The following is a 144179-nucleotide window of genomic DNA, read 5'->3' as shown; positions in this document are numbered from 1 at the left end:
ATTGTCCAAATATGATGTCATTATCTATTAAAGTAGGAGTGAAGAAAAGCAGGGACAGTGCAATAACTATGAAAACCCACGGAATTAAGCCAATTGCAGGCAGGGTTAATTTTTTTTTTCTTCCTCCTTCTAGGTCAGCTGATACGTTTTGGTCAGAATACTGCACTGTGGTAACCGTTTCCGGTGCTCACAACCACAGAGTTGAATCACCAGAGAGCCAAAAGTTCCCAGATGTTGGCTCCGGAGGACGCTTAAAAGCTGGAAATGGCCCATCACCTGCTATGGAACTACATCATCAGGATCTGATGGAGCAGTACGATGAAGATTGTCAGGTTGCATGTGATGCTGCTCACTGTCCCTCGTTAGTCGGTTCACAGTTTATACACTAAGCTATTTATCCCCTTAGAGAACAAGCCTGTTTGCGCCTTAGTGACAGACTGAAAACTTGGAACTTTACATGTGTCACTTGACATATCATAAGTCCGTAAAGGTTTTGCATATCCAAGTGACTGTGACATTTTTTTCTTCCCCTTGTTGTACTTCTGTTAGGTAGTAAAAAAGGACTGTTAAAAGTTGTGTATATTTATTAAAATTGCTACTTTGCACAATTTTGAATTTTCATTTTTTCACATTGTCAAATGTCATATATAAAATAAGTGCAAACATTCTGTACAAATCTGTGCGAACATATAGATTTCCATCTGTTCACTTTATTCTGGAAGCACGGTTTAAAACTTTTGTACATTTATTTTTTCCATTTAGGAGACGTACAAATTTAACATTACTTTTCAGAATTTTGAGGAACACTTAGTTTTCCTACACCAATCCAAGTTTGCAAAGGCTGCTAGGTGTCATAATTAAGGATGAGCGAGTATACTCGCTAAGGCACTACTCGTTCAAGTAATGTGCCTTAGACGAGTATCTCCCTGCTCGTCCATAAAGATTCGGGGACCGCTGCGGCTGACAGGTGAGTCGCAGGGGAGATAGAGAGAGATCTCCGTTCCTCCCCGCTCTCCCTCACGGCGGCCCCCGAATCTTTAAGGATGAGCAGGGAGACACTCGTTTAAGGCACATTACTCGAACGAGTAGTACCTTAGCAAGTATACTCGCTCATCCTTAATTATGACACCTAGCAGCCTTTGTGACATAGACAAAAGGCCGCTGTGTTTATGGGTCTTTTCTGTTTAATGCATTGCAGTAAAATATTGCGCAGTTTTTCAGGATCCTCCGTCATAATTATTTTTTTTAAAAAGCGTATTAAAAACAAGGGAGTCACTGGGAAAAAACAGTGCATTAAAAGAAGGGTTTAAAGATTGCTGAACGACGAGGGTCTCTTCACTGTCTGCCAGCCTTCCCGTTCTCAAGGACGTCAGATCTGCAGGAAATGACGAGAAATCAGCAGGTTAACAGTCACATCCCACCAGTATTACTGATTCCTAGATCCGCTCAACCCACTTACAATGACCACTACTCCCCCAACCAGGTCAGAAGAATTATGCATGCATCTATACATGCATGCGTGCATCTATGCATGCATGTGTGCATCTGCATGCATGTACACGCATGTGTGCATCTATACATAAATGCATGCATACAGGCACGCGTGCATGTCCGCATACAGGCACGCGTGCATGTCCGCATACAGGCACGCACGCATGCCTGTACGCATACAGGCACGCACGCATGCCTGTACGCACACAGGCACGCACGCATGCCTGTACGCACAAGGCACGCATGCACGCACATAGGCATACAGCCACGCATGTGTGTACGCATACAGGAATGCGTGTACACAGAGGCATGCGTGTACACATAAGGCATGCGTGTACACATACAGGCATGCGTGTACGCATAATGCGCGCATGTACGCATAATGCGCGCATGTACGCATAATGCATGCACGCACGCATACAGGCATGCATGTACGCATAAGGCATGCACTCACGCATAAGGCACGCACTCACACAGGCATGCATGCACGCACAAGGCATGCACGCACGCACACAGGCATGCATGCAGGCACGCATGCCCGCACGCCCGCACGCACAAGGCATGCACGCACGCCCGCACGCACAAGGGCATGCACGCACGCCCGCACGCACAAGGGCATGCACGCACGCCCGCACGCACAAGGGCATGCACGCACGCCCGCACGCACAAGGGCATGCACGCACGCCCGCACGCACAAGGGCATGCACGCACGCCCGCACGCACAAGGGCATGCACGCACGCCCGCACGCACAAGGGCATGCACGCACGCCCGCACGCACAAGGGCATGCACGCACGCCCGCACGCACAAGGGCATGCACGCATGCCCGCACGCACAAGGGCATGCACGCATGCCCGCACGCATAAGGCATGCATGCCCGCACGCATAAGGCATGCCCGCACGCATAAGGCATGCACGCATAAGGCATGCACGCATGCCCGCACGCATAAGGCATGCACGCATGCCCGCACGCATAAGGCATGCACGCACGCATAAGGCATGCATGCCCGCACGCATAAGGCATGCACGCATGCCCGCACGCATACGGCACGCATGCCCGCACGCATACGGCACGCATACGGCACGCATGCCCGCACGCATAAGGCACGCATGCCCGCACGCATAAGGCATGCACGCACGCATAAGGCATGCATGCCCGCACGCATAAGGCATGCACGCATGCCCGCACGCATACGGCACGCATGCCCGCACGCATACGGCACGCATGCCCGCACGCATACGGCACGCATGCCCGCACGCATAAGGCACGCATGCCCGCACGCATAAGGCATGCCCGCACGCATAAGGCATGCACGCATGCCCGCACGCATAAGGCATGCACGCATGCCCGCACGCATAAGGCATGCACGCATGCCCGCACGCATAAGGCATGCACGCACGCATAAGGCATGCATGCCCGCACGCATAAGGCATGCATGCCCGCACGCATAAGGCATGCATGCCCGCACGCATAAGGCATGCACGCATGCCCGCACGCATAAGGCATGCACGCATGCCCGCACGCATAAGGCATGCACGCATGCCCACACGCATACGGCACGCATGCCCGCACGCATACGGCACGCATGCCCGCACGCATACGGCACGCATGCCCGCACATAGGCATACAGGCACGCACGTACGCATACACGCAGGCACGCATGTACGCATAAGGCATGCATGCATGTACGCATACAGGCATGTACGCATACAGGCACGCATGCATGTACACATGAGCATATGCAAGCAATGAAAAATTTGGCAGATGCAGCAGCTTACCTCGCTGAGTGATGTCAGATGGTGTCCGAGCGAAGCGAAATTCTTCTCGAAACGCGTCCAAACGTCAGGATCCTCTCCACACGTTATTTTGCAATAAGGCGCACAAATCTGCAAAAAAAAGACAGGTTGCGTCAGGTGGCGTCACGCAAATCTCAGGTGACGTACTCACCACACGTAGCGCACAAATCTTGGGTGTTGTCTCCACACGTAGCAGCGCACAGCGCACAAATCTCAGGTAACCGCGTCTCCACACGTAGCAGCGCACAGCGCACAAATCTCAGGTAACCGCGTCTCCACACGTAGCAATGCAGCGGCATGCTGGGGATCGTGCTCGTGGACAATGCAGCGGCGACCATGCATGCAGCGGCATGCTGGGGATCGCGGCGACAATGCAGCGGCATGCTGGGGATCGTGCTCGTGGACAATGCAGCGGCGACCATGCATGCAGCGGCATGCTGGGGATCGCGGCGACAATGCAGCGGCATGCTGGGGATCGCGCTCGTGGACAATGCAGCGGCGACCATGCATGCAGCGGCATGCTGGGGATCGCGGCGACAATGCAGCGGCATGCTGGGGATCGTGCTCGTGGACAATGCAGCGGCGACCATGCATGCAGCGGCATGCTGGGGATCGCGGCGACAATGCAGCGGCATGCTGGGGATCGCGCTCGTGGACAATGCAGCGGCATGGCGACAATGCAGCGGCATGCTGGGGATCGCGGCGACAATGCAGCGGCATGCTGGGGATCGCGCTCGTGGACAATGCAGCGGCATGCTGGGGATCGCGGCGACAATGCAGCGGCATGCTGGGGATCGCGCTCGTGGACAATGCAGCGGCATGGCGACAATGCAGTGGCATGCTGGGGATCGCGCTCGTGGACAATGCAGCGGCATGCTGGGGATCGCGGCGACAATGCAGCGGCATGCTGGGGATCGCGCTCGTGGACAATGCAGCGGCATGCTGGGGATCGCGCTCGTGGACAATGCAGCGGCATGGCGACAATGCAGTGGCATGCTGGGGATCGCGGCGACAATGCAGCGGCATGCTGGGGATCGCGCTCGTGGACAATGCAGCGGCATGGCGACAATGCAGCGGCATGCTGGGGATCGCGGCGACAATGCAGCGGCATGCTGGGGATCGCGCTCGTGGACAATGCAGCGGCATGCTGGGGATCGCGGCGACAATGCAGCGGCATGCTGGGGATCGCGCTCGTGGACAATGCAGCGGCATGCTGGGGATCGCGGCGACAATGCAGCGGCATGCTGGGGATCGCGCTCGTGGACAATGCAGCGGCATGGCGACAATGCAGTGGCATGCTGGGGATCGCGCTCGTGGACAATGCAGCGGCATGCTGGGGATCGCGGCGACAATGCAGCGGCATGCTGGGGATCGCGGCGACAATGCAGCGGCATGCTGGGGATCGCGCTCGTGGACAATGCAGCGGCATGCTGGGGATCGCGGCGACAATGCAGCGGCATGCTGGGGATCGCGCTCGTGGACAATGCAGCGGCATGGCGACAATGCAGTGGCATGCTGGGGATCGCGCTCGTGGACAATGCAGCGGCATGCTGGGGATCGCGGCGACAATGCAGCGGCATGCTGGGGATCGCGCTCGTGGACAATGCAGTGGCATGCTGGGGATCGCGCTCGTGGACAATGCAGCGGCATGGCGACAATGCAGTGGCATGCTGGGGATCGCGGCGACAATGCAGCGGCATGCTGGGGATCGCGCTCGTGGACAATGCAGCGGCATGCTGGGGATCGCGGCGACAATGCAGCGGCATGCTGGGGATCGCGCTCGTGGACAATGCAGCGGCATGCAGAATTGGCCGCCTCTCCGCCAATGCGCGCAGGGGAAGTAAGAGCGCAATTAAATGAGCAGATGCAGCAGCTTACCTTGGCTTTTAGTAGTCCTGTGTAAAACGTCCGCTGGCAAATCCACTTGCGCAAAAGATGTAAAACTTCCACTGGCAAATCCACGTGCGCAAAAGAAATAATCACCTTTGGCAAAAGCACAAAAAAAACCTGCCAAAAAGCACAAAAAAAACCTGCCAAAAAGCACAAAAAAAACCTGCCAAAAAGCACAAAAAATACCTGCCAAATCAATAACTCTCTGTGCCACACACGAGTGACATGTAAACCGCGGGCAAAGCACAATCCTGTGCACGGCAATGCGCGGGCACGCCGCTGTTGGCTGAATCGGCCGCACAGGAGAACTCAGGCAGCACAATCCTGTGCACGGCAATGCGCGGGCACGCCGCTGTGTCACGTGGTGCCGATTCCAGCCAGCTGATTGGCTGAATCGGCCCCATAGGAGAACTCAGGCCTCCTTTGGTAATATGCCAGCCGGACAGGAGCCGTGGGGTTGTTCTGTGCTTACAGGACCTGTGATGATGTCACCGTCATGTGATCACTGTGTGGGAGGAGACAAGGGGTCACATGACCAGGTCTCTCTGCTCAGTGGATGCAGGACTCTGCTGTGTGAGGATGTATTCAGAGAGTGGATAAAGCAGAGCTGAGAGTGTGCGAGACGGAGGAGCGGAGCTGAGCGTGGGTGAGACGGAGGAGCAGAGCCGAGCGTGTGCGAGATGGAGGAGCGGAGCCGAGTGTGTGCGAGACGGAGGAGCGGAGCCGAGCGTGTGCGAGACGGAGGAGCGGAGCCGAGCGTGTGCGAGACGGAGGAGCCGAGGGACATTACTGCAGTACTTTATAAGTTGGCATTATTGCCACATCAGGAGAAAACGGGGCCTTATTACTATATAGGGGAGCATTCATGGGGACAGTATTACTATATATGGACTTTCAAGTGACCAATATAGCGTGGAGGTCAGGTGGGCACTGCTATTTTGTAAGGGGGCGCTCACAGGCAGAACTATTACTTAAACAAACCACAAAGGGGGAATTATTAATGTCTATGGGGAACAAGAGGGCACTATTGGGAGGATGGATAGAGGGGACAGTATTACTTATAAGGGAGCACTACTGTGGCTATTATTACTGTGTGTGGGCACAAAAGGGGCATTAATATCATGGAGGGTCTGGCTAACTGCCATCATGGAAGCTTGGGTCAAAGAGGTGATCTCTACTGGGTACAAGAGAGATATTTCCGCTACCCTCTTCAAATGTGCGATTCTGGAGCTGCCAGTCAGCATGTAATAAACTCCCCACCATCCATGACTTTTTTTTACTGCTAAATCCCTAATCTGCTAGCTCTAACAGAAACGTTGATGCAGCAGTCTGACACGGCCTGCCCTGCTGCACTGTCCTATAACGGCCTGAAGTTCTCACATACCTCAAGACCGGAAAACAGGTGTGGAGGAGGAGTAGGTGCTCTTCTAACCCCAAAATGCACCTACCAGGTCACCCCCCTCGTACCCTCACTACCCATCATTTGAGGTACATATGCTATGACTTTTCTGCCCACTGTCCATGCGAGTTGCAGTTATATACCACCCCCCAGGTGCTCCTCGCCTGTTTCTGGACCACTTTGCTGCCTGGCTGCCCCATTTCCTCTCCTGCGAAATTCCAACCTTCATCTTGGGTGACTTTAATATCCCCATAAATGATCCCATCTCCCCATCTGCCTCTTAGTTTCTATCGCTCACCTCTTCCCTTAGTCTCTCACAGCTCTCAGCCTCTCCCACTCACAAGGATGGCAATGCTCTCGATCTGGTCTTCCTCCATCTCTGCTGTGAGTCCCACTTTACTGACTCCCCTCTTCTGCTCTCGGACCAAAACCTTCTCTCTTTCTCTATCAAGCTCTCTAACATCTCTTTAGACCCACCGACCTACCATACGTACAGGAACCTTCAGGCCATTCACACCCAGGACTTTGCCAAATCCCTACAGTCCTCTCTGTCCCCTATCTCACTCCTCCCCTGCCCCAACCTGGCTGCAACAAACTACAGCACCACTCTCAAATGTGCCCTGGATGAAGCTCCACCCCCCCACCCCCGTGACACAAGCCATCTGATGCAGACCGCGGCAACCCTGGCTCACGCCTCAAACATGTTTCATCTGGCGGTGATCGAGAAGTTCTGACCAGCTGTGGAGAAAGTTGCAAATGTCCGCAGACTTTCTCCACTACAAATTCATGCTCAGAACCTACAACCTCGCCCTCCACCATGCCAAACAAGTCTATTTCACCTCTCTTGTCTCCTCAGTTTTGCACAACCTTAATCGACTCTTTGATGCTTTTCACTCCCTTCTCAGCCCTAAACTGCAGCCCATAGTGAATAATTTCAGTGCTGAAGAGCTGGCTGCTTACTTCAAAAAGAAAATTGATGACATCAATCAAGAAACAACCTCCCAATCCCAGATTAGCCTTGACGCTAGTTTCATCAATACTGCATCTAGTACTACTCACTGCCTGTACTCCAACCAACGACAGAGGAAGAAGTCTCCAATTTTCTTTCCTCTGCTCGCCCCACCACCTGCACTCGCGATCCTCTCCCCTCACACCTCCTCCAGTCCTTCTGCCCAGTGGTTATTTCCCATCTCACCACTATATTCAACCTCTCTCTGACCTCTGGCATCTTTCTCTCTTCTTTCAAACATGCCATAATATCCCCACTGCTAAAGAAACCGACTATTGACCCGACTGATACTGCCAAGTACTGACCCATCTCAAATCTCCCCTTCATCTCCAAACTATTGAACGCCTGGTTTACTCTTGCCTTCTAAGCTATCTATCATAAAACTCTCTTCTCGACACCCTACAGTCCAGCTTCCAACCCCTACAATCGACAAAAACTTCCATTACAAGGGTGTCAAAGAACCTCCTGACAGCCAAATCGAGGAGCGATTAATCCCTACTGATCCTCCTTGACCTTTCCACAGCATTTGATACTGTTGACCACAAACACCTCCTCAGTAGGCTTTGCTCCATTGGTCTAAAGGACACTGTTCTCTCCTGGTTCTCCTCCTACCTATCTGACCGCTTCTTTAGTGTCTCCTTTGCTGGTTCTACCTCTCCTCCTCTTCCCCTTGCTGTTGGGGTCCGCCAGGGTTCGGTTCTCTGCCCCCTCCTTTTCTCTATCAACACAGCCCATATTGGCCAAACCATCAGGCGATGGCCTCCAATACCACCTCTACACCGACGACACCCAGTTATACATCTCTTCCCATGACATCTTTGCACCTTTCCTCCAAAACATCACCGACTGTCCACTGTCTCTAACATTATGTCCTCTCTCTACCTAAAACTGAACCTCTCCAAAACTGACCTCCTGGTGTTTCCGCCCTCTATTAACCGACCTCATTCTGACATCTCCATCTCAGTGTGTGGCACCACCATAACTCCCAAACAGCATGCCTTGGGGTCATATTCGACGCCGATCTCTCCTTCACCCTCTACATCCAATCTCTGGCCTGAACATGTCAGCTGACCTCAAGAACATCTCAAGAATCTGCCCTTTTCTCACTATGGACTCGCTAAAAATGCTCACTGTTGCCCTCATCCATTCTCGGCTCGATTACTGCAACTCGTTGCTGATTGGACTCCCCTGCTTCAGACTCTACCCTCTCCAATCCATCCTGAATGCAGCAGCCAGTCTCATCTTCCTGTCCAGTCGCTACTCTGACGCCTCTGCCCTGTGCCGGTCACTGCACTAGCTGCCCGTTAAATACAGAATTCAATTTAAACTCACTACCTTCATCCATAAAGCTATCCACAGTGCCGCACTGCCCTACATTGCCTCTCTCATCTCAATCCATCACCCAGCCCACGCCCTCTACTCTGTTAATAAAATCAGATTGAGTGTTCGAACCTCTCATTCCTGCCTCCAAGTCTTCTCCAGAGCAGCACCAGTCCTCTGGAACGCAGTACCAAAAGCTATCCGGTCAATCTATGACTCACAAAACTACAGGCGTGCTCGAAAAATGTACTTCTTCAATTAGGCATACCATATCTCCTAAACCAAACCCCTCTGTATGCCGCCTGATAACATGCTCCCTGACCTACTGACTGCAATCCCTGCTAGCCACTATCAACTACCCTCTGCAGTCACACCGTTTCTGCCCTCACATGGCTTAATGTCTGACCATTGTCTATGTGTATAGCATCCCTCACTCTCCACCTCGCCATACTGGGCACATCTCCAGACTCTTTACCTTCTGTATCACCCAATTATTTGTAGTATGTAAGCTTGTTTGAGCAGGACCCTCACCCCTATTGTTTCCATCAACTGATTACTACATGTAACCGTGGTTCTGTAATTTTTGTACTTATGTCCTTCTGTATTTCCCGTCTTTATAAGCGCTGCAGAATATGTTGGCGCTATACAAATAAAGATTATTATTACCCCATTTCTTTAAATCTCATCCTCCTCAATCTCCTTCTCTTGGTTTACTTTTCAAGCAAACTCTTAATTTGCTTTGGGTCCAGCAGCCATTGTTCTGGTTCCCACTCAGGTAAAGGTGCATGGAGTTCTATCAGAACCCATTTATCATCCCCAAGAGCTGACCCACCCCACAAATTAGCATAACATAGCAATTCAGTCCCAGCTTTTCTGGTGATAACCCCTCCCTATGATGTATTATTATATTTGGAGTTATGCAGCCATTCCATCCACCATGTTATGTTTGGTAATGGAATTATCCAGCTCCGAGGCGTCTTATATGCAGTCCTCCACATTTTTTTATTCAGCTTTTATACTTTTATTGAAAGTCATCTACTTCTGTGTCTTATGATAAAAAAATCACACAGCAGACAAATGGAAAGTTTTAAAATCTTTATTGATCACTCAGCAGTATACAGAATAAAACAAAAGGTAATTGCTGTTCATAGAGGCACTTATACTGCACAAATCTGTACATGTTCAGTATAATTTACGATGTAAACCATGCTGTTTGGAGCAATGGAAGGGTTCTTTCTTTAGGTAGTAAACTTTCCTGTGTTATTCTGGGAGATGCAGGAGAAACACTAGGGTTCTGCGCTGCGGTGGGGCAGGTTCAGAAGTAGTATTCAAGTCCCTTTTCAGGCTGTAAAGAATTTCTTTAGTAGCGAGGTTACCCATGTTATGGGAATAAATCATATTCCAACAGATTTCACTGATCTGCTCCAGATTGGTTATAATGAGAAGCTTCAGGCATGAATATATGTATTTGAACTGACGGATGTTATTGGTCAGCCCCCAATACTCATGATTTATTCAAAGGAAGTACAATACAAATATAATTGACCATGATGCACCAATTACATGCATTCCAAAAAAATCACAGGGGCAGAGGGAACTACTGTGACTAGGAATTACATGCATGCCCCACCCAACATCATAACAACTCCTGATTGTCCAAGTATGTAATGACGCTAATGATTAACATATGTTTTTGCCCCAGGTATATGTCGCTATGTGAACACATAATTCCTATATACCCAAGGAGCATAGACTTTATTAATACTCCAATCTTAACTGAAAGAATGCAGTCAGTGATGTGAAAAAATAAATAATATAAAACAAGAAAATAATAAATACATATAAATTACAACAGAAAAAAACAACACAGGCTGTCCCCAACCAATTTCACCATGTCAGAGATGGTGAATTGGGAAATGACTCAATTTACTGATATGATTGTATTACCCTCATGTCACTAATGCATGAGTAGCAGTAGCAGTTGAATTGCCCCCATTTCCCATAAGTAAAAAAAACTGATGCCGGCTAAAAATGTTATGTCTCTGAGAGTGATAAAAGTATCTTTGTCCTGAATATTCATGTGCCAGATCTGGCGGGTCAGCCAGTTGGTGGTCTAGTGGTTAGGATTCAAAACACTCACCACCGCGGCCCGAGTAGATAAGCTAAGAGACAAGAATATGTCAGGACACTGGGTTCTGTTTTGAGTGCCTCTTGGCGGGAGCCCCCCGAGAAGGATATAACAGACAGATGGAGTGAGCCCTTATAATAAAACCGGGAGTACTACAAATAAGACCTGTGTCATCACCTGTCTTGAGTTCTTTGGGGTGGTATCAGCCCCAAAAGAGTGTAAGACAGATGAAGGTAGACTTTGAACTTCGCTTAGTGACCCATCGTGATGGTCTTGGGGTGGTATCAGCCACGAAGGCTGGAGACAAAGGCGGGGAGGTTCTGTCTATGTGATGACATTTGTAGGAGACACCTGACAATTAGTAATAACCAGGTGGATCATGGGAGGCTCACTGAGAAATGAGGGGGGAGGGTAAGGATGTGTTCAAATGCCTACTAGGCAGATAGTCCAAGAAATAGAAAGCTCTCCTGTAAGATGCACTGACTACAATAGACTGACTTATAAATGTCTTGATAGCTTAGACATGAAAGACACAGAAGGAACAGATGACAAAACATTGCATATACAAAGAATTGCTGGACTGGGGAAGTGTAGAGAGATGCTTTCTTGGAAAGAGATTGTGGTGAAGTGCATTCAGGAATTGAATGGAGAACCTAAGGCTGAAACTGTAGGAGCAGCCATGGATGGGTGCCAGAGTCAGTGACAGAGGAGAAAAAGAGATAAAAACAGTTAAAATTGAAAATCTTCAGAAGCAACTTCACGCTAAAACAATAGATGTCCAGGAAAAGAGAAGGATTATAACACACCTGAAAAGGATTGGGCGAAGATATAGGACGCCGTATGAACAGCTTAAGGTCCAGCATAATAAGTTAATATCTGAACCTTTAGTGGCCTAAGGGGGAATGAGCTCTCCTTCTTGTTATTATTATACCCCGACACAATTAATGGGTAGACATTGCAAAATGAGTAGATGCTGTAATGGTATGACTATGACGGACCTGACAGAGCAAAAATGTAAGACTATACAGAAGTTTTATGCCAAAGTGCAAGTACACTGCTCTGAGATAGTGAAACGTAACCATCAAGAGATGGCAAGAGCGGTGGAAAATATTTCAGAAGTAACATTTAAAGAATAATAGGAAGCATGGTAGAGGACGTGATGAAAAGAAAGGGGGCATTCACTCATTAAGTTGTTACAATAGTGTAAGGGTGGGACATCTAAAGAAAAAGTGTAGAAGCCCTCCCCCTTCAAAACGAGTTCTAATTCAGAATACAGTGTTATACCTGATCAACTATCTGAGCTGGTGACAGAATTTCCCTTCGGATTTATTAACTGCATATCAAACAATAAACTTGAAAGTCATGCGGCATCATCCTCAGAGCAGTCTGAGAATGCTGAGGTTATTGCCCAGCAGCCTATAGGCAATGAAGTACCTATGTCCCAGCTGCATGATATGACTCCTGTACAAGATTGGGATGATGATGGGTTTCAGGTAGATACTAGTATACATATTACATTACTGGTCCCAGAGGAGATCCCCAAGTATTTCCCAGAGTATTCTGTTAGACCCATAGTAGAAAGATATGGATGGTTAATAAATAAAGGTTCCTAATTAGAGATGAGCGAACGTACTCGGTAAGGCCGATTTCGCAATCGAGCACCGCGATTTTCGAGTACTTCACTACTTGGGTGAAAAGTACTCGGGGTCACCGGGGGGCGGGGCGTGGTGTGGTGGAGTGGGGGGTAGCAGCGCGGAACAGGTGGGAGCTCTCTCTCTCTCCCTCCCTCTCCCCCCCACTCCCCTCTGCAACCCCCCGCTCACCCACAGCGCCCCCGAGTACTTTTCACCCAAGTACGTTCGCTCATCTCTATTCCTAATGTTTGTGTAGGATAAATTTGCAGTTAATAAGGGAGGGGCTGTCAGCTTTAGAGGATTATATTAGAATTTATATTACTGCTGCGTCCCGTGTTAAATCATATGGAATTGTTGTATAGCATATAAAATATACAAATGTACTCCAGAAAGTGATACCTTTAAGCTACAGCATGTATGAGCCCAAGTAGCCAAGGATAAATTGAGATAATAGTGGTGGAGGTGGCTATTTGCAGCCTCTCTAAGCTATGCTTTTTAGGTAGGTTGTAGATTCCCTAGGATCTTGAAGCATCTGGGCATAGCGCCATTCTTGTCTGAGGCTTACATTTTATGATTCTGACTCTCACAACCAGTAAGTGGCCACATGAAATACGAGCACTTGGTTTGAGTGTAAAGTAAGCTGGGGAGCCCCAATTGTGTTGGAAGCTCTGTATGACCAGACAGAATGATGCTTGTAATGGCCCTTGGTAAATAAGTACTTCACCTGTGCTAGAAATTATTGTAAAAGTGTGTGCAAAGATAATTGCAATATACAAAAAAAATGGTCTGTGCACGCCGCAGGGGGGAGGGCGGCTTTATGATTCCCTGTGGTCGTGATGCAACTTCGCCCCGCCCCGCGGGGAGTTCTGCATATATACCTTGCTGGCCCAGACTCTGGTTACCAGTGTTTGGTTTTGACTTGTCTGCCTACACCTGCATTTATTGACCTGACTTCAGTGTGTTTGACTTCGGCTTTTCATTTGACTCTGCTTCTGTTTTGTCCTTCTGTACTCTGCATGTGTCTTCTGGTTTTGACCCTGCTTGTTTCTCGACTATTCTCTGTCTGCTTAGTTGTTGCTTCCAGTCAGCTACTCGGTGCTCACCTGCCGGTCTCCCTGTCCCATCTTCTTGGGGTTCCCTGTCACTAGTGCAGCACAGGGACCGTTGACCAGTTGTCGCCCTGGGGCCTAGCCCAGGGGGGCAAGTAGGTGTGGACACGGGAGAGGGCTGGCGTAGAGATCCCCTGTCAATCTGCCCCTGCCAGTCCTAACAGAAACACTAGCCCATATTGGGTATCCGGTTTGACCTTCCCGTTTGACCCCTGATATGGAGGCTATTGCTGCTCTTGTCAATCAAGTGCAAGTCTTGACAGGTATGGTGCAAGACCTGTCCACTCAGCTCCAGCAACAGGAGCAGACTGCTACCAGTACGTTGGTCACAACTCCTGCAGGTCGGGAGTCGAATCTAAGATCTCTCTACCTGATGTTTTCGATGGTGACCGTAGGACATTTTTCTCTTTCCGGGAAGCGTGCAGGTTGTATTTCGAATTACGTCCCTACTCGTCGGGTTCTGAATACCAGAGGGTGGGCATTGTTATTTCATGGTTGAGGGGTGACCCCCCAAAACTGGGAATTCTAGCTACCTCCCAACTCACTGTCCCACCAATCGGTAGATGCCTTTTTTACGGCCCTTGGGCAGATTTATGGTGAGCCAGATAGGGCAGGTTATGCCATGAGTAAGTTATTGAGTCTTCAGCAGGGAAGATATCCAGCGGAAGAATTCACTTCCCAGTTTCGTCAGTTTTTTCACCGAAGTAACAAAAGGTTTCAATAATGACTTGTGAAAGACCCTATGAACCCTCCATGTAGCTGGCAAATCAAGTTCATAAGCGAGCGGATTTACTACCCGTGTGATGATAAAGGGACCCACGTAACGTGGTGCCAGTTTCAACGACGGAACCTTTAATTTGAGATTTCTAAAAGACAAATATACCTTCTGTCCCACCCTGTATGGTTCAGATACTGATAGACTCCTCCCACTACGCAACTGCATACGAGCCCCCATTGTTTCCAGATTCTTCTGTACTTCTTTCCATACTCCAGACGGAGTAGAAATAGCTATAAGGAAGCAAGGATGCTGACCATATACGCAACGGAATGGAGACACCCCAGTGGAGGAACAAGTACGGTTGTTTAGCGCAAACTCTGCCAGGGGCAGGAATTCTGCCCATTCATGAGCCTTTTCGCTAGCAAACAACCGTAAATATTGCACTAAATCCTGCTTCTGCCGCTCAGTCTGACCATTAGTTTGCGGGTGGAATGCTGACGAGAAGGAAAGCGACGTTCCCAGGTTCCTACAGAAGGCTTGCCAGAATTACGCAACAAACTTAACCCCGCGATCAGATACAATGTTCTCGGGCACCCCATGTAGACGAATGATTTCTTTTACAAAAATCTTGGCAAACTCTATAGCAGAAGGTAGCTTCTTTAGTGCCATGAAGTGTGCCATTTTTGAGAAGCGGTCCACAACAACCAGTATCATGGTGAATTTCTGAGACTCTGGCAGATCTGTGATAAAATCTACTGATAAATGCGACCACGGACGAGACAGCACCGGTAACGGTCTCAGGGGCCCCTCCGGACGCCACTGCCGACTTGTACTATGTGCACAGACAGAGCATCCCTTAAAGTCGCAGAGCTCCCGCAACTTGCCTGGCCACCAGTAGTGTCTAGAACAAAGATCCAGAGTCCCCTGAACCCCCGGATGACCTGCGAGAACATATGAGTGAGACTCTTCAATGACCCTGAGACGTAAGGTCTCTGGCATAAACCATCTGCCCTCCAGCACCCCGAGGGAGCGTCCTGCTGACAACTCCGTAGACGAGGAATGAGATCAAATTCTACAGCTGCCACCACCACCCCAGGTGCCAAGATATTCTCTGGAGCCACTGTCTCACTTTCTGGCGAACCAAAACTCCGTGAGAGGGCGTCTGCCTTCACGTTCTTCTCCCCTGGAATATATGTAACGACGAAGTTAAACGCCCACCTGGCTTGAGGAGCTGTGAGTCTCTTGGCATTGGTGAGATATACCAAGTTTTTATCATCAGTCTATACAGTAATGGGATGCCTTGCCCCCTCAAAATGGTGACGCCACTCTTCTAGAGCCCACCTAATCGCCAACAACTCACGATTACCCATGTTGTAGTTACGTTCTGCCAAACTGAACTTCCGCGAGAAGAAAGCACATGGGCTATACCCAGATCTCCTGCTAATCTCCTGAGACAGTACAGCCCCTGCTCCTATCTCAGACGCATTGACCTCAATGAAGAACGGTCGCCACGCGTCAGGCTGTACTAGTACCGGGGCAGCAGCAAACGCCCTCTTGAGACAACTAAAAGCCTCTAGGGCCTCTGGTGACCATCTCACCAAGTCGGCCCCCTTCTTTGTAAGATCGGTCAGGGGCTGCACAATAACAGAATAATTCTTAATGAATTTACGGTAAAAATTTGCGAAACCTAAAAACTGCTGGAGAGCTTTCAGGTTATCTGAATCTCCGAGGGTGAAGTCACATAACCCAGGAAAGACACTTGTTTAGTGCCAAAATTGCATTTCTCCAACTTGACAAAAAGTTGGTACTCACGCAAACGGGTCAGAACCAGCCTCAGATGCCGCACATGAGAATCCCAGTTTGGGGAGTACACCAGAATATTATCGAGATATATGACCAAAAATACCCCCAGGAAGTCATAGAAGACCGCATTCATAAATCCCTGAAACACAGTGAGGGCATTACAAAGTCCGAAGGGCATGACCAGACATTCAAAATGTCTGAACGAGGTATTGAATGTGGTCTTCCCCTCATCTCCCTCTCGGATGCAAATTAAATTGTAAGCCCCTCTTAAGTCTAATTTGGAAAACCAGTGGGCCCCTACCACCTGATTCAATAAGTCAGGAATCAGGGGCAAGGAGCACTGGTTCTTCACGGTAATTTTATTCAAAGCCCGATAATCCACACAAGGCCTCAATGTCCCGTCCCTCTTCCCTCCTCTCTGTTTGGCCAGGGACTCTGAGATATAGGACTTAAGGGCTTCGTGCTCATGCCCCGACAAATTGGAAATGGCTCCCTTAGGGATGGGATCAAATCAATGCCACCGTCCCACTCCCTATGGGGGGACAAAGTCTCAGACAGGTTCTTGGAAAATACGTCATAAAATCAGACAAATACTCCGTAATAAGTATAGCATCTGCTGAACACATGGATATAGTAGCTAAGTGACTATGACAGAACAACTCCCAATGTGTCAATTCCAGAGTGGACCAATCAAATCGGGGATTGTGCAGTGCCAACCAGGGCATACCAGCACTACATCAATAAACATCCTTTCCATTACTAGGAATGACAGATTCTCTGAATGGAGACTCTTGCTGACAAGCGCACACACAGAGACACTTTACTGACGAACATGCACACAGACACTTACTGACGGGCACGCACAGAATATACTTATCAGCCCGCAACAGCAGCAGACTTCTCTTCAGCAGCAGCTGAATGCTATCACCCCTCAGTGTTGGGACCTCTCTCCTTGCGGCAGCACTCTTTGGTCTGGTGCCGCTCCGCTACCTCTGCCTGTTGGATGGATCCTTCAGCGGGCAATCTCCCTCGGTCTCCTGGCAACGGTTCCTGTGCCGCTCCGATGTCTCCCTTCTGCCCTGCTTGCTTCTGGTGTCTGACGTCACTTCTGGTCAAATGCTTCCTGTCATGGGCACTTCAATATGATACTTGCATTGACTACTAATGTACCTGATGCCAGTAAGGCTTGTGTAGTCTTTGATGCCAGGGACACCTTCACTGGCACAGATGCTAATAGCAGCCACAGAGTTTTGTAGTAACTACAGACACGCCCTCTGGCACTGATGCTTGCCGCGACTATATACATCTCCACTTCCACTGATTCTTCCAGTGACTAGAGACGCCTACGCTGGCACTGATGCTTCCAGCGACTACAGAGATCCTGGCTGGCACTGATACTTCCAGCGAATACAGACATCCCGTCTGGCACAGATGCTAATAGCAGCCACAGACACCCCCGCTGGCACTGAGTTTTGTAGCGACTACAGACATGCCGCTTCCACTGATTCTTCCAGCGACTAGAGACGCCCACGCTGGCACTGATGCTACAGACATCCCGTCTGGCACTGATGCTTGCAGTGACTACAGACATCCCCGCTGGCACTGAGGCTTCCAGCGACTACAGACATCCCGGCTGGCACTGATGCTTCCAGCGACTACAGACATCCCGGCTGGCACTGATGCTTCCAGCGACTACAGACATCCCGGCTGGCACTGATGCTTCCAGCGACTACAGACATCCCGGCTGGCACTGATGCTTCCAGCGACTACAGACATCCCGGCTGGCACTGATGTTTCCAGCGACTACAGACATCCCGGCTGGCACTGATGCTTCCAGCGACTACAGACATTCCGGCTGGCACTGATGCTTCCAGCGACTACAGACATTCCGGCTGGCACTGATGCTTCCAGCGACTACAGACATCCCGGCTGGCACTGATGCTTCCAGCGACTACAGACATCCCGGCTGGCACTGATGCTTCCAGCGACTACAGACATCCCGGCTGGCACTGATGCTTCCAGCGACTACAGACATCCCGGCTGGCACTGATGCTTCCAGCGACTACAGACATCCCGGCTGGCACTGATGCTTCCAGCGACTACAGACATCCCGGCTGGCACTGATGCTTCCAGCGACTACAGACATCCCGGCTGGCACTGATGCTTCCAGCGACTACAGACACCCCGGCTGGCACTGATGCTTCCAGCGGCCAACCAGTATGGAAATCCGCTCTGTGCTGAACACACTGGCCCAGAGAACAGCTGATCAGTAGGGGTCCCTAGTGATGGACTCCAACGATCTACTATTCATACCTGGTCTTGAGGATCGGCCATCAATAGTTTACAACTGGACTATCCCTTTAATTCTCAAATCAAACTCAGCTACAAATCTGTAATTCAGGATAAAACAAACTGTAACCAAAATGTTTGGCTGAGTAGGTGAGGAGTAACAGGCACCGGCCAGGATGAGGACAACATAAAACATATGGGAGTGGGTTCTTATAGGCTAGCAATTACTTAATGCTAGTCTCTCAATTCTAGGTGGGCTGGTCTATAGTGGAGTGTAGGGGACAAAACATCCGTTCTGTGCGGCCTGAGGATGAAAGGGAAAGTTCAGACTTATGTTTATTATTTATTGCTTAGACTGTTATGGAAAGAAGCATAAGTAGCAACGTTTCGGCCCCAGGACAGGCCTTTTTCAAGCACGCTTGAAAAGGCCTGTCTCAGGCAAAACGTTGCTAATTATACTTCTTATGGAGATTTATATAAAAAAGGCACGGGTTAGTGCTGAACCAGTTTTAACAAGAATCCCTGTGTGCTGCTACATCTTCAAATTTTTGATTCCTTTTAAAGCAGTTGCTCTGTAATTCCAGACTGTTGTCCCCTCTGAGGTCCTGCAGACTGCCGTCTAAGAGGTGGGGTGCCCCGTGTGTATATTGTGTATGTATGTAAGGGAGTAGGGGTCAAATAAGTTTTCCAGGAAGTAATATTGATCATATATCCTTAGGACAGCAATATCAGACCAGTGGGAGCCCAACTTCCAGGAGCCCAATCATTTTAGTGTCTTTGGCCTGTGAGGTCATGCTCACAGATCACATGGCCCGGGAATCTCTGTCCCATTGAAGTGAATAGGAATGAGATGCAATACAAGCCACAATCACTATGCAATGTATGGCGCTGTGCTTTTAAACAAGATGAAGGTGAAGATAGAAATTGTATTGATCTGGAAGGCATCCAAGTAATCCGGTCTCATACTTTAAGGTTAAAAGTAAAGTTTATTTAGAATACGTTTTACTAGTTAAAGGTAAGTAAATAAGAAATACAAACAAGGAGACCCTCACAAAAAAAAAAAGAGCCAGAATCTAATGAAACACCGTAATTGTTGTGTGTAAGGATGTTTTCTGGTTCTCCGCCATAAAGAGTCTCAATGTTAACATGAGGAATTTTCAAGAAATCTGCAATTCAGCAACAATAAACATACAATAAACTTAAAGAGCTTCTTACATCTATTAGTTAAACATGTCTGCATCCCCCCGCACCTCATCAGAAAACCTTCTGGCCTAGAACATTGCTTTATCTTTACCATTTAGGCCTCATGTCCACGGGCAGATCGGATTCCGCATGCAGATTTCTACAGCGGCAGACCTGCGGAAACCATTTTCAGGAGATCGCGGATGTAATGGTTTTTCCGCACGGATAATCTGTGCAGAAAACAATCTGCCGCCCCCCCCCCCCCCTCCAGCCTTTTCCCTTCTCCCTAATTGATTTTAACTTTCCAATTCACAGTGCCTCCACAATTGTATTTGCGGATACACTGTGGATCATCCGCACCCATTGACTTCTTTTGAGCCCGTCCACACAGAATCTGCACTGAAATAGAGCATGCTGCGATCTGTTTTCCATACCAAGCGGTCCGTACATCAAATCCGCACGCTTAAATTCAGCTGCGGATGCCTATGCTTCCCTAAGGGCAGATCGAATTGCGGATCTTCCACACGGGTCACCCACAAATAATTCCACAAGTCAAATCCGCTCATGGACATTGGGCCTAAAAGGGTTGTCACACTTCTAGCGGTTTTGCTGCAGGAAGCAGACAGCTCTGTTGGGGTGAAAATGTATATAAAAGTGGCTATTTGCAGCCCGCCATCTTGTATTCGAACAGCTATGGATGTTCAATGTATAAATCATAAGGATTGGATAACGGAGTCTTATAGACTTGCTGGAACCATGTTAATATCTGGATATAGTATCTCCATTGTCTTGTGATTCTATTGTCTAATTAATCATGCAAATCTATCATCATTGTCTTCTGACTGAACTGGGCCTTATGTATATTTGGGGGTTAGTGCTGTCAGGGTTTTAAGAATCAGTTTTGTTTCTCTGATCTGCTCCCATTTGAGGAATGGCCACTTACGGCTGTGACCTTGATATTCTCAATACAAATATACAAGCAATAGATGATACTAAGTGTAAAAGACAGGAGAAGGCTCTGGAGAGTTAGTAGCATGATGGACCTGTGATGGGGAATGCCCTCTCACAGTGGGGTTCCCAAGAGGCCCCTTGTTCTCTGATTTCTCACCACTGCTTTTCCAGTTGATGCACAAAAGGCTCTTGGTGATGTGATTATTGATGTAACCATTATTTAATTATTTACAAAACATATATGCAGTATCACCTATTTTAGTCTATTACTTTGTTTTATCTTATCACTAGCTTACCCGTCACGCGTTGCTGCGAAGACAGATAGACATACATACATTTGTTTTTATATATTTAGATAACAACCAATCACAGCGCAGCTTTCATGTTACCTTAGTGGTATAATAAATAACAACTAGAGATGAGCGAACCTACTCGGCCACGCCCCTTTTTCGCCCGAGCACTGCGATTTTCGAGTACTTCCGTACTCGGGCGAAAAGATTCAGGGGGCGCCATGGGCGAGTGGGGATTTGCAGCGGGGAGTGGGGGGGAGAGGGAGAGAGAGAGAGGGCTCCCCCCTGTTCCCCGCTGCTACCCCCCGCTCCGCCACGGCTCCCCCTGCCCCCCGAATCTTTTCACCCGAGTACGGAAGTACTCGAAAATTGCAGTGCTCGATCAAGTAATTACTCGAAACGAGTAGGTTCGCTCATCTCTAATAACAACCAAACGCAGCGAAGCTTACATGTTACCTCTGCTTTATAATATATAAGACCCAATCACAGCGCAGCTTTCATGTTACCTCAGCAGTATAATATATAACAACCTATCACAGCGCAGCTTTCATGCTACCTGAGCAGCAAGAGAAATAACAACCAATCACAGCGCAACCTTTATTCTGCCTCAGCAATATAAAAAATAGCAACCAATCACAGCGCAGCATTCATTTTACCTCAGCGGTATAATATATAGCAACCAATCACAGCACAGCTTTCATGTAGCCTCAGTAGTATAAGAAGTAGCAACCAATCACAGCACAGCTTTCATGTTGCCTCAGCAGTATAAGAAATAGCAACCAATCACAGCACAGCTTTCATGTCACCTCAGTAGTATAAGTAGCAGCAACCAATCACAGCACAGCTTTCATGTTATCTCAGCAGTATAAGAAATAGCAACCAATCACAGCACAGCTTTCATGTCACCTCAGCAGTATAAGAAATAGCAACCAATCATAGTGATGCTTTCATTTTACCTCAGCAGTATAAGAAGTATCAACCAATCACAGCACAGCTTTCATTTTACCTCAGCATTCTTAATATCCAGCAATTGTCTTGCGAAACGTTCGGTGGATGCATCATTTTCTGGTTGAACACTCATCCCGTTGCTCGTAATGCCTTTTGCTTTCGTGCTTGAGATGGAAATCAAACGATCTTTGTCTGGGGAGGCATAACTGTCGACGACGCTCGCACGCACCCCACCTATCGTAGGATAGTTGTACTATGCCAGTAATCTTCCCAGGAGTGTACTCAACAACTTCCCAAAGTTTCATGGTGATCGGATGAATGGTGTAGTATCGTATAAAGAACAGACAGACCTTCATTCAATTTTATTTATATAGATTTGTATTAAAGGGGTTGTCCCGCGCCGAAACGGGTTTTTTTTTTCTTCTTCATAGACCCCCCGTTCAGCACGGGACAAACCCAAGGGACGTGATAAAAAAAAAAATTTTACTTACCCGAATCCCGTCTCTGCAGCTTCTTTCTTCTTTCCTTCACCAAGATGGCCAGCGGGATCTTCACCCACGATGCACCGCGGGTCTTCTCCCATGGTGCACCGTGGGCTCTGTGCGGTCCATTGCCGATTCCAGCCTTCTGATTGGCTGGAATCGGCACACGTGACGGGGCGGAGCTACGCAGTGACGCGTAGAAGGGGGCGGAGCCATAACGCCGCTCGTGCCCAGACCGAAGAGAAGGGAGAAGACCCTTCTGCACAAGCGCGTCTAATCGGGAGATTAGACGCTGAAATTAGACGGCACCATAGCGACGGGGACGCCAGCTGCGGAGTAGGTACCGTATATACAGGCGTATAAGGCGACGGGGCGTATAAGACGACCCCCCAACTTTCACCTTATATGCCGGTAATACAGTGTAGAAAAAAAAAATCATTACTCACCTCCCCCGGCGTTCTGTCGCGCTCCGGCAGGATGTCGCTTGCTCCTCGTCCCCGGCGCAGCATTGCTTTCTGAATGCGGGGCTTGAAATCCCCGCCTCCAGAAAGCTAATACACACGCCGTCAGCCAGTTACAGCCATTCAATGACAGCATTGAATGGCTGTGATTGGCTGAAGGCGCACGTGGCTTCAGCCAATCACACCCATTCAATGATGTCATTGAATAGTGTGATTGGCTGAAGCCACGTGCGCCTTCAGCCAATCACAGCCATTCAATGCTGTCATTGAATGGCTGTAACTGGCTGACGGCGTGTGTATTAGCTTTCTGGAGGCGGGGATTTCAAGCCCCGCAATCAGAAAGCAATGCTGCGCCGGGGACGAGGAGCGAGCGACATCCTGCCGGAGCGCGACAGAACGCCGGGGGAGGTGAGTAATGATTTTTTTTTTTTACACTTTTTTTTTGGTATTACCGGCGTATAAGACGACCCCCGACTTCAGAGCAGATTTTTCGGGGTTCAAAAGTCGTCTTATACGCCGGTATATACGGTAAGTGAATAACTTCTGTATGGCTCATATTTAATGCACAATGTATATTACAAAGTGCATTAATATGGCCATACAGAAGTGTATAACCCCACTTGCTATTGCGGGACAAACCCTTTAATAAATTGTGCTGTATCAGCCCACTTGTCCTTCTTTAAAGCCGTACCCGAACTTGTTGCCTTTCGAATTGACAATACACTCTATACATTGTGCAGTGAGCTAGATTGGTTTTGCAGGCTTAGTACAATTCATTTCAGTAGTACTCAGCCTGCAGTACCAACCCTAACCACTGTGCAAAGTACAGAGCTGTCTGCTTTCTGCAAAAAAAAACAAAAAAAAAAAACAGCTAGAAGTGGGACAATCCCTTTAAAAAATACAAAGAGAGTGCAAAACAGTAACACAATAATATATTCCAGAGGTTGTTACATATAAGCAATCGGTTATTGCAAAGCTATTTTAATTATAAAGGGAGATTTAAAAGTCAGGGCCACCCAGCGTATCTTCTGAACAAAAAGAGATACAAGTAGGTAACTTTGTAAAACAATTAGATAGGTGGGTACAAACTTTTTGCCCTAGTGGTAGTTCCTATTGGCTATCTTGTCGGCAGCCGTCTTAGATTAAGCCTAAAATACTTCCATAGAAAAAGGATCATGGGATGCATGATTTATGAGCAGACTTTCATCAGAAAATGATAGGTGCAGTCATTTTTTTCAATATTTCCAACCATTTTAGAGTTCTACATGATGTGATGTTGAGTATTAATAAAGTTATGTAAAAGTATATAGTGTGGAGGACAATGGCTGGATGTTCTTCAGGACACAAATGTCCTAAAAGTTTGGGAAATATTGTGAAAGCACAATAGTTAACAATCCCTAAAATAAGGAAGAATGGGAAACATTTAAAGAAACCAGGATGGATGAACACAGAACTTGCACACATGTTAAAAATGAAGAAAAATATGTTAATCAAACGGAAAGAGGGCGGAATATCTAAAGAAGAATATAATGTGGCCCACAGAAACTGTAGGGCAAGTGTCAGAAAAGCTAAAACTAATAATGAATTGAGGCTTGCAACAGAGGCCAAAAGCAATAAAAAAGGATTTTGGGGGGTATGTCAAAAGCAAAACAAAAGTCAAAGATGCTATTGGATGATTACAAGATAAAAATGGTGAATTGGTTAAGAATGATGTTGAGAAGGCTGAACTTTTAAATTCCTATTTTGTATCTGTTTTCTTTCAGAAAGTAGATGGAACATCAGTTGAACTTCCCTGTGCTATTGGGGGGATAAAAGAATACAGGCTATGTATAAGCAGAAAGATGGTGAGGGAACACTTAGCTAACTTAAATGAATTCAAGTCTCAAGGTCCAGATGAACTACATCCTAGAATACTAAAGGAAGCAGCGGAGGTAATTGCTGAACTACTCACCAAAATCTGTGAAAATTCCTGGAGAACAGAAAAAGTCCCAGAAGATTTGAAAAGGGCAAATGTCCCTATCTTCAAAAAAGGTGGATCCAGGAAACTATAGGCCTGTGAGCCTGACTTCTATACCGGGAAAGATCTTTGAACAAATTATTAAACAGCACGTATGCAAGAACTTGGATGAGAATGGAGTAATTAACCAGACCCACCATGGGTTTGTAACAAACAAGTCATGCTACATTAATCTAATTTCCTTCTATGACAGTATGTATCACCGACTGGGTTGATCAGGAAAATTTGGTGGATATAGTTTATCTTGACTTTAGTAAAGTATTTGACAAAGTATCTAATACTATACTTATTGAAAAAAATGACCAAATATGGGATTGACAAGGCAACTGTTAGGTGGATTCACAACTGGCTCAGTGAGCAGACTCAAAGAGTGGTCTTAAATGGCTGCACATCTACGTGGAAGAATGTATCAAGTGGAGTACCAAAAGGCTCTATCCTAGGCCCAGTGTTGTTCAAAATTTTCCTAAATGATCTGGAGGAGTGAATTGATGGGAAACTGATCAAATTTATTGACGACACACAGCTAGGAGGGATATCTAAAACTAGGGAAGACAAAGAGAGAGTATTCAAAAAGATCTAGAAAAGCTTGCATAGTGAGCAGCAACAAACAGAATGGTATTTAACAAGGAGAAATGCAAAGTCCTACATCTGGGTAACTCTACCATTTTATAACACCAGAAGATGCTCTTAACAATCCAGGGCATAAATTAGACCATCTTGATGGTCACTAACAGAAGTACACATTAGGTGGCCGATGCTTTCAATCAAGATAACCCAAGAGGACAGCCAGATTCAAAATATTAACATGGTTTATTCCCTGCATAACTTTTCTACGGTTAAAATGTTTTGATTGTCGAGGAAAATATTTTCCACATTCTGGACATGAATACAGGTTTTTCTCTGTGTGACTTCTCTGATGTTAAATTAGAATTTGTTAATCTGTAAAATATTGTTAACAGTCTAAAGAAGAAAATAGCTTCTCCCTTGTGTGAATTCTTTGATGTTTAATTAGATTTGACTTAGAGGTAAAACACTTCCCACATTCTGAACAGGAAAATGGCTTCTTCTCTGTGTGAATTCTCTGATGTTCAACAAGATTTGATTTATATGCAAAACACTTCCCACATTCTGAACAGGAGAATGGCTTTTCCCCTGTGTGAATTCTCTGATGTACAACAAGACTTGATTTATCGGTAAAACACTTCCCACATTCTGAACAGGAAAGTGGCATCCGCCTTTTGTGAATTCTCTGATGATTTACTAGACTTGATTTAGAGTTAAAACACTTTCCACATTCTGAACAGGAAAATGATTACTCTCTTGTGTGAGTTCTCTGATGTCTAACTAGATAGGTTTTCTGAGTAAAACACTTCCCACAATCTGAACAAGAATATTGCTTCTCCCCTATGTGAGTTCTCTGATGTTCAAGAAAATTTGACTTATGGGTAAAACATTTCCCACATTCTAAACAGGAAAATGGTTTCTCCCCTGTGTGAATTCTATGATGTTCAACAAGATTTGATTTATTGATAAAACCCTTCCCACATTCTGAACAGGAAAATGGCTTCTCTCCTGTGTGAATTTTCTGATGTTTAACTAGATAGGTTTTCTGAGTAAAATATTTCCCACATTCTGAACAAGAAAATGGCTTCTCCCCTGTGTGAATTCCCTGATGATCAACAAGCCTTGTTTTCCGACTAAAACACTTGCCACATTCTGAACAGGAAAATGGCTTCACCCCTGTGTGAATTCTCAGATGCTCAACAAGATTTGATTTATAGTTAAAACTTTTCCCACATTCCGAACAGGAAAATTGCTTCTTTTTCGTGTGAATTTTCTGATGTTCAACAAGATTTGATTTAAAGGTAAAAGACTTTCCACATTCTAAACAGGAAAATGGCTTTTCACCTGTGTGAATTTTCTGATGTTTAACAAGATGTGATTTATCTATAAAACTTTTTTCACATTCAGAACAGGAAAATGGTTTTTCCCCTGTGTGAATTATCTGATGTTTAGCAAGATATGATTTATCCGTAAAACATTTTTCACATTCAGGACAAGAAAATGGCCTCTCCCCTGTGTGAAGTTTCTGATGTTGAACAAGATGTGCTTTCCGGCTAAAACACTTCCCACATTCTGAACAAGGAAATGGCCTCTCTCCTGTGTGAGTTCTCTGGTGTTTAACAAGATTTGCTTTACTTATAAAACATTTTTCACATTCTGAACAAGAAAATGGCCTCTCTCCTGTGTGAATTCTCTGATGTTCAACAAGATTTGGTTTATCTATAAAGCATTTTTCACATTCCGAACAAGAAAATGGCCTCTCCCCTGTGTGAATTCTCTGATGTCTAACAAGATATGATTTTTGGGTATAGCATTTGCCACATTCTGAGCATGAATAGGACTTCTTCCCTGTGGCAGCTGTTTCTTCTTCAACATCTCTTCCGTAAATGTTATGTTGCTTACTAGTCTGTGATGAATCAGAAGATGGAACCTGTATAGAAGGATCAGATGGCAGATGTTTGCTGTGAAGGGCTGAGGGTTTATCTGGGATAGTAGTAGGCTCCTCGCCTGTATCTTGTATGTTACCATCATCTTCCACTGTAGAACCTGAAGATATCAGATGTCCCTCGGATCTCCTGGTGTCGTCATCTGCCAAGAATTAAACAGATTTTTATATTTTTGAATATAACAATTATATTAATATTTTATTACATTTCTATATAAACTGTTCATACACATTGTGAACAAGACAGGTTACACAAATCCCGCGCTCCAAAGTCTGTCGGTTGGTAATCGGTAAAGATTATGTATATGGTTTTACTCATATGAACTTCTAGGTACAATTCCGTGCACACTCTGCTCACACGTTATTCACACAGATTTAGTATACTTATTAATAAACCAGCACCACATTCCTGAAAATGATTTTATATGCATTAATACTCCAGAAACCGTATCCTTTTGTTTTTACAGAAAATCTACAAATTCCTTAGGAACCCCCCAGGACGCCCAATCACAGCCAAAATCAGGTCTATTACCAGTAATCTTTCAGAATATGTAGACCGCCATTTACAACGCTTTTTATATACCTTCTGGGGCCAGACGAGTTACTGAATGTACCCGCTTTAAATTTTTGGATTTTACAGCGGTGGTCAGCATCCTGAGGTGAGGCAAACTGGTTAGAGTGTGGTGCAGGAAAAAGCATGTAGGCTTATTTACAGTTTCCTAAGAGCTAATGTGATCTGTGTTCCCTACTAGAGATGAGCGAGCACCAAAATGCTCGGGTGCTCGTTACTCGGGACGAAAATTTCGCGATGCTCGGGGGTTCGTTTCGAATAACGAACCCCATTGAAGTCAATGGGCGACCTGAGCATTTTTGTATATCGCCGATGCTCGCTAAGGTTTTCATGTGTGAAAATCTGGGCAATTCAAGAAAGTGATGGGAACGACACAGCAACGGATAGGGCAGGCGAGGGGCTACATGTTGGGCTGCATCTCAAGTTCCCAGGTCCTACTATTAAGCCACAATAGCGGCAAGAGTGCCCCCCCCCTCCCAACAATTTTTACTTCTGAAAAGCCCTCATTAGCAATGCATACCTTAGCTAAGCACCACACTACCTCCAACAAAGCACAATCACTGCCTGCATGACACTTCGCTGCCACTTCTCCTGGGTTATATGCTGCCCAACCCCCCCCCCCCGCACGACCCAGTGTCCACAGCACACACCAAAGTGTCCCTGCGCAGCCTTCAGCTGCCCTCATGCCACGCCACACTCATGTCTATTTATAAGTGCGTCTGCCATGAGGAGGAACCGCAGGCACACACTGCAGAGGGTTGGCACGGCTAGGCAGCGACCCTCTTTAAAAGGGGCAGGACGATAGCCCACTCTTCTGTCTTCTGTCTGCCAACCAGGCCCACTCTTCTGTAAAGAATTGAGGAGGCTGACTCCCACTGCGCCGCCCATGTTGGAGTTGGTATTCTACTATAGCTCTACGCTGCTCATAGAGCCTGGCCAACATGTGGAGCGTAGAGTTCCACCGTGTGGGCACGTCGCACAGCAGTCGGTGCACTGGCAGATTAAACCGATGTTGCAGGGTGGCAGCGTCCGTGTGGGACTTGCGGAAATGTGCGCAGAGCCGGCGCACCTTTCCGAGCAGGTCTGACAAGCGTGAGTAGCTTTTCAGAAAGCGCTGAACCACCAAATTAAAGACGTGGGCCAGGCATGGCACGTGCGTGAGGCTGCCGAGCTGCAGAGCCGCCACCAGGTTACGGCCAATGTCACACACGACCATGCCCGGTTGGAGGCTCAGCGGCGCAAGCCAGCGGTCGGTCTGCTCTGTCAGACCCTGCAGCAGTTCGTGGGCCGTGTGCCTCTTATCTCCTAAGCTGAGTAGTTTCAGCATGGCCTGCTGACGCTTGCCCACCGCTGTGCTGCCACGCCGCGCGACACCGACTGCTGCCGATGTGCTGCTGCTGACACATCTTGATTGCGAGACAGAGGTTGCATAGGAGGAGGAGGAGGGTGGTTTAGTGGAGGAAGCATACACTGCCGCAGATACCACCACCGAGCTGTGGCCCACAATTCTGGGGGTGGGTAGGACGTGAGCGGTCCCAGGCTCTGACTCTGTCCCAGCCTCCACTAAATTCACCCAATGTGCCGTCAGGGAGATATAGTGGCCCTGCCCGCCTGTGCTTGTCCACGTGTCCGTTGTTAAGTGGACCTTCGCAGTAACCACGTTGGTGAGGGCGCGTACAATGTTGTGGGAGACGTGGTCGTGCAGGGCTGGGACGGCACATTGGGAAAAGTAGTGGCGACTGGGAACTGAGTAGCGCGGGGCCGCCGCCGCCATCATACCTTTGAAAGCCTCCGTTTCCACAACCCTATACGGCAGCATCTCCAGGCTGATAAATTTGGCTATGTGCACGTTTAACGCTTGAGCATGCAGGTGCGTGGCGGCGTACTTGCGCTTACGCTCCAACACTTGTGCTAGCGACGGCTGGACGGTGCGCTGAGAGACATTGGTGGATGGGGCCGAGGACAGCGGAGGTGAGGGTGTGGGTGCAGGCCAGGAGACGGTAGTGCCTGTGTCCTGATAGGGGGGTTGGATCTCAGTGGCAGGTTGGGGCACAGGGGGAGAGGCAGCAGTGCAAACCGGAGGCGGTGAACGGCCTTCGTCCCACCTTGTGGGGTGCTTGGCCATCATATGTCTGCGCATGCTGGTGGTGGTGAGGCTGGTGGTGGTGGCTCCCCGGCTGATCTTGGTGCGACACAGGTTGCACACCACTGTTCGTCGGTCGTCTGCACTCTCAGTGAAAAACTGCCAGACTTTTGAGCACCTCGGCCTCTGCAGGGTGGCATGGCGTGAGGGGGCGCTTTGGGAAACAGTTGGTGGATTATTCGGTCTGGCCCTGCCTCTACCCCTGGCCACCGCACTGCCTCTTCCAACCTGCCCTGCTACTGCACTTGCCTCCCCCTCTGAAGACCTGTCCTCAGTAGGCGTAGCAAGCCAGGTGGGGTCAGTCACCTCATCGTCCTGCTGCTCTTCCTCCGAATCCTCTGTGCGCTCCTCCCTCGGACTTACTGCCCTTACTACTACCTCACAGATAGACAACTGTGTCTCATCGTCATCGTCCTCCTCACCCACTGAAAGCTCTTGAGACAGTTGCCGGAAGTCCCCAGCCTCATCCCCCAGACCCCGGGAACTTTCCAAAGGTTGGGCATCGGTCACGACAAACTCCTCCAGTGGGAGAGGATTCGGAACCATTGCTACCCATTCTGGGCAGGGGCCCGAGAACAGTTCCTGGGAGTCTGCCTGCTCCTCAGAATGTGTCATTGTAATGGAGTGAGGAGGCTGGAAGGAAGGAGGAGCAGCAGCCAGAGGATTCAGAGTTGCAGCAGTGGACGGCGCAGAACTCTGGGTGGTCGATAGAGTGCTGGATGCACTTTCTGCCATCCACGACAGGACCTGCTCACACTGCTCATTTTCTAATAAAGGTCTACCGCGTGGACCCATTAATTGTGAGATGAATGTGGGGACGCCAGAAACGTGCCTCTCTCCTAATCCCGCAGCAGTCGGCTGCGATACACCTGGATCAGGAGCTCGGCCTGTGCCCACACCATGACTTGGGCCTCCGCGTCTTCGCCCGCGTCTACGTCCTCTAGGCCTACCCCTACCCCTCAGCATGGTGTATTACCAGTAGTGCAGAAACAGAACTCTGTAATTAAATGTGCCGCTTATTGGCCTGTGGTTGGAGGCTGACTTCGCTTACGGAACGCACAGCAGAGCCAGGAAAGAATTTTGCGCAAGCCTGCTGTAACACTTAGCTGGCTGTGTATGAATTAGGACAACTACCCCCAGCAGAGATGCAGTACACTGAGGACGGTCACAGGCAGCCCAAATAGATTTTTTTCCCCAAATTTTTTTGGAAAAGCCCACTGCCTACATAGACTGTATATGTCTTCTGTCCCTGCGTCACCACTACTGGCCCTGGACTATGTAAAATTACTGCAGACTGTTTCACTGTGGACAGGAATACAGCGGTGATGTAACAGGCAACACAGAGCCAGGAAAGAATTTTGCGCAAGCCTGCTGTAACACTTAGCTGGCTGCGTATGAATTAGGACAACTACCCCCAGCAGAGACCCAGTACACTGAGGACGGTCACAGGCAGTGCAAATAGATTTTTTTCCCCAAATGTTTTTTGAAAAGCCCACTGCCTATATAGACTGTATATGTCTTCTGTCCCTGCCTCACCACTACTGGCCCTGGACTATGTAAAATTACTGCAGGACGCAATGCTCTGGACGCAATGCTCTGCACGGCCGATAGACAAAAAAAAATAAAAATGTGCAACACTTCAAAAAGCAGCCTCCACAGTACTGCACACGGTCAGATGTGGCACTAAGAAGGACCGTTGGGGTTCTTGAAGCCTACAATAACTCCTAACGCTCTCCCTATAGCAACTCCAGCAAGACAGCACTTTCCCTGAACAATGTCAGAATGCATCTGTGATCTCGCCAGCCACTCACTGCAGGGGGGGGTGGTATAGGGCTGGAACGTCACAGGGGGAAGTTGTAATGCCTTCCCTGTCTTTCTATTGGCCAGAAAAGCGCGCTAACGTCTCAGAGATGAAAGTGAAAGTAACTCGAACATCGCGTGGTGCTAGTTTCGAATAACGAGCATCCCGAACACGCTAATACAATAACGAGCATCAAGCTCAGACGAGTACGTTCGCTCATCTCTATTCCCTACTAGAGATGAGCGAACGTGTTCGGCTCCGCCCCTTTTCGCCCGGACACCGAACTTCGCGAGGAATTCCGTGTTCGGGCGAAAAAAGTTCGGGGGTCGCCGTGGCAGCGCGGGGGGTTGCGGCGGGGAGTGGGGGGGAGAGGGAGAGAGAGAGGGCTCCCCCCTGTTCCCCGCTGCTGCCGCCCGCGCCGCCGCGCCTCTCCCCGCCCCCCGGCGCCCCCCGAATACTTACGCGCGAACACGGAAGTCCTCGGAAAAGCCGGTGTTCGGGTGCGTAAGTGTTCGTTAAGAACACGTTCGCTCATCTCTATTCCCTACACATCCCTCATACTTCATCCTACTGTAGTGTATTTTATTGTATTTTAAAACCCTCACCAATTGCAGAATTGCTTTTAATGCAGCTTTACTTAATAGGATAAAATGATTGTATTATTTAATAATTTTATAATTCTATACAGTTTTACATAAATTTTTGAATTTAATATGTTGATATTATAGGTTTATGTTACTCATGTTTTACCTTTCTATTAATTTAACACTTTTTATTGTATTTTTTTCTAATTGATGCTCATAACTTTCTCCACCTTTGATTTTATAACTCTTTGCAATTTGGACGCCTTTAGGACAAAAACAGCTTTTCCTTGCCATATTCTATGATATATTATCCCATGAGGACTATAAATGTGCTGCTGGTTCAGTAATAAGTATACTGAATCTATCTGAATAACATGTCTGAATGGAGCATACGCACGGAATTAAGTCTAGAATTTACCCAGAATTGTGTCTGGTCAGGCAAGCGTACGTACATAATTTGATGGCCATTTTTCTTCGCCCACATGTCCGTATGGCATGTAGGATTTTTCTCATGTGTGCCAATCATGGGCGCAGGCAGGTACACACTTCTGGGTGGATAAGAGCTGCTGACGCCCCCTGCTGTAAACTGCCCTGTACTGTGCTGCAACTACAGTCTGCTGATCATGTGCTGCTGACCGGGGAATAAAGACGCATCTAGAAGGTTGGCACCACCATTATCAGTGGGCACACATGTGTTTGTAGCCATTCACTAACCCAGCTGACTGTTACTTGTACTAAGATGTGGGAAGTTCCTACTGAGCATGCCCAGTCCTTCTGGATCCAGCAGCAGAGGAGAGGGACATGATAATAGTACTTGCACATGTGCGGAGGCAGCACTGGGGACGGGGGTCCAGGTCTGATAGAGTGATTGGATGTTGCAGAGACCCTGACATAGTGCATGGGGTATCAGCTGGGGGCAGATGGAAGGAGCAGCTGAATGCAGAATGAGGATGGCTTCTCCTTACACGGCGCCTGTGGCTCTACCAAAACATTAAGAGGAAATAACATAACTGCTTGCATAGCTTATTGCTGTATATATCAGAAATATTCCATAAGGGGCCACGAGGGCCCAACATTCTGTAGTGGAAGCTGAGCTCACATCCCAGCACCATGCAGCCTGAAGAGCATTTGCCAGAGATCCCAGAATTGGCAGATCAACCATTGGCCCCCCGTTCTCTTCACAGATGAGATCAGCTTCACAATGAGCACATGTGACAGACATGAAAGAGTCTGCAGAGGATGGAGATCATCCAGATCTGATGTGTGATTGAGATGTTCCCTCTATTCTTTTTAGCAGAATATATTGAATGTTTATATAAAAATATTATATAACATTTACACTTTATTATATACTAGCTGATTACACGGCTTTGCCCATGTATTTTTTTTTAGACACAAAAAGAATTTAAACATGTGTATGTATATATATATATAAAAAAAGGTACTAATTTAATATATTCGTATATGATGAGGAGGTTGTCTGCGTAATATAATGGCATATGAGGAGAAGGTCGTCTGTGTAATATTTTACTGCATGAGGAGGAGGTCATCTGTGTAATGTATTGGTATATGAGGAGGTCGTCTGTGTAATATTAGTATTTGAGGAGCAGGTGGACTGTGTAATACTGGAATAATTAAAAATCAAAAACTCACCATCTTCCCCTGTAATTTTCGTTCCCAATAGCAACCAATCACAGCTCAGTTTTCATTTGTTATACTGCTGAGGTAAAATGAAAGCTGCACTGTGATTGGTTTCTGTGGGCAACACAGATTTAGTTTTGGACAGCTTTCATAAAAGTGGCTGCTGGGCTCATTTCTGTGTGGTACATAGTGGCTCAGTGCTGGTGGGAAGCTGCGTGGTAGTTGGAGCAGAGGAGGAGGTTGTCTGTGTAAGATATTATCTGGGAGCAGGAGGTCTGTGCAATATATTAGTATTAGACGAGGAGGAGGTAGTCCGTGTAAGACTGAAATAAAAACCATCTGCTCAAGTACATTTCCGGCATTCGACACCTCTCCCCCCTGGGGTAGTGGGGTTGTCTTATTCCACCCCCCAAAAAATTTGTCAATACGGAATGACTTATAAATGTATCAAGTTTGGTTGAAATTGTTCCAGATGTTCATGAGTTATGGTGGCGCATACACACATCCTATTTTATATATATAGATAAATTGTGGCTGAATAAAGGAATATACAGCTGAAAACCCTGACAACACAGACTCTTCTCTACATGCAGTCTCACCTGGGGGGTCATCTGTAGGAATCCCCTCCTTACACGGCTGATCCCCCCTCACATGTGTCTCTGTAGCATCAATAGGGAGCAGATCTTCCTCCAGTTTTACCAGCTGTGAAATAAATATTGTAAAAGTCATCACACAGTTGGAGAAGTCGTGTGGGAGGTTTTATATGGCCAGAAAAGGTCATTAATTAGTATGAGGAGCCGGAATGACATGACAGCAGTAGTGATCTGGGCCAAATAGCGGCAGGTCTCCTGTATAACTCCAACCTGTTGCTTCTTTATTCCAACCAGAAGTCTCCAGAACCAGAAAATAGGGATAAGATGCGGAGATCTAATGTCTGCGGTCGGCTGTAATCCTGCCATCTCCAGCTTTCTCATTACACAAGTATCAATCATATAATAAGACTAAACACAAGACCTTCCCAGCCGTCCTACAGACCAGAGGGAAGATTTCATGAGACCTTCTCTCCATCTACCTGATCATCCTGTGGAAGAAGAGGCCGGGGACATCTCTCCGCTGCTGCTCTCTTACTGGATCTACCTGCAGAAAATACAGACAGCCACTGAATTTATTCTCTACATACAAATAATAAAGGCCGTGTGGATTTAGTCCTGTCTATTACCTGGTGATGGTGGGTGCTGGTGGTCCTCCATCATGACGTCCTTGTACAGATCCTTGTGTCCTTCTAAATACTCCCACTCCTCCACGGAGAAATAGACAGTGACGTCCTGACACCTTATAGGAACCTGACAACACAATGATACCGTCATCACCCAGACACGTTATACCGCCATAGCGTTACTGTATAATGTCCCAGCATTCCCAGCAGCATCACCTCTCCAGTCAGCAGCTCAATCATCTTGTTGGTGAGTTCTAGGATCTTCTGCTCATTGATCTCCTCCAGTATCAGGGGGTGAGGTGGAGGCCCTGTGATTGGGCTCAGGGGTCTTCCCCATCCATCAGACACCGGGGCCTGACAGCCATCACTAGAAGTCTTCTTCACTACCGTGTAATCCTGTTTATGAGAAGACACATCCATAAATATCCCTGCAGACATTTCTAGTATCCTCCCCGTCTGGTCCGGCAGTTATGTCGGCTCTTCACATCTGTGTTCATCGGTTCCGTTATTCTATTCTGTTGGCTGTTCGACATTTTACCAGCTGCAATAGTTTCCAGCATTCCGGCCGTCTTCACACTCGGCTGCAGCATTTACAGTACAGGCCATGCGGGGGAGATTTATAAAATGTCTTTCACGCGGTGCCGGTATTTTCTATAACAAATCTACTTAGTCTTTGAGAACTGCGGCAGATTCTAAATCCGTAGCGAGACTATTTATACTACGGATTTATGCTGCGGATTTTGCACCCCTGAAGAACAAAGGATAAAATCAGCAGCAGTTTGGCAAGTAAGTCCGCAGCATAATATGAGCCATTAAGATGCGGATTTGGCCACTGCGTATTTACTGCGTAATAGCTGCAAGCTACCATTGCGGAACGCTTGCAGTAATCACGCTTCATGTGAAGGCGGCCGAAGGACTGAATCTGCAGTAAATCCTCCACCGTAGATGTGAACAGAGACTGACATAGATAAGAATGATGGAACGTGACGTCATCCCCAGAATCTCTCACCTCTCCTGTAAGCTGGAAGAGTATCTCTAGGGTGAGGGTGAATATACTCTCCGCCATCTTGTCCCGATTCCTCTCCATCCTTCTCGGGTCAATCAGGATAATTATCTGATATAGAAGATATCAGCTGAAGATCTTGAATGGGAAGAAGACGAGACAATGTAAAATCGCCGGGTCCAGATTGAATACACCCAAGTTTTCTAAAGGAATTAAGCGACATGATGGCTAGACACTATTGAGACCGGGGTTGTAGCACTGGATTGACGCATTGCCTGTGTAGTTCCAATATGCAAAAAGGGGTCTGAAAGAGAGACTAGTAACTACAGGCTGGTAAGTCTCACTTCAATAATTGGAAAAATATTTGAGGGATTTCTGAGAGACGCCATCATAGAATACCTCCAGGAAAACAACACCATAACCCCTCATCAGCATGGGTTCATGAGGGGTCGATCATGTCAGACCAATTTGATCAGCTTCTACAATGAAATAAGTTCTAGGCTGGACCTGGGAGAGTCTATTAATCTTATATATCCGGATTTCTCTAAAGCATTTGACACCGTGCCGAATAATAGGCTGATATATAAAATGAGACAGCTCAGCCTGGGTGAAAACGTGTGTATCTGGGTAAGGAACTGGCTTGGAGATAGAAAGCAGAGGGTGGTAATAAATGGTTCATACTCTGGGCGACAGGGTGTCACAGGGTTCCGTATTAGGCCCCATTCTGTTCAATATATTTATCAATGACCTGATAGAGGCACAACTCAGAAAAATATCAATATTTGCAGAGGACACAAAATTATATACGAAAATTAATACAACTGGGGACGATCTATGGCTACAAAATAATATAATAATCTTTTATAATAATAATAATAATCTTTATTTGTATAGAGCCAACTTATTCCGCAGCGCATAAAATAACCTAGATAAGTTGGGGGCTTGGGTAGAAAAATGGAAAATGAAGTTCAATGTTGATAAATGTAAGGTTCTGCACATGGGCAGGAGAAACGGATGTCACCAATATACACTAAATGGGGTACTGCTAGGGAAAAGTGATATAGAAAAAGACCTGGGGGTACTAGTGGGCTGTAGATTTAACTGGAGAAATCAATGCCAGTCAGCTGCTGCAAAAGCTAACAAAGTCTTGGGGTGCATTAAAAGAGGTATAGGGGCGAGGGACGAGAACATTATCCTCCCACTATATAAGGCCCCACATGGAATACTGCGTACAGTTCTGGTCACCGGTGCTCAGAAAAGATGCTGGAGTGCTTGAGGGGGATGAAAGAAGGGCAACTAAATTAATAAACGGAATGAAAGGACTGGAATACCCAGAGAGGCATCAAAATTGGGATTATTCACCCTGAAAAAAGACGGTTAAGGGGCGATCAAATACCTATGTATAAATACATGAGGGGACAATACAAGGATCTCTCCCATGATCTGTTTATACCCAGGACTGCGACGGTAACAATAGGGCATCCTCTATTTCTAGAGAAAAGCAGGTTTCATCACCAACTGAGGAGGGGATTCTTTACTGTAAGAGCAGTGAGACTGTGGAACTCTCTGCCTGAGGACGTGACGATGGTAAAATCCAGAGGAGTTTAAGATGAGACTAGATGCCCTTTTAGAGCGCTATGCTATTACAGGATATAGACATTAGCTGAGCAACGGTGTTGTTGATCTCAAATGTTGATCCAGGGATTACTCTGCCTGCCATCATGGAGTCAAGAAGGAATTTCTTTCTTCCAAATGAGCTTGGCTTGTTGGGCTTCTTCTTGCCGTCCAAGGGGGAGGGGAGGTTTAATGCAGGAAGAATTAGATGAATATGGTTTTCATTAAGCCTAACATACTATGTGACGTAGAAAATCCCCTATAATTATACAATTACCGGACATTCACCCCTCTTCCCTTACGCAACACTGCTGACCCCGAACACAGCCCCCTCCACACCCCACTGCTCGGCCCCCACTGCTGACCCGCAGTTCATTATCACCATTATTAGCCATCTTCTGTCTTCCTGGCTGACAGGACTGCCGCCCAGCGGTAATGTTCCCAGCATTACCCGACTCATCCCGTGAACTCCAGACACACTGGGCGCAGGGCTGGAGAGAGGGCGGAGTCAGGTGATGCTGGGAACAGAGCGGCACTGGGTGATACATAGGGGGCACTATAACTAAGTGGGCCAACAAAGGCAGCATTATAGTAGAGTGGAGTCACAAAAGTACACCTGAATTAAAGGGAAAGAGACATTACTGATTTGTCAGGTCACAGAAGATGCATTAGTGCTATGAGGGAGTCACTGAGAGGTTAATTGGAGCAGCGTCAGGATGGACAGCGTGTGCAGAGACTAGTCATAGCTGGAAGAAGCCTTTATGGCGGTCTGGGCCCAGAGAAAGAAGATAAATGTATGACTCCAATCAGAGGACACATCACCTGTGATCACTGAAAGTAACTGCACTGTAATCACTAATACTGGAAGTAACTGCACTGTAATCACTATCTCTGTGTGCAGCTGGTGTGTTTTAGAGCTGTACTATCACCCTGAGGGGGTCAGTAAGCTTCCAACATACAAGGATACATAAAATACTAGAACTTAATGTGCGCAATGATTTTTGATACGTTTCTGTAAAATTAAAACCTGCTGATTACACTGGTTACACTGAATAATAGCCGCACGTCTCATTTTGAAGTTATTTAACTCCTTAGTGACCAAGCATTTTCTTCATAACTCCTTTATTTATCCATCGATGTTGCTGTATGAGGGCTTGTTTTTTGCGGGAGGAGTTGTATTTTTCAATGTTACTAGCAAATGTGCCGTATAATGTACTGAAAAACATTTAAAAAGTTCCAAGTGGAGTAAAATGAAACAAACACATGAAATTCCACTATCTTTTGGTGCGCCTTGTTTCTGCGGCCCATAAACTGCAACAAAAATGACATGATAACTTTATTCTATGGCTCAGTATAATTACTACGATACCAAAACTTATGTAGTTTATTTTTTGCTATACTACTTTTATTTTTTTTTCAAAATCATTTAATTTTTTAAAAATTATTTTCCGCTGCTATTTTCTGCGATCAAAAACTTTTTTTTCCATCCACATAGTTCTGCATGGGCTCATTTCTTGCAGGACGTCCTGTAGTTTACGCTATTACCATAATGGAATACATATGAATTTTTGCTCCTATTTAAATTACATTATTTCTTGGAGACAGAAATTTTGGAGCCTGGGACAGCTTACAACACCTGGCCAATGTCCTCCTGTGCCGCTAAGGATTGAAAAGAGTCCCCTCTAGGGCGGATCCGTGACCACAGGCACTTACGGGACCCACGGCCTAGCGAGGCCTGCACATTCCCGGCCTTGATTACTGAAACCATCCAGGCAGGCACTGCAAATGAGTAGACAGTAACAGCCTCACCTGTCAGCTGTGGAGCTCGCCGCAGACCCAACCATCCTCTGGGGAGCGGTGGTGAGGAGGAAAGTCAGTACGGTGCTGTGTAGCTGCTTGGCTCAGCAGGAGAGAAGGTGAGGAGAGGTGATGAGCCTGCTCCGCTCTGGAGAGGGCATGTCTGTCGGCTCTGAGCCCATGGTGACTGCAGCAGCCCATCAATCAGGGCGACCCTTGTTCTCACACCAGAGCATCAGGATAACACTCTCCAAGTAATAGCCTATCTCGCTTATCAACCTCAGGAGACTCTACAAGCTGCCACGGTGGTACGAGAGGTGTCCACATTTCTTATGCCGATGTTTGACAAACGATTGGAAGTGCCTTACACCTCTATCAACTGTGCCCTCTCCCTTATAACCACAAATGCCCAGAAAATAACACAACTAGAAAATAAAGTGGGTTCTCAGGAGATCTCAAGTCTCCAACAATCAATTACAATGTGTTGAGAAATGGAGCAGAAACCGAAGGAGAAGCTTGAGGATTTGGAGAATCGAGACCACAGAAACAACTTGCGCTTCATAGGTATCCCAGGGAACATTATGGGTTGTGAATTTCTTACTCTCCTGACGGAGCAGCTTCTTAAAGCTCTATTTCCAGACATACCCATTGATAAAACCTGTATAGAAAGAGTCCATAGAATTGGACCCCCCAGAATACTTAAAACACATTGGGCTAACTATTTGGACAACGATATCGAACACTTTAATAACACCCCTCTGCTTTGGGTGATGCCCAAACCAGCAATGAGAGGCCATGTGATAAGCTATGTCTCATTTAAGAGGAAACAGATCAGGTCTCAATTCAGTAAACCCCAACATTCCCTGCTGACCCCACAGCGGCAGCTCGCCGCTCCCCTTCCCAACAAAACAAACTAACCTATGAACAAACTAAACAAACTTTAGAAGCTTTCGTGCAATGGCAGGCGGTTTGGCTCACTAAACTGGAACAGAATAAATTTTACCTCCAAGCCAATAAACCTGGCAGATTGCTGGCACGTATAGCAAACTCACAACAAAAACACAAACCAATCACATATCACAGACCCACGCACAGGGATGAGATACTCCGAACAAACAGACAGAGGGGACCATATGCAACTACTTTGAAGACCTCTATAGGGCAACCCCCATTGACATGAAGAAGATAGACTCCTGGCAACAGTCTCTTGTATTACCCAAACTCACACCGGACCAGGTAGCCTTCCTGGAGTCACCGTTCTCAGATCAGGAGATACGGGAGGTGATCATGGCTGCACCAAATAGTAATACCCCAGGCTCCCAATGGCTTTAGTAGTGAGTATTACAAGATCCTGCTGACAGAGGTGGCTCCCATAGTAACCAAACTATTTAACGATATATACACCCAAAATATACAGGTTGACTTGATTCTAGACTCTAGGACCAAACTCATTCTTAAACCCAATATAGATCCCACACTAGTCCAGTCCTATTGCCAATTTCCCTACTAAATAGTGATTATAAATTCCTGACAAAGGCTCTAGCCAGCCGCCTCCAAAGCCTACTCTCCACTCTCATACATCCCTGCCAATGAGGATTCACAATATGCAGACACTTCACCAAAAATATGTGAATGGCCATCGCTGCAATGATAGACACTGGTAAACCGCACGCCCCTCAGATGTTACAACTTGCCCTAGATGCAGAAAAGGCGTTTGACAAAGTATCTTGGCCTTTTCTAAATTACACTCTACAACATAGGAAATTTGGGGCAAATTTTTGCAATTTCATACAATATATCCAACCAGAAATAAACACCCCTTTAATGGTAAATGGTCGTATTACCCAACCTATAGATATCTTTAGGGGAACTAGACAGGGTTGCCCCCTCTCGCCCCTACTATTTAATTTTTCACTGGACCCCCTACTTTATCATTTTCAGCCAGTGCCATTAGTACAGACAATCCAAGCGAGCCACCCTGATATTTCGGTAGCAGTGTTCATGGACGACATACTTCTAATCATTAACAGCCCGTCTAAGTCTCTCTCACTGATCCTGCGGGACCTTCGGGAACTGGGCTCTCCACTGGGATATTTTCTTAGCCTGGAGAAATCGGAGGCTCTATTGCTGAACGGCCCATCGCGACCGAGCTGGACTCATAGACACTCATATTCACAATTGACAATTGCTTTCACTGTCGGGAGGCGGGGGTGGGTCTCCGCCATTGTTTGTGGGACTGCACGGTAGTTCAGACCTTTCGGATCAGAGTACATAGATTCACTACAACACATCTACCGTCGGCCTGTCTGTTTAACCCGACATGGGCAACTTTTTTCCTTTTCAATAATTTTCATTGGTTTTATAATAAACAAACAAAAATAAGAGAAATGTTACATATTTGTTGCGTTAGAATACAATTACCATGACAGATATTTTAAACATGCAGTGTGTTGCTGAATAGTATTACGAAATATAAAAAGTAGTTGCCAGGTTGATGTAGTTCATCATTTGAGGACTAGATATCAACTATAAACCAGAAACCTATGTGCATCACTTGAAGGCTTTTACTTTATGGTAAAAGGGTCTATTAGCGAAATAAGGGGGGGGGGGGAGGGGGTTAAGGCATGGAGATATAGGAAGGGGGTATGTGGAGTGATTTGTATGCTAGTTAGTTGAGGGATGATTTGTCAGCCACAGGTCCCATTTCGGACTGCCAGCATTGTTTCATAGGTGCAGTTTGAACACATTAACCAGGATGAAATCAGATGTACATCAGGCAGTCGAAAACTATTACACATGGTGGCCATGGCCGGGGTTAAAGCAGTCCTGCAGACTGTGGCGGCTCTTTATGGAAAAACTATCTTTCCTCATGCTTATGGATTAGGCGGAGGCAACAATAGCAAAAGAAGCACAGGTTCAAAATTTCTTTGAAATATGGGAGAGCTTCATTGGGATTTTGCCTTGACGGGTAAAAGAGTCCTTTAAACTAACTTGCTGGTACCCTGTTTCCCTAAAAATAAGACATAGGATGATTTTCCAGAATTTTTGAGGATGCAAAATGATTTTTCAGGCTTTTTGAGGATGCTTGAAATATAAGCCCTACTCCAAAATTAAGCCCTGCTAACAGTTAATTAAACAAGTCAATTTAAATAGTGTCCAGGCAGCTATACATGTAAAAAAGTTAAACCTTTTTGAACAAAAATTAATATAAGACACTGTCTTATTTTCGAGGAACCACGGTACTTTCGAGGAGACCCGCCAATAAACACCACATAGAAGTGTTCTATGATGTGGGGCGAGAGACCTGGGCACCACGGTGTGGAAACGGGTCCTGGGACCTCCCTATACCGAAACGGAGATAATAGCAAGAGGGGGATTAAAAAAAAAAAAAAAATGACACTCAAAATACATCTAAGAATCGTTTTGGCTCAATGGTTATTGTTGGCCTGGTTGAAAGCCTCTGTTGTTACCCCCTTCTCCTGTGTTCCACCCCACCCCCCCAATAAAGAAAGAAACATCTCTTTTCCCTTCTTCCCAATATCCCCCTGATGAATCATACGAGGAGAAGTTTGGAATGTCCGTATCTAAGCTGGATTAGATGAGTTATATGAAGAATTCTCAGGAAAAAGTATTTTTTATTGAACATTCATATATGACCAGTTTACCTTTTGTAATGTGGAAAAGAGTTTAATAGAAACATTTAAATATAAAATAAACATCAACTAAGAAGTGCTGTCAGCTCCGCCGCGTCTTCTCCCTGGTCCCCGGCAGTTGTCTGGTCAGGGATTGGAAAATACCCGCCTCCGCTTGATGAACCAATCATAGACATTCATTCATTTATTGAATGGTCGTGATTGGTTTATCGAGCGCTGGCTCTGATTGGCTGAGTGCGTCGACGCTCAGCCAATCAGAGGCAGCACTTCCTGGAGGCGGGGATTTTATAATCCCTGACCAGAAGAAATGCCTGAAGACAACAGCCGGGCAGAAGACGCGGCGGAGCGGACAGCACGTCTTAGGTGATCTATGTGTTTTGGGGTTTTTCTGCAGCTAGGGCTTAGTTTAGGGCTTTGACATTAGGATTTCCTCCTGTAAACGTTGCATCACACATAGACCACGCTTTCATGCGATGCAACAAAGAGGAAGATCCATAGGGGAACATGAGCTACAAAACATCACCGGTCACGGGCATATTGTGAACCCAGCATGCTACACAACATTGCAAATGTGAAGGAACCAATAGGAAAGCTCGGGCTTCACATACAAGCGACTTGTCGTATTTGTCGGGGCTTGAGTCAATCACAAAAATAATCCCAAGGACACGACTTGTCAGAAGCTGTTCAGTCCACGGTGCTCCAACCGCAGCAATTGGTAGGAAAATCGAGAACCGGCCCCCTGGTTGTCCGCGGCGTTATCTCCTCCAACATCAACACTGATGGCACAATGCTCCCGGTCATTCTAGATCGGCGCTACAGACCCTCGTCATCCAAGCGGGATAACTAACTAACTTGTCCCCCTGCTTCCACCCCGCTTATCGCATACGACCTCCACCCCACCTGCACCCTCTTACCGCCCCCTGCTTCCTAATAATTGATCTGCACATGTAACTCCCAGCCTCCATAAATCTGCCCCCAGTGCTGGAGACCCCACATACCTCCACCTGCAGCCGGACAGGAGCCTTGGGGTTGTTCTGTGCTTACAGGACCTGTGATGATGTCACCATCATGTGATCAGTGTGTGGGAGGAGACAAGGGGTCACATGACCAGGTCTCTGCGCTCAGTGGATGCGGGACTCTGCTGTGTGAGGATGTATTCAGAGAGTGGATGGAGCAGAGCAGAGCGTGTGTGAGATGGAGGAGCGGAGCCGAGTGTGTGTGAGACAGGGGAGCGCAGCCGAGCGTGTGTGAGACGGAGGAGCGGAGCCGAGCGTGTGTGAGACGGAGGAGCGGAGCCGAGCGTGTGTGAGACGGAGGAGTGGAGCCGAGCGTGTGCGAGACGGAGGAGCGGAGCCGAGCGTGTGTGAGACAGGGGAGCGCAGCCGAGAGTGTGCGAGATGGAGGAGCGGAGCCGAGCGTGTGTGAGACGGAGGAGTGGAGCCGAGCGTGTGCGAGACGGAGGAGCGGAGCTGAGCGCGTGTGAGATAAGGAGCGGAGCCGAGCGTGTGTGAAATGGAGGAGCGGAGCTGAGCGTGTGTGAGATGGAGGAGCCGAGTCAAATGCGTGACGCAGGAGCGTAGCTGAGCCAAACGTGCAAGATGCAGGAGCCGAGCGCATGCGAGACGCGGGAGCGGAGCGCGTGTATGAGATGGAGGAGCAGAACCGAGTGCGTTTGTGAGACGGAGGAGCAGAGCTGAGTTCGTGTGTGAGATGGTGGAGTGGAGCAGAGTGCGTGCAGGATGGAGGAGCCGAGCCAAGGGACATTACTGTAGTACTTCATAAGTTGGCATTATTGCCACATCAGGAGACAACGGGGCATTATTACTATATAGGGGAGCATTCATGGGGACAGTATTACTATATATGGACTTTCAAGTGACCAATATAGCGTGGAGGTCAGGTGGGCACTGTTATTTTGTAAGGGGGCGCTCACAGGCAGAACTATTACTTAAACAAACCACAAAGGGGGAATTATTAATGTCTATGGGGAACAAGAGGGCACTATTGGGAGGATGGATAGAGGGGACAGTATTACTTATAAGGGAGCACTACTGTGGCTATTATTACTGTGTGTGGGCACAAAAGGGGCATTATTATCATGGAGGGTCTGGCTAACTGCCATCAAGGAAGCTTGGGTCAAAGAGGTGATCTCTACTGGGTACAAGAGAGATATTTCCGCTACCCTCTTTAAATGTGCGCTCTGGAACTGCCAGTCAGCATGTAATAAACTCCCCACCATCCATGACTTTTTTTACTGCTAAATCCCTAATCTGCTAGCTCTAACAGAAACGTTGATGCAGCAGTCTGACACGGCCTGCCCTGCTGCACTGTCCTATAACGGCCTGAAGTTCTCACATACCTCAAGACCGGAAAACAGGTGTGGAGGAGGAGTAGGTGCTCTTCTAACCCCAAAATGCACCTACCAGGTCACCCCCCTCGTACCCTCACTACCCATCATTTGAGGTACATATGCTATGACTTTTCTGCCCACTGTCCATGCGAGTTGCAGTTATATACCCCACCCCCCAGGTGCTCCTCGCCTGTTTCTGGACCACTTTGCTGCCTGGCTGCCCCATTTCCTCTCCTGCGAAATTCCAACCTTCATCTTGGGTGACTTTAATATTCCCATAAATGATCCCATCTCCCCATCTGCCTCTTAGTTTCTATCGCTCACCTCTTCCCTTGGTCTCTCACAGCGTCTCCCACTCACAAGGATGGCAATGTTCTCGATCTGGTCTTCCTCCATCTCTGCTGTGAGTCCCACTTCACTGACTCCCCTCTTCTGCTCTCGGACCAAAACCTCCTCTCTTTCTCTATTAAGCTCTCTAACATCTCTTTAGACCCACCGACCTACCATACTTACAGGAACCTTCAGGCCATTCACACCCAGGACTTTGCCAGATCCCTACAGTCCTCTCTGTCCTCTATCTCACTCCTCCCCTGCCCCAACCTGGCTGCCACAAACTACAGCACCACTCTCAAATGTGCCCTGGATGAAGCTCCACCCCCCCAGCCCCGTGACACAAGCCATCTGATGCAGACCGCAGCAACCCAGGCTCACGCCTCAAACATGTTTCATCTGGCGGTGATCGAGAAGTTCTGACCAGCTGTGGAGAAAGTTGCAAATGTCCGCAGACTTTCTCCACTACAAATTCATGCTCAGAACCTACAACCTCGCCCTCCACCATGCCAAACAAGTCTATTTCACCTCTCTCGTCTCCTCAGTTTTGCACAACCCTAATCGACTCTTTGATGCTTTTCACTCCTTTCTCAGCCAATAGTGAATAATTTCAGTGCTGAAGAGCTGGCTGCTTACTTCAAAAAGAAAATTGATGACATCCATTAAGAAACAACCTCCCAATCCCAGATTAGCCTTGACTCTAGTTTCATCAATACTGCATCTAGTACGACTCACTGCCTGTAATCCAAACCAACAACAGAGGAAGAAATTTCCAATTTTCTTTCCTCTGCTCGCCCACCACCTGCACTCGCGATCCTCTCCCCTCACACCTCCTCCAGTCCCTCTCCCCAGTGTTTATTTCCCATCTCACCACTATATTCAACCTCTCTCTGACCTCTAGCATCTTTCTTTCTGCTTTCAAACATGCGATAATATCCCCCCTGCTAAAGAAACCAACTATTGACTCGAATGATACTGCCAACTACTGACCCATCTCAAATCTCCCCTTCATCTCCAAACTATTGAACGCCTGGTTTACTCTTGCCTTCTAAGCTATCTATCAGAAAACTCTCTTCTTGACACCCTACAGTCCAGCTTCTAACCCCTACAATTGACAAAAACTTCCATTACAAGGGTGTCAAACAACCTCCTGACAGCCAAATCGAGAGGCGATTACTCCCTACTGATCCTCCTTGACCTTTCCACAGCATTTGATACTGTTGACCACAAACTCCTCCTCAGTAGGCTTTGCTCCATTGGTCTAAAGGACACTGTTCTCTCCTGGTTCTCCTCCTACCTATCTGACCGCTTCTTCAGTGTCTCCTTTGCAGGTTCTACCTCTCCTCCTCTTCCCCTTGCTGTTGGGGTCCCCCAGGGCTCAGTTCTCTACCCCCTCCTTTTCTCTATCTACACAGCCCCTATTGGCCAAACCATCAGGAGATGGCCTCCAATACCACCTCTACACCGACGACACCCAGTTATACATCTCTTCCCATGACATCTCTGCACCTTTCCTCCAAAACATCACCGATTGTCCACTGTCTCTAACACTATGTCCTCTCTCTACCTAAAACTGAACCTCTCCAAAACTGACCTCCTGGTGTTTCCGCCCTCTATTAACCGACCTCATTCTGACATCTCCATCTTAGTGTGTGGCACCACCATAACTCCCAAACAGCATGCCTTGGGGTCATACTCGATGCCGATCTCTCCTTGACCCTCTACATCCAATCTCTGGCCCGAACATGCCAGCTGCACCTCAAGAACATCTCAAGAATCTGCCCTTTTTCTCACCGTGGACTCGCTAAAAATGCTCTCTGTTGCCCTCATCCATTCGCGGCTCGATTATTGCAACTCATTCCTGATTGGACTCCCCTGCTCCAGACTCTACCCTCTCCAATCCATCCTGCATGCAGCAGCCAGTCTCATCTCCCTGCCCAGCCGCTACTCGGGCGCCTCTGCCATGTGCGAGTCACTGCACTGGCAGCCCGTTAAATACAGAATTCAATTTAAACTCACTACCTTCATCCATAAAGCTATCCACAGTGCCGCACTGTCGTAGATCGCCTCCTGCCTCCCTCATCACCCAGCCCACGCCCTCCACTCTGTTAACAAAATCAGACTGATTGTTCGAACCTCTCATTCCTGCCTCCAAGTCTTCTCCAGAGCAGCACCAGTCCTCTGGAATGCACTACCAAAGGCTATCCAGGCAATCTATGACTCACAAAACTTCAGGCGTGCTTGAAAAACGTACTTCTTCAATTAGGCATACCATATCTCTTAAACCAAACCCCTCTGTATGCCGCCTGATAACATGCACCCTGACCTACTGACTGCAATCTCTGCTAGCCACTATCAACTACCCTCTGCAGTCACACCGTTTCTGCCCTCACACGGCTTAATATCTGACCATTGTCTATGTGTATAGCATCCCTCACTCTCCACCTCGCCATACTGGGCACATCTCCAGACGCTTTACCTTCTGTATCACCCAATTATTTGTAGTATGTAAGCTTGTTTGAGCAGGACCCTCACCCCTATTGTTTCCATCAACTGATTACTACATGTAACCGTGGTTCTGTAATTTTTGTACTTTTGTCCTTCTGTATTCCCCGTCTTTATAAGCACTGCGGAATATGTTGGCGCTATACAAATAAAGATTATTATTACCCAATTTCTTTAAATTTCATCCTCCTCAATCTCCTTCTCTTGTTTCACTTTCCAAGCAAACTCTTAATTTGCCTTTGGGCCCAGCAGCCATTGTTCTGGTTCCCACTCAGGTAAAGGTGCATGGAGTTCTATCAGAACCAGTTTATCGTCCCCAAGAAGGATGGCTCAGTCCGCCCCATGATGGACCTGAAATGCCTGAACCAGTATATCAGTCTTCTCCGTATGCAAATGGATTCCCTCTGCTGTGTGATAGCTTCATAGAGGACAATGAGTTCCTATTCCGGGGGGACATTTTGGATGCTTACTTGCACATTCCCATCCCCCCACTATAGGGTTCCTCCACCTTCCTGTTCAGTCTGACGACTTCTAGTTTGGGACACTTCCGTTTGGGTTGGCAGTGGCTCTTTGTGAGTAGTAATATGTGAACATATCTTGTCAAACATGAAAGTGAGAGTTGCATTGCCCCTTTTATAGCGTGTTAACAATGCCCCCACATTTTTTATATAACCTTTATTTGTATAGCACCAACATATTCCGCAGCGCTAGATTAATAACCACGCCCCCACACCCTATTATAGCGTAATAACTAGGCCCCGACGCCAGTTTTAGGTTAATAGCACCTTATATAGTCGAATTATATGCCCCCTTCCACACCACATTAGCATAACTAATTGCCCCCCCCTCCCACCGCACAGCTGACCCACCCCACAAATTAGCATAACATAGCAGTTCAGTCCCAGCTTTTTTTGGTGATAACACCTCCCTATGATGTATTATTATGCTTTGGAGTTATGCAGCCATTCCATCCACCATGTGATGTTTGGTAATGGAATTATCCAGCTCCGAGGCGTCTTATATGCAGTCCTCCACATTTTTTTATTCAGCTTTTATACTTTTATTGAAAGTCATCTACTTCTGTGTCTTATGATAAAAATTCACACAGCAGACAAATGGAAAGTTTTAAAATCTTTATTGATCACTCAGCAGGATACAGAATAAAGCTAAAGATAATTGCTATTCATAGAGGCACTTATACTGCACAAATCTGTACATGTTCAGTATAATTTACGATGTTAACCATGCTGTTTGGAGCAATGGAAGAGTTCTTTCTTTAGGTAGTAAACTTTCCTGTGTTATTCTGGGAGATGCAGGAGAAACGCTAGGGTTCTGCGCTGCGGTGGGGCAGGTTCAGAAGTAGTATTCAAGTCCCTTTTCAGGCTGTAAAGAATTTCTTTAGTAGCGAGGTTACCCATGTTATGGGAATAAATCATATTCCAACAGATTTCACTGATCTGCTCCAGATTGGTTATAATGAGAAGCTTCAGGCATGAATATATGTATTTGAACTGACGGATGTTATTGGTCAGCCCCCAATGCTCTAATGATTTATTCAAAGGAAGTACAATACAAATATAATTGACCATGATGCACCAATTACATGCATGCCAAAAAAATCACAGGGGCAGAGGGAACTACTGTGACTAGGAATTACATGCATGCCCCACCCAACATCATAACAACTCCTGATTGTCCAAGTATGTAATGACGCTAATGATTAACATATGTTTTTGCCCCAGGTATATGTCGCTATGTGAACACATAATTCCTATATACCCAAGGAGCATAGACTTTATTAATACTCCAATCTTAACTGAAAGAATGCAGTCAGTGATGTGAAAAAATAATTAATATAAAACAAGAAAATAATAAATACATATAAATTACAACAGAAAACAACACAACAACACAGGCTGCCCCCAACCAATTTCACCATGTCAGAGATGGTGAATTGGGAAATGACTCAATTTACTGATATGATTGTATTAACCTCATGTCACTAATGCATGAGTAGCAGTAGCAGTTGAATTGCCCCCATTTCCCATAAGTAAAAAAATCGGATGCCGGCTAAAAATTTTATGTCTCTGAGAGTGATAAAAGTATCTTTGTCCTGAATATTCCTGTGCTAGATATGGCGGGTCAGCCAGTTGGTGGTCTAGTGCAGGGGTCCCCAACTCCAGTCCTCAAGGACTACCAACAGGTCATGTTTTCAGGATCTCCTATGGTAAGAACACCTGTGGCAATGTCTGAGGCACTGACAATAATTACATCACCTGTGCAACACCTTAGGAGATCCTGAAAACATGACCTTTTGTCGGTCCCTGAGGACTGGAGTTGGGGAACACTGGTCTAGTGGTTAGGATTCAGAACACTCACCACCGTGGCCCGAGAAGATAAGGTAAGAGACAAGAATATGTCAGGACACTGGGTTCTGTTTTGAGTGCCTCTAGGCGGGAGCCCCCCGAGAAGGCTATAGCAGACAGATGGAGTGAGCCCTTATAATAAAACCGTGAGTACTACAAATAAGACCTGTGTCATCACCTGTCTTGAGTTCTTTGGGGTGGTATCAGCCCCAAAGAGTGCAAGACAGATGGAGGTAGACTTTGAACTTCGCTTAGTGACCCGTCGTGATGGCCTTGGGGTGGTATCAGCCACGAAGGCTGGAGACAAAGGCGGGGAGGTTCTGCCTATGTGATGACATTTGTAGGAGACTGCAGAATACACCTGAGAATTAGTAATAACCAGGTGGATCATGGGAGACTCACTGAGAAATGAGGCGGGAGGGGAAGAATGTGTCAAGTGCCCACTAGGCAGATAGTCAAAGAGATAGTAAGCTCTCCTGTCAGATGCACTGACTACAATAGACTGACTTATAAATGTCTTGATAGCTTAGACATGAAAGAAACAGAAGGAACAGATGACAAAACATTTTTGCATACACAAAGAATTGCTGGACTGGGGAGGTGTAGAGAGATGCCTTCTGGGAAAGAGATTGAAGTGAAGTGCATTCAGGAATTGAATGGAGAAACTAGGGCTGATACTGTAAGGTCAGCGGGTGCAGCCATGGATGGGTGCCAGTGTCAGTGGCAGAGGGAAAAAGAGATTATAAGAGTTAAAATTGAAAATCTTCAGAAGCAACTTCACGCTAAAACAATAGATGTCCAGGAAAAGAGAAGGATTATAACACACCTGAAAGGATTGGGCGAAGATATAGGACGCCGTATGAACAGCTTAAGGTCCAGCATAATAAATTAATATCTAAACCTTTAGTGGCTCAAGGGGGAATGAGCTATCCTTGTTATAATTATACCCCGACACAATTAGTGGGTAGACATTGCAAAATGAGTAGATGCTGTAATGGTATGACTATGACAGACCTGACAGAGCAAAAATGTAAGACTATACAGACCTTTTATGCCAAAGGGCAGGTACACTGCTCTGAGATAGTGAAACGTAACCATCGAGAGATGGCAAGAGCGGTGGAAAATATTTCAGAAGTAACACTTAAAGAATAATAGGAAGCATGGTAGAGGACGTGATGAAAAGAAAGGGGGCATTCACTCATTAAGTTGTTACAATAGTGTAAGGGTGAGACATCTAAAGAAAAAGTGTAGAAGCCCTCCATGCTCCCCCTTCTAAAAGAATACAGTGTTATACCTGATCAACTATCTGAGCTGGTGACAGAATTTCCCTTCGGATTTATTAACTGCATATCAAACAATAAACTTGAAAGTCATGCAGTATCATCCTCAGAGCAGTCTCAGAATGCTGAGGTTACTGCCCAGCAGTACCTATGAAGTACCTATGTCCCAGCTGCATGATATGACTCCTGTACAAGATTGGGATGATGATGGGTTTCAGGTAGATACTAGTATACATATTACATTACTGGTCCCAGAGGAGATCCCCAAGTATTTCCCAGAGTATTCTGTTAGACCCATAGTAGAAAGAGATATGGATGGTTAATAAATAAAGGTTCCTAATGTTTGTGTAGGATAAATTTGCAGTTAATAAGGGAGGGGCTGTCAGCTTTAGAGGATTATATTAGAATTTATATTACTGCTGCGTCCCGTGATAAATCATATGGAATTGTTGTATAGCATATAAATTATACAAATGTACTCCAGAAAGTGATACCTTTAAGCTATAGCATGTATGAGCCCAAGTAGCCAAGGATAAATTGAGATAATAGTGGTTGAGGTGGCTATTTGCAGTACTACACCTGTGCTAGAAATTATTGTAAAAGTGTGTGCAAAGAATTGCAATATACAAAACAAAAATGGTCGGTGCGCGCCGCAGGGGAGAGGGCGGCTTTATGATTCTCCCCGGTCATGATGCGACTTAGCCCCGCCTCTCTAGGCGGGGAGTTCTGCATATATACCTTGCTGGCCCAGACTCTGGTTACCAGTGTTTGGTTTTGACTTGTCTGCCTACACCTGCATTTATTGACCTGACTTCAGTGTGTTTGACTTCGGCTTTTCATTTGACTTTGCTTCTGTTTTGTCCTCCTGTACTCTGCAAGTGTCTTCTGGTTTTGACCCTGCTTGTTTCTCAACTACTCTCTGTCTGCTTGGCTGTTGCTTCCAGTCAGCTACTCGGTGCTCACCTGCTGGTCTCCCTGTCCCATCTTCTTGGGGTTCCCTGTCACTAGTGCAGCACAGGGACCGTTGACCAGTTGTCGCCCTGGGGCCTAGCCCAGGGGGGCAAGTAGGTAGGGACATGGGAGAGGGCTGGCGTAGAGATCCCCTGTCAATCTGCCCCTGCCAGTCCTAACAGAAACACTAGCCCATATTGGGTATCCGGTTCGACCTTCCTGTTTGACCCCTGATATGAAGGCTATTACTGCTCTTGTCAATCAAGTGCAAGTTTTGACAGGTATGGTGCAAGACCTGTCCACTCAGCTCCAGCAACAGGAGCAGACCGCTACTAGTACGTCGGTCACAACTCCTGCAGGTCGGAGGTCGAACCCAAGATCTCTCTACCTGATGTTTTCGATGGTGACTGTAGGACGTTTTTCTCTTTCCGGGAAGCGTGCAGGTTGTATTTCGAATTACGTCCCTACTCGTCGGGTTCTGAATACCAGGGGGTGGGCATTGTTATTTCCTGGGCATTCTAGCTACCTACCAACTCACTGTTCCACCAATCGGTAGATCCCTTTTTTACGGCCTTTGGGCAGATTTATGGTGAGCCAGATAGGTCAGGTTACGCCATGAGTAATTTATTGAGTCTTCAGCAGGGAAGATGTCCAGCGGAAAAATTCCGTTCCCAGTTTCGTCAGTTTTCTCACCAAAGTAGCGAAAGGTTTCAATAATGACTTGTGAAAGACCCTATGAACCCTCCATGTAGCTGGCAAATCAAGTTCATAAGCGAGCGGATTTACTACCCGCGTCATGACGAAGGGACCCACGTAACGTGGTGCCAGTTTCAACGACGGAACCTTTAATTTGAGATTTCTAAAAGACATATACCTTCTGTCCCACCCTGTATGGTTCAGATACTGATAGACTCCTCCCACTACGCAACTGCATACGATCCCCCATTGCTTCCAGATTCTTCTGTACTTCTTTCCATACTCCAGATGGAGTAGAAATAGCTATAAGGAACCAAGGATGCTGACCATATACGCAACGGAATGGAGACACCCCAGTGGAGGAACAAGTACGGTTGTTTAGCGCAAACTTTGCCAGCGGCAGGAATTCTGCCCACTGATGAGCCTTTTCGCTAGCAAACAACCGTAAATATTACACTAAATCCTGGTTCTTCCGCTCAGTCTGACCATTAGTTTGCGGGTGGAATGCTGACGAGAAGGAAAGCGACGTTCCCAGGTTCCTACAGAAGGCTTGCCAGAATTACGCAACAAACTGAACCCCGCGATCAGATACAATGTTCTCGGGCACCCCATGTAGACGAATGATTTCTTTTACAAAAATCTTGGCAAACTCTATAGCAGAAGTTAGCTTCTTTAGTGCCATGAAGTGTGCCATTTTTGAGAAGCGGTCCACAACAACCAGTATCATGGTGAATTTCTGAGACTCAGGCAGATCTGTGATAAAATCTACTGATAAATGCGACCACGGACGACACGCCACCGGTAATGGTCTCAGGGGCCCCTCCGGATGCCGCTGCCGACTTTTACTGTGTGCACAGACAGCATCCCTTAACAAAGTCGCAGAGCTCCCGCGACATGCCTGGCCACCAGTAGTGTCTAGAACAAAGATCCAGAGTCCTGTGAACCCCCGGATGACCTGCAAGAACAGATGAGTGAGACTCTTCAATGACCCTGAGACGTAAGGTCTCTGGCATAAACCATCTGCCCTCCAGCACCCCGAGGGAGCGCCCTGCTGACAACTCCGTATACGTGGAATGAGATCAGATTCTACAGCTGCCACCACCACCCCAGGTGCAAATATATTCTCTGGAGCCACTGTCTCACTTTCTGGCGAACCAAAACTCCATGAGAGGGCGTCTGCACATGGGCTATACCCAGATCTCCTGCTGATCTCCTGAGACAGTACAGCCCCTGCCCCTACCTCAGATGCATTGACCTCAATGAAGAACGGTCGCCGCGCATCAGGCTGTACTAGTAACGGGGCAGCAGCAAACGCCCTCTTGAGACATCTAAAAGCCTCTAGGGCCACTGGTGACCAAGTCGGCCCCCTTCTTGGTAAGATCAGTCAGGGGTTGCGCAATAACAGAATAATTCTTAATGAATTTACGGTAAAAATTTGCGAAACCTTAAAACTGCTGGAGCGCTTTCAGGTTATCTGGTCTGACCCATTGGGAGATTGCTGCCACTTTATCAGACTCCATCTGAATCTCCGTGGGTGAAATCACATAACCCAGGAAAGACACTTGTTTAGTGCCAAAATTGCATTTCTCCAACTTGACAAAAAGTTGGTACTCACGCAAACGAGTCAGAACCAGCCTCAGGTGCTGCACATGAGAATCCCAGTTTGGGGAGTACACCAGAATGTTATCGAGATATATGACCAAAAATACCCCCAGGAAGTCATAGAAGACCGCATTCATAAATCCCTAAAACACAGTGGGGGCATTAAAAAGTCTGAAGGGCATGACTAGACATTCAAAATGTCCTAACGGGGTGTTGAACGTGGTCTTCCACTTATCTCCCTCTCGGATGCAAATTAAATTGTAAGCCCCTCTTAAGTCCAATTTGGAAAACCAGTGGGCCCCTACCACCTGATTCCATAAGTCAGGAATCAGGGGCAAGGAGCACTGGTTCTTCACGGTAATTTTATTCAAAGCCCGATAATCCACACAAGGCCTCAAAGTCCCATCCTTCTTCTCTACAAAGAAGAGACCTGCCCTGGCAGGTGACCTGGATGGCCTGATATGTTGTTTGGCCAGAGACTCTGAGATATAGGACTTAAGGGCTTCGTGCTTATGCCCCGACAAATTGGAAATGGCTCCCTTAGGGATGGGACTGTCGGGGATCCAATCAATGCCACAGTCCCACTCCCTATGCCCCCAAAGCCTCAGACAGGTTCTTGGAAAATACGTCATGAAAATTACACAAATACCCCGGAATAAGTATGGCATCTGCTGAACACATGGATATAGTAGCTAAGTGACTATGACAGGACAACCCCCAATGTGTCAATTCCAGAGTGGACCAATCAAATCGGGGATTGTGCAGTGCCAACCAGGGCATACCAAGCACTACATCAACAGACATCCTTTCCATTAGTAGGAACAACAGATTCTCTGAATGGGGACTCTTGCTAACATGCACTCACAAAGACACTTGCTGACAAGCGCACACACACAGACACTTACTGACAGACACAGACACTTACTGACGGGCACACACACAGACACTTAGGCCTCCTTCCCACGAACGGATTTCCGCCGCGTAATTCGCGGCGAAAATCCGCTGCGTTGCACGCAGCTATTAGGTTCTATTGAACCTAATAGCTCCATGCTCACGATGCGTAATTCCACCGCGGAATTACGCACCGCGATTTCTCCCGTCCTCACCCGCAGCATGCTCTATTTTCTGCGGGTGAGGACGGGCTGTACGCACTGACGGCTTCCATTGCAGTCAATGGAAGCCGTCCGTTCACGCTATCTCCCGCTGTAACCAGCGGGAGATAGCGTGAAAAAACGCTTTCCCGCCCACCGCCGAGCGTCATATGACGCCAAATGACGCGGTCCGGCCGCGTCACGTGACACGGCTGGTGACGCGAGAGCGGTGGGCGGTGACGAGCGGTGACGAGCGGTGACGCGGCGGTGGTGGGCGGGGAAGCGATTTCACGCTATCTCCCGCAGGTAAGTATAGGGGCTCTGGGGGGCGCCGTGACGGGCTTCACAGCGGAATATTACGCTGCGGAGCCCGTCACGCTCGTGGGAAGGAGGCCTTACTGACGGGCACGCACACAGAATATACTTATCAGCCCGTAACAGCAGCAGACTTCTCTTCAGCAGCAGCTGAATGACATCACCCTCAGTGTTGGGACCTCTCTCCTTCCGGCAGCACTCTTTGGTCTGGTGCCGCTCCACTACCTCTGCCTGTTGGATGGATCCTTCAGCGGGCAATTCCCCAGCGGTTCCCTCGGTCTCCTGGCAACGGTTCCTGTGCCGCTCCGATGTCTCCCTTCTGCCCTGCTCGCATCGGGCGTCTGACGTCACTTCTGGTCAAATGCTTCCTGTCACGGGCACTTCAATATGATACTTGCATTGACTACTAATGTACCTGATGCCAGTAAGGCTTGTGTAGTCTTTGATGCCAGGGACACCTTCACTGGCACAGATGTTTATAGCAGCCACAGACACCCCCGCTGGCACTGAGTTTTGTAGTGACTACAGGCGCCCGCTGGCACTGATGCTTCCAGCGACTAGAGACGCCCACGCTGGCACTGATGCTTCCAGCGACTAGAGACATCCTGGCTGGCACTGATGCTTCCAGCGACTACAGACATCCCGGCTGGCACTGATGCTTCCAGCGACTACAGACATCCCGGCTGGCACTGATGCTTCCAGCAACTACAGACACCCCCGCTGGCACTGATGCTTCCAGCGACTACAGACACCCCTGCTGGCACTGATGCTTCCAGCGACTACAGACACCCCCGCTGGCACTGATGCTTCCAGCGACTACAGACACCCTGGCTGGCACTGATGCTTCCAGCGACTACAGACACCCCTGCTGGCACTGATGCTTCCAGCGACTACAGACACCCCCGCTGGCACTGATGCTTTCAGCGACTAGAGACATCCCGGCTGGCACTGATACTTGCAGAGGCCAACCAGTATGGAAATCCGCTCTGTGCTGAACACACTGGCCCAGAGAACAGCTGATCAGTAGGGGTCCCTAGTGATGGACTCCAACGATCTACTGTTCATACCTGGTCTTGAGAATCGGCCATCAATAGTTTACAACTGGACGATCCCTTTAATTCTCAAATCAAACTCAGCTACAAATCTGTAATTCAGGATAAAACAAACTGTAACCAAAACGTTTGGCTGAGTAGGTGAGGAGTAACAGGCACCGGCCAGGATGAGGACAACATAAAACATATGGGAGTGGGTTCTTATGGGCTAGCAATTACTTAATGCTAGTCTCTTAATTCTAGGTGGGCTGGTCTATAGTGGAGTGTAGGGGACAAAACATCTGTTCTGTGCTGCCTGAGGATGAAAAGGAAAGTTCAGACTTATTCTGGTGCAGCGATATCAATTATGTTTATTTTTTATTGCTTAGACTGTTATGGAAAGAAGCATAAGTAGCAACGTTTCGGCCCCAGGACAGGCCTTTTTCAAGCATGCTTGAAATGCTTGAAAAGGCCTGTCCCAGGCCGAAACGTCGCTAATTATACTTCTTATGGAGATTTAAATAAAGGCACAGGTTAGTGCTGAACCAGTTTTAACAAGAATCCCTGTGTGCTGCTACATCGTCAAATTTTTGATTCCTTTTAAAGCAGTTGCTCTGTAATTCCAGACTGTTGTGCCCTCTGAGGTCCTGCAGACTGCCGTCTAGGAGGTGGGGTGCCTCGTGTGTATATTGTGTATGTATATAAGGGAGTAGGGGTCAAATACGCTTTTTAGGATGTAATATTGATCATATATCCTTAGGACAGCAATATCAGACCAGTGGGAGCGCAACTTCCAGGAGCCCTATCATTTTAGTGTCTTTGGCCTGTGAGGTCATGCTCACAGATCACATGGCCCGTGCATCTCTGTCCCATTGAAGTGAATAGGAATGAGATGCAATACAAGCCACAACCACTATGCAATGTATGGCGCTGTGTTTTTAAACAAGATGAAGGTGAAGATAGAAATTGTATTCATCTGGAAGGCATCCAAGTAATCCGGTCTCATACTTAAAGGTTAAAAGAAAAGTTTATTTAGAATACGTTTTACTAGTTAAAGGTAAGTAAATAAGAAATACAAACAAGGAGACCCTCACAAAAAAAAAAAAAAAGAGCCAGAATCTAATGAAACACCAAAATGGTTGTATGTAAGTATGTTTTCTGGTTCTCCGCCATAAAGAGTCTCAATGTTAACATGAGGAATTTTCAAGAAATCGGCAATTCAGCAACAATAAACATACAATAAACTTAAAGAGCTTCTTACATCTATTAGTTAAACATGTCTGCATCCCCCCACACCTCATCAGAAAACCTTCTGGCCAAGAACATTGCTTTATCTTTACCATTTAGGCCTCATGTCCACGGGCGGATCGGATTCCGCATGCGGATTTCTACAGCGGCAGACCTGCGGAAACCATTTTCAGGAGATCGCGGATGTAATTGTTTTTCCGCACGGATAATCTGTGCAGAAAACAATCTGCCGCCCCCCCCCCCCCCTCCAGCCTTCTCCCCTTCACCCTAATTGATTTTAACTTTCCAATTCACAGTGCATCCACAATTGTATTTGCGGATACACTGTGGATCATCCGCACCCATTGACTTCTTTTGAGCCCGTCCACACAGAATCTGCACTGAAATAGAGCATGCTGCGATCTGTTTTCCATACCAAGCGGTCCGTACATTAAATCCGCACGCTTAAATTCAGCTGCGGATGCCTATGCTTCCCTAAGGGCAGATCGAATTGCGGATCTTCCACACGGGTCACCCACAAATAATTCCACAAATCAAATCCGCTCATGGACATTGGGCCTAAAAGGGTTGTCACACTTCTAGCTATTTTGCTGCAGGAAGCAGACAGCTCTGTTGGGATGAAAATGTATAAAAGTGGCTATTTGCAGCCCGCCATCTTGTATTCGAACAGCTATGGATGTTCAATGTATAAATTATAAGGATTGGATAACGGAGTCTTATAGACTTGCTGATTCTATTGTCACGTGCGCCTTCAGCCAATCACAGCCATTCAATGCTATCATTGAATGGCTGTAACTGGCTGACGGCGTGTGTATTAGCTTTCTGGAGGCGGGGATTTCAAGCCCCGCAATCAGAAAGCAATGCTGCGCCGGGGACGAGGAGCGAGCGACATCCTGCCGGAGCGCGACAGAACGCCGGGGGAGGTGAGTAATGATTTTTTTTTTTTACACTTTTTTTTTGGTATTACCGGCGTATAAGACGACCCCCGACTTCAGAGCAGATTTTTCGGGGTTCAAAAGTCGTCTTATACGCCGGTATATACGGTAAGTGAATAACTTCTGTATGGCTCATATTTAATACACAATGTATATTACAAAGTGCATTAATATGGCCATACAGAAGTGTATAACCCCACTTGCTATTGTGGGACAAACCCTTTAATAAATTGTGCTGTATCAGCCCACTTGTCCTTCTTTAAAGCCGTACCCGAACTTGTTGCCTTTCGAATTGACAATACACTCTATACATTGTGCAGTGGGCTAGATTGGTTTTGCAGGCTTAGTACAATTCATTTCAGTAGTACTCAGCCTGCAGTACCAACCCCAACCACTGTGCAAAGTACAGAGCTGTCTGCTTTCTGCAAAAAAAAAAAAAAAACAGCTAGAAGTGGGACAATCCCTTTAAAAAATACAAAGAGAGTGCAAAACAGTAACACAATAATATATTCCAGAGGTTGTTACATATAAGCAATCGGTTATTGCAAAGCTATTTTAATTATAAAGGGAGATTTAAAAGTCAGGGCCACCCAGCGTATCTTCTGAAGAAAAAGAGATACAAGTGGGTAACTTTGTAAAACAATTAGATAGGTGGGTGCAAACTTTTTGCCCTAGTGGTAGTTCCTATTGGCTATCTTGTTGGCAGCCGTCTTAGATTAAGCCTAAAATACTTCCATAGAAAAAGGATCATGGGATGCATAATTTATGAGCAGACTTTCATCAGAAAATGATAGGTGCAGTCATTTTTTTCAATATTTCCAACCATTTTAGAGTTATACATGATGTGATGTTGAGTATTAATAAAGTTATGTAAAAGTATATAGTGTGGAGGACAATGGCTGGATGTTCTTCAGGACACAAATGTCCTAAAAGTTTGGGAAATATTGTGAAAGCACAATAGTTAACAATCCCTAAAATAAGGAAGAATGGGAAACATTTAAAGAAACCAGTATGGATGAACACAGAACTTACACACATGTTAAAAACGAAGAAAAATATGTTAATCAAATGGAAAGAGGGCGGAATATCTAAAGAAGAATATAATGTGGCCCACAGAAACTGTAGGGCAAGTGTCAGAAAAGCTAAAACTAATAATGAATTGAGGCTTGCAACAGAGGCCAAAAGCAATAAAAAAGGATTTTGGGGGGTATGTCAAAAGCAAAACAAAAGTCAAAGATGCTATTGGATGATTACAAGATAAAAATGGTGAATTGGTTAAGAATGATGTTGAGAAGGCTGAACTTTTAAATTCCTATTTTGTATCTGTTTTCTTTCAGAAAGTAGATGGAACATCAGTTGAACTTCCCTGTGCTATTGGGGGGATAAAAGAATGCAGGCTATGTATAAGCAGAAAGATGGTGAGGGAACACTTAGCTAACTTAAATGAATTCAAGTCTCAAGGTCCAGATGAACTACATCCTAGAATACTAAAGGAAGCAGCGGAGGTAATTGCTGAACTACTCACCAAAATCTGTGAAAATTCCTGGAGAACAGGAGAAGTCCCAGAAGATTTGAAAAGGGCAAATGTCCCTATCTTCAAAAAAGGTGGATCCAGGAAACTATAGGCCTGTGAGCCTGACTTCTATACCGGGAAAGATCTTTGAACAAATTATTAAACAGCACGTATGCAGGAACTTGGATGAGAATGGAGTAATTAACCAGAACCACCATGGGTTTGTAACAAACAAGTCATGCTACATTAATCTAATTTCCTTCTATGACAGTATGTATCACCGACTGGGTTGATCAGGAAAATGTGGTGGATATAGTTTATCTTGACTTTAGTAAAGTATTTGACAAAGTATCTAATACTATACTTATTGAAAAAATGACCAAATATGGGATTGACAAGGCAACTGTTAGGTGGATTCACAACTGGCTCAGTGAGCAGACTCAAAGAGTGGTCCTAAATGTCTGCACATCTACGTGGAAGAATGTATCAAGTGGGGTACCAAAAGGCTCTATCCTAGGCCCAGTGTTGTTCAAAATTTTCCTAAATGATCTGGAGGAGGGAATTGATGGGAAACTGATCAAATCTATTGACGACACACAGCTAGGGGGGATATCTAACACTAGGGAAGAGAGAGAGAGAGTATTCAAAAAGATCTAGAAAAGCTTGCATAGTGAGCAGCAACAAACAGAATGGTATTTAACAAGGAGAAATGCAAAGTCCTACATCTGGGTAACTCTGCCATTCTATAATTCTACGACACTAATTGCATGACTTTTCAGGTACCTGAAGATGCTCTTAACAATCCAGGGCACAAATTAGATCATCTTGATGGTCACTAACAGAAGTTCACATTAGGTGGACGAGGCTTTCAATCAAGATAACCCAAGAGGACAGCCAGATTCAAAATATTAATATGGTTTATTCCCTACATAACCTTTCTATGGTTAAAATGTTTTGATTGTCGAGAAAAATATTTCCTACATTCTGGACATGAATACAGGTTTTTCCCTGTGTGACTTCTCTGATGTTTAACAAATTCTAATTTATCTGTAAAATATTGTTAACCGTCTAAAGAAGAAAATTGCTTCTCCCTTGTGTGAATTCTTTGATGTTTAATTAGATTTGACTTAGAGGTAAAACACTTCCCACATTCTGAACAGGAAAATGGCTTCTTCCCTGTGTGAATTCTCTGATGTCCAACAAGACTTGATTTATATGCAAAACACTTCCCACATTCTGAACAGGAAAATGGCTTTTCCCCTGTGTGAATTCTCTGATGTACAAGAAGACTTGATTTAGCGGTAAAACACTTCCCACATTCTGAACAGGAAAGTGGCATCCGCATTTTGTAATTTCTCTGATGATGTTTTTCTAGACTTGATTTAGAGTTAAAACACTTTCCACATTCTGAACATGTGGAAAATGACTTCTCTCTTGTGTGAGTTCTCTGATCTCTAACTAGATGGGTTTTCTGAGTAAAACACTTCCCACAATCTGAACAAGAAAATTGCTTCTCCCCTGTGTGAATTCTCTGATGTTCAACAAAATTTGACTTATGGGTAAAACGTTTCCCACATTCTGAACAGGAATATGGTTTCTCCCCTGTGTGAATTCTATGATGTTCAACAAGATTTGATTTATTGATAAAACCCATCCCACATTCTGAACAGGAAAATGGCTTCTCCCCTGTGTGAATTCCTTGATGATCAACAAGACTTGTTTTATAGGTAAAACACATCCCACATTCTAAACAGGAAAATGGTTTCTCTCCTGTGTGAATTTTCTGATGTTTAACAAGATGTGATTTATGTATAAAACTTTTTTCACATTCTGAACAAGAAAATGGCTTCTTCCCTGTATGAATTATCTGATGTTTAGCAAGATATGATTTTTCCGTAAAACATTTTTCACATTCAGGACAAGAAAATGGCTTCTCCCCTGTGTGATGTATCTGATGTTGAACAAGATGTGCTTTCTGGCTAAAACACTTCCCACATTCTGAACACGAAAATGGCTTCTCCCCTCTGTCAGCTGTTTCTTCTTCAACATCTCTTCCGTAAATGTTATGTTGCTTACTAGTGTGTGATGAATCAGAAGATGGAACCTCTATAAAAGGATCAGATGACAGATGTTTGCTGGGAAGGGCTGAGGGTACATCTGGGATAATGGCAGGCTCTTCATATGTATCTTGTATGATACCATCATCTTCCACTGTAGAACCTGAAGATATCAGATGTCCCTCTGATCTCCTGGTGTCGTCATCTGCCAAGAATTAAACAGATTTTTATATTTTTGAATATAACAATTATATTATTATTTTATTACATTTCTATATAAACTGTTCATACGCATTGTGAACAAGACAGGTTACACAAATCCCGCGCTCCAAAGTCTGTCGGTCGGTAATCGGTAAAGATTATGTATAAGGTTTTACTCATTTGAATGAGGGGTTCGCTGACATTAGAGATCCTCCTCCAGGGTCCATTTTAGCCTCTGAATTATCATTTGTTCCTCTAGGTTTCTTTTGGAGAGTCGGTATCTTCCGCTGTTTATTCCATTAGCATAGGACAATAGATACAATACAGGAGATGCAACACGTGTCAGAGGGCTAACAGAGACATGATAACAATCTAAGGTACTTCTTATAACTGGACGACCGGAAGTATGTACGTGCGTGCACCTGAAAGAAAGTGACCACCAAACTACATCCATGCGCACGCCTGACAGGAAGTGGAGGGAAATTTCTAGACACAATTCTGTGGCAATGCTCCGCTCACACGTTATTCACACAGATTTAGTATACTTATTAATGAAGCATCACCACATTCCTGAAAAGGATTTTATATGCATTAATACTCCAGAAACCGCATCCTTTTGTTTTTACCGAAAATCTACAAATTCCTTAGGAACCCCCCAGGACGCCCAATCACAGCCGAGATCAGGTCTATTACCAGTAATCTTTCAGAATATGTAGACCGCCATTTACAACGCTTTTTTATATACCTTCTGGGGCCCGACGGGTCACTGAATGTACCCGCTTTAAATTTTTGGATTTTACAGCGGTGGTCAGCATCTAATGAAATTAATGACACCAAAATCATCCTCCTGAGGTGAGGCAAACTGGTCAGAGTGTGGAGCAGGAAAAGCCTGTAGGCTAATTTACAGTTTCCTAATAGTTAATGTGATCCGTATTCCCTATACATAAAAAAGAAATCTTGGTATTTGTATAGCACCAACTTATTCCGCAGCACTTTCAGGTAATCATTATTTATTACCCCCCACCAAGCTGGGTTCTCATTTTACCAACCTCGGAAGGTTGACCCAGCTACCTGAATCATGCGGGGATTGAACTTGCAACCTTTAGGTCATAGGCAAGAGCTCCGTCAGGGAGATGTAGTGGCCCTGCCCGCCTGTGCTTGTCCACATGTCCGTTGTTAAGTGGACCTTGGCAGTAACCGCGTTGGTGAGGGCGCGTACAATGTTACGGGAGACGTGGTCGTGCAGGGCTGGGACGGCACATCGGGAAAAGTAGTGGCGACTGGGAACTGAGTAGCGCGGTGCCGCCGCCACCATCATACTTTTGAAGGACTCCGTTTCCACAACCCTATACGGCAGCATCTCCAGGCTGATAAATTTTGCTATGTTCACGGTTAACGCTTGAGCGTGCGGGTGAGTGGCGGCGTACTTGCGCTTGCGCTCAAACACTTGCGCTATCGACGGCTGGACGGTGCGCTGACAGACATTGGTGGATGGGGCTGCGGACTGCGGAGGTAAGGGTGTGGGTGCAGACCAGGAGACGGTAGTGCCTGTGTCCTGAGAGGGGGGTTGGATCTCAGTGGCAGGTTGGGGCACAGGGGAAGAGGCAGCGGTGCAAACCGGAGGCGGTGAACGGCCTTCGTCCCACCTTGTGGGGTGCTTGGCCATCACATGTCTGCGCATGCTGGTGGTGGTGAGGCTGTTGGTGGTGGCTCCCCGGATGATCTTGGCGCGACAAAGGTTGCACACCACTGTTCGTCGGTCGTCTGCACTCTCAGTGAAAAACTGCCAGACCTTAGAGCACCTCGGCCTCTGCAGGGTGGCATGGCGCGAGGGTGCGCTTTGGGAAACAGTTGGTGGATTATTCGGTCTGGCCCTGCCTCTACCCCTGGACACCGCACTGCCTCTTGCAACCTGCCCTGCTGCTGGCCTTGCCTCCCCCTCTGAAGACCTGTCCTGAGTAGGCATTGCAAACCAGGTGGGGTCAGTCACCTCATTGTCCTGCTGCTCTTTCTCCGAATCCTCTGTGCGCTCCTCCCTCGGACTTACTGCCCTCACTACTACCTGACTGCAAGACAACTGTGTCTCATCGTCATCGGCCTCCTCACCCACTGAAATGTCTTGAGACAGTTGCCGGAAGTCCCCAGCCTCATCCCCCGGACCCCGTGAACTTTCAAATGGTTGGGCATCAGCCACGATAAACTCCTCTGGTGGGAGAGGAACCACTGCTGCCCAATCTGAGCAGGGGCCCGAGAACAGTTCCTGGGAGTCAGCCCGATCCTGAGAATGTGTCATTGTAGTGGAGTGAGGAGGCTGGGAGGAAGGAGGAGCAGCAGCCAGAGGATTCGGATTTGCAGCAGTGGACGGCGCAGAACTGTGGGTGGACAATAGCTTGCTGGAAGCACTTTCTGCCATCCACGACAGGACCTGCTCACACTGCTCATTTTCTAATAAAGGTCTCACGCGTGGACCCATTAATTGTGCAATGAATGTGGGGACGCCAGAAACGTGCCTCTCTCCTAATCCCGAAGAAGTCGGCTGGGATACACCTGGATCAGGTGCTCGGCCTGTGCCCACACCCTGACTTGGGCCTCCGCGTCCTCGGCCGCGTCCACGTCCTCTAGGCCTACCCCTACCCCTCAGCATGCTGTATTACCAGTAATTCAGAAACAGAACGCTGTAAGAAATAATGTGGCGCAAGCCTGCTGTTAAACGTAGCCGGCTGCGTATGATTTTTTTTACGTTGTACACCCAGCACACACGTACCCAGAACGCTGAGGACTGTGAGAGGCAGGCCAAATAGATTTTTTGCCCTTTTTTTTTTTTAAGGAAAGGCCCACTGCGTATATTCAATCAATAATATATGTCTTCTGGCCCTGCCTACACAATTCTGTCCCTGGAGTATTACTGCAGGGCGCAATGCTCTGCACGGCCGATTTGGAAAAAAAAAAAAGGGCAACACTGCAAAAACCAGCCTCCACAGTACTGCACACGGTTAGATGTGGCCCTAAGAAAGACCGTGGGGGTTCTTGAAGCCTACAATCACTCCTAACACTCTCCCTGCCTAACCACCACTTCTGTCCCTGTAGTATTACTGCAGGGCGCAATGCTCTGCACGGCCGAGATACCAAAAAAAAACAAAACGGGTGCAACACTGCAAAAAAACAACCTCCACAGTACTGCACACGGTTAGATGTGGCCCTAAGAAAGACCGTGGGGGTTCTTGAAGCCTACAATCACTCGTAACACTCTCCCTGCCTAACCACCACTTCTGTCCCTGTAGTATTACTGCAGGGCGCAATGCTCTGCACGGCCGATACACCAAAAAAAAAAACGGGTGCAACACTGCAAAAAAAACAGCCTCCACAGTACTGCACACGGTTAGATGTGGCCCTAAGAAGGACCGTTGGGGTTCTTGAAGCCTACACTAACTCCTAACACTCTTCCTATAGCAGCTCCACTAAGACAGCTCTTTCCCTCAGCTATGTCAGACCTCATGTGTGGCGAGCCGCGGGAGGGGCCGATTTTTATACTCGGGTGACACCTGATCTCGCCAGCCACTCACTGCAGGGGGGTGGTATAGGGCTTGAACATCGCAGGGGGAAGTTGTAATGCCTTCCCTGTCTTTCAATTGGCCAGAAAAGCGCGCTAACGTCTCAGAGATGAAAGTGAAAGTAACCCGAACATCGCGTGGTGCTCGTTAAGAGTAACGAGCATCACGAACACCCTAATATTCGCCCGAGCATCAAGCTCGGACGAGTACGTTCGCTCATCTCTAAGGTTCATATTATAGGTTTATGTTACTCATGTTTTACCTTTCTATTAATTTAACACTTTTTATTGTATTTTTTTCTAATTGATGCTCATAACTTTCTCCACCTTTGATTTTATAACTCTTTGCAATTTGGACGCCTTTAGGACAAAAACAGCTTTTCCTTGCCATATTCTATGATATATTATCCCATGAGGACTATAAATGTGCTGCTGGTTCAGTAATAAGCATACTGAATCTATCTGAATAACATGTCTGAATGGAGCATACGCACGGAATTAAAGGGGTTGTCCCGCGCCGAAACGGGTGTTTTTTTTTTTTCAACCCCCCCCCCGTTCGGCGCGAGACAACCCCGATGCAGGGAGGTAAAGAAAGCTCACCGGAGCGCTTACCTTAATCCCCGCGCTCCGGTGACTTCTCTACTCACCGCTGAAGATGGCCTCTTCCTCCGTGGACCGCAGCTCTTCTGTGCGGTCCACTGCCGATTCCAGCCTCCTGATTGGCTGGAATCGGCACGTGACGGGGCGGAGCTACACGGAGCTACACGGAGCCCCATAGAAGACTGCAGAAGACCCGGACTGCGCAAGCGCGGCTAATTTGGCCATCGGAGGCCAGAAATTAGTCGGCTCCATGGGAACGAGGACGCCAGCAACGGAGCAGGTAAGTAAAAAACTTTTTATAACTTCTGTATGGCTCATAATTAATGCACAATGTACATTACAAAGTGCATTATTATGGCCATACAGAAGTGTATAGACCCACTTGCTGCCTCGGGACATCTCCTTTAAGTCTAGAATTTACCCAAAATTGTGTCTGGTCAGGCAAGCGTACGTACATAATTTGATGGCCATTTTTCTTCGCCTACGTGTCCGTATGGCATGTAGGATTTTTCTCATGTGTGCCAATCATGGGCGCAGGCATGTACACACTTCTGGGTGGATAAGAGCTGCTGACGCCCCTGCTGTAAACTGCCCTGAACTGCACTGCAACTACAGTCTGCTGATCATGTACGGCTGACCGGGGAATAAAGACGCCTTTATAAGCCCGGCACCGCCATTATCAGTGGGCACAGATATGTTTGTAGCCATTCACTAACCCAGCTGTCTGTTACTTGTACCAAGATGTGGGAAGTTCCTACTGAGCATGCCCAGTCCTTCTGGTTCCAGCAGCAGAGGAGAGGGACATGATAATAGTACTTGCACATGTGCGGGGGCAGCACTGGGGACGGGGGTCCAGGTCTGATAGAGTGATTGGATGTTGCAGAGACCCTGACATAGTGCATGGGGTATCAGCTGGGGGCAGATGGAAGGAGCAGCTGAATGCAGAATGAGGATGGCTTCTCCTTACACGGTGCCTGTGGCTCTACCAAAACATTAAAGGGGTTGTCCGGCCATAAACATTAGGTCTCATTACTTCTGTTTGCCCAATACAATGCACTTTGTAATATACATTGTGCATTGTAAATTAGGCAAACAGAAGTTATTCACTTACCTCTTGGCTGCCCCCCCCCCCCGTGTTGCTCCTCGGTTGCCATGGTTCCTGGTTCCGACAGGTCTCTAGTCCTCTTCTTGTCGGGACGACCAGGGACGCGCCTCTCCAGCACAGCTCTGCGCATGTGCAGAAGAACTTCAGCCTGGGAAGCTCAGTTCTGCCTGCAGGGGTTGTGTGTCTGCTGGCTCTTCAACTCCAAGGTAAGAATGAGAGGAGGGGCGGGCTCTCGTGGGGGGATGGGAGGAGGGAGGGAGGGGGGAGGATGGATGGATGGATGTGTGCAAGTGGCTGTCAGAAGTCCCGGGGGGGGGGGGGGGGGGGAGCGAGCGGCAGTGATGTGTGTGTGTGCAATGTCAGGAGACCCGGCTGTCAGAAGTCCCGGGGGGAGGGGGGAGGGGGGGGGGGTGCTGTTAGTGTACTTGTGTGTGGGCACTGTAAAGGGGGACTCTGTGGGGGAGGTCACAGGGGGGGCACTGTATAGGGACGCTGTGGATGGGGGGCATGTGGAGGGGGGCTACTTTGGAGTGCAGTGGGGGGACTCTGGGGGGGGGGGTGGCATGTGTAGGGGGGGTACTGCGGAGGGCACTGTGGGGGGGGGGAATACTGGGGGGGCACTGTTGAGGGGGGACTGTGGAGAATGCTATGGTTGGGGGGAATGAGGGGGGCTACTTTGGAGGGCACTGTAGGGGTGACACTGGGGGGCATGTGTAGGGGGTACTGTAGAGGGCACTGTTTGTGGCACTGTGGGCGTTCATTAGGGGGGCACTGTGGGAGAGTGCACTGTGGGGGGGGGTCATTGTGAGGGGGGGTCGCCGTGGGAGGGGCACTATGAGGGCATGTGAGTGTGGGGAAATGTTTTGTTTCACTTTAGCAGGGTGGGGGGCAGTAGGTAGCCTTGCAGTGGGGGGCTGCAGGAGAGTTCTCTCTGGTCTCTCCCCCGCCCCTCTCCATTCACTATACACTGTGCTGCTGTTTACACTCATGCCAGGAAATTTATCCTGACATGAGTGTATAACGCAGTCTCCCCTGGCCACACCCCCTCTGATTATAGTATGCAGCAGGGGGCGGGGCCTGGGCAGGGAGGGACTGTAGAGCAGTTCAATAGAGGTGGGCATGTCGTGGGCGGGGCTAGGACGTGAGCTGAGGGAGGCCATGAAATCCTGCCTTTTCATGTCTCTTACTACCATCGGGAGCGCGCACACAGAGGCGCCATCTTTGAAAGCTGCAGTGAAGATCAGAATCTAAGGTAAGAAACTGACATTGCAGCTGATCTGCCGGCCGGTTTGAGCCCCTGTATGCTGTCTGTTACTATCCTTACTGAAAGGAAAGCAGCAGCATTATAAAAATTTTTACCCTGTGTGGCCGGACAACCCCTTTAAGGGGAAATAACAAACTGTATATATCAGAAATACTCCATAAGGGGCCACGAGGGCCCGACGTCCTGTAGTGGAAGCTGAGCTCACATCCCAGCACCATGCAGCCTGAAGAGCATTCGTCAGACAACCCAGAATCGGCAGGTCGGCCATTGGCACCCCGTTCTCTTCACAGATGAGAGCAGCTTCACAATGAGCACATGTGACAGACATGAAAGCGTCTGCAGAGGATGGAGATTATCCAGATCTGATGTGTGATTGAGATGTTCCCTCAGTTCTTTTTAGCAGAAAATATTGAATGTTTAGGTTTACATAAAAATATTATATAACATTTACACTTTATTATATACTAGCTGATTACACGGCTTTGCCCATGTATTTTTTTTTTTAGACACGAAAAGAATTTAAACATGTGTGTATATATATATATAGTATTAGTTTAATATATTCGTATATGAGTAGGAGGTTGTCTGCGTAATATAATGGCATATGAGGAGGTCGTCTGTGTAATATTAGTATTTGAGGACGAGGAAGTTGTCTGTGTAAAATATTATTATCTGAGGAGCAGGTGGACTGTGTAATACTGGCGTAATTAAAAATCAAAAACTCCCCATCTTCCCCTGTAATTTTTGTTGCCAATAGCAACCAATCACAGCTCAGCTTTCATTTGTTATACTGCTGAGGTAAAATGAAAGCTGCACTGTGATTGGTTTCTGTGGGCAACACAGATTTAGTTTTGGACAGCTTTTATAAGAGTGGCTGCTGGGTTCATTTCTGTGTGGTACATAGTGGCTCAGTGCTGGTGGGAAGCTGCGTGGTAGTTGGAGCAGAGGAGGAGGTTGTCTGTGTAAGATATTATCTGGGAGCAGGAGGTCTGTGCAATATATTAGTATTAGAGGAGGAGGAGGTAGTCTGTGTAAGACTGAAATAAAAACCATCTGCTCAAGTACAATTCCGGCATTCGACACCTCTCCCCCCTGGGGTAGTGGGGTTGTCTTATCCCCCCCCCCCCAAAAAAAAAATTGTCAACACGGAATGACATATATGTATCAAGTTTGGTTGAAATTGTTCCAGGCGTCCATGAGTTATGGTGGCGCATACACACATCCTATTTTATATATATAGATAAATTGTGGCTGAATAAGGGAATATACAGCTGAAAACCCCGACAACACAGACTCTTCTCTACATGCAGTCTCACCTGGGGGGTCATCTATAGGAATCCCCTCCTTACACGGCTGATCCCCCCTCACATGTGTCTCTGTAGCATCAATAGGGATCAGATCTTCCTCCAGTTTCACCAGCTGTGAAATAAATATTGTAAAAGTCATCACACAGTTGGAGAAGTCGTGTGGAAGGTTTTATATGGCCAGAAAAGGTCATTAATTAGTATGAGGAGCCGGAATGACATGACAGCAGTAGTGATCTGGGCCAAATAGCTACAGGTCTCCTGTATAACTCCAACCTGTTGCTTCTTTATTCCAACCAGAAGTCTCCAGAACCAGAAAATAGTGATAAGATGCGGAGATCTAATGTCTGCGGTCGGCTGTAATCCTGCCATCTCCAGCTTTCTCATTACACAAGTATCAATCATATAATAAGACTAAACACAAGACCTTCCCAGCCGTCCTACAGACCAGGGGGGAGATTTCATGAGACCTTCTCTCCATCTACCTGATCATCCTGTGGAAGAAGAGGCCGGGGACATCTCTCCGCTGCTGTTCTCTTACTGGATCTACCTGCAGAAAACACAGACAGCCACTGAATTTATTCTCTACATACAAATAATAAAGGCCGTGTGGATTTAGTCCTGTCTATTACCTGGTGATGGGAGGGGTTGGTGGTCCTCCATCATGACGTCCTTGTACTGATCCTTGTGTCCTTCTAAATACTCCCACTCCTCCATGGAGAAATAGACAGTGACATCCTGACACCTTATAGGAACCTGACAACACAATGATACCGTCATCACCCAGACACGTTATACCGCCATAGTGTTACAGTATAATCTCCCAGCATTCCCAGCAGTGTTACCTCTCCAGTCAGCAGCTCAATCATCTTGTTGATGAGTTCTAGGATCTTCTGCTCATTGATCTCCTCCAGTATCAGGGGGTGAGGTGGAGGCCCTGTGATTGGGCTCAGGGGTCTCCCCCATCCATCAGACACCGGGGCCTGACAGCCATCACTAGAAGTCTTCTTCACTACAGTGTAATCCTGTTTATGAGAAGACACATCCATAAATATCCCTGCAGACATTTCTAGAGTCCTCCCAGTCTGGTCCGGCAGTTATGTCGGCTCTTCACATCTGTGTTCATCAGTTCTGTTGTTCTATTCTGTTGGCTGTTGCTGCAATAGTTTCCAGCATTCCGGCCGTCTTCACACTTGGCTGCAGCATTTACAGTACAGGCCATGCGGGGAGATTTATAAAATGTCTTTCACGCGGTGCCGGTATTTTCTATAACAAATCTACTTAGTCTTTGAGAACTGCGGCAGATTCTAAATCCACAGCGAGACTATTTATACTACGGATTTATGCTGCGGATTTTGAACTCCTGAAGAACAAAGGATAAAATCCGCAGCAGTTTGGCAAGTAAGTCCGCAGCATAATACGAGCCATTAAGATGCGGATTTGGCCAGTGCGGATTTACTGGGTAATAGCTGCAGGCTACCATTGTGGAACACCCGCAGTAATCACACTTCATGTGAAGGCGGCCAAAGGACTGAATCTGCAGTAAATCCTCGGCCATAGATGTGAACATAGACTGACAGAGATAAGAATGATGGAACGTGACATCATCCCCAGAATCTCTCACCTCTCCTGTAAGCTGGAAGAGTATCTCTAGGGTGAGGGTGAATATACTCTCCGCCATCTTGTCCCGGTTCCTGTCCATCCTTGTCGGGTCAATCAGGATAATTATCTGATATAGAAGATATCAGCCGAGTATCTTGAATGGGAAGAAGACGAGACAATGTAAAATCGAAGGGTCGAGATGGAATACACCCAAGTTTTCTAAAGGAATTAAGAGACATGATAGCTAGACAGCCATTTCTTATATTGACACTATTGAGACCGGGGTCATAGCACTGGATTGATGCATTGCCCATGTGGTTCCAATATGCAAAAAGGGGTCTGAAAGAGAGACTAGTAACTACAGACTGGTAAGTCTCGCTTCAATAATTGGAAAAATATTTGAGGGATTTCTGAGAGACGCCATCCTAGATTACCTCAAGGAAAACAACACCATAACCGCTCATCAGCATGGGGGAGGGGGGGGGGGGGTCGATCATGTCAGACCAATTTGATTAGCTTCTACAATGAAATACGTTCTAGGCTGGACCTGGAGAGTCTATTGATCTTGTATATCCATATTTCTCTAAAGCATTTGATACCGTGCCGAATAATAGGCTGATATATAAAATGAGGCAGCTCAGTCTGGGCAAAACCGTGTGCATCTGGGTAAGGAACTGGCTCAGAGATAGAAAGCAGAGGGTGGTAATAAATGGTTCATACTCTGATTGGGCGACAGGGTGTCACAGGGTTCAGTATTAGGCCCCATTCTGTTCAATATATTTATCAATGACCTGATAGAGGCACTGCACAGAAAAATATCAGTATTTGCAGATGATACAAAATTATATACGAAAATTAATACAACTGGAGACGATCTATGGCTACAAAATAACCTAGATAAGCTGGGGGCTTGGGTAGAAAAATGGAAAATGAAGTTCAATGTTGATAAATGTAAGGTTATGCACATGGGTAGGAGAAACGGATGTCACCAATATACACTAAATGGGGTACTGCTAGGGAAAAGTGATATAGAAAAGGACCTGGGGGTACTAGTGGGCTGTAGATTTAACTGGAGAAATCAATGCCAGTCAGCTGCTGCAAAAGCTAACAAAGTCTTGGGGTGCATTAAAAGAGGTATAGGGGCGAGGGACGAGAACATTATCCTCCCACTATATAAGGCACTTGTCAGGCCCCACATGGAATACTGTGTACAGTTCCGGACACCGGTGCTCAGGAAAGATGTTGCAGTGCTTGAAGGGGATGAAAGAAGGGCAACTAAACTAATAAACGGACCGAAAGGACTGGAATACCCAGAGAGGCATCAAAATTTGGATTATTCACCCTGAAAAAAATACGGTTAAGGGGCGATCAAATAACTATGTATAAATACATTACGGACAATACAAGGATCTCTCCCATGATCTGGTTATACTCAGGACTGCGATGGTTACAATACGGCATCCTCTATTTCTAGAGAAAAGCAGGTTTCATCACCAACTGAAAAGGGGGTTCTTTACTGTAAGAGTGGTGAGACTGTGGAACTCTCTGCCTGAGGATGTGGTGATGGTAAAATCCAGAGGAGTTTAAGATGGGACTAGATGCCTTTTTAGAGCGCTATGCTATTACAGGATATAGACATTAGCTGACCAACGGTGTTGTTGATCTCAAATGTTGATCCAGGGATTACTCTGCCTGCCATCATGGAGTCAGGAAGGAATTTTTTTCCTTCAAATGAGCTTGGCTTGTTGGGCTTCTTCTTGCCGTCCAAGGGGGAGGGGAGGTTTGATGCAGGAAGAATTAGATGAATATGGTTTTCATTAAGCCTAACATACTATGTGACGTACAAAATCCCCTATAATAATACAATTACCGGACATTCACCCCTCTTCCCTTACGCAACACTGCTGACCCCGAACACAACCCCCTCCACACCCCACTGCTCGGCCCCCACTGCTGGCCCGCAGTTCATTAGCACCATTATTAACCATCTTCTGTCTTCCTGACTATCAGGACTGCCGCCCAGCGGTAATGTTCCCAGCATTACCCGACTTGTCCCACGAACTCCAGACACACTGGGCGCAAGGCTGGAGAGGGGGCGGAGTCAGGTGATGCTGGGAACAGAGCGGCACTGGGTGATACATAGGGGGCACTATAACTAAGTGGGCCAACAAAGGCAGCCTTATAGTATAGTGGAGTCACAAAAGGACACCTGAATTATAGGGAAAGAGACATTACTGATTTGTCAGGTCACAGAAGATGCATTAGTACTACAGGGGAGTTACTGAGAGGTTAATTGGAGTAGCGTCAGGATGGACAGCGTGTGCAGAGACTAGTCATAGCTGGAAGAAGCCTTTATGGCGGTCTGGGCCCAGAGCAAGATGATAAATGTATGACCCCAAATCAGAGGGCACATCACCTGTGATCACTGAAGGTAACTTCACTGTATTCACTAATACTGGAGGTAACTGCACTGTATTCACTAATACTGGAAGTAACTGCACTGCAATCATTATCTCTGCCGCTGTGTTTGAGAGCTGTACTATCACTCTGAAGGGGTCAGTAAGCTTCCAACACTCAAGGTTATATGGAATACAAGAACTTAATGTGCGCAAGGATTTTTGATACATTTCTGTAAAATTAAAACCTGCTGATTACACTGGTTACACTGAATAATAGCCGCACGTCTCATTTTGAAGTTATTTAACTCCTTAGTGACCAAGCATTTTCTTCGTAACTCCTTTATTTATCCATCGATGTCACTGTATGAGGGCTTGTTTTTTGCAGGACGAGTTGTATTTTTCAATGGTACTATTAAATGTGCTGTATAATGTACTGAAAAACATTTAAAAAGTGAAGTAAAATGAAACAAACACATGAAATTCCGCTATCTTCCAGTGCGCCTTGTTTCTGCGGCCCATAAACTGCGACAAAACTGACAGAAGTTTGTTCTGTAGTTCAGTATAATTACTACGATACCAAACTTATGTAGTTTACTTTTTGCTGTACTACTTTTATTTTTTTTCAAAATCATTTAATTTAAAAAAAAATTATTTTCTGCTGCCATTTTCTGCGATCAAACATTTTTTTTTCCCATCCACATAGTTATGCATGGGCTCATTTCTTGCGGGACGTCCTGTAGTTTACGTTATTACCATATTGGAATACATATGAATTTATGCTCATTTTTAAATTACATTTTTTCTTGGAGACAGAATGACCAATAAGCACATTTTTGGGTTTTTAATTGTTTTTTTGGATGATGTTCAACATACGGGGTAAATAATGCATTACTTTGATAGATCGGACCTTTATGGATGCAGCAATACTTAACATGTATTTTTGTTGTATGATTTTGATTCTTTAATTGAGTCTAACCAATGACCTGTAAAAACACAGTTCATTAATTACAACTTACTGGTGGATGATCTGCAGTCTTTACGCCACGTGGAAACATACCCTATATGTTACACAAACCTACCGTTATAGTGTTCAGTCAGCACGCGGTGTGTACCCTATATGTTACATTAACCTACCCTTATAGTGTTCAGTCAGCACGCGGTGTGTACCCTATATGTTACACAAACCTACCCTTATAGTGTTCAGTCAGCACGCGGTGTGTACTCTATATGTTACATAAACCTAACCTTATAGTGTTCAGTCAGCATGCGGTGTGTACCCTATATGTTACATAAACCTACCCTTATAGTGTTCAGTCAGCACGCGGTACGTACCCTATATGTTACACAAACCTACCCTTATAGTGTTCAGTCAGCACGCGGTGTGTACCCTATATGTTACACAAACCTACCCTTATAGTGTTCAGTCAGCAAGCGGTGTGTACCCTATATGTTACATTAACCTACCCTTATAGTGTTCAGCCAGCACGCGGTGCGTACCCTATATGTTACACAAACCTACCCTTATAGTGTTTGGTCAGCATGCGGTGTGTAACAGTGATTGTGAAATAGTTGTGCAATCACTTTTGTTATTCTTTTAATTAAGCAAGGTTAATCGAGTCGACTGGATTAATTGTAAAGGCAAATTTCCAAAAAATACAATACAATGGCAATTAGATTACATTATTCCCATTGAAAAACATGGCAGAAAAAAACAGATATCATATTTGAATTTAGCGCAAGTAACTACAAGCCGCTTATCTGTTACAAAAATTGTGTTCCACAGTGTAATCTTCATTAATCAATCCAACTGCAGTGAGGCTATATTCAAACGTGGAGCTTTAGGCCTGTTCACACGGGTGATGCGATATTGTGGCGGGAAAAATCGCAGCGATATCACATCGGTGGTGTAAGCAATATCGCAATTTTGTGGTGCCATAAAGTCACACGTGGTGCAACAAAGTTGCGCGACTTTGTAGTACTACGTGCGAGGATTTTTGGGGGTGTGACTTGAAATATAACCCCTACTTCGAAAATCCCGCAATTTTGGAGCCTGGAATAGCTAAAACACCTGGCCGATGTCCTCCTGTGCTACTGAGGATTGAATAGAGTCCCCTCTAGGGCGGATCCGTGACCACAGGCACATACGGGACCCACGGCCTAGCGAGGCCTGCACATTCCCGGCCTTGATTACTGAAACTATCCAGGCATTCACTGCAAACGAGTAGACAGTAACAGCCTCACCTGCTAGCTGAGGAGCTCGCCGCGGACCCAACCTTTCTCTGGGGAGCGGTGGTGAGGAGGAAAGTCACTACGGTGCTGTGCAGCTGCTTGGTTCAGCAGGAGAGAAGGAGAGGAGAGGCATTGAGCCTGCTCCGCTGTGGAGAGGGGGAGTCTGCCGGCTCTGAGCCCATGATGACTGCAGCAGCTCATCAATCAGGGGGACCCTGGTTCTCACACCAGAGCATCAGGATAATGCTCTCCAAGTAATAGCCTATCTCGCTCATCAACCTCAGGAGACACTACAAGCTGCCACGGTGGCACAAGATGTATCCCAATTTCTTATGCCGATGTTTGACAAACGCGCCCTCTCACTTATAACCACAAATGCCCAGAAGATTACAGAACTAGAAAATAAAGTGGGTTCTCAGGAGATCTCAGTCTCCAACAATCAATTACCATATGTTGAGAAATGGAGCAGAAACTGAAGGAGAAGCTTGAGGATTCGGAGAATCAAGACTGCAGAAACAACTTGCGCTTCATAGGTATCCCAGGGAACATCATGGGTTGTGAATTGCTTACTCTCCTGACGGAGCAGCTCCCTAAAGCTCTACCTCCAGACATACCCATTGATAACACCTGTATAGAAAGAGTCCATAGAATTGGACCCCACAGACCTCCAGATGCAGGAAACCAACGTCCCAGATGAGTAAAAGCGAGATATCTAAACTGGACAGTTAAGGAGAGGATCCTGAGAGATTACTGCGGTCAATCAACTTTACAGATCAGAGATTTCAAAGTGCTGATTTTCCAGGACTTTTGGCGCTTGTCTCCCAGAAACACAGGACCTTCTCCCCAATTTGTCGCTATCTTCACAAGAAAAATATACAGCTCCAACTCCTGCTCCCGGCCAGGCTTAAAACGCAACATAATGTTCAATACCTGATATACGATGACCCAAGGTCAGCAGGTCGATATTTCAACCTCAACAAAGATGGTCACCTGCAATAAAACAGGCTTTGGGAAACACTGACGTTCTCCAGTAGGCAAGAGGCTTAGAGCCGGAGATCACATTGACCCTTCAGGGCAGCAGTACCTTTTCTTTCTCTTATTTCATTTTTTTTGTATTCATTTTGATCTGGTAACTATACAACTAAGAATGTTAATGGTTAATTTTGATGGTTGTACTGTTCTGACGCCAAGATGTTTTTCCTCTCCGCTGCCTCCCAGGTTGAGCTGGCTGGCGCGTGGGTTCCTGACCTGCATCTATCTGATCCTACGTTGCTCGCTGGGATGATGGGGAACAAGGTAATAAATATTAACTTGACACACACTAATCCACTCTTGTCACTATGACAAACACCAGGTATACATCACAACAAGAATACATGAGCTCCATCGACATTAAAGGGGTTGTCCCGCGCCGAAACAGGTTTTTTTTTTTTTCAACCCCCCCCCCCCCAGTTCGCCGCGAGACAACCCCGATGCAGGGGTTAAAAAAGAACACCGGAGAGCGCTTACCTGAATCCCCGCGCTCCGGTGACTTCTTACTTACCTGATGAAGATGGCCGCGGAGATCTCACTCGGTGGACCGCAGGGCTTCTGTGCGGTCCATTGCCGATTCCAGCCTCCTGATTGGCTGGAATCGGCACGTGACGGGGCGGAGCTACACGGAGCCGGCATCCAACACGAGCAGCCCCATTGAAAAAAGAAGACCGGGACTGCACAAGCGCGGCTAATTTGGCCATTAGACGGCGAAAATTAGTCGGCTCCATGGAAACGAGGACGCTAGCAACGGAGCAGGTAAGTAAAAAACTTTTTATAACTTCTGTATGGCTCATAATTAATGCACAATGTACATTACAAAGTGCATTAATATGGCCATACAGAAGTGTGTAGACCCACTTGCTGCCGCGGGACAACCCCTTTAAATTGGTTTCGTGGAATGTGACGGGCCTCAACACACCGATCAAGCATAAGAAGGTCCTCACTCACTTGAGGCGCCTTGGACCGGATGTGGTCTTTTTACAGTAAATGCATTGGCAGTCTGCATCAGGAGCCTCCTTGAGGGCCTAGACTCCTGCTATACATCCCAGACTCGTGGCGTGGCCATTCTCTTTCGAAGGGGCTTGTCATCCCCCATAGTAGAGGAGCTAATTGATGAAGAGGGTAGACATCTGCTATAAACAGTAAATATATACAATAAACAATATGCTTTCCTCAATATATATACCCCAAATCATCCAAACAGTAATTTTTTATCCAAAATTACCTCTTTTCTACTTCATAGACAGGACACACACTTAGTTGTAGGGGGAACTTTAACACCACTATTTGCCTAACCCTACACAAATACTCACTAAATGTGTCCCACATGCAACCCTCTAAAGATCTGGCCTATCTCATGGAACTGGGAATGCTTTGTGACCTCTGGTGCATGACCAGTACCACTTCCAGAGAATATACAGTTTATTCCTTGGCCCACCAGAGCTTCTCCAGGATAGATTTCTTTCTTATTGCACTCTCCCTATTTGAAAGGCTCTCCGCCATAGAAATACTACCCATAGCGATCACGGACAACGCCCCGATTAGTATGACCCTCATCGGTAGAAACTTAGCAGTAAGGATTAGAACCTGGCCTTTTCCATTACATCTATACAATTCAGAAGATTTTCACAAATACTTAAAAACACATTGGGCTAACTATTTGAACAACGATATTGAACACTTAAATAACACCCCTCTGCTTTGGGTGATGCCCAAACCAGTGATGAGAGGCCATGTGATAAGCTTCGTCTCATTTAAGCGGAAACAGATCAGGTCTCAATTCAGTAAACTCCAACATTCCCTGCTGACTGCACAGCGGCAGCTCGCCGCTCCCCTTCCCAACAAGACAAACTAAACAAACTTTAGAAGCTTTCGTGCAATGGCAGGCAGTTTGGCTCACTAAACTGGAACAGAATAAATTTTACCGCCAAGCCAATAAACCTGGCAGATTGCTGGCAAGTATAGCAAACTCACAACAAAAACACAAACCAATCACATATATCACAGACCCACGCACAGGGGTGAGATACTCCGAACAAACAGACATAGAGGGGACCATATGCGACTACTTTGAAGACATCTATAGGGCAACCCCCACTGACATGAAGAAGATAGACTCCTGGCAACAGTCTCTTGTATTACCCAAACTCACACCGGACCAGGTAGCCTTCCTGGAATCACTGTTCTCGGAACAGAAGATACGGGAGGTAATCATGGCTGCACCAAATAATAATACCCCAGGCCCCCAATGTAGTGAGTATTACAAGATCCTGCTGACAGAGATGGCTCTTACAGCAACCAAACTATTATATATATTCCTAAAATACACAGGTTGACTTGATTCTAGACTCCAGGACCAAACTCCTTCTTAAACCCAATAAAGATCCCTACTAGTCCAGTCCTATTGCCAATTTCCCTACTAAATAGTGATTATAAATTCCTGACAAAGGCTCTAGCCAGCCGCCTCCAAAGCCTACTCTCCACTCTCATACATCCCTCCCAATGAGGATTCACAATATGCAGACACTTCCAACAAAAATATATGAACGGCCATCGCTGCAACGATAGACGCTGGTAAACCGCACGCCCCTCAGATGTTACAACTTGCCCTAGATGCAGAAAAGGCGTTTGACAAAGTGCCTTGTCCTTTTTTAAATTCTACCCTACAACATGGGAAATTTGGAGCAAATTTTTACAATTTCATACAATATATCCAATCAGAAATAAACCCCACTTTCATGGTAAACGGTCATATAACCCAACCTATAGATATCGTTAGGGGAACTAGACAGGGTTGCCCCCTCTCGCCCCTACTATTTAATTTTTCACTGGACCCCCTACTTTATCATTTTCAGCCAGTGCCATTAGTACAGACAATCCAAGCGAGCCACCCTGATATTTCGGTAGCAGCGTTCGGGGAGGACATACTTCTAATCATTAACCCGTCTAAGTCTCTCTCACTGATCCTGCGGGACCTTCGGGAACTGGGCTCTCCGTTGGGATATTTTCTTAGCCTGGAGAAATTGGAGGCTCTATTGCTGAACGGCCCATCGCGACCGAGCTGGACTCATAGACACTCATATTTACATTTGACAATTGCTTTCACTGCCGGGAGGCGGGGGTGGGTCTCCGCCATTGCTTGTGGGACTGCACGGTACTTCACAACTTTCGGATCACAGGACACAGATTCACTACAACACATCTACCGTCGGCCTGTCTGTTTAACCCGACATGGGCAATTTTTTTCCTTTTCAATAATTTTTATTGGTTTTATAATAAACAAACAAAAATAAGAGAAATTTTACATATTTGTTGCGTTAGAATTAGAGATGAGCGAACGTACTCGTCTGAGCTTGATGCTCGGGCGAATATTAGGGTGTTCGGGATGCTCGTTACTCTTAACGAGCACCACGCGATGTTCCGGTTACTTTCAGTTTCCTCTCTGAGACGTTAGCGCGCTTTTCTGGCCAATTGAAAGACAGGGAAGGCATTACAACTTCCCCCTGTGACGTTCAAGCCCTATACCACCCCCCTGCTGTGAGTGGCTGGGGAGATCAGATGTCACCCGAGTATAAAAGTCGGCCCCTCCCGCGGCTCGCCTCAGATGCCTTGTGAGTTAGCTGAGGGAAAGTCCAGTTGTGTTGGAGTTGCTGTAGGGAGAGTGTTTGTAGTGAGTGTAGGCTTCAAGAACCCCAACGGTCCTTCTTAGGGCCACATCTACCTGTGTGCAGGCTGCTGTTAGCTGTGTTGCATTTTTTTTTTTTTCTCAAAATCGGCTGTGCAGAGCATTGCACCCTGCATTAGGGACAGAAGTGGTGGTTAGGCAGGGAGAGTGCTAGGAGTGAGTGTAGGCTTCAAGTACCCCAACGGTCCTTTCTAGGGCCACATTTAACCGTGTGGAGTACTGTGCAGGCTGCTGTTAGCTGTGTTGCATTTTTTTTTTTTCTCAAAATCGGCTGTGCAGAGCATTGCACCCTCCATTGATACTACAGGGACAGAATTGTGTAGGCAGGGCCACAACACAGTTATTATTCATTGAATAGACGCAGTGGGCCTTTCCTTTTAAAAAAAGGGAAAAAAGTATATTTGGCCTGACTCTGACACTCCTCAGGGCTCTGGGTACGTGTGTGCTGCGTGGAGAACGTAAAAAAATCAGACGTAGCCAGCTACGTTTTACAGCAGGCTTGCGCCACTTTCTTTCCTGCCTGTGAAATTCCTTGCTCTGCTCTAGTTAATAACTCTGCAACACTAAAGTTCTGTGACACATTAGCAGGGGCACAACACAGTTATTATTCATTGAATAGACGCAGTGGGCCTTTCCTTTTAAAAAAAAGGGAAAAAATTATACTTGGCCTGCCTCTGTCAGTCCTAAGGGCTCTGGGTACGTGTGTGCTGCGTGGAGAACGTAAAAATAATCAGACGCAGCCAGCTACGGTTTACTGCAGGCTTGCGCCAATTTCTTTCCTGCCTGGGAAATACCTGCTCTGCCAAAGTTAATAACTCTGCAACACTGCAGTTCTGTGACACATTTGCAGGGGCACAACACAGTTATTAAACTTATTATTCATTGAATAGACGCAGTGGGCCTTTTCTTTTAAAAAAAAGGGAAAAAAGTATATTTGGCCTGCCTCTGACACTCCTCAGGGCTCTGGGTACGTGTGTGCTGCGTGGAGAACGTAAAAAAATCAGACGCAGCCAGCTACGTTTTACAGCAGGCTTGCGCCACTTTCTTTCCTGCCTGTGAAATTCCTTGCTCTGCTCTAGTTAATAACTCTGCAACACTAAAGTTCTGTGACACATTTGCAGGGGCACAACACAGTTATTAAACTTATTATTCATTGAATAGTTGCAGTGGGCCTTTCCTTTTAAAAAAAAGGGAAAAAAGTATATTTGGCCTGCAGGCTTGCGCCTATTTATTTCCTGCCTGGGAAATCAAATCACTGGTAATACAGCATGCTGAGGGGTAGGGGTAGGCCTAGAGGACGTGGACGCGGCCGAGGACGCGGAGGCCCAAGTCAGGGTGTGGGCACAGGACGAGCTCCTGATCCAGGTGTATCGCAGCCGACTGCTGCGCGATTAGGAGAGAGGCACGTTTCTGGCGTACCGACATTCATCGCACAATTCATGGGTCCACGCGGGAGACCTTTATTAGAAAATGAGCAGTGTGAGCAGGTCCTGTCGTGGATGGCAGAAAGTGCTTCGAGCAACCTATCGTCCACCCACAGTTCTGCGCCGTCCACTGCTGCAAATCCGAATCCTCTGGCTGCTGCTCCTCCTTCCTCCCAGCCTCCTCACTCCACTACAATGACACATGCTCAGGAGGGGGAAGACTCCCAGGAACTGTTCTCGGGCCCCTGCTCAGATTGGGCAGCAGTGGTTCCTCTCCCACCAGAGGAGTTTATCGTCACTGATGCCCAACCATTGCAAAGTTCCCGGGGTCCGGGGGATGAGGCTGGGGACTTCCGGCAACTGTCTCAAGACCTTTCAGTGGGTGAGGAGGACGATGACGATGAGACACAGTTGTCTATCGGTGAGGTAGTAGTAAGGGCAGTAAGTCCGAGGGAGGAGCGCACAGAGGATTCTGAGGAAGAGCAGCAGGACGATGAGGTGACTGACCCCACCTGGTTTGCAACGCCTACTCAGGACAGGTCTTCAGAGGGGGAGGCAAGGGCAGCAGCAGGGCAGGTTGCAAGAGGCAGTGCGGTGGCCAGGGGTAGAGGCAGGGCCAGACCGAATAATCCACCAACTGTTTCCCAAAGCGCACCCTCACGCCATGCCACCCTGCAGAGGCCGAGGTGCTCTAAGGTCTGGCAGTATTTCACCGAGACGCCTGACGACCGACGAACAGTGGTGTGCAACCTTTGTCGCGCCAAGATCAGCCGGGGAGCCACCACTAACAGCCTCACCACCACCAGCATGCGCAGACATATGATGGCCAAGCACCCCACAAGGTGGGACGAAGGCCATTCACCGCCTCCGGTTTGCACCGCTGCCTCTCCCCCTGTGCCCCAACCTGCCACTGAGATCCACCCCCCCTCTCAGGACACAGGCACTACCATCTCCTGGCCTGCACCCACACCCTCACCTCCGCTGTCCTTGGCCCCATCCACCAATGTCTGTCAGCGCACCGTCCAGCCGTCGCTAGCGCAACTGTTGGAGCGCAAGTACGCCGCCACTCACCCGCACGCTCAAGCGTTAACCGTCCACATAGCCAAATTTATCTGCCTTGAGATGCTGCCGTATAGGGTTGTGGAAACGGAGTCCTTCAAAAGTATGATGGCGGCGGCGGCCCCGCGCTACTCAGTTCCCAGTCGGCACTACTTTTCCCGATGTGCCGTCCCAGCCCTGCACGACCACGTCTCCCGCAACATTGTACGCGCCCTCACCAACGCGGTTACTGCCAAGGTCCACTTAACAACGGACACGTGGACAAGCACAGGCGGGCAGGGCCACTACATCTCCCTGACGGCACATTGGGTGAATTTAGTGGAGGCTGGGACAGAGTCAGAGCCTGGGACCGCTCACGTCCTACCCACCCCCAGAATTGCGGGCCCCAGCTCGGTGGTGGTATCTGCGGCGGTGTATGCTTCCTCCACTAAAGCACCCTCCTCCTCCTCCGCAACCTCTGTCTCGCAATCAAGATGTGTCAGCAGCAGCACGTCGCCAGCAGTCGGTGTCGCGCGGCGTGGCAGCACAGCGGTGGGCAAGCGTCAGCAGGCCATGCTGAAACTACTCAGCTTAGGAGATAAGAGGCACACGGCCCACGAACTGCTGCAGGGTCTGACAGAGCAGACCGACCGCTGGCTTGCGCCGCTGAGCCTCCAACCGGGCATGGTCGTGTGTGACAACGGCCGTAACCTGGTGGCGGCTCTGCAGCTCGGCAGCCTCACGCACGTGCCATGCCTGGCCCACGTCTTTAATTTGGTGGTTCAGCGCTTTCTGAAAAGCTACCCACGCTTGTCAGACCTGCTCGTAAAGGTGCGCACATTTCCGCAAGTCCCACACGGACGCTGCCACCCTGCGCACCCTGCAACATCGCTTTAATCTGCCAGTGCACCGACTGCTGTGCGACGTGCCCACACGGTGGAACTCTACGCTCCACATGTTGGCCAGGCTCTATGAGCAGCGTAGAGCTATACTGGAATATCAACTCCAACATGGGCGGCGTAGTGGGAGTCAGCCTCCTCAATTATTTTCAGAAGAGTGGGGCTGGTTGGCAGACATCTGCCAGGTCCTTGGAAACTTTGAGCAGTCTACCCAGGTGGTGAGCGGCGATGCTGCAATCATTAGCGTCACCATTCCTCTGCTATGCATCTTGAAAAGTTCCCTGCAAAGCATAAAGGCAGATGCTTTGCGCTCGGAAACGGAGGCGGGGGAAGACAGTATGTCGCTGGATAGTCAGAGCACCCTCCTGTCTATATCTCAGCGCGTTCAGGAGGAGGAGGAGGAGCATGAGGAGGATGAGGAGGAGGGGAAAGAGACAGCTTGGCCCACTGCTGACGGTACCCATGCTGCTTGCCTGTCATCCTTTCAGCGTGTATGGCCTGAGGAGGAGGAGGAGGATCCTGAAAGTGATCTTCCTAGTGAAGACAGCCATGTGTTGCGTACAGGTACCCTGGCACACATGGCTGACTTCATGTTAAGATGCCTTTCTCGTGACCCTCGCGTTACACGCATTCTGGCCACTACGGATTACTGGGTGTACAAATTGATCGACCCACGGTATAAGGAGAACCTTCACACTCTCATTCCCGAAGAGGAAAGGGGTTCGAGAGTGCTGCTATACCACAGGACCCTTGCGGACAAGCTGATGGTAAAATTCCCATCCGACAGCGCTCGTGGCAGAAGGCGCAGTTCCGAGGGCCAGGTAGCAGGGGAGGTGCGGAGATCGAGCAGCATGTACAGCACAGACAGTGCAACAGTCTTTAAGGGCCTGGACAGCTTTATGGCTCCCCACCAAGACTGTGTCACCGCTCCCCAGTCAAGGCTGAGTCGGCGGGAGCACTGTAAAAGGATGGTGAGGGAGTACGTAGCCGATCGCACGACCGTCCTCCGTGACGCCTCTGCCACCTACAACTACTGGGTGTCGAAGCTGGACACGTGGCCTGAACTAGCGCTGTATGCCCTGGAGGTGCTTGCTTGTCCTGCGGCTAGCGTCTTGTCGGAGAGGGTGTTTAGTGCGGCTGGGGGAATCATCACAGATAAGCGTACCCGCCTGTCAACCGACAGTGCCGACAGGCTAACACTCATCAAGATGAACAAAGCCTGGATTTCCCCAGACTTCTCTTCTCCACCAGCGGACAGCAGCGATACCTAAGCAATACGTAGGCTGCACCCGCGGATGGAAGCATCGTTCTCTCTCACCATCCAAAACGGGGACATTTCTGCTTCATCAATCTGTGTATAATATTCCTCCTCCTCCTCCTGCTCCTCCTCCTGAAACCTCACGTAATCACGCAGAACGGGCAATTTTTCTTAGGGCCACAAGGCTCACTCATCTAATTTTTCTAAACAATTTTTATACGTTTCAATGCTCTTAAAAGCGTTGAAACTTTAACTTGAACCAATTTTTCGTTAAACTGGGCTGCCTCCAGGCCTAGTTACCACTTAAGCCACATTAACCAAAGCGATTAATGGGTTTCACCTGCCATCTTGGTTGGGCATGGCCAATTTTTTCTGAGGTACATTACTACTGTTGGTACACCAATTTTTTGGGGCCCTCACCTACAGTGTAATCATAGTATTTTCTATGTTCTTCGCCTGCACTCATGGTACAGAAAGGTGTGTGGGGTTGGCCTACACTTTAGCTACATAAATGTAACTGGGGCCTTGTCTATACTGCAGCTACTGAAATGTGAAAGAGACTGTTATCTCCCTAAACTGCTGCAATGGGAATGTTACTGTGGCCTGCCTTGACTGCTACTATTACTGAAATGGAACTAAGACTGCGCTCCCACTATACTGCTGCTTCGGAATTGTTCCTGGGGCCTGTGTAGGCTGCTACTATTACTGAAATGGAACTAAGATTGCGCTCCCACTATACTGCTGCTTCGGAATTGTTACTGGGGCCTGTGTAGGCTGCTACTATTACTGAAATGGAACTAAGACTGTGCTCCCCCTATAATGCTGCTAGTGATATGTTAGTGGGGCCTGTCGCTAATGCTACGGCTGAAATGTTACTAATTATGGGCTTTGCCTATACCGCTGCTAATGGTATGTCTCTGGGGTGTGGAAACAGAGGCTTCCCAAAGACATGATGGCGGCGAGGCCATTTCCCACCAACGCTGTTACTGTTAAGGTGCATATAACCATGGACACGTGGAGAGGACACATAGTGCCTCAAAAACATCCCCCTCCTCCTCCAACAATGAAAACATTCTTGGCAAATGCCTTTGCATTGGTTCGTCTGGTGGCAGTCCAGGAATTTCACCTTTACCGACACAACAAGAGAGCCCCCCCACCATCCCCCCGCCACGGCCCACTTAATCCTGGCCACATTCCGAAAACCAACAAAATAAAACCGCGCTACTAGGTCCGCAGTCACCACCACATTACCACTAACGCGGTTACTGTTAAGGTACATATTACCAGTCTGACTGGGGCATGCAGTGTGGGCCGAAGCCCACCTGCATTTAGCACGACATTACTACCTCAGCTGTGTTGGGCAATGCAATGGGATATATTTATGTACCGCCGGTGGCTTCCTGGCACCCACCCATGCTGTGGGTCCACAGGGAGTTTAACCTACATGTGTCCACTTGTAAAGAACCCCAGTCTGACTGGGGCATGCAGTGTGGGCCGAAGCCAACCTGCATTAAGCACGACATTACTACCTCAGCTGTGTTGGGCAATGCAATGGGATATTTTTATGTACCGCCGGTGGGTTCCAGGGAGCCACCCATGCTGTCGGTCGACAGGGACTTCACAATAGGGAGTTGTACCTGCCTGTGTCTATGAATTAAAAAGCCCGGTCTGACTGGGGCATGCAGACACCTTGACAGAATGAATAGTGTGTGGCACATAGGTTCCCCATTGCTATGCCCACATTTGCAGCTCCTGATGGCGGTGGCACAGGATTCTATTTCTCATTGCTTCTGTACAGCATTGTGTGCTTTTAAAGAGGGTTGCTGCCTAGCCGTGCCAACCCTCTGCAGTGTGTGCCTGCGGTTCCTCCTCATGGCAGACGCACTTATAAATAGACATGAGGGTGGTGTGGCATGAGTGTAGCTGAAGGCTGCGCAGAGACACTTTGGTGTGCGGGGGGGGAGGGGGGGGGGGTTGGGCAGCATGTAAGCCAGGAGAAGTGGCAGCCAAGTGTCATGCAGGCAGTGATTGTGCTTTGTTGGAGGTAGTGTGGTGCTTAGCTAAGGTATGCATTGCTAATGAGGGCTTTTCAGAAGTAAAAATTGTTGGGAGGGGGTGGGCCACTCTTGCCGGTATTGTGGCTTAATAGTGGGACCTGTGAACTTGAGATGCAGCCCAACATGTAGCCCCTCGCCTGCCCTATCCGTTTCTGTGTCGTTCCCATCACTTTCTTGAATTGCCCAGATTTTCACACATGGAAACCTTAGCGAGCATCGGCGAAATACAAAAATGCTCGGGTCGCCCATTGACTTCAATGGGGTTCGTTATTCGAAACGAACCCTCGAGTATCGCGAAAAGTTCGTCCCGAGTAACGAGCACCCGAGCATTTTGGTGCTCGCTCATCTCTAGTTAGTATACAATTACCATGACAGATATTTTAAACATGCAGTGCGTTGCTGAATAGCAGTACGAAATATAAAAAGTAGTTGCCAGGTTGATGTAGTTCATCATCTGAGGACTAGATATCAACTATAAACCAGAAACCTTTGTGTATCACTTGAAGGCTTTTACTTTATGGTAAAAGGGTCTATTAGCGAAATAAGAGGGGGGGGGGGGGGGGGTTAAGGCATGGAGATATAGGAAGGGGGTATGTGGAGTGATTTGTATGCTAGTTAGTTGAGGGATGATTTGTCAGCCACAGGTCCCATTTCGGACTGCCAGCATTGTTTCATAGGTGCAGTTTGAACACATTAACCAGGATGAAATCAGATGTACATCAGGCAGTCGAAACCTATTACACATGGTGGCCATGGCCGGGGTTAAAGCAGTCCTGCAGACTGTGACGGCTCTTTATGGGAAAACTATCTTTCCTCATGCGTGTGGATTAGGCGGAGGCAACAATAGCAAAAGAAGCACAGGTTCAAAGTTTCTTTGAAATGTGGGAGAGCTTCATTGAGATTTTGCCTCGACGGGTAAAAGGATCTATTAAGGAGTCCCTTAAACTAACTTGCTGGTACTTGGAGTAATGGTGGGAGACCCGCCAATAAACACCACATAGAAGTGTTCTATGATGGGGGGCGAGAGACCTGGGCACCACGGCGTGGAAATGGGTCCTGTGACCTCCCTATACCGAAACGGAGATAATAGCAAGAGGGGGATAAAAAAGAAATGACACTCAAAATACATCTCAGAATCGTTTTGGCTCAATGGTTATTGTTGGCCTGGTTGAAAGCCTCTGCTGTTACCCCCCCCCCCCCCCCCCTTCCCCTGTGTTCCACCCCACCCCCCCAATAAGGAAAGAAACATCTCTTTTCCCTTCTTCCCAATATCCCCCTGATGAATCATACGAGGAGAAGTTTGGAATGTCCGTATCTAAGCTGGATTAGATGAGTTATATGAAGAATTCTCAGGAAAAAGTATTTTTTATTGAACATTCATATATGACCAGTTTACCTTTTGTAATGTGGAAAAGAGTTTAATACCGTGTTTCCCTGAAAATAGGACAGTGTCTTATATTAATTTTTGTTCAAAAAGGTTTAACTTTTTTACATGTATAGCTGCCTGGACACTATTTAAATTGACTTTTTTAATTAACTATTAGTAGGACTTAATTTTGGAGTAGGGCTTATATTTCAAGCATCCTCAAAAAGCCTGAAAAATCATTTAGCATCCTCAAAAATTCAGGAAAATCATGCTATGTCTTATTTTCAGGGAAACAGGGTAGAAACATTTAAATATAAAACAAACATCAACTAAGAAGTGCTGTCAGCTCCGCCACGTCTTCTACCCGGTCCCTGGCAGTTGTCATTTTTTTCTGGTCAGGGATTGGAAAATCCCCGCCTCCGCTTGATGAACCAATCATAGACATTCATTCATTTATTGAATGGCCGTGATTGGTTCATTGAGCGCTGGCTCTGATTGGCTGAGTGCTGCGACGCTCAGCCAATCAGAGGCAGCACTTTCTGGAGGTGGGGATTTTATAATCCCCGACCAGAAGAAATGCCGGAAGACAACAGCCGGGCAGAAGACGCGGCGGAGCGGACAGCACGTCTTAGGTGATCTATGTGTTTTGGGTTTTTCCTGCAGCTAGGGCTTAGTTTAGGGCTTTGACATTAGGATTTCCTCCTGTAAAAGTTGCATCACACATAGACCGCGCTTTCATGTGATGCAACAGAGAGGAAGATCCATAGGGGAACATGAGCTACAAAACATCACCGGTCACGGGCATATTGTGAACCCAGCATGCTACACAACATTGCAAATGTGAAGGAACCAATAAGAAAGCTTGGGCTTCACATACATGCGACTTGTCGGATTAGTCGGGGCTTGAGTCAATCACAAAAATAATCCCAAGGACACGACTTGTAAGAAGCTGTTCAGTCCACGGTGCTCCAACCGCAGCAATTGGTAGGAAAATCGAGAGCCGGCCCCCTGGTTGTCCGCGGCGTTATCTCCTCCAACATCAACACTGATGGCACAATGCTCCCGGTCATTCTAGATCGGCGCTACAGACCCTCGTCATCCAAGCGGGATAACTAACTAACTTGTCCCCCTGCTTCCACCCTGCTTATCGCATACGACCTCCACCCCCCCTGCACCCTCTTACCGCCCCCTGCTTCCACCCTGCTTATCGCATACGACCTCCACCCCCCCTGCACCCTCTTACCGCCCCCTGCTTCCTAATAATTGATCTGCACATGTAACTCCCAGCCTCCATAAATCTGCCCCCCAGTGCTGGTGCCCCCACATACCTCCACCTGCAGCCGGACAGGAGCCCTGGGGTTGTTCTGTGCTTACAGGACCTGTGATGATGTCACCGTCATGTGATCAGTGTGTGGGAGGAGACAAGGGGTCACATGACCAGGTCTCTCCGCTCAGTGGATGCGGGACTCTGCTGTGTGAGGATGTATTCAGAGAGTGGATGGAGCAGAGCCGAGTGTGTGCGAGACGGAGGAGGAGAGCCGAGCGTGTGCGAGACGGAGGAGCGGAGCCGAGTGTGTGTGAGAAGGAGGAGCGGAGCCGAGCGTGTGCGAGACGGAGGAGCGGAGCCGAGCGTGTGTGAGAAGGAGGAGCGGAGCCGAGCGTGTGCGAGACGGAGGAGCGGAGCCGAGCGTGTGCGAGACGGAGGAGCGGAGCCGAGTGTGTGCGAGACGGAGGAGGAGAGCCGAGCGTGTGCGAGACGGAGGAGCGGAGCCGAGCGTGTGTGAGAAGGAGGAGCGGAGCCGAGCGTGTGCGAGACGGAGGAGCGGAGCCGAGCGTGTGCGAGACGGAGGAGCGGAGCCGAGCGTGTGCGAGACGGAGGAGCGGAGCCGAGCGGGTGTGAGACGGAGGAGCCGAGCATGTGCGAGACAGAAGAGCCAAGTCAAGTGCGTGTGCGTGACGCGGGAGCGGAGCGCGTGTATGAGACGGAGGAGCAGAACCGAGTGCGTGTGTGAGACGGAGGAGCAGAACCGAGTGCGTGTGTGAGACGGAGGAGCAGAGCTGAGTGCGTGTGTGAGACGGAGGAGCAGAGCTGAGTGCGTGTGTGAGACGCGGGAGCGGAGCCAAGCTTGCGCGAGACGGAGGAGCCCAGGGACATTACTGCAGTACTTCATAAGTTGGCATTATTGCCACATCAGGAGACAACGGGGCATTATTACTATATAGGGGAGCATTCATGGGGACAGTATTACTATATATGGACTTTCAAGTGACCAATATAGCGTGGAGGTCAGGTGGGCACTGTTATTTTGTAAGGGGGCGCTCACAGGCAGAACTATTACTTAAACAAACCACAAAGGGGGAATTATTAATGTCTATGGGGAACAAGAGGGCACTATTGGGAGGATGGATAGAGGGGACAATATTACTTACAAGGGAGCACTACTGTGGCTATTATTACTGTGTGTGGGCACAAAAGCGGCATTATTATCATGGAGGGTCTGGCTAACTGCCATCAAGGAAGCTTGGGTCAAAGAGGTGATCTCTACCGCGTACAAGAGAGATATTTCCGCTACCCTCTTTAAATGTGTGCTCTGGAACTGCCAGTCAGCATGTAATAAACTCCCCACCATCCATGACTTTTTCACAGCTAAATCCCTAATCTGCTAGCTCTAACAGAAACGTTGATACAGCAGTCTGACACGGCCTGCCCTGCTGCACTGTCCTATAACGGCCTGAAGTTCTCACATACCTCAAGACCGGAAAACAGGTGTGGAGGAGGAGTAGGTGCTCTTCTAACCCCAAAATGCACCTACCAGGTCACCCCCCTCGTACCCTCACTACCCATCATTTGAGGTACATATGCTATGACTTTTCTGCCCACTTTCCATACGAGTTGCAGTTATATACCACCCCCCAGGTGCTCCTCGCCTGTTTCTGGACCACTTTGCTGCCTGGCTGCCCCACTTCCTCTCCTGCAAAATTCCAACCTTCATTTTGGGTGACTTTAATATCCCCATAAATGATCCCATCTCCCCATCTGCCTCTTAGTTTCTATCGCTCACCTCTTCCCTTGGTCTCTCACAGCTCACAGCCTCTCCCACTCACAAGGATGGCAATGCTCTCGATCTGGTCTTCCTCCATCTCTGCTGTGATTCCCACTTCACTGACTCCCCTCTTCTGCTCTCGAACCAAAACCTTCTCTCTTTCTCTATCAAGCTCTCTAACATCTCTTTAGACCCACCGACCTACCATACTTACAGGAACCTTCAGGCCATTCACACCCAGGACTTTGCCAAATCCCTACAGTCCTCTCTGTCCCCTATCTCACTCCTCCCCTGCCCCAACCTGGCTGCCACAAACTACAGCACCACTCTCAAATGTGCCCTGGATGAAGCTCCACCCCCCCACCCCCCCTGTGACGCAAGCCAATTCATGCTCAGAACCTACAAACTCGCCCTCCACCATGCCAAACAAGTCTATTTCACCTCTCTCGTCTCCTCAGTTTTTCACAACCCTAATCGACTCTTTGATGCTTTTCACTCCCTTCTCATCCCCAAAAACTGCAGCCCATAGTGAATAATTTCAGTGCTGAAGAGCTGGCTGCTTACTTTAAAAAGAAAATTGATGACATCCCTCAAGAAACAGCCTCCCATTCCCAGATAAGCCTTGACGCTAGTTTCATCAATAGTGCATCTAGTACTACTCACTGCCTGTACTCCCACCAACGACAGAGGAAGAAATCTCCAATTTTTTTTCCTCTGCTCGCCCCACCACCTGCACTCGCGATCCTCTCCCCTCACACCTCCTCCAGTCCCTCTCCCCAGTGGTTATTTCCCATCTCACCACTATATTTAACCTCTCTCTGACCTCTGGCATCTTTCTCTCTGCTTTCAAACATGCGATAATATCCCCCCTGCTAAAGAAACCGACTATTGACTCGACTGATACTGCCAACTACTGACCCATCTCAAATCTCCCCTTAATCTCCAAACTATTGAACGCCTGGTTTACTCTTGCCTTTTAAGCTATCAGAAAAGTCTCTTCTCAACACCCTACAGTCCAGCTTCCAACCCCTACAATCGACAAAAGCAAGTCTCAGTCACACCCATTCATGAATTCATGAATGGGTGTGACTGAGATCAGCCTCTGATTGGCTCAGGCTGAGCCAATCAGGGGCAAGCCTGAGTCACACCCCCTTCACACCCACTGCAGGACGGCCGCGGGGATCACAGGCTGCCGGGAGCAGGTGAGTACATCCTTTTTTTTTTTTTTTTCACTTTTCAGGATGCATTGCAGGAAAGGGGTTATATATTTAACCCCTTCCCGACAATTAACCCCGCGCACGCCGGCAGCCCATTGCTTTCAATGGAGCGGCTGTATTGCCGCTCCATTGAATTCAATGGGCAAACATCGTTCTTCTCTGCCACAGCTGTTCCAGCTGTGACAGAGAAGAATGATTTGTCTTCTATATGTTCTCATTGGGGTCGGCGCTGCTGCCGCCGGCCCCATTGAGCGCATATAGAGAAGAGAACAGGAATCGCAGATCGCAGATAGGTGCGATCTGCGATTTCTGTTCTCTAATTTATCGGACGAGCGCATAAAAAGCGCTCATGTGTCCGATACCATTGCAAAGCAATGGTTTTAAAAAATCGCCGGACGCATGCGCATGCGCAAATCGCGGCAATAAACGCCCGTGTGACTGAGCCCTCAGGCTGTAAAGAATTTCTTTAGTAGCGAGGTTACCCATGTTATAGGAATAAATAATATTCCAACAGATTTCACTGATCTGCTCCAGATTGGTTATAATGAGAAGCTTCAGGCATGAGAATATATGTATTTGAACTGACGGATGTTATTGGTCAGCCCCAATACTCTTATGATTTATTCAAAGGAAGTACAATACAAATATAATTGACCATGATGCACCAATTACATACATGCCAAAAAAATCACAGGGGCAGAGGGAACTACTGTGACTAGGAATTACATGCATGCCCCACCCAACATCATAACAACTCCTGATTGTCCAAGTATGTAATGACGCTAATGATTAACATATGTTTTTGCCCCAGGTATATGTCACTATGTGAACACATAATTCCTATATACCCAAGGAGCATAGACTTTATTAATACTCCAATCTTAACTGAAAGAATGCAGTCAGTGATGTGAAAAAATAAATAATATAAAACAAGAAAATAATAAATACATATAAATTACAACAGAAAAAAACAACACAGGCTGTCCCCAACCAATTTCACCATGTCAGAGATGGTGAATTGGGAAATGACTCAATTTACTGATATGATTGTATTACCCTCATGTCACTAATGCATGAATAGCAGTAGCAGTTGAATTGCCCCCATTTCCCATAAGTAAAAAAAAACGGATGCCGGCCAAAAATGTTATGTCTCTGAGAGTGATAAAAGTATCTTTGTCCTGAATATTCATGTGCTAGATCTGGCGGGTCAGCCAGTTGGTGGTATAGTGGTTAGGATTCAGAACACTCACCACCGTGGCCCGAGTAGATAAGCTAAGAGACAAGAATATGTCCGGATACTGGGTTCTGTTTTGAGTGCCTCTAGGCGGGACCCCCCGAGAAGGATATAACAGACAGATGGAGTGAGCCCTTATAATAAAACCAGGAGTACTACAAATAAGACCTGTGTCATCACCTGTCTTGAGTTCTTTGAGGTGGTATCAGCCCCAAAGAGTGCAAGACAGATGGAGGTAGACTTTGAACTTCGCTTAGTGACCCGTCGTGATGGCCTTGGGGTGGTATCAGCCACGAAGGCTGGAGACAAAGGCGGGGAGGTTCTGCCTATGTGATGACATTTGTAGGAGACACCTGACAATTAGTAATAACCAGGTGGATCATGGGAGGCTCACTGAGAAATGAGGGGGGAGGGTAAGGATGTGTTCAAGTGCCCACTAGGCAGATAGTCCAAGAAATAGAAAGCTCTCCTGTAAGATGCACTGACTACAATAGACTGACTTATAAATATCTTGATAGCTTAGACATGAAAGACAGAGAAGGAACAGATGACAAAACATTTTTGCATACACAAAGAATTGTGGACTGGAGAAGTGTAGAGAGATGCCTTCTGGGAACGAGATTGTGGTGAAGTGTATTCAGGAATTGAATGGAGAACCTAGGGCTGATACTGTAGGGTCAGCGGGTGCAGCCATGGATGGGTGCCAGAGTCAGTGGCAGAGGGAAAAAGAGATTATAAGAATTAAAATTGAAAATCTTCAGAAGCAACTTCACGCTAAAACAATAGATGTCCAGGAAAAGAGAAGGATTATAACACACCTGAAAGGATTGGGCGAAGATATAGGATGCCGTATGAACAGCTTAAGGTCCAGCATAATAAGTTAATATCTGAACCTTTAGTTGCTCAAGGGGGAATGAGCTCTCCTTGTTATAATTATACCCCGACACAATTAGTGGGTAGACATTGCAAAATGAGTAGATGCTGTAATGGTATGACTATGACGGACCTGACAGAGCAAAAATGTAAGACTATACAGACGTTTTATGCCAAAGGGCAGGTACACTGCTTTGATATAGTGAAATGTAACCATCGAGAGATGGCAAGAGCGGTGGGAAATATTTCAGAAGTAACATTTAAAGAATAATAGGAAGCATGGTAGAGGACGTGATGAAAAGAAGGGGGCATTCACTCATTAAGTTGTTACAATAGTGTAAGGGTGAGACATCTAAAGAAAAAGTGTAGAAGCCCTCCACGCTCCGCCTTCTAAAAGAGTTCTAATTCAGAATACAGTGTTATACCTGATCAACTATCTGAGCTGGTGACAGAATTTCCCTTCGGATTTATTAACTGCATATCAAACAATAAACTTGAAAGTCATGCGGCATCATCCTCAGAGCAGTCTCAGAATGCTGAGGTTACTGCCCAGCAGCCTATAGGCAATGAAGTACCTATGTCCCAGCTGCACGATATGACTCCTGTACAAGACTGGGATGATGATGGGTTTCAGGTAGATACAAGTATACATATTACATTACTGGACCCAGAGGAGATCCCTAAGGCTGGGTTCACACAGGGCGGATTCTCGACGGAAAACCGTGAGATTTCCGGCGGGAGAACCGCTGCTTCAAAACCCGCGGTGGTTTTGAAGAGGCCTGGCGGCTTGCTCTTCCGCTGTGGCAGGCGCTCCCATAGAGGAGAGTGCAACCGCAGCGGAAGAAAAAAAAAAAAAAGAAATCTCGTCCACATGGCTGGCTAAACCCCGGGATTAGCGGCCGCATGCGGATTTGCCGCAGCAGAATTCCGGACGGAATTTCCGCGGCAAATCCGCCCCGTGTGAACCCAGCCTAAGTATTTCCCAGACCCATAGTAGAAAGAGATATGCATCTTTAATAAATAAAGGTTCCTAATTAGAGATGAGCGAGTATACTCGCTAAGGGCAATTGCTCGATCGAGCATTGCCCTTAGCGAGTACCTGCCCGCTCAGGAGCAAAGATCAGCTGCCAGCGGCGGGCGGGGAGCTGCGGGGGAGAGCAGGGAGATCTCTCTCTCCCTCTCTTCCCCCCGCTCCCCCTGCTGACTGCCGCAAATCACCTGTCACCCGCGCCGGCAGCCGAACCTTTTCTCCCGAGCGGGGAGATACTCGCTAAGGACAATGCTCGATCATCTCTATTCCTAATATTTGTTTAGGATAAATTTGCAGTTAATAAGGGAGGGGTTGTCAGCTTTAGAGGATTATATGAGATATTATATTACTGCTGCGTCCCGTGTTAAATCATATGTAATTGTTGTATAGCATATAAAATATACAAATGTACTCCAGAAAGTGATACCTTTAAGCTATAGCATGTATGAGCCCAAGTAGCCAAGGATAAATTGAGATAATAGTGGTGAAGGTGGCTATTTGCAGCCTCTCTAAGCTATGCTTTTTAGGTAGGTTGTAGATTCCCTAGGATCTTGAAGCATCTGGGCATAGCGCCATTCTTGTCTGAGGCTTACATTTTATGATTCTGACTCTCACAACCAGTAAGTGACCACATGAAATACGAGCACTTGGTTTGAGTGTAAAGTAAGCTGGGGAGCCCCAATTGTGTTGGAAGCTCTGTATGACCAGACAGAATGATGCTTGTAATGGCCCTTGGTAAATAAGTACTTCACCTATGCTAGAAATTATTGTAAAAGTGTGTGCAAAGATAATTGCAATATACAAAAAAAAATTGTCGGTGCACGCCGCAGGGGAGAGGGCGGCTTTATGATTCCATGTGGCCGTGATGCGACTTCGCCCCACCCCTCTGGGCGGGGAGTTCTGCATATATACCTTGCTGGCCCAGACTCTGGTTACCAGTGTTTGGTTTTGATTTGTTTGCCTACACCTGCATTTATTGACCTGACTTCAGTGTGTTTGACTTCGGCTTTTCATTTGACTCTGCTTCTGTTTTTTCCTCCTGTACTCTGCACGTGTCTTCTGGTTTTGACCCAGCTTGTTTCTCGACTATTCTCTGTCTGCTTAGTTGTTGCTTCCAGTCAGCTACTCGGTGCTCACCTGCCGGTCTCCCTGTCCCATCTTCTTGGGGTTCCCTGTCACTAGTGCAGCACAGGGACCATTGACGAGTTGTCGCCCTGGGGCCTAGCCCAGGGGGGCAAGTAGGTAGGGACACGGGAGAGGGCTGGCGTAGAGATCCCCTGTCAATCTGCCCCTGCCAGTCCTAACAGAAACACTAGCCCATATTGATGCTGGGTATCCGGTTCGACCTTCCCGTTTGACCCCTGATATGGAGGCTATTGCTGCTCTTGTCAATCAAGTGCAAGTCTTGACAGGTATGGTGCAAGACCTGTCCACTCAGCTCCAGCAACAGGAGCAGACCGCTACCAGTACGTTGGTCACAACTCCTGCAGGTCGGGGGTCGAACCTAAGATCTCTCTACCTGATGTTTTCGATGGTGACCGTAGGACGTTTTTCTCTTTCTGGGAAGCGTGCAGGTTGTATTTCGAATTACGTCCCTACTCGTCGGGTTCTGAATACCAGAGGGTGGGCATTGTTATTTCATGGTTGAGGGGCGACCCTCAAAACTGGGAATTCTAGCTACCTCTTAACTCACTGGCCCACTAATCGGTAGATGCCTTTTTTTTACTGCCCTTGGGCAGATTTATGGTGAGCCAGATAGGGCAGGTTACGCCATGAGTAAGTTATTGAGTCTTCAGCAGGGAAGATGTCCAGCGGAAGAATTCAGTTCCCAGTTTCGTCAGTTTTCTCACTGAAGTAACAAAAGGTTTCAATAATGACTTGTGAAAGACCCTATGAACCCTCCATGTAGCTGGCAAATCAGGTTCATAAGCGAGCGGATTTACTACCCGTGTGATGATAAAGGGACCCATGTAAGGCGGTGCCAGTTTCAACGACGGAACCTTTAATTTGAGATTTCTAAAAGACAAATATACCTTCTGTCCCACCCTGTAAGGTTCAGATACTGACTGACTTCACTACGCAACTGCATATGAGCCCCCATTGCTTCCAGATTCTTCTGTACTTCTTTCCATACTCCCTGCAGCGCATCTGTGGCGACATCAGCTGTAGGACAGGCAGACGGAGTAGAAATAGCTATAAGGAAGCAAGGATGCTGACCATATACGCAACGGAATGGAGACACCCCAGTAGAGGAACAAGTACGGTTGTTTAGCGCAAACTCTGCCAGCGGCAGGAATTCTGCCCACTGATGAGCCTTTTCGCTAGCAAACAACCGTAAATATTGCACTAAATCCTGGTTCTTCCGCTCAGTCTGACCATTAGTTTGCGGGTGGAATGCTGACTAGAAGGAAAACGACGTTCCCAGGTTCCTACAGAAGGCTTGCCAGAATTACGCAACAAACTTAACCCCACGATCAGATACAATGTTCTCGGGCACCCCATGTAGACGAATGATTTCTTTTACAAAAATCTTGGCAAACTCTATAGCAGAAGGTAGCTTCTTTAGTGCCATGAAGTGTGCCATTTTTGAGAAGCGGTCCACAACAACCAGTATCATGGTGAATTTCTGAGACTCTGGCAGATCTGTGATAAAATCTACTGATAAATGCGACCACGGACGAGACGGCATCGGTAACGGTCTCAGGGGCCCCTCCGGACGCCACTGCCGACTTGTACTGTGTGCACAGACAGAGCATCCCTTAACAAAGTCGCAGAGCTCCCGCGACTTGCCTGGCCACCAGTAGTGTCTAGAACAAAGATCCAGAGTCCCCTGAACCCCCGGATGACCTGCGAGAACAGATAAGTGAGACTCTTTAATGACCCTGAGATGTAAGGTCTCTGGCATAAACCATCTGCCCTCCAGCACCCCGAGGGAGCGTCTTACTGACAACTCCGTAGACCAGGAATGAGATCAGATTCTACAGCTGCCACCACCACCTCAGGTGCCAAGATATTCTCTGGAGCCACTGTCTCACTTTCTGGCGAACTGAAACTCCGTGAGAGGGCGTCTGCCTTCACGTTCTTCTCCCCTGGAATATAGGTAACGACGAAGTTAAACACCCACTTGGCTTGAGGAGCTGTGAGTCTCTTGGCATTGGTGAGATATACCAAGTTTTTATGATCACTCTATACAGTAATGGGATGCCTTGCCCCCTCAAGATGGTGACACCACTCTTCTAGAGCCCATTTAATCACCAACAACTCACGACTACCCACAATGTAGTTACGTTCCGCCGAACTGAACTTCCGCGAGAAGAAAGCACATGGGCTATACCCAGGTCTCCTGCTGATCTCCTGAGACAGTACAGCCCCTGCCCCTACCTCAGACGCATCGACCTCAATGAAGAACGGTCGCCGCGTCAGGCTGTACTAGTACCGGGGCAGCAGCAAACGCCCTCTTGAGACAACCAAAAGCCTCTAGGGCCTCTGGTGACCATCTCACCAAGTCGGCCCCCTTCTTGGTAAGATCGGTCAGGGGCTGCGCATTAACAGAATAATTCTTAATGAATTTACGGTAAAAATTTGCGAAACCTAAAAACTGCTGGAGAGCTTTCAGGTTATCTGGTCTGACCCATTGGGAGATTGCTGCCACTTTATCAGACCCCATCTGAATCTCCGTGGGTGAAATCGCATAACCCAGGAAAGACACTTGTTTTGTGCCAAAATTGCATTTCTCCAACTTGACAAAAAGTTGGTACTCACGCAAACGGGTCAGAACCAGCCTTAGGTGCTGCACATGAGAATCCCAGTCTGGGGAGTACACCAGGATGTTATCGAGATATATGACCAAAATACCCCCAGGAAGTCATAGAAGACCGCATTCATAAATCCCTGAAACACAGTGGCGGCATTACAATGTCCGAAGGGCATAACCAGGCATTCAAAATGTCTGAACGAGGTATTGAACGTGGTCTTTCACTCATCTCCCTCTCGGATGCAAATTAAATTGTAAGCCCCTCTTAAGTCCAATTTGGAAAACCAGTGGGCCCCTACCACCTGATTGAATAAGTCAGGAATCAGGGGCAAGGAGCACTGGTTCTTCATGGTAATTTTATTCAAAGCCCGATAATCCACACAAGGCCTCAAAGTCCCATCCCTCTTCTCTACAAAGAAGAGACCCGCCCTGGCAGGGGACCTGGATGGCCTGATATGTTGTTTAGCCAGAGACTCTGAGATATAGGACTTAAGGGCTTCAAGCTCATGTTCCGACAAATTGGAAATGGCTCCCTTAGGGATGGGACTGTCGGGGATCAAATCAATGCCACAGTCCCACTCCCTATGGGGAGGCAAAGTCTCAGACAGGTTCTTGGAAAATACGTCATGAAAATTAGACAAATACTCCGGAATAGGTATGGTATCTACTGAACACATGGATCTAGTAGCTAAGTGACTATGACAGGACAACCCCCAATGTGTCAATTCCAAAGTGGACCAATCAAATCGGGGATTGTGCAGTGCCAACCAGGGCATACCAAGCACATCAACAGACATCCTTTCCATTAGTAGGAACAACAGATTCTCTGAATGGAGACTCTTGCTAACATGCACACACACAGACGCTTACTGACGGGCACGCACACAGACGCTTACTGACGGGCACGCACACAGACGCTTACTGACGGGCACGCACACAGATGCTAACTGACGGTCACGCACACAGACGCTTACTGACGGGCACGCACACAGACACTTACTGACGGGCACGCACACAGACACTTACTGACGGGCACGCACAGAATATACTTATCAGCCCGCAACAGCAGCAGACTTCTCTTCAGCAGCAGCCGAATGACATCACCCTCATTGTTGGGACCTCTCTCCTTGCGGCAGCACTCTTTGGTCTGGTGCCGCTCCGCTACCTCTGCCTGCTGGATGGATCCTTCAGCGGGCCATCTCCCTCGGTCTCCTGGCAATGGTTCCTGTGCCGCTCCGATGTCTCCCTTCTGCGCTGCTTGCTTCTGGCGTCTGACGTCACTTCTGGTCAAATGCTTCCTGTCACGAGCACTTCAATATGATACTTGCATTGACTACTAATGTACCTGATGCCAGTAAGGCTTGTGTAGTTTTCGATGCCAGGGACACCTTCACTAGCACAGATGCTAATAGCAGCCACAGACACCCCGCTGGCACTGAGTTTGGTAGTGGCTACAGACACGCCCGCTGGCACTGATGCTTGCCGCGACTATATACATCCCCGCTTCCACTGATTCTTCAAGCGACTAGAGATGCCCACGCTGGCACTGATGCTTCCAGCGACTACAGACATCCTGGCTGGCACTAATGCTTCCAGCGACTACGGACATCCCGGCTGGCACTGATGCTTCCAGCGACGAGACACCCCCGCTGGCACTGGTGCTTCCAGCGACGAGACACCCCCGCTGGCACTGGTGCTTCCAGCGATAACCAGTATGGAAATCCGCTCTGTGCTGAACACACTGGCCCAGAGAACAGCTGATCAGTAGGGGTCCCTAGTGATGGGCTCCAACGATCTACTATTCATAACTGGTCTTGAGGATCGGCCATCAATAGTTTACAACTGGACGATCCCTTTAATTCTCAAATCAAACTCCGCTACAAATCTGTAATTCAGGATAAAACAAACTGTAACCAAAACGTTTGGCTGAGTAGGTGAGGAGTAACAGGCACCGGCCAGGATGAGGACAACATAAAACATATGGGAGTGGGTTCTTATGGGCTAGCAATTACTTAATGCTAGTCTCTTAATTCTAGGTTGGCTGGTCTATAGTGGAGTGTAGGGGACAAAACATCCGTTCTGTGCTGCCTGAGGATGAAAAGGAAAGTTCAGACTTATTCTGGTGCAGCGATATCAATTATGTTTATTTTTTATTGCTTAGACTGCTACGGAAAAAGCATAAGTAGCAACGTTTCGGTCCCGGGATAGGCCTTTTTCAAGCATGCTTGAAATGCTTGAAAAGGGCTGTCCCAGGCCGAAACGTCGCTAATTATACTTCTTATGGAGATTTAAATAAAGAAGGCACGGGTTAGTGCTGAACCAGTTTTAACAAGAATCCCTTTGTGCTGCTACATCGTCAAATTTTTGATTCCTTTTAAAGCAGTTGCTCTGTAATTCCAGACTGTTGTGCTCTCTGAGGTCCTGCAGACTGCCGTCTAAGAGGTGGGGTGCCTCGTGTGTATATTGTGTACGTATATAAGGGAGTAGGGGGTCAAATACGCTTTTTAGGATGTAATATTGATCATATATCCTTAGGACAGCAATATCAGACCAGTGGGAGCGCAACTTCCAGGAGCCCTATCATTTTAGTGTCTTTGGCCTGTGAGGTCATGCTCACAGATCACATGGCCCGTGCATCTCTGTCCCATTTAAGTGAATAGGAATGAGATGCAATACAAGCCACAACCACTATGCAATGTACAGCGCTGTGCTTTTAAACAAGATGAAGGTAAAGATAGAAATTGTATTCATCTGGAAGGCATCCAAGTAATCCGGTCTCATACTTAAAGTTTAAAAGTAAAGTTTATTTAGAATACGGTTTACTAGTTAAAGGTAAGTAGATAAGAAATACAAACAAGGACACCCTCACAAAAAAAAAAAAAAAAAAAAAAAGAGCCAGAATCTAATGAAACACCGTAATGGTTGTATGTAAGTATGTTTTCTGGTTCTCCGCCATAAAGAGTCTCAATGTTAACATGAGGAATTTTCAAGAAATCGGCAATTCAGCAACAATAAACATACAATAAACTTAAAGAGCTTCTTACATCTATTAGTTAAACATGTCTGCATCCCCCCCGCACCTCATCAGAAAACCTTCTGGCCAAGAACATTGCTTTATCTTTACCATTTAGGCCTCATGTCCACGGGCAGATCGGATTCCGCATGCGGATTTCTACAGCGGCAGACCTGCGGAAACCATTTTCAGGAGATCGCGGATGTAATTGTTTTTCCGCACGGATATTCTGTGCAGAAAACAATCTGCCGCCCCCCCCTCCAGCCTTCTCCCCTTCACCCTAATTGATTTTAACTTTCCAATTCACAGTGCCTCCACAATTGTATTTGCGGATACACTGTGGATCATCCGCACCATTGACTTCTTTTGAGCCCGTCCACACAGAATCTGCACTGAAATGGAGCATGCTGCGATCTATTTTCCATACCAAGCGGTCCGTACATCAAATCCGCACGCTTAAATTCAGGTGCGGATGCCTATGCTTCCCTAAGGGCAGATCGAATTGCGGATCTTCCACACGGGTCACCCACAAATAATTCCACAAATCAAATCCGCTCATGGACATTGGGCCTAAAAGGGTTGTCACACTTCTAGCTATTTTGCTGCAGGAAGCAGACAGCTCTGTTATGGTGAAAATGTATAAAAGTGGCTATTTGCAGCCCGCCATCTTGTATTCGAACAGCTATGGATGTTCAATGTATAAATTATAAGGATTGGATAACGGAGTCTTATAGACTTGCTGGACCCATGTTAATATCTGGATATAGTATCTCCATTGTCTTGTGATTCTATTGTCTAATTAATCATGCAAATCTATCATCATTGTCTTCTGACTGAACTGGGCCTTATGTATATTTGGGGGTTAGTGCTGTCAGGGTTTTAAGAATCAGTTTTGTTTCTCTGATCTGCTCCCATTTGAGGAATGGCCACTTACGGCTGTGACCTTGATATTCTCAATACAAATAGACAAGCAATAGATGATACTAAGTGTAAAAGACAGGAGAAGGCTCTGGAGAGTTAGTAGCATGATGGACCTGTGATGGGGAATACCCTCTCACAGTGGGGTTCCCAAGAGGCCCCTTGTTCTCTGACTTTTCACCACTGCTTTTCCAGTTGACACACAAACGAGTATACCTAAGGCTCTTCATGTAACCATTGTTTAAGAATTATTTACAAAACATATATGCAGTATCACCTATTTTAGTCTATTACTTTGTTTTATCTTATAACTAGCTTACCCGTCACGCGTTGCTGCGAAGACAGATAGTCATACATACATTCGTTTTTATATATTTAGATAACAACCAATCACAACGCAGCTTTCATGTTACCTTAGTGGTATAATAAATAACAACTAGAGATGAGCGAACCTACTCGGCCACGCCCCTTTTTCGCCCGAGCACTGCGATTTTCGAGTACTTCCGTACTCGGGCGAAAAGATTCAGGGGGCGCCGTGGGTGAGTGGGGGGTTGCAGCGGGGAGTGGGGGGGAGAGGGAGAGAGAGAGAGGGCTCCCCCCTGTTCCCCGCTGCTACCCCCCGCTCCGCCACGGCTCCCCCCGCCCCCCGAATCTTTTCACCCGAGTACGGAAGTACTCGAAAATTGCAGTGCTCGATCGAGTAATTACTCGAAACGAGTAGGTTCGCTCATCTCTAATAACAACCAAACGCAGCGAAGCTTACACGTTACCTCTGCTTTATAATATATAAGACCCAATCACAGCGCAGCTTTCATGTTACCTCAGCAGTATAATATATAACAACCTATCACAGCGCAGCTTTCATGCTACCTCAGCAGCAAGAGAAATAACAACCAATCACAGCGCAACCTTTATTCTGCCTCAGCAATATAAAAAAATAGCAACCAATCACAGCGCAGCATTCATTTTACCTCAGCGGTATAATATATAGCAACCAATCACAGCACAGATTTCATGTAGCCTCAGTAGTATAAGAAGTAGCAACCAATCACAGCACAGCTTTCATGTTGCCTCAGCAGTATAAGAAATAGCAACCAATCACAGCACAGCTTTCATGTCACCTCAGTAGTATAAGTAACAGCAACCAATCACAGCACAGCTTTCATGTTATCTCAGCAGTATAAGAAATAGCAACCAATCACAGCACAGCTTTCATGTCACCTCAGCAGTATAAGAAATAGCAACCAATCATAGTGATGCTTTCATTTTACCTCAGCATTCTTAATATCCAGCAATTGTCTTGCGAAACGTTCGGTGGATGCATCATTTTCTGGTTGAACACGCATCCCGTTGCTCGTAATGCCTTTTGCTTTCGTGCTTGAGATGGAAATCAAACGATCTTTGTCTGGGGAGGCATAACTGTCGACGACGCTCGCACGCACCCCACCTATCGTAGGATAGTTGTACTATGCCAGTAATCTTCCCAGGAGTGTACTCAACAACTTCCCAAAGTTTCATGGTGATCGGATGAATGGTGTAGTATCGCATAAAGAACAGACAGACCTTCATTCAATTTTATTTATATAGATTTGTATTAAAGGGGTTGTCCCGCGCCGAAACGGGTTTTTTTTTTCTTCTTCATAGACCCCCCGTTCAGCACGGGACAAACCCAAGGGACGTGATAAAAAAAAAAATTTTACTTACCCGAATCCCGTCTCTGCAGCTTCTTTCTTCTTTCCTTCACCAAGATGGCCAGCGGGATCTTCACCCACGATGCACCGCGGGTCTTCTCCCATGGTGCACCGTGGGCTCTGTGCGGTCCATTGCCGATTCCAGCCTTCTGATTGGCTGGAATCGGCACACGTGACGGGGCGGAGCTACGCAGTGACGCGTAGAAGGGGGCGGAGCCATAACGCCGCTCGTGCCCAGACCGAAGAGAAGGGAGAAGACCCTTCTGCACAAGCGCGTCTAATCGGGAGATTAGACGCTGAAATTAGACGGCACCATAGCGACGGGGACGCCAGCTGCGGAGTAGGTACCGTATATACCGGCGTATAAGGCGACGGGGCGTATAAGACGACCCCCCAACTTTCACCTTATATGCCGGTAATACAGTGTAGAAAAAAAAAATCATTACTCACCTCCCCCGGCGTTCTGTCGCGCTCCGGCAGGATGTCGCTTGCTCCTCGTCCCCGGCGCAGCATTGCTTTCTGAATGCGGGGCTTGAAATCCCCGCCTCCAGAAAGCTAATACACACGCCGTCAGCCAGTTACAGCCATTCAATGACAGCATTGAATGGCTGTGATTGGCTGAAGGCGCACGTGGCTTCAGCCAATCACACCCATTCAATGATGTCATTGAATAGTGTGATTGGCTGAAGCCACGTGCGCCTTCAGCCAATCACAGCCATTCAATGCTGTCATTGAATGGCTGTAACTGGCTGACGGCGTGTGTATTAGCTTTCTGGAGGCGGGGATTTCAAGCCCCGCAATCAGAAAGCAATGCTGCGCCGGGGACGAGGAGCGAGCGACATCCTGCCGGAGCGCGACAGAACGCCGGGGGAGGTGAGTAATGATTTTTTTTTTTTACACTTTTTTTTTGGTATTACCGGCGTATAAGACGACCCCCGACTTCAGAGCAGATTTTTCGGGGTTCAAAAGTCGTCTTATACGCCGGTATATACGGTAAGTGAATAACTTCTGTATGGCTCATATTTAATGCACAATGTATATTACAAAGTGCATTAATATGGCCATACAGAAGTGTATAACCCCACTTGCTATTGCGGGACAAACCCTTTAATAAATTGTGCTGTATCAGCCCACTTGTCCTTCTTTAAAGCCGTACCCGAACTTGTTGCCTTTCGAATTGACAATACACTCTATACATTGTGCAGTGAGCTAGATTGGTTTTGCAGGCTTAGTACAATTCATTTCAGTAGTACTCAGCCTGCAGTACCAACCCCAACCACTGTGCAAAGTACAGAGCTGTCTGCTTTCTGCAAAAAAAAACAAAAAAAAAAAACAGCTAGAAGTGGGACAATCCCTTTAAAAAATACAAAGAGAGTGCAAAACAGTAACACAATAATATATTCCAGAGGTTGTTACATATAAGCAATCGGTTATTGCAAAGCTATTTTAATTATAAAGGGAGATTTAAAAGTCAGGGCCACCCAGCGTATCTTCTGAACAAAAAGAGATACAAGTAGGTAACTTTGTAAAACAATTAGATAGGTGGGTACAAACTTTTTGCCCTAGTGGTAGTTCCTATTGGCTATCTTGTTGGCAGCCGTCTTAGATTAAGCCTAAAATACTTCCATAGAAAAAGGATCATGGGATGCATGATTTATGAGCAGACTTTCATCAGAAAATGATAGGTGCAGTCATTTTTTTCAATATTTCCAACCATTTTAGAGTTCTACATGATGTGATGTTGAGTATTAATAAAGTTATGTAAAAGTATATAGTGTGGAGGACAATGGCTGGATGTTCTTCAGGACACAAATGTCCTAAAAGTTTGGGAAATATTGTGAAAGCACAATAGTTAACAATCCCTAAAATAAGGAAGAATGGGAAACATTTAAAGAAACCAGGATGGATGAACACAGAACTTGCACACATGTTAAAAATGAAGAAAAATATGTTAATCAAACGGAAAGAGGGCGGAATATCTAAAGAAGAATATAATGTGGCCCACAGAAACTGTAGGGCAAGTGTCAGAAAAGCTAAAACTAATAATGAATTGAGGCTTGCAACAGAGGCCAAAAGCAATAAAAAAGGATTTTGGGGGGTATGTCAAAAGCAAAACAAAAGTCAAAGATGCTATTGGATGATTACAAGATAAAAATGGTGAATTGGTTAAGAATGATGTTGAGAAGGCTGAACTTTTAAATTCCTATTTTGTATCTGTTTTCTTTCAGAAAGTAGATGGAACATCAGTTGAACTTCCCTGTGCTATTGGGGGGATAAAAGAATACAGGCTATGTATAAGCAGAAAGATGGTGAGGGAACACTTAGCTAACTTAAATGAATTCAAGTCTCAAGGTCCAGATGAACTACATCCTAGAATACTAAAGGAAGCAGCGGAGGTAATTGCTGAACTACTCACCAAAATCTGTGAAAATTCCTGGAGAACAGAAAAAGTCCCAGAAGATTTGAAAAGGGCAAATGTCCCTATCTTCAAAAAAGGTGGATCCAGGAAACTATAGGCCTGTGAGCCTGACTTCTATACCGGGAAAGATCTTTGAACAAATTATTAAACAGCACGTATGCAAGAACTTGGATGAGAATGGAGTAATTAACCAGACCCACCATGGGTTTGTAACAAACAAGTCATGCTACATTAATCTAATTTCCTTCTATGACAGTATGTATCACCGACTGGGTTGATCAGGAAAATTTGGTGGATATAGTTTATCTTGACTTTAGTAAAGTATTTGACAAAGTATCTAATACTATACTTATTGAAAAAAATGACCAAATATGGGATTGACAAGGCAACTGTTAGGTGGATTCACAACTGGCTCAGTGAGCAGACTCAAAGAGTGGTCTTAAATGGCTGCACATCTACGTGGAAGAATGTATCAAGTGGAGTACCAAAAGGCTCTATCCTAGGCCCAGTGTTGTTCAAAATTTTCCTAAATGATCTGGAGGAGTGAATTGATGGGAAACTGATCAAATTTATTGACGACACACAGCTAGGAGGGATATCTAAAACTAGGGAAGACAGAGAGAGAGTATTCAAAAAGATCTAGAAAAGCTTGCATAGTGGGCAGCAACAAACAGAATGGTATTTAACAAGGAGAAATGCAAAGTCCTACATCTGGGTAACTCTACCATTTTATAACACCAGAAGATGCTCTTAACAATCCAGGGCATAAATTAGACCATCTTGATGGTCACTAACAGAAGTATACATTAGGTGGCCGATGCTTTCAATCAAGATAACCCAAGAGGACAGCCAGATTCAAAATATTAACATGGTTTATTCCCTGCATAACTTTTCTACGGTTAAAATGTTTTGATTGTCGAGGAAAATATTTTCCACATTCTGGACATGAATACAGGTTTTTCTCTGTGTGACTTCTCTGATGTTAAATTAGAATTTGTTAATCTGTAAAATATTGTTAACAGTCTAAAGAAGAAAATTGCTTCTCCCTTGTGTGAATTCTTTGATGTTTAATTAGATTTGACTTAGAGGTAAAACACTTCCCACACTCTGAACAGGAAAATGGCTTCTTCTCTGTGTGAATTCTCTGATGTTCAACAAGATTTGATTTATATGCAAAACATTTCCCACATTCTGAACAGGAGAATGGCTTTTCCCCTGTGTGAATTCTCTGATGTACAACAAGACTTGATTTATCGGTAAAACACTTCCCACATTCTGAACAGGAAAGTGGCATCCGCCTTTTGTGAATTCTCTGATGATTTACTAGACTTGATTTAGAGTTAAAACACTTTCCACATTCTGAACAGGAAAATGATTACTCTCTTGTGTGAGTTCTCTGATGTCTAACTAGATAGGTTTTCTGAGTAAAACACTTCCCACAATCTGAACAAGAATATTGCTTCTCCCCTATGTGAGTTCTCTGATGTTCAAGAAAATTTGACTTATGGGTAAAACATTTCCCACATTCTAAACAGGAAAATGGTTTCTCCCCTGTGTGAATTCTATGATGTTCAACAAGATTTGATTTATTGATAAAACCCTTCCCACATTCTGAACAGGAAAATGGCTTCTCTCCTGTGTGAATTTTCTGATGTTTAACTAGATAGGTTTTCTGAGTAAAATATTTCCCACATTCTGAACAAGAAAATGGCTTCTCCCCTGTGTGAATTCCCTGATGATCAACAAGCCTTGTTTTCCGACTAAAACACTTGCCACATTCTGAACAGGAAAATGGCTTCACCCCTGTGTGAATTCTCAGATGCTCAACAAGATTTGATTTATAGTTAAAACTTTTCCCACATTCCGAACAGGAAAATTGCTTCTTTTTCGTGTGAATTTTCTGATGTTCAACAAGATTTGATTTAAAGGTAAAAGACTTTCCACATTCTAAACAGGAAAATGGCTTTTCACCTGTGTGAATTTTCTGATGTTTAACAAGATGTGATTTATCTATAAAACTTTTTTCACATTCAGAACAGGAAAATGGTTTTTCTCCTGTGTGAATTATCTGATGTTTAGCAAGATATGATTTATCCGTAAAACATTTTTCACATTCAGGACAAGAAAATGGCCTCTCCCCTGTGTGAAGTTTCTGATGTTGAACAAGATGTGCTTTCCGGCTAAAACACTTCCCACATTCTGAACAAGGAAATGGCCTCTCTCCTGTGTGAGTTCTCTGGTGTTTAACAAGATTTGCTTTACTTATAAAACATTTTTCACATTCTGAACAAGAAAATGGCCTCTCTCCTGTGTGAATTCTCTGATGTTCAACAAGATTTGGTTTATCTATAAAGCATTTTTCACATTCCGAACAAGAAAATGGCCTCTCCCCTGTGTGAATTCTCTGATGTCTAACAAGATATGATTTTTGGGTATAGCATTTGCCACATTCTGAGCATGAATAGGACTTCTTCCCTGTGGCAGCTGTTTCTTCTTCAACATCTCTTCCGTAAATGTTATGTTGCTTACTAGTCTGTGATGAATCAGAAGATGGAACCTGTATAGAAGGATCAGATGGCAGATGTTTGCTGTGAAGGGCTGAGGGTTTATCTGGGATAGTAGTAGGCTCCTCGCCTGTATCTTGTATGATACCATCATCTTCCACTGTAGAACCTGAAGATATCAGATGTCCATCGGATCTCCTGGTGTCGTCATCTGCCAAGAATTAAACAGATTTTTATATTTTTGAATATAACAATTATATTAATATTTTATTACATTTCTATATAAACTGTTCATACACATTGTGAACAAGACAGGTTACACAAATCCCGCGCTCCAAAGTCTGTCGGTTGGTAATCGGTAAAGATTATGTATATGGTTTTACTCATATGAACTTCTAGGTACAATTCCGTGCACACTCTGCTCACACGTTATTCACACAGATTTAGTATACTTATTAATAAACCAGCACCACATTCCTGAAAATGATTTTATATGCATTAATACTCCAGAAACCGTATCCTTTTGTTTTTACAGAAAATCTACAAATTCCTTAGGAACCCCCCAGGACGCCCAATCACAGCCAAAATCAGGTCTATTACCAGTAATCTTTCAGAATATGTAGACCGCCATTTACAACGCTTTTTATATACCTTCTGGGGCCAGACGAGTTACTGAATGTACCCGCTTTAAATTTTTGGATTTTACAGCGGTGGTCAGCATCCTGAGGTGAGACAAACTGGTTAGAGTGTGGTGCAGGAAAAAGCATGTAGGCTTATTTACAGTTTCCTAAGAGCTAATGTGATCTGTGTTCCCTACTAGAGATGAGCGAGCACCAAAATGCTCGGGTGCTCGTTACTCGGGACGAAAATTTCGCGATGCTCGGGGGTTCGTTTCGAATAACGAACCCCATTGAAGTCAATGGGCGACCTGAGCATTTTTGTATATCGCCGATGCTCGCTAAGGTTTTCATGTGTGAAAATCTGGGCAATTCAAGAAAGTGATGGGAACGACACAGCAACGGATAGGGCAGGCGAGGGGCTACATGTTGGGCTGCATCTCAAGTTCCCAGGTCCCACTATTAAGCCACAATAGCGGCAAGAGTGCCCCCCCCTCCCAACAATTTTTACTTCTGAAAAGCCCTCATTAGCAATGCATACCTTAGCTAAGCACCACACTACCTCCAACAAAGCACAATCACTGCCTGCATGACACTTCGCTGCCACTTCTCCTAGGTTATATGCTGCCCAACCCACCCCCCCGCACGACCCAGTGTCCACAGCACACACCAAAGTGTCCCTGCGCAGCCTTCAGCTGCCCTCATGCCACGCCACACTCATGTCTATTTATAAGTGCGTCTGCCATGAGGAGGAACCGCAGGCACACACTGCAGAGGGTTGGCACGGCTAGGCAGCGACCCTCTTTAAAAGGGGCAGGACGATAGCCCACTCTTCTGTCTTCTGTCTGCCAACCAGGCCCACTCTTCTGTAAAGAATTGAGGAGGCTGACTCCCACTGCGCCGCCCATGTTGGAGTTGGTATTCTACTATAGCTCTACGCTGCTCATAGAGCCTGGCCAACATGTGGAGCGTAGAGTTCCACCGTGTGGGCACGTCGCACAGCAGTCGGTGCACTGGCAGATTAAACCGATGTTGCAGGGTGGCAGCGTCCGTGTGGGACTTGCGGAAATGTGCGCAGAGCCGGCGCACCTTTCCGAGCAGGTCTGACAAGCGTGAGTAGCTTTTCAGAAAGCGCTGAACCACCAAATTAAAGACGTGGGCCAGGCATGGCACGTGCGTGAGGCTGCCGAGCTGCAGAGCCGCCACCAGGTTACGGCCGTTGTCACACACGACCATGCCCGGTTGGAGGCTCAGCGGCGCAAGCCAGCGGTCGGTCTGCTCTGTCAGACCCTGCAGCAGTTCGTGGGCCGTGTGCCTCTTATCTCCTAAGCTGAGTAGTTTCAGCATGGCCTGCTGACGCTTGCCCACCGCTGTGCTGCCACGCCGCGCGACACCGACTGCTGCCGACGTGCTGCTGCTGACACATCTTGATTGCGAGACAGAGGTTGCATAGGAGGAGGAGAAGGGTGGTTTAGTGGAGGAAGCATACACTGCCGCAGATACCACCACCGAGCTGTGGCCCGCAATTCTGGGGGTGGGTAGGACGTGAGCGGTCCCAGGCTCTGACTCTGTCCCAGCCTCCACTAAATTCACCCAATGTGCCGTCAGGGAGATATAGTGGCCCTGCCCGCCTGTGCTTGTCCACGTGTCCGTTGTTAAGTGGACCTTCGCAGTAACCATGTTGGTGAGGGCGCGTACAATGTTGTGGGAGACGTGGTCGTGCAGGGCTGGGACGGCACATTGGGAAAAGTAGTGGCGACTGGGAACTGAGTAGCGCGGGGCCGCCGCCGCCATCATACCTTTGAAAGCCTCCGTTTCCACAACCCTATACGGCAGCATCTCCAGGCTGATAAATTTGGCTATGTGCACGTGTAACGCTTGAGCGTGCAGGTGCGTGGCGGCGTACTTGCGCTTACGCTCCAACACTTGCGCTAGCGACGGCTGGACGGTGCGCTGAGAGACATTGGTGGATGGGGCCGAGGACAGCGGAGGTGAGGGTGTGGGTGCAGGCCAGGAGACGGTAGTGCCTGTGTCCTGATAGGGGGGTTGGATCTCAGTGGCAGGTTGGGGCACAGGGGGAGAGGCAGCAGTGCAAACCGGAGGCGGTGAACGGCCTTCGTCCCACCTTGTGGGGTGCTTGGCCATCATATGTCTGCGCATGCTGGTGGTGGTGAGGCTGGTGGTGGTGGCTCCCCGGCTGATCTTGGTGCGACACAGGTTGCACACCACTGTTCGTCGGTCGTCTGCACTCTCAGTGAAAAACTGCCAGACTTTTGAGCACCTCGGCCTCTGCAGGGTGGCATGGCGTGAGGGGGCGCTTTGGGAAACAGTTGGTGGATTATTCGGTCTGGCCCTGCCTCTACCCCTGGCCACCGCACTGCCTCTTCCAACCTGCCCTGCTACTGCACTTGCCTCCCCCTCTGAAGACCTGTCCTCAGTAGGCGTAGCAAGCCAGGTGGGGTCAGTCACCTCATCGTCCTGCTGCTCTTCCTCCGAATCCTCTGTGCGCTCCTCCCTCGGACTTACTGCCCTTACTACTACCTCACAGATAGACAACTGTGTCTCATCGTCATCGTCCTCCTCACCCACTGAAAGCTCTTGAGACAGTTGCTGGAAGTCCCCAGCCTCATCCCCCAGACCCCGGGAACTTTCCAAAGGTTGGGCATCGGTCACGACAAACTCCTCCAGTGGGAGAGGATTCGGAACCATTGCTACCCATTCTGGGCAGGGGCCCGAGAACAGTTCCTGGGAGTCTGCCTGCTCCTCAGAATGTGTCATTGTAATGGAGTGAGGAGGCTGGAAGGAAGGAGGAGCAGCAGCCAGAGGATTCAGAGTTGCAGCAGTGGACGGCGCAGAACTCTGGGTGGTCGATAGAGTGCTGGATGCACTTTCTGCCATCCACGACAGGACCTGCTCACACTGCTCATTTTCTAATAAAGGTCTACCGCGTGGACCCATTAATTGTGAGATGAATGTGGGGACGCCAGAAACGTGCCTCTCTCCTAATCCCGCAGCAGTCGGCTGCGATACACCTGGATCAGGAGCTCGGCCTGTGCCCACACCATGACTTGGGCCTCCGCGTCTTCGCCCGCGTCTACGTCCTCTAGGCCTACCCCTACCCCTCAGCATGGTGTATTACCAGTAGTGCAGAAACAGAACTCTGTAATTAAATGTGCCGCTTATTGGCCTGTGGTTGGAGGCTGACTTCGCTTACGGAACGCACAGCAGAGCCAGGAAAGAATTTTGCGCAAGCCTGCTGTAACACTTAGCTGGCTGTGTATGAATTAGGACAACTACCCCCAGCAGAGATGCAGTACACTGAGGACGGTCACAGGCAGCCCAAATAGATTTTTTTCCCCAAATTTTTTTGGAAAAGCCCACTGCCTACATAGACTGTATATGTCTTCTGTCCCTGCGTCACCACTACTGGCCCTGGACTATGTAAAATTACTGCAGACTGTTTCACTGTGGACAGGAATACAGCGGTGATGTAACAGGCAACACAGAGCCAGGAAAGAATTTTGCGCAAGCCTGCTGTAACACTTAGCTGGCTGCGTATGAATTAGGACAACTACCCCCAGCAGAGACCCAGTACACTGAGGACGGTCACAGGCAGTGCAAATAGATTTTTTTCCCCAAATGTTTTTTGAAAAGCCCACTGCCTATATAGACTGTATATGTCTTCTGTCCCTGCCTCACCACTACTGGCCCTGGACTATGTAAAATTACTGCAGGACGCAATGCTCTGGACGCAATGCTCTGCACGGCCGATAGACAAAAAAAAAAAAAATGTGCAACACTTCAAAAAGCAGCCTCCACAGTACTGCACACGGTCAGATGTGGCACTAAGAAGGACCGTTGGGGTTCTTGAAGCCTACAATAACTCCTAACGCTCTCCCTATAGCAACTCCAGCAAGACAGCACTTTCCCTGAACAATGTCAGAACGCATCTGTGATCTCGCCAGCCACTCACAGCAGGGGGGTGGTATAGGGTTGGAACGTCACAGGGGGAAGTTGTAATGCCTTCCCTGTCTTTCTATTGGCCAGAAAAGCGCGCTAACGTCTCAGAGATGAAAGTGAAAGTAACTCGAACATCGCGTGGTGCTCGTTTCGAATAACGAGCATCCCGAACACGCTAATACAATAACGAGCATCAAGCTCAGACGAGTACGTTCGCTCATCTCTATTCCCTACACATCCCTCATACTTCATCCTACTGTAGTGTATTTTATTGTATTTTAAAACCCTCACCAATTGCAGAATTGCTTTTAATGCAGCTTTACTTAATAGGATAAAATGATTGTATTATTTAATAATTTTATAATTCTATACAGTTTTACATAAATTTTTGAATTTAATATGTTCATATTATAGGTTTCTGTTACTCATGTTTTACCTTTCTATTAATTTAACACTTTTTATTGTATTTTTTTCTAATTGATTCTCATAATTTTCTCCACCCTTGTTTTTATAACTCTTTGCAATTTGGACGCCTTTAGGACAAAAACAGCTTTTCCTTGCCATATTCTATGATATAATATCCCATGAGGACTATAAATGTGCTGCTGGTTCAGTAATAAGCATACTGAATCTATCTGAATAACATGTCTGAATGGAGCATACGCACGGAATTAAGTCTAGAATTTACCCAGAATTGTGTCTGGTCAGGCAAGCGTACGTACATAATTTGATGGCCATTTTTCTTCGCCCACGTGTCCGTATGGCGTGCAGGATTTTTCTCATGCGTGCCAATCATGGGCGCAGGCAGGTACACACTTCTGGGTGGATAAGAGCTGCTGACGCCCCCTGCTGTAAAGTGCCCTGTACTGCGCTGCAACTACAGTCTGCTGATCATGTGCTGCTGACCGGGGAATAAAGACGCATCTAGAAGGTTGGCACCACCATTATCAGTGGGCACACATGTGTTTGTAGCCATTCACTAACCCAGCTGACTGTTACTTGTACTAAGATGTGGGAAGTTCCTACTGAGCATGCCCAGTCCTTCTGGTTCCAGCAGCAGAGGGGAGGGACATGATAATAATACTTGCACATGTGCGGAGGCAGCACTGGGGACGGGGGTCCAGGTCTGATAGAGTGATTGGATGTTGCAGAGACCCTGACATAGTGCATGGGGTATCAGCTGGGGGCAGATGGAAGGAGCAGCTGAATGCAGAATGAGGATGGCTTCTCCTTACACGGCGCCTGTGGCTCTACCAAAACATTAAGAGGAAATAACATAACTGCTTGCATAGCTTATTGCTGTATATATCAGAAATATTCCATAAGGGGCCACGAGGGCCCAACATTCTGTAGTGGAAGCTGAGCTCACATCCCAGCACCATGCAGCCTGAAGAGCATTTGCCAGAGATCCCAGAATTGGCAGATCAACCATTGGCCCCCCGTTCTCTTCACAGATGAGATCAGCTTCACAATGAGCACATGTGACAGACATGAAAGAGTCTGCAGAGGATGGAGATCATCCAGATCTGATGTGTGATTGAGATGTTCCCTCTATTCTTTTTAGCAGAATATATTGAATGTTTATATAAAAATATTATATAACATTTACACTTTATTATATACTAGCTGATTACACGGCTTTGCCCATGTATTTTTTTTTAGACACAAAAAGAATTTAAACATGTGTATGTATATATATATATAATATAATTTAATATATTCGTATATGATGAGGAGGTTGTCTGCGTAATATAATGGCATATGAGGAGAAGGTCGTCTGTGTAATATTTTACTGCATGAGGAGGAGGTCATCTGTGTAATGTATTGGTATATGAGGAGGTCGTCTGTGTAATATTAGTATTTGAGGAGCAGGTGGACTGTGTAATACTGGAATAATTAAAAATCAAAAACTCACCATCTTCCCCTGTAATTTTCGTTCCCAATAGCAACCAATCACAGCTCAGTTTTCATTTGTTATACTGCTGAGGTAAAATGAAAGCTGCACTGTGATTGGTTTCTGTGGGCAACACAGATTTAGTTTTGGACAGCTTTCATAAAAGTGGCTGCTGGGCTCATTTCTGTGTGGTACATAGTGGCTCAGTGCTGGTGGGAAGCTGCGTGGTAGTTGGAGCAGAGGAGGAGGTTGTCTGTGTAAGATATTATCTGGGAGCAGGAGGTCTGTGCAATATATTAGTATTAGACGAGGAGGAGGTAGTCCGTGTAAGACTGAAATAAAAACCATCTGCTCAAGTACATTTCCGGCATTCGACACCTCTCCCCCCTGGGGTAGTGGGGTTGTCTTATTCCACCCCCCAAAAAATTTGTCAATACGGAATGACTTATAAATGTATCAAGTTTGGTTGAAATTGTTCCAGATGTTCATGAGTTATGGTGGCGCATACACACATCCTATTTTATATATATAGATAAATTGTGGCTGAATAAAGGAATATACAGCTGAAAACCCTGACAACACAGACTCTTCTCTACATGTAGTCTCACCTGGGGGGTTATCTGTAGGAATCCCCTCCTTACACGGCTGATCCCCCCTCACATGTGTCTCTGTAGCATCAATAGGGAGCAGATCTTCCTCCACTTTTACCAGCTGTGAAATAAATATTGTAAAAGTCATCACACAGTTGGAGAAGTCGTGTGGAAGGTTTTATATGGTCATTAATTAGTATGAGGAGCCGGAATGACATGACAGCAGTAGTGATCTGGGCCAAATAGCGGCAGGTCTCCTGTATAACTCCAACCTGTTGCTTCTTTATTCCAACCAGAAGTCTCCAGAACCAGAAAATAGGGATAAGATGCGGAGATCTAATGTCTGCGGTCGGCTGTAATCCTGCCATCTCCAGCTTTCTCATTACACAAGTATCAATCATATAATAAGACTAAACACAAGACCTTCCCAGCCGTCCTACAGACCAGAGGGAAGATTTCATGAGACCTTCTCTCCATCTACCTGATCATCCTGTGGAAGAAGAGGCCGGGGACATCTCTCCGCTGCTGCTCTCTTACTGGATCTACCTGCAGAAAATACAGACAGCCACTGAATTTATTCTCTACATACAAATAATAAAGGCCGTGTGGATTTAGTCCTGTCTATTACCTGGTGATGGTGGGTGCTGGTGGTCCTCCATCATGACGTCCTTGTACAGATCCTTGTGTCCTTCTAAATACTCCCACTCCTCCACGGAGAAATAGACAGTGACGTCCTGACACCTTATAGGAACCTGACAACACAATGATACCGTCATCACCCAGACACGTTATACCGCCATAGCGTTACTGTATAATGTCCCAGCATTCCCAGCAGCATCACCTCTCCAGTCAGCAGCTCAATCATCTTGTTGGTGAGTTCTAGGATCTTCTGCTCATTGATCTCCTCCAGTATCAGGGGGTGAGGTGGAGGCCCTGTGATTGGGCTCAGGGGTCTTCCCCATCCATCAGACACCGGGGCCTGACAGCCATCACTAGAAGTCTTCTTCACTACCGTGTAATCCTGTTTATGGGGAGATACATCCATAAATATCCCTGCAGACATTTCTAGTATCCTCCCCGTCTGGTCCGGCAGTTATGTCGGCTCTTCACATCTGTGTTCATCAGTTCTGTTGTTCTATTCTGTTGGCTGTTCGACATTTTACCAGCTGCAATAGTTTCCAGCATTCCGGCCGTCTTCACACTTGGCTGCAGCATTTACAGTACAGGCCATGCGGGGGAGATTTATAAAATGTCTTTCACGCGGTTCCGGTATTTTCTATAACAAATCTACTTAGTCTTTGAGAACTGCGGCAGATTCTAAATCCGCAGCGAGACTATTTATACTACGGATTTATGCTGCGGATTTTGCACCCCTGAAGAACAGAGGATAAAATCAGCAGCAGTTTGGCAAGTAAGTCCGCAGCATAATACGAGCCATTAAGATGCGGATTTGGCCACTGCGTATTTACTGTGTAATAGCTGCAAGCTACCATTGTGGAACGCCTGTAGTAATCTCGCTTCATGTGAAGGCGGCCGAAGGACTGAATCTGCAGTACATCCTCTACCGTAGATGTGAACAGAGACTGACAGAGATAAGAATGATGGAACGTGACGTCATCCCCAGAATCTCTCACCTCTCCTGTAAGCCGGAAGAGTATCTCTAGGGTGAGGGTGAATATACTCTCCGCCATCTTGTCCCGGTTCCTCTCCATCCTTCTCGGGTCAATCAGGATAATTATCTGATATAGAAGATATCAGCTGAAGATCTTGAATGGGAAGAAGACGAGACAATGTAAAATCGCCGGGTCCAGATTGAATACACCCAAGTTTTCTAAAGGAATTAAGTGACATGATGGCTAGACACTATTGAGACCGGGGTTGTAGCACTGGATTGACGCATTGCCTGTGTAGTTCCAATATGCAAAAAGGGATCTGAAAGAGAGACTAGTAACTACAGGCTGGTAAGTCTCACTTCAATAATTGGAAAAATATTTGAGGGATTTCTGAGAGACGCCATCATAGAATACCTCCAGGAAAACAACACCATAACCCCTCATCAGCATGGGTTCATGAGGGGTCGATCATGTCAGACCAATTTGATCAGCTTCTACAATGAAATAAGTTCTAGGCTGGACCTGGGAGAGTCTATTAATCTTATATATCCGGATTTCTCTAAAGCATTTGACACCGTGCCGAATAATAGGCTGATATATAAAATGAGACAGCTCAGCCTGGGTGAAAACGTGTGTATCTGGGTAAGGAACTGGCTTGGAGATAGAAAGCAGAGGGTGGTAATAAATGGTTCATACTCTGGGCGACAGGGTGTCACAGGGTTCCGTATTAGGCCCCATTCTGTTCAATATATTTATCAATGACCTGATAGAGGCACTGCACAGAAAAATATCAATATTTGCAGATGATACAAAATTATATACGAAAATTAATACAACTGGGGACGATCTATGGCTACAAAATAATATAATAATCTTTTATAATAATAATAATAATCTTTATTTGTATAGAGCCAACTTATTCCGCAGCGCATAAAATAACCTAGATAAGGGGGGCTTGGGTAGAAAAATGGAAAATGAAGTTCAATGTTGATAAATGTAAGGTTATGCACATGGGCAGGAGAAACGGATGTCACCAATATACACTAAATGGGGTACTGCTAGGGAAAAGTGAGACGGAAAAAAGACCTGGGGGTACTAGTGGGCTGTAGATTTAACTGGAGAAATCAATGCCAGTCAGCTGCTGCAAAAGCTAACAAAGTCTTGGGGTGCATTAAAAGAGGTATAGGGGCGAGGGACGAGAACATTATCCTCCCACTATATAAGGCCCCACATGGAATACTGCGTACAGTTCTGGTCACCAGTGCTCAGAAAAGATGCTGGAGTGCTTGAGGGGGATGAAAGAAGGGCAACTAAATTAATAAACGGAACGAAAGGACTGGAATACCCAGAGAGGCATCAAAACTGGGATTATTCACCCTGAAAAAAGACGGTTAAGGGGCGATCAAATACCTATGTATAAATACATGAGGGGACATACAAGGATCTCTCCCATGATCTGTTTATACCCAGGACTGCGACGGTAACAATAGGGCATCCTCTATTTCTAGAGAAAAGCAGGTTTCATCACCAACTGAGGAGGGGATTCTTTACTGTAAGAGCAGTGAGACTGTGGAACTCTCTGCCTGAGGATGTGGTGATGGTAATATCCAGAGGAGTTTAAGATGGGACTAGATGCCTTTTTAGAGCGCTATGCTATTACAGGATATAGACATTAGCTGACCAACGGTGTTGTTGATCTCAAATGTTGATCCAGGGATTACTCTGCCTGCCATCATGGAGTCAAGAAGGAATTTCTTTCTTCCAAATGAGCTTGGCTTGTTGGGTTTCTTCTTGCCTTCCTCTTGACCAACAAGGCGGAGGGGAGGTTTGATGCAGGAAGAATTAGATGAATATGGTTTTCATTAAGCCTAACATACTATGTGACGTAGAAAATCCCCTATAATTATACAATTACCGGGCATTCCCCCTCTTCCCTTACGCAACACTGCTGACCCCCAACACAGCCCCCTCCACACCCCACTGCTCGGCCCCCACTGCTGACCCGCAGTTCATTATCACCATTATTAGCCATCTTCTGTCTTCCTGACTATCAGGACTGCCGCCCAGCGGTAATGTTCACAGCATTACCCGACTTGTCCCACGAACTCCAGACACACTGGGTGCAAGGCTGGAGAGGGGGCGGAGTCAGGTGATGCTGGGAACAGAGCGGCACTGGGTGATATATAGGGGGCACTATAACTAAGTGGGCCAACAAAGGCAGCATTATAGTAGAGTGGAGTCACAAAAGTACACCTGAATTAAAGGGAAAGAGACATTAGTGATTTGTCAGGTCACAGAAGATGCATTAGTACTATGAGAGAGTCACTGAGAGGTTAATTGGAGCAGCGTCAGGATGGACAGCGTGTGCAGAGACTAGTCATAGCTGGAAGAAGCCTTTATGGCAGTCTGGGCCCAGAGAAAGAAGATAAATGTATGACTCCAATCAGAGGACACATCACCTGTGATCACTGAAAGTAACTGCACTGTAATCACTAATGCTGGAAGTAACTGCACTGTAATCACTAATACTGGAAGTAACTGCACTGTAATCACTATCTCTGTGTGCAGCTGGTGTGTTTTAGAGCTGTACTATCACCCTGAGGGGGTCAGTAAGCTTCCAACATACAAGGATACATAAAATACTAGAACTTAATGTGCGCAATGATTTTTGATACGTTTCTGTAAAATTAAAACCTGCTGATTACACTGGTTACACTGAATAATAGCCGCACGTCTCATTTTGAAGTTATTTAACTCCTTAGTGACCAAGCATTTTCTTCGTAACTCCTTTATTTATCCATCGATGTCGCTGTATGAGGGCTTGTTTTGTGCGGGAGGAGTTGTATTTTTCAATGTTACTAGTAAATGTGCCGTATACTGTACTGAAAAACTTTTAAAAAGTTCCAAGTGGAGTAAAATGAAACAAACACATGAAATTCCACTATCTTTCGGTGCGCCTTGTTTCTGCGGCCCATAAACTGCAACAAAAAATGACATGATAACTTTATTCTATGGTTCAGTATAATTACTACGATACCAAACTTATGTGGTTTATTTTTTGCTATACTACTTTTATTTTTTTTTCAAAATCATTTAATTTTTAAAAAATTATTTTCTGTTGCCATTTTCTGCGATCAAAAACTTTTTTTTCCATCCACATAGTTCTGCATGGGCTCACTTCTTGCAGGACGTCCTGTAGTTTACGTTATTACCATATTGGAATACATATGAATTTTTGCTCATATTTAAATTACATTTTTTCTTGGAGACAGAAATTTTGGAGCCTGGGACAGCTTACAACACCTGGCCGATGTCCTCCTGTGCCGCTAGGGATTGAAAAGAGTCCCCTCTAGGGCGCATCCGTGACCACAGGCACATACGGGACCCACGGCCTAGCGAGGCCTGCACATTCCCGGCCTTGATTACTGAAACCATCCAGGCAGGCCAGCGCTGCAAATGAGTAGACAGTAACAGCCTCACCTGTCAGCTGTGGATCTCGCCGCAGACCCAACCATCCTCTAGGGAGCGGTGGTGAGGAGGAAAGTCACTACGGTGCTGTGTAGCTGCTTGGCTCAGCAGGAGAGAAGGTGAGGAGAGGTGATAAGCCTGCTCCGCTCTGGAGAGGGCATGTCTGTCGGCTCTGAGCCCATGGTGACTGCAGCAGCCCATCAATCAGGGCGACCCTGGTTCTCACACCAGAGCATCAGGATAATGCTCTCCAAGTAATAGCCTATTTCGCTCATCAACCTCAGGAGACTCTACAAGCTGCCACGGTGGTACGAGAGGTGTCCAGATTTCTTATGCCGATGTTTGACAAACGATTGGAAGTGCCTTACACCTCTATCAACTGTGCCCTCTCCCTTATAACCACAAATGTCCAGAAAGTAACAGAACTAGAAAATAAAGTGGGTTCTCAGGAGATCTCAGTCTCCAACAATCAATTACAATGTGTTGAGAAATGGAGCAGAAACTGAAGGAGAAACTTGAGGATTTGGAGAATCGAGACCGCAGAAACAACTTGCGCTTCATAGGTATCCCAGGGAACATCATGGGTTGTGAATTTCTTACTCTCCTGACTGAGCAGCTTCCTAAAGCTCTATTTCCAGACATACCCATTGATAAAACCTGTATAGAAAGAGTCCATAGAATTGGACCCCCCAGAATACTTAAAACACATTGGGCTAACTATTTGGACAACGATATCGAACACTTAAATAACACCCCTCTGCTTTGGGTGATGCCCAAACCAGCGATGAGAGGCCATGTGATAAGCTTCGTCTCATTTAAGCAGAAACAGATCAGGTCTCAATTCAGTAAACTCCAACATTCCCTGCTGACTGCACAGCGGCAGCTCGCCGCTCCCCTTCCCAACAAGACAAACTAAACAAACTTTAGAAGCTTTCGTGCAATGGCAGGCAGTTTGGCTCACTAAACTGGAACAGAATAAATTTTACCGCCAAGCCAATAAACCTGGCAGATTGCTGGCAAGTATAGCAAACTCACAACAAAAACACAAACCAATCACATATATCACAGACCCACGCACAGGGGTGAGATACTCCGAACAAACAGACATAGAGGGGACCATATGCGACTACTTTGAAGACCTCTATAGGGCAACCACCACTGACATGAAGAAGATAGACTCCTGGCAACAGTCTCTTGTATTACCCAAACTCACACCGGACCAGGTAGCCTTCCTGGAGTCACCGTTCTCAGATCAGGAGATACGGGAGGTGATCATGGCTGCGCCAAATAATAATACCCCAGGCCCCCAATGTAGTGAGTATTACAAGATTCTGCTGACAGAGGTGGCTCCCATAGTAACCAAACTATTTAACGATATATACACCCAAAATATACAGGTTGACTTGATTCTAGACTCTAGGACCAAACTCATTCTTAAACCCAATATAGATCCCACACTAGTCCAGTCCTATTGCCAATTTCCCTACTAAATAGTGATTATAAATTCCTGACAAAGGCTCTAGCCAGCCGCCTCCAAAGCCTACTCTCCACTCTCATACATCCCTGCCAATGAGGATTCACAATATGCAGACACTTCACCAAAAATATGTGAATGGCCATCGCTGCAATGATAGACACTGGTAAACCGCACGCCCCTCAGATGTTACAACTTGCCCTAGATGCAGAAAAGGCGTTTGACAAAGTATCTTGGCCTTTTCTAAATTACACTCTACAACATAGGAAATTTGGGGCAAATTTTTGCAATTTCATACAATATATCCAACCAGAAATAAACACCCCTTTAATGGTAAATGGTCGTATTACCCAACCTATAGATATCTTTAGGGGAACTAGACAGGGTTGCCCCCTCTCGCCCCTACTATTTAATCTTTCACTGGACCCCCTACTTTATCATTTTCAGCCAGTGCCTTTAGTACAGACAATCCAAGTGAGCCACCCTGATATTTCGGTAGCAGTGTTCATGGACGACATACTTCTAATCATTAACCCGTCTAAGTCTCTCTCACTGATCCTGCGGGACCTTCGGGAACTGGGCTCTCCACTGGGATATTTTCTTAGCCTGGAGAAATCGGAGGCTCTATTGCTGAACGGCCCATCGCGACCGAGCTGGACTCATAGACACTCATATTCACAATTGACAATTGCTTTCACTGTCGGGAGGCGGGGGTGGGTCTCCGCCATTGTTTGTGGGACTGCACGGTAGTTCAGACCTTTCGGATCAGAGTACATAGATTCACTACAACACATCTACCGTCGGCCTGTCTGTTTAACCCGACATGGGCAACTTTTTTCCTTTTTAATAATTTTTATTGGTTTTATAATAAACAAACAAAAATAAGAGAAATTTTACATATTTGTTGCGTTAGAATACAATTACCATGACAGATATTTTAAACATGCAGTGCATTGCTGAATAGTATTACGAAATATAAAAAAGTAGTTGCCAGGTTGATGTAGTTCATCATTTGAGTACTAGATATCAACTATAAACCAGAAACCTTTGTGTATCACTTGAAGGCTTTTACTTTATGGTAAAAGGGTCTATTAGCGAAATAAGGGGGGGGGGGGGGGGTAAGGCATGGAGATATAGGAAGGGGGTATGTGGAGTGATTTGTATGCTAGTTAGTTGAGGGATGATTTGTCAGCCACAGGTTCCATTTCGGACTGCCAGCATTGTTTCATAGGTGCAGTTTGAACACATTAACCAGGATGAAATCAGATGTACATCAGGCAGTCGAAAACTATTACCCATGGTGGCCATGGCCGGGGTTAAAACAGTCCTGCAGGCTGTGACGGCTCTTTATGGAAAAACTATCTTTCCTCATGCGTATGGATTAGGCGGAGGCAACAATAGCAAAATAAGCACAGGTTCAAAATTTCTTTGAAATATGGGAGAGCTTCATTGAGATTTTGCCTTGACGGGTAAAAGAGTCCTTTAAACTAACTTGCTGGTACCCTGTTTCCCTAAAAATAAGACATAGGATGATTTTCCAGAATTTTTGAGGATGCAAAATGATTTTTCAGGCTTTTTGAGGATGCTTGAAATATAAGCCCTACTCCAAAATTAAGCCCTGCTAACAGTTAATTAAACAAGTCAATTTAAATAGTGTCCAGGCAGCTATACATGTAAAAAAGTTAAACCTTTTTGAACAAAAATTAATATAAGACACTGTCTTATTTTCGAGGAACCACGGTACTTTCGAGGAGACCCGCCAATAAACACCACATAGAAGTGTTCTATGATGTGGGGCGACAGACCTGGGCACCCCGGTGTGGAAACGGGTCCTGGGACCTCCCTATACCGAAACGGAGATAATAGCAAGAGGGGGATTAAAAAAAAAAAAAAAATGACACTCAAAATACATCTAAGAATCGTTTTGGCTCAATGGTTATTGTTGGCCTGGTTGAAAGCCTCTGTTGTTACCCCCTTCCTCTGTGTTCCACCGCCCCCCCCCCCCCCCTCAATAAAGAAAGAAACATCTCTTTTCCCTTCTTCCCAATATCCCCCTGATGAATCATACGAGGAGAAGTTTGGAATGTCCGTATCTAAGCTGGATTAGATGAGTTATATGAAGAATTCTCAGGAAAAAGTATTTTTTATTGAACATTCATATATGACCAGTTTACCTTTTGTAATGTGGAAAAGAGTTTAATAGAAACATTTAAATATAAAATAAACATCAACTAAGAAGTGCTGTCAGCTCCGCCGCGTCTTCTCCCTGGTCCCCGGCAGTTGTCTGGTCAGGGATTGGAAAATACCCGCCTCCGCTTGATGAACCAATCATAGACATTCATTCATTTATTGAATGGTCGTGATTGGTTTATCGAGCGCTGGCTCTGATTGGCTGAGTGCGTCGACGCTCAGCCAATCAGAGGCAGCACTTCCTGGAGGCGGGGATTTTATAATCCCTGACCAGAAGAAATGCCTGAAGACAACAGCCGGGCAGAAGACGCGGCGGAGCGGACAGCACGTCTTAGGTGATCTATGTGTTTTGGGGTTTTTCTGCAGCTAGGGCTTAGTTTAGGGCTTTGACATTAGGATTTCCTCCTGTAAACGTTGCATCACACATAGACCGCGCTTTCATGCGATGCAACAAAGAGGAAGATCCATAGGGGAACATGAGCTACAAAACATCACCGGTCACGGGCATATTGTGAACCCAGCATGCTACACAACATTGCAAATGTGAAGGAACCAATAGGAAAGCTTGGGCTTCACATACAAGCGACTTGTCGGATTTGTCGGGGCTTGAGTCAATCACAAAAATAATCCCAAGGACACGACTTGTCAGAAGCTGTCCCAGTCCACGGTGCTCCAACCGCAGCAATTGGTAGGAGAATCGGGAGACGGCCCCCTGGTTGTCCGCGGCGTTATCTCCTCCAACATCAACACTGATGGCACAATGCTCCCGGTCATTCTAGATCGGCGCTACAGACCCTCGTCATCCAAGCGGGATAACTAACTAACTTGTCCCCCTGCTTCCACCCCGCTTATCGCATACGACCTCCACCCCCCTGCACCCTCTTACCGCCCCCTGCTTCCTAATAATTGATCTGCACATGTAACTCCCAGCCTCCATAAATCTGCCCCCCAGTGCTGGTGACCCCACATACCTCCACCTGCAGCCATACAGGAGCCTTGGGGTTGTTCTGTGCTTACAGGACCTGTGATGATGTCACCATCATGTGATCAGTGTGTGGGAGGAGACAAGGGGTCACATGACCAGGTCTCTGCGCTCAGTGGATGCGGGACTCTGCTGTGTGAGGATGTATTCAGAGAGTGGATGGAGCAGAGCAGAGCGTGTGTGAGATGGAGGAGCGGAGCCGAGTGTGTGTGAGACAGGGGAGCGCAGCCGAGCGTGTGTGAGACGGAGGAGCGGAGCCGAGCGTGTGTGAGACGGAGGAGCGGAGCCGAGCGTGTGTGAGACGGAGGAGTGGAGCCGAGCGTGTGCGAGACGGAGGAGCGGAGCCGAGCGTGTGTGAGACAGGGGAGCGCAGCCGAGAGTGTGCGAGATGGAGGAGCGGAGCCGAGCGTGTGTGAGACGGAGGAGTGGAGCCGAGCGTGTGCGAGACGGAGGAGCGGAGCCGAGCGCGTGTGAGATAAGGAGCGGAGCCGAGCGTGTGTGAAATGGAGGAGCGGAGCTGAGCGTGTGTGAGATGGAGGAGCCGAGTCAAATGCGTGACGCAGGAGCGTAGCTGAGCCAAACGTGCAAGATGCAGGAGCCGAGCGCATGCGAGACGCGGGAGCGGAGCGCGTGTATGAGATGGAGGAGCAGAACCGAGTGCGTTTGTGAGACGGAGGAGCAGAGCTGAGTTCGTGTGTGAGATGGTGGAGTGGAGCAGAGTGCGTGCAGGATGGAGGAGCCGAGCCAAGGGACATTACTGTAGTACTTCATAAGTTGGCATTATTGCCACATCAGGAGACAACGGGGCATTATTACTATATAGGGGAGCATTCATGGGGACAGTATTACTATATATGGACTTTCAAGTGACCAATATAGCGTGGAGGTCAGGTGGGCACTGTTATTTTGTAAGGGGGCGCTCACAGGCAGAACTATTACTTAAACAAACCACAAAGGGGGAATTATTAATGTCTATGGGGAACAAGAGGGCACTATTGGGAGGATCGATAGAGGGGACAGTATTACTTATAAGGGAGCACTACTGTGGCTATTATTACTGTGTGTGGGCACAAAAGGGGCATTATTATCATGGAGGGTCTGGCTAACTGCCATCAAGGAAGCTTGGGTCAAAGAGGTGATCTCTACTGGGTACAAGAGAGATATTTCCGCTACCCTCTTTAAATGTGCGCTCTGGAACTGCCAGTCAGCATGTAATAAACTCCCCACCATCCATGACTTTTTTTACTGCTAAATCCCTAATCTGCTAGCTCTAACAGAAACGTTGATGCAGCAGTCTGACACGGCCTGCCCTGCTGCACTGTCCTATAACGGCCTGAAGTTCTCACATACCTCAAGACCGGAAAACAGGTGTGGAGGAGGAGTAGGTGCTCTTCTAACCCCAAAATGCACCTACCAGGTCACCCCCCTCGTACCCTCACTACCCATCATTTGAGGTACATATGCTATGACTTTTCTGCCCACTGTCCATGCGAGTTGCAGTTATATACCCCACCCCCCAGGTGCTCCTCGCCTGTTTCTGGACCACTTTGCTGCCTGGCTGCCCCATTTCCTCTCCTGCGAAATTCCAACCTTCATCTTGGGTGACTTTAATATTCCCATAAATGATCCCATCTCCCCATCTGCCTCTTAGTTTCTATCGCTCACCTCTTCCCTTGGTCTCTCACAGCGTCTCCCACTCACAAGGATGGCAATGTTCTCGATCTGGTCTTCCTCCATCTCTGCTGTGAGTCCCACTTCACTGACTCCCCTCTTCTGCTCTCGGACCAAAACCTCCTCTCTTTCTCTATTAAGCTCTCTAACATCTCTTTAGACCCACCGACCTACCATACTTACAGGAACCTTCAGGTCATTCACACCCAGGACTTTGCCAGATCCCTACAGTCCTCTCTGTCCTCTATCTCACTCCTCCCCTGCCCCAACCTGGCTGCCACAAACTACAGCACCACTCTCAAATGTGCCCTGGATGAAGCTCCACCCCCCCAGCCCCGTGACACAAGCCATCTGATGCAGACCGCAGCAACCCAGGCTCACGCCTCAAACATGTTTCATCTGGCGGTGATCGAGAAGTTCTGACCAGCTGTGGAGAAAGTTGCAAATGTCCGCAGACTTTCTCCACTACAAATTCATGCTCAGAACCTACAACCTCGCCCTCCACCATGCCAAACAAGTCTATTTCACCTCTCTCGTCTCCTCAGTTTTGCACAACCCTAATCGACTCTTTGATGCTTTTCACTCCTTTCTCAGCCAATAGTGAATAATTTCAGTGCTGAAGAGCTGGCTGCTTACTTCAAAAAGAAAATTGATGACATCCATTAAGAAACAACCTCCCAATCCCAGATTAGCCTTGACTCTAGTTTCATCAATACTGCATCTAGTACGACTCACTGCCTGTAATCCAAACCAACAACAGAGGAAGAAATTTCCAATTTTCTTTCCTCTGCTCGCCCACCACCTGCACTCGCGATCCTCTCCCCTCACACCTCCTCCAGTCCCTCTCCCCAGTGTTTATTTCCCATCTCACCACTATATTCAACCTCTCTCTGACCTCTAGCATCTTTCTTTCTGCTTTCAAACATGCGATAATATCCCCCCTGCTAAAGAAACCAACTATTGACTCGAATGATACTGCCAACTACTGACCCATCTCAAATCTCCCCTTCATCTCCAAACTATTGAACGCCTGGTTTACTCTTGCCTTCTAAGCTATCTATCAGAAAACTCTCTTCTTGACACCCTACAGTCCAGCTTCTAACCCCTACAATTGACAAAAACTTCCATTACAAGGGTGTCAAACAACCTCCTGACAGCCAAATCGAGAGGCGATTACTCCCTACTGATCCTCCTTGACCTTTCCACAGCATTTGATACTGTTGACCACAAACTCCTCCTCAGTAGGCTTTGCTCCATTGGTCTAAAGGACACTGTTCTCTCCTGGTTCTCCTCCTACCTATCTGACCGCTTCTTCAGTGTCTCCTTTGCAGGTTCTACCTCTCCTCCTCTTCCCCTTGCTGTTGGGGTCCCCCAGGGCTCAGTTCTCTACCCCCTCCTTTTCTCTATCTACACAGCCCCTATTGGCCAAACCATCAGGAGATGGCCTCCAATACCACCTCTACACCGACGACACCCAGTTATACATCTCTTCCCATGACATCTCTGCACCTTTCCTCCAAAACATCACCGATTGTCCACTGTCTCTAACACTATGTCCTCTCTCTACCTAAAACTGAACCTCTCCAAAACTGACCTCCTGGTGTTTCCGCCCTCTATTAACCGACCTCATTCTGACATCTCCATCTTAGTGTGTGGCACCACCATAACTCCCAAACAGCATGCCTTGGGGTCATACTCGATGCCGATCTCTCCTTGACCCTCTACATCCAATCTCTGGCCCGAACATGCCAGCTGCACCTCAAGAACATCTCAAGAATCTGCCCTTTTTCTCACCGTGGACTCGCTAAAAATGCTCTCTGTTGCCCTCATCCATTCGCGGCTCGATTATTGCAACTCATTCCTGATTGGACTCCCCTGCTCCAGACTCTACCCTCTCCAATCCATCCTGCATGCAGCAGCCAGTCTCATCTCCCTGCCCAGCCGCTACTCGGGCGCCTCTGCCATGTGCGAGTCACTGCACTGGCAGCCCGTTAAATACAGAATTCAATTTAAACTCACTACCTTCATCCATAAAGCTATCCACAGTGCCGCACTGTCGTAGATCGCCTCCTGCCTCCCTCATCACCCAGCCCACGCCCTCCACTCTGTTAACAAAATCAGACTGATTGTTCGAACCTCTCATTCCTGCCTCCAAGTCTTCTCCAGAGCAGCACCAGTCCTCTGGAATGCACTACCAAAGGCTATCCAGGCAATCTATGACTCACAAAACTTCAGGCGTGCTTGAAAAACGTACTTCTTCAATTAGGCATACCATATCTCTTAAACCAAACCCCTCTGTATGCCGCCTGATAACATGCACCCTGACCTACTGACTGCAATCTCTGCTAGCCACTATCAACTACCCTCTGCAGTCACACCGTTTCTGCCCTCACACGGCTTAATATCTGACCATTGTCTATGTGTATAGCATCCCTCACTCTCCACCTCGCCATACTGGGCACATCTCCAGACGCTTTACCTTCTGTATCACCCAATTATTTGTAGTATGTAAGCTTGTTTGAGCAGGACCCTCACCCCTATTGTTTCCATCAACTGATTACTACATGTAACCGTGGTTCTGTAATTTTTGTACTTTTGTCCTTCTGTATTCCCCGTCTTTATAAGCACTGCGGAATATGTTGGCGCTATACAAATAAAGATTATTATTACCCAATTTCTTTAAATTTCATCCTCCTCAATCTCCTTCTCTTGTTTCACTTTCCAAGCAAACTCTTAATTTGCCTTTGGGCCCAGCAGCCATAGTTCTGGTTCCCACTCAGGTAAAGGTGCATGGAGTTCTATCAGAACCAGTTTATCGTCCCCAAGAAGGATGGCTCAGTCCGCCCCATGATGGACCTGAAATGCCTGAACCAGTATATCAGTCTTCTCCGTATGCAAATGGATTCCCTCTGCTGTGTGATAGCTTCATAGAGGACAATGAGTTCCTATTCCGGGGGGACATTTTGGATGCTTACTTGCACATTCCCATCCCCCCACTATAGGGTTCCTCCACCTTCCTGTTCAGTCTGACGACTTCTAGTTTGGGACACTTCCGTTTGGGTTGGCAGTGGCTCTTTGTGAGTAGTAATATGTGAACATATCTTGTCAAACATGAAAGTGAGAGTTGCATTGCCCCTTTTATAGCGTGTTAACAATGCCCCCACATTTTTTATATAACCTTTATTTGTATAGCACCAACATATTCCGCAGCGCTAGATTAATAACCACGCCCCCACACCCTATTATAGCGTAATAACTAGGCCCCGACGCCAGTTTTAGGTTAATAGCACCTTATATAGTCGAATTATATGCCCCCTTCCACACCACATTAGCATAACTAATTGCCCCCCCCTCCCACCGCACAGCTGACCCACCCCACAAATTAGCATAACATAGCAGTTCAGTCCCAGCTTTTTTTGGTGATAACACCTCCCTATGATGTATTATTATGCTTTGGAGTTATGCAGCCATTCCATCCACCATGTGATGTTTGGTAATGGAATTATCCAGCTCCGAGGCGTCTTATATGCAGTCCTCCACATTTTTTTATTCAGCTTTTATACTTTTATTGAAAGTCATCTACTTCTGTGTCTTATGATAAAAATTCACACAGCAGACAAATGGAAAGTTTTAAAATCTTTATTGATCACTCAGCAGGATACAGAATAAAGCTAAAGATAATTGCTATTCATAGAGGCACTTATACTGCACAAATCTGTACATGTTCAGTATAATTTACGATGTTAACCATGCTGTTTGGAGCAATGGAAGAGTTCTTTCTTTAGGTAGTAAACTTTCCTGTGTTATTCTGGGAGATGCAGGAGAAACGCTAGGGTTCTGCGCTGCGGTGGGGCAGGTTCAGAAGTAGTATTCAAGTCCCTTTTCAGGCTGTAAAGAATTTCTTTAGTAGCGAGGTTACCCATGTTATGGGAATAAATCATATTCCAACAGATTTCACTGATCTGCTCCAGATTGGTTATAATGAGAAGCTTCAGGCATGAATATATGTATTTGAACTGACGGATGTTATTGGTCAGCCCCCAATGCTCTAATGATTTATTCAAAGGAAGTACAATACAAATATAATTGACCATGATGCACCAATTACATGCATGCCAAAAAAATCACAGGGGCAGAGGGAACTACTGTGACTAGGAATTACATGCATGCCCCACCCAACATCATAACAACTCCTGATTGTCCAAGTATGTAATGACGCTAATGATTAACATATGTTTTTGCCCCAGGTATATGTCGCTATGTGAACACATAATTCCTATATACCCAAGGAGCATAGACTTTATTAATACTCCAATCTTAACTGAAAGAATGCAGTCAGTGATGTGAAAAAATAATTAATATAAAACAAGAAAATAATAAATACATATAAATTACAACAGAAAACAACACAACAACACAGGCTGCCCCCAACCAATTTCACCATGTCAGAGATGGTGAATTGGGAAATGACTCAATTTACTGATATGATTGTATTACCCTCATGTCACTAATGCATGAGTAGCAGTAGCAGTTGAATTGCCCCCATTTCCCATAAGTAAAAAAATCGGATGCCGGCTAAAAATTTTATGTCTCTGAGAGTGATAAAAGTATCTTTGTCCTGAATATTCCTGTGCTAGATATGGCGGGTCAGCCAGTTGGTGGTCTAGTGCAGGGGTCCCCAACTCCAGTCCTCAAGGACTACCAACAGGTCATGTTTTCAGGATCTCCTATGGTAAGAACACCTGTGGCAATGTCTGAGGCACTGACAATAATTACATCACCTGTGCAACACCTTAGGAGATCCTGAAAACATGACCTTTTGTCGGTCCCTGAGGACTGGAGTTGGGGAACACTGGTCTAGTGGTTAGGATTCAGAACACTCACCACCGTGGCCCGAGAAGATAAGGTAAGAGACAAGAATATGTCAGGACACTGGGTTCTGTTTTGAGTGCCTCTAGGCGGGAGCCCCCCGAGAAGGCTATAGCAGACAGATGGAGTGAGCCCTTATAATAAAACCGTGAGTACTACAAATAAGACCTGTGTCATCACCTGTCTTGAGTTCTTTGGGGTGGTATCAGCCCCAAAGAGTGCAAGACAGATGGAGGTAGACTTTGAACTTCGCTTAGTGACCCGTCGTGATGGCCTTGGGGTGGTATCAGCCACGAAGGCTGGAGACAAAGGCGGGGAGGTTCTGCCTATGTGATGACATTTGTAGGAGACTGCAGAATACACCTGAGAATTAGTAATAACCAGGTGGATCATGGGAGGCTCACTGAGAAATGAAGGGGGAGGGGAAGAATGTGTTCAAGTGCCCACTAGGCAGATAGTCCAAGAGATAGAAAGCTCTCCTGTCAGATGCAATGACTACAATAGACTGACTTATAAATGTCTTGATAGCTTAGACATGAAAGAAACAGAAGGAACAGATGACAAAACATTTTTGCATACACAAAGAATTGCTGGACTGGGGAGGTGTAGAGAGATGCCTTCTGGGAAAGAGATTGAAGTGAAGTGCATTCAGGAATTGAATGGAGAAACTAGGGCTGATACTGTAAGGTCAGCGGGTGCAGCCATGGATGGGTGCCAGTGTCAGTGGCAGAGGGAAAAAGAGATTATAAGAGTTAAAATTGAAAATCTTCAGAAGCAACTTCACGCTAAAACAATAGATGTCCAGGAAAAGAGAAGGATTATAACACACCTGAAAGGATTGGGCGAAGATATAGGACGCCGTATGAACAGCTTAAGGTCCAGCATAATAAATTAATATCTAAACCTTTAGTGGCTCAAGGGGGAATGAGTTCTCCTTCTTGTTATAATTATACCCCGACACAATTAGTGGGTAGACATTGCAAAATGAGTAGATGCTGTAATGGTATGACTATGACAGACCTGACAGAGCAAAAATGTAAGACTATACAGACCTTTTATGCCAAAGGGCAGGTACACTGCTCTGAGATAGTGAAACGTAACCATCGAGAGATGGCAAGAGCGGTGGAAAATATTTCAGAAGTAACACTTAAAGAATAATAGGAAGCATGGTAGAGGACGTGATGAAAAGAAAGGGGGCATTCACTCATTAAGTTGTTACAATAGTGTAAGGGTGAGACATCTAAAGAAAAAGTGTAGAAGCCCTCCATGCTCCCCCTTCTAAAAGAATACAGTGTTATACCTGATCAACTATCTGAGCTGGTGACAGAATTTCCCTTCGGATTTATTAACTGCATATCAAACAATAAACTTGAAAGTCATGCAGTATCATCCTCAGAGCAGTCTCAGAATGCTGAGGTTACTGCCCAGCAGTACCTATGAAGTACCTATGTCCCAGCTGCATGATATGACTCCTGTACAAGATTGGGATGATGATGGGTTTCAGGTAGATACTAGTATACATATTACATTACTGGTCCCAGAGGAGATCCCCAAGTATTTCCCAGAGTATTCTGTTAGACCCATAGTAGAAAGAGATATGGATGGTTAATAAATAAAGGTTCCTAATGTTTGTGTAGGATAAATTTGCAGTTAATAAGGGAGGGGCTGTCAGCTTTAGAGGATTATATTAGAATTTATATTACTGCTGCGTCCCGTGATAAATCATATGGAATTGTTGTATAGCATATAAATTATACAAATGTACTCCAGAAAGTGATACCTTTAAGCTATAGCATGTATGAGCCCAAGTAGCCAAGGATAAATTGAGATAATAGTGGTTGAGGTGGCTATTTGCAGTACTACACCTGTGCTAGAAATTATTGTAAAAGTGTGTGCAAAGAATTGCAATATACAAAACAAAAATGGTCGGTGCGCGCCGCAGGGGAGAGGGCGGCTTTATGATTCTCCCCGGTCATGATGCGACTTAGCCCCGCCTCTCTAGGCGGGGAGTTCTGCATATATACCTTGCTGGCCCAGACTCTGGTTACCAGTGTTTGGTTTTGACTTGTCTGCCTACACCTGCATTTATTGACCTGACTTCAGTGTGTTTGACTTCGGCTTTTCATTTGACTCTGCTTCTGTTTTGTCCTCCTGTACTCTGCAAGTGTCTTCTGGTTTTGACCCTGCTTGTTTCTCAACTACTCTCTGTCTGCTTGGCTGTTGCTTCCAGTCAGCTACTCGGTGCTCACCTGCTGGTCTCCCTGTCCCATCTTCTTGGGGTTCCCTGTCACTAGTGCAGCACAGGGACCGTTGACCAGTTGTCGCCCTGGGGCCTAGCCCAGGGGGGCAAGTAGGTAGGGACATGGGAGAGGGCTGGCGTAGAGATCCCCTGTCAATCTGCCCCTGCCAGTCCTAACAGAAACACTAGCCCATATTGGGTATCCGGTTCGACCTTCCTGTTTGACCCCTGATATGAAGGCTATTACTGCTCTTGTCAATCAAGTGCAAGTTTTGACAGGTATGGTGCAAGACCTGTCCACTCAGCTCCAGCAACAGGAGCAGACCGCTACTAGTACGTCGGTCACAACTCCTGCAGGTCGGAGGTCGAACCCAAGATCTCTCTACCTGATGTTTTCGATGGTGACTGTAGGACGTTTTTCTCTTTCCGGGAAGCGTGCAGGTTGTATTTCGAATTACGTCCCTACTCGTCGGGTTCTGAATACCAGGGGGTGGGCATTGTTATTTCCTGGGCATTCTAGCTACCTACCAACTCACTGTTCCACCAATCGGTAGATCCCTTTTTTACGGCCTTTGGGCAGATTTATGGTGAGCCAGATAGGTCAGGTTACGCCATGAGTAATTTATTGAGTCTTCAGCAGGGAAGATGTCCAGCGGAAAAATTCCGTTCCCAGTTTCGTCAGTTTTCTCACCAAAGTAGCGAAAGGTTTCAATAATGACTTGTGAAAGACCCTATGAACCCTCCATGTAGCTGGCAAATCAAGTTCATAAGCGAGCGGATTTACTACCCGCGTCATGACGAAGGGACCCACGTAACGTGGTGCCAGTTTCAACGACGGAACCTTTAATTTGAGATTTCTAAAAGACATATACCTTCTGTCCCACCCTGTATGGTTCAGATACTGATAGACTCCTCCCACTACGCAACTGCATACGATCCCCCATTGCTTCCAGATTCTTCTGTACTTCTTTCCATACTCCAGATGGAGTAGAAATAGCTATAAGGAACCAAGGATGCTGACCATATACGCAACGGAATGGAGACACCCCAGTGGAGGAACAAGTACGGTTGTTTAGCGCAAACTTTGCCAGCGGCAGGAATTCTGCCCACTGATGAGCCTTTTCGCTAGCAAACAACCGTAAATATTACACTAAATCCTGGTTCTTCCGCTCAGTCTGACCATTAGTTTGCGGGTGGAATGCTGACGAGAAGGAAAGCGACGTTCCCAGGTTCCTACAGAAGGCTTGCCAGAATTACGCAACAAACTGAACCCCGCGATCAGATACAATGTTCTCGGGCACCCCATGTAGACGAATGATTTCTTTTACAAAAATCTTGGCAAACTCTATAGCAGAAGTTAGCTTCTTTAGTGCCATGAAGTGTGCCATTTTTGAGAAGCGGTCCACAACAACCAGTATCATGGTGAATTTCTGAGACTCAGGCAGATCTGTGATAAAATCTACTGATAAATGCGACCACGGACGACACGCCACCGGTAATGGTCTCAGGGGCCCCTCCGGATGCCGCTGCCGACTTTTACTGTGTGCACAGACAGCATCCCTTAACAAAGTCGCAGAGCTCCCGCGACATGCCTGGCCACCAGTAGTGTCTAGAACAAAGATCCAGAGTCCTGTGAACCCCCGGATGACCTGCAAGAACAGATGAGTGAGACTCTTCAATGACCCTGAGACGTAAGGTCTCTGGCATAAACCATCTGCCCTCCAGCACCCCGAGGGAGCGCCCTGCTGACAACTCCGTATACGTGGAATGAGATCAGATTCTACAGCTGCCACCACCACCCCAGGTGCAAATATATTCTCTGGAGCCACTGTCTCACTTTCTGGCGAACCAAAACTCCATGAGAGGGCGTCTGCACATGGGCTATACCCAGATCTCCTGCTGATCTCCTGAGACAGTACAGCCCCTGCCCCTACCTCAGATGCATTGACCTCAATGAAGAACGGTCGCCGCGCATCAGGCTGTACTAGTAACGGGGCAGCAGCAAACGCCCTCTTGAGACATCTAAAAGCCTCTAGGGCCACTGGTGACCAAGTCGGCCCCCTTCTTGGTAAGATCAGTCAGGGGTTGCGCAATAACAGAATAATTCTTAATGAATTTACGGTAAAAATTTGCGAAACCTTAAAACTGCTGGAGCGCTTTCAGGTTATCTGGTCTGACCCATTGGGAGATTGCTGCCACTTTATCAGACTTCATCTGAATCTCCGTGGGTGAAATCACATAACCCAGGAAAGACACTTGTTTAGTGCCAAAATTGCATTTCTCCAACTTGACAAAAAGTTGGTACTCACGCAAACGAGTCAGAACCAGCCTCAGGTGCTGCACATGAGAATCCCAGTTTGGGGAGTACACCAGAATGTTATCGAGATATATGACCAAAAATACCCCCAGGAAGTCATAGAAGACCGCATTCATAAATCCCTAAAACACAGTGGGGGCATTAAAAAGTCTGAAGGGCATGACTAGACATTCAAAATGTCCTAACGGGGTGTTGAACGTGGTCTTCCACTTATCTCCCTCTCGGATGCAAATTAAATTGTAAGCCCCTCTTAAGTCCAATTTGGAAAACCAGTGGGCCCCTACCACCTGATTCCATAAGTCAGGAATCAGGGGCAAGGAGCACTGGTTCTTCACGGTAATTTTATTCAAAGCCCGATAATCCACACAAGGCCTCAAAGTCCCATCCTTCTTCTCTACAAAGAAGAGACCTGCCCTGGCAGGTGACCTGGATGGCCTGATATGTTGTTTGGCCAGAGACTCTGAGATATAGGACTTAAGGGCTTCGTGCTTATGCCCCGACAAATTGGAAATGGCTCCCTTAGGGATGGGACTGTCGGGGATCCAATCAATGCCACAGTCCCACTCCCTATGCCCCCAAAGCCTCAGACAGGTTCTTGGAAAATACGTCATGAAAATTACACAAATACCCCGGAATAAGTATGGCATCTGCTGAACACATGGATATAGTAGCTAAGTGACTATGACAGGACAACCCCCAATGTGTCAATTCCAGAGTGGACCAATCAAATCGGGGATTGTGCAGTGCCAACCAGGGCATACCAAGCACTACATCAACAGACATCCTTTCCATTAGTAGGAACAACAGATTCTCTGAATGGGGACTCTTGCTAACATGCACTCACAAAGACACTTGCTGACAAGCGCACACACACAGACACTTACTGACAGACACAGACACTTACTGACGGGCACACACACAGACACTTACTGACGGGCACGCACACAGAATATACTTATCAGCCCGTAACAGCAGCAGACTTCTCTTCAGCAGCAGCTGAATGACATCACCCTCAGTGTTGGGACCTCTCTCCTTCCGGCAGCACTCTTTGGTCTGGTGCCGCTCCACTACCTCTGCCTGTTGGATGGATCCTTCAGCGGGCAATTCCCCAGCGGTTCCCTCGGTCTCCTGGCAACGGTTCCTGTGCCGCTCCGATGTCTCCCTTCTGCCCTGCTCGCATCGGGCGTCTGACGTCACTTCTGGTCAAATGCTTCCTGTCACGGGCACTTCAATATGATACTTGCATTGACTACTAATGTACCTGATGCCAGTAAGGCTTGTGTAGTCTTTGATGCCAGGGACACCTTCACTGGCACAGATGTTTATAGCAGCCACAGACACCCCCGCTGGCACTGAGTTTTGTAGTGACTACAGGCGCCCGCTGGCACTGATGCTTCCAGCGACTAGAGACGCCCACGCTGGCACTGATGCTTCCAGCGACTAGAGACATCCTGGCTGGCACTGATGCTTCCAGCGACTACAGACATCCCGGCTGGCACTGATGCTTCCAGCGACTACAGACATCCCGGCTGGCACTGATGCTTCCAGCAACTACAGACACCCCCGCTGGCACTGATGCTTCCAGCGACTACAGACACCCCTGCTGGCACTGATGCTTCCAGCGACTACAGACACCCCCGCTGGCACTGATGCTTCCAGCGACTACAGACACCCTGGCTGGCACTGATGCTTCCAGCGACTACAGACACCCCTGCTGGCACTGATGCTTCCAGCGACTACAGACACCCCCGCTGGCACTGATGCTTTCAGCGACTAGAGACATCCCGGCTGGCACTGATACTTGCAGAGGCCAACCAGTATGGAAATCCGCTCTGTGCTGAACACACTGGCCCAGAGAACAGCTGATCAGTAGGGGTCCCTAGTGATGGACTCCAACGATCTACTGTTCATACCTGGTCTTGAGAATCGGCCATCAATAGTTTACAACTGGACGATCCCTTTAATTCTCAAATCAAACTCAGCTACAAATCTGTAATTCAGGATAAAACAAACTGTAACCAAAACGTTTGGCTGAGTAGGTGAGGAGTAACAGGCACCGGCCAGGATGAGGACAACATAAAACATATGGGAGTGGGTTCTTATGGGCTAGCAATTACTTAATGCTAGTCTCTTAATTCTAGGTGGGCTGGTCTATAGTGGAGTGTAGGGGACAAAACATCTGTTCTGTGCTGCCTGAGGATGAAAAGGAAAGTTCAGACTTATTCTGGTGCAGCGATATCAATTATGTTTATTTTTTATTGCTTAGACTGTTATGGAAAGAAGCATAAGTAGCAACGTTTCGGCCCCAGGACAGGCCTTTTTCAAGCATGCTTGAAATGCTTGAAAAGGCCTGTCCCAGGCCGAAACGTCGCTAATTATACTTCTTATGGAGATTTAAATAAAGGCACAGGTTAGTGCTGAACCAGTTTTAACAAGAATCCCTGTGTGCTGCTACATCGTCAAATTTTTGATTCCTTTTAAAGCAGTTGCTCTGTAATTCCAGACTGTTGTGCCCTCTGAGGTCCTGCAGACTGCCGTCTAGGAGGTGGGGTGCCTCGTGTGTATATTGTGTATGTATATAAGGGAGTAGGGGTCAAATACGCTTTTTAGGATGTAATATTGATCATATATCCTTAGGACAGCAATATCAGACCAGTGGGAGCGCAACTTCCAGGAGCCCTATCATTTTAGTGTCTTTGGCCTGTGAGGTCATGCTCACAGATCACATGGCCCGTGCATCTCTGTCCCATTGAAGTGAATAGGAATGAGATGCAATACAAGCCACAACCACTATGCAATGTATGGCGCTGTGTTTTTAAACAAGATGAAGGTGAAGATAGAAATTGTATTCATCTGGAAGGCATCCAAGTAATCCGGTCTCATACTTAAAGGTTAAAAGAAAAGTTTATTTAGAATACGTTTTACTAGTTAAAGGTAAGTAAATAAGAAATACAAACAAGGAGACCCTCACAAAAAAAAAAAAAAAGAGCCAGAATCTAATGAAACACCAAAATGGTTGTATGTAAGTATGTTTTCTGGTTCTCCGCCATAAAGAGTCTCAATGTTAACATGAGGAATTTTCAAGAAATCGGCAATTCAGCAACAATAAACATACAATAAACTTAAAGAGCTTCTTACATCTATTAGTTAAACATGTCTGCATCCCCCCCGCACCTCATCAGAAAACCTTCTGGCCAAGAACATTGCTTTATCTTTACCATTTAGGCCTCATGTCCACGGGCGGATCGGATTCCGCATGCGGATTTCTACAGCGGCAGACCTGCGGAAACCATTTTCAGGAGATCGCGGATGTAATTGTTTTTCCGCACGGATAATCTGTGCAGAAAACAATCTGCCGCCCCCCCCCCCCCCCCCCCTCCAGCCTTCTCCCCTTCACCCTAATTGATTTTAACTTTCCAATTCACAGTGCATCCACAATTGTATTTGCGGATACACTGTGGATCATCCGCACCCATTGACTTCTTTTGAGCCCGTCCACACAGAATCTGCACTGAAATAGAGCATGCTGCGATCTATTTTCCATACCAAGCGGTCCGTACATCAAATCCGCACGCTTAAATTCAGCTGCGGATGCCTATGCTTCCCTAAGGGCAGATCGAATTGCGGATCTTCCACACGGGTCACCCACAAATAATTCCACAAATCAAATCCGCTCATGGACATTGGGCCTAAAAGGGTTGTCACACTTCTAGCTATTTTGCTGCAGGAAGCAGACAGCTCTGTTGGGATGAAAATGTATAAAAGTGGCTATTTGCAGCCCGCCATCTTGTATTCGAACAGCTATGGATGTTCAATGTATAAATTATAAGGATTGGATAACGGAGTCTTATAGACTTGCTGAT

The 144179-nt window shown here is 46.8% G+C and overlaps 1 protein-coding gene, 2 long non-coding RNA genes and 1 pseudogene across 4 annotated transcripts in view; 1 reads left to right on the top strand and 3 right to left on the bottom strand.

Moving 5' to 3' along the window:
* LOC136624540 (uncharacterized) overlaps positions 1–608 on the top strand; it is a 3742-nt gene extending 3134 nt beyond the window's left edge. The window contains exon 3 of the long non-coding RNA XR_010792333.1: positions 134–608. This is a non-coding gene — a long non-coding RNA (uncharacterized lncRNA). The remainder of the gene's footprint in view (positions 1–133) is intronic.
* Positions 609–690: 82 nt separating this feature from the next.
* LOC136624539 (uncharacterized) lies at positions 691–5526 on the bottom strand. Of its 2 annotated transcripts, XR_010792332.1 has the most exons (3): positions 5166–5526; positions 3270–3377; positions 691–1375 (listed from the first exon to the last, which is right to left on the bottom strand). It is a non-coding gene; the product is annotated as an uncharacterized lncRNA (long non-coding RNA). The 2 variants fall into 2 exon arrangements; XR_010792331.1 differs by lacking the exon at positions 5166–5526 and having other exon boundaries at positions 3270–3690.
* An 18250-nt stretch (positions 5527–23776) lies between these two features.
* LOC136626738 (zinc finger protein 850-like) lies at positions 23777–129255 on the bottom strand (annotated as a pseudogene).
* Positions 110745–111320, bottom strand: LOC136624502 (gastrula zinc finger protein XlCGF67.1-like). The gene has a single exon (XM_066598489.1). The coding sequence runs from the start codon at positions 111220–111222 to the stop codon at positions 110944–110946; it is 279 nt and encodes a 92-aa protein (XP_066454586.1). The 5' UTR covers positions 111223–111320; the 3' UTR covers positions 110745–110943.
* Positions 129256–144179: the final 14924 nt, after the last annotated feature.

This window comes from Eleutherodactylus coqui, chromosome 4 (assembly GCF_035609145.1).
Source record: "Eleutherodactylus coqui strain aEleCoq1 chromosome 4, aEleCoq1.hap1, whole genome shotgun sequence".
Lineage (NCBI taxonomy): Eukaryota > Metazoa > Chordata > Amphibia > Anura > Eleutherodactylidae > Eleutherodactylus > Eleutherodactylus coqui.
The sequence above is the reverse complement of the archived record's forward strand: the minus strand, read 5'-3'. Positions and strand labels throughout refer to the sequence as shown.

Excerpts from the sequence above, each read along its gene's own strand:
- LOC136624502 (XM_066598489.1), bottom strand. The coding sequence starts at position 111,222 with ATGCCACTTTCCTGTTCAGAATGTGGGAAGTGTTTTACCGATAAATCA.